Source organism: Myzus persicae, unplaced genomic scaffold (genome assembly GCF_001856785.1).
Source record: "Myzus persicae strain clone G006 unplaced genomic scaffold, MPER_G0061.0, whole genome shotgun sequence".
NCBI lineage: Eukaryota > Metazoa > Arthropoda > Insecta > Hemiptera > Aphididae > Myzus > Myzus persicae.
In genome coordinates, this window is record NW_019102823.1 from 802,760 (window position 1) to 940,297 (window position 137,538).

General features: G+C 30.4%; 4 protein-coding genes and 1 long non-coding RNA gene across 6 annotated transcripts; 4 read left to right on the forward strand and 1 right to left on the reverse strand.

The window, feature by feature from the left end:
• The first annotated feature begins 35,323 nt into the window (after positions 1-35,323).
• Positions 35,324-41,597, forward strand: LOC111033178 (protein hunchback). The gene is made up of 2 exons (XM_022313819.1): positions 35,324-35,867; positions 38,297-41,597. Exon 2 carries the CDS (start codon positions 38,301-38,303, stop codon positions 40,041-40,043), a length of 1,743 nt encoding a protein of 580 aa, XP_022169511.1. The 5' UTR covers positions 35,324-35,867; positions 38,297-38,300; the 3' UTR covers positions 40,044-41,597.
• Positions 41,598-47,053: 5,456 nt separating this feature from the next.
• On the forward strand, positions 47,054-48,040 carry LOC111033190. Its single transcript, XR_002604383.1, has 3 exons — positions 47,054-47,199; positions 47,368-47,844; positions 47,935-48,040. It is a non-coding gene; the product is annotated as an uncharacterized LOC111033190 (long non-coding RNA).
• A 19,649-nt stretch (positions 48,041-67,689) lies between these two features.
• Positions 67,690-72,419, forward strand: LOC111033181. Of its 2 annotated transcripts, none has more exons than XM_022313822.1 (9): positions 67,690-68,025; positions 69,852-70,029; positions 70,096-70,240; positions 70,326-70,547; positions 70,662-70,920; positions 70,994-71,209; positions 71,311-71,432; positions 71,850-72,048; positions 72,149-72,419. In XM_022313822.1, exons 1-9 carry the CDS (start codon positions 67,980-67,982, stop codon positions 72,358-72,360), a joined length of 1,599 nt encoding a protein of 532 aa, XP_022169514.1. In that variant the 5' UTR covers positions 67,690-67,979; the 3' UTR covers positions 72,361-72,419. The 2 variants fall into 2 exon arrangements, with proteins under 2 accessions (XP_022169514.1, XP_022169515.1); XM_022313823.1 differs by having other exon boundaries at positions 67,690-68,007.
• A 1,282-nt stretch (positions 72,420-73,701) lies between these two features.
• On the reverse strand, positions 73,702-91,659 carry LOC111033168 (nose resistant to fluoxetine protein 6-like). Its single transcript, XM_022313782.1, has 15 exons — positions 90,701-91,659; positions 79,531-79,703; positions 78,666-78,844; positions 78,412-78,587; positions 78,300-78,347; positions 78,068-78,235; positions 77,876-77,969; positions 77,490-77,618; positions 77,241-77,406; positions 77,081-77,160; positions 75,901-75,996; positions 75,687-75,816; positions 75,438-75,612; positions 75,162-75,304; positions 73,702-74,420 (listed from the first exon to the last, which is right to left on the reverse strand). Exons 1-15 carry the CDS (start codon positions 91,431-91,433, stop codon positions 74,295-74,297), a joined length of 2,616 nt encoding a protein of 871 aa, XP_022169474.1. The 5' UTR covers positions 91,434-91,659; the 3' UTR covers positions 73,702-74,294.
• A 34,897-nt stretch (positions 91,660-126,556) lies between these two features.
• On the forward strand, positions 126,557-132,473 carry LOC111033184. The gene is made up of 8 exons (XM_022313825.1): positions 126,557-126,749; positions 127,017-127,239; positions 127,331-127,395; positions 127,483-127,623; positions 128,443-128,619; positions 129,938-130,153; positions 130,231-130,284; positions 132,366-132,473. Exons 2-8 carry the CDS (start codon positions 127,047-127,049, stop codon positions 132,405-132,407), a joined length of 888 nt encoding a protein of 295 aa, XP_022169517.1. The 5' UTR covers positions 126,557-126,749; positions 127,017-127,046; the 3' UTR covers positions 132,408-132,473.
• Positions 132,474-137,538: the final 5,065 nt, after the last annotated feature.

The window sequence follows — 137,538 nt, forward strand, 5'->3', positions numbered from 1 at the left end:
AATGAGTGACGATTTTATGAATTTAAAATAAAAAAAATCAATTAATCTACCCGTCCTATTCATGAATAGAATTTCGTATCAAATACTTGTATACAAATATGTAATCACGAAAAATAGTTTATATTATGCAATGTTTTTTTAGATTCTAAATGTAGCAATTAATGCATTGTTTTTACTATGATATGTTCTTTTATGGCCATTAATAACCCATTTTAGAAAGGAAAATTCGCTTGTCGCTTCTTCTGCATTGAAAAAGTTTTTTCAGTTTCTGGTAAAAATTTGTACTTAGTTAGAGCTGCGTAGTCTCTAAAATATGAAACATATAGTACAAGCTATTTAAAATTAAGGTATTACAAACTTAATTACTTTTCTTAATAACTGTGAAAAACAATCAAAAAACGGTGGGGAAATGTGAATATTTACGTAACACCGCGTCATGAGACCAAATCGATTTTGTGATTATTGAAAAGGGAACTTTTGTAAACTAACAATCTTAACACTTTCCTATATTATTTATTATATTATCATAAATATGTACACAGTGAACTTTTCGAAATTAATAAATCAACCTATATAATTCACACTTTTCTAAATTTCTATACGGTAGTCGGTATTAACTTATAAGTTATAGATATGCAATGATTTTTGCAATAATTAGATCAACCTACAGAATTGAGGAAAAAAATAATTTAACTATAATGAAACTATTCTATGAAAAAGATGCTGATATATACTAGTTTCACTCTTTATTCGTATATAACCATTTATCATTGAACTATAATTTAACTGTGACTTATCTGAGTTATACGCCATGTACTCTGGTATAAGTAGATATTAGATATTCAAAATTATACGATTACCTACAAACGATAATTTTACAAAATAAATTGAAATTATTAAAAAATAATGATTTTTTTTATTAAATTGTGTAATTCGTAAGTACATCATATACTAATTCCCTGAAAATATAATAGAACGGAAAATGCAAACATCTACGATCAAAGTGAGAAAATTCGGTTTCTCGTTCGTCGAAACAAGTATATAAATTATAGAATGTATTAGTCGCTGTACAAATATTATTTTTAAACTCGAATCGATCCAATTTGAAACATTGCTCATTACTCTGATTATGATTTAACATAATTAAATAATATTTGCTTGTATCCTTATAACAAATGCTAGTATAACTATATAATATTAATAGTTGGAATATTATAATTTAATATTCATAACTAATCCTGTAGTTGATAATAATAATTCTTCAGTAGTATTATTTTGTAAAAGAAAATATAATATTTTACGCGTCTTATAAGTAAATCCAACGATCGAAAAAAATATTTCATCATCGATTATCTGAGGCACTTGATCTCCTTCTGAACCATTTAATCTCAAATATAGCGTATAAAATATTTCTAAGGTTTTTTTTGTATTCGTCAACAATACAAGATACAACCCGTTTATACGCAGCGGGGTTACATTGGTAGGTCTCAGGTAAAAAAAATCTACCCACGTCGACAAAAGATCCTACAGACAGGATTTTCAAAATGCCACTGTAGTAGTGATAAGTTTTGTTCGAAGAAATGTGTGAAACGGTTTTTCTATTTTTAATATAAAAATGCCGAAACGAAAGGGGTGGTGAACAACGACATAGCCCTGAGGCTAAAGCCACCGGCAACGGATTGACAGTCCATGGGTCTCCTAGCAACGCCCTCGCGGACGTTTCTGATATTTATCACTTCCTTACCCTCTTACTATACACTACCCTATATTTGTGCCCTCCTATATAGAAAATGGGAGTGACAAAAAACTAAAAAACGCGTAATGTATTTATACATCGTTCATAATACACTCACCTACCTAATTCTTAGAACATATTTTTTTATTTATAATACCTATTCTAATACATAATAATACATAAAACATAAAACAACGCTACTTGCCTACTTAACTTGTGCGTATTCAATAATTGTACACTCTTTAGTTATTTTATATTTATTTGAATGTGTACAACCAAAAATAATTTAATAACAAAAACATATTTGAATAAATTAATATTATGTGTTTATAATAACGTATTGGTAAGTAACACATAAATAATTAAATTTTATTCGAGGGCTATAAAAAATAATAACCACCTAAATTAAAACATTGTGAAGATATTATTCTTAACCTTCAATAACAGAAAAAAAATATCAGCATTACAGTAGTAGGTACTTTGTAATACTTTTTAAATCTTAAAATCACTAAAAATACTAACCATTAATTAAATTAAACCATACTATATATAAAATAAATAATTACAATATTTTATTTTTTTTAATAAGTTTTCAATTTGTATTATTATTTATCTATACTCCGTATAAAGTATAGGTATAATCAAAGTAGTTGATATACAGTACCTACTAGTGTACCTATGGACTATGGTCTATTATACTCTATTATGTACTCTATAGATTATAAACTATAATTTATAGGTATAGCGTGTGCATAACATATATTATCTAAGTATTTAAAAAATCAAATAGTTTACTTATTTAAATAACTAATAAGTAATAAGTATACAATGTAATGTATAACTATTAACTAATAAGTAATAAGTAATAATTTAAATCACTGTCAGATCAATGGCCGCATGAGCCCGAAGTATTATTTTAAAATTATGAAATTATATTATCATTGATTATAAAAAGTAATTAGTATTTATAATATAATATCTAGAAAGCCGCTTTCCATTTACCTCCAAATATTAAAATCATATATTATTTTGAAATACATATTAATATTATTCATTTTATTTGTATTATGTGTGAAATTAGGACACACATTATTTTATGATTTTTTTATATAATATAGTATGTCTAATGTTTAACGCTCATATTGGTAATATCAATAAGTATAGGTGCATACTGCATATAAATCGATACAACAATATTAACATTGTAGTATTGTACAACTCTTTTTTGGAGGAACATGGTGTGGCCGGTGGTTGTCTTATTGTTGGACGCTATGCCAGTATGCCATTTAAATTTGTATTTAATTACGTCGTACCCGCATATATGAACCCCGCCTTACCATAGCTTAAATATAATAATTGTATTTTAATCTATGGACTATGATCTTAACTAACACATGAAGTCGGCTCCCCACGGCTCGTGCTACAGGCTCGCGAATTGCAGCCGATCCGCGCACTGTGGGAACTGCGAACGCATATTGTGATAATGTGACGAGTCACGAGGTACATTTTATGCTTTCACTCGTATAATGTCAATAAACAAAGATGTAAATAATGAAGATCACCTCCGAGTCAATCCTATGCCACGCCGTGATGAACCTCGAGCTCTGGTAAAGAAAATTATCCAGAGCCTCACACAGAATTGTTTTGATAATTTAATATTTAAATTGTAAATTGCATATACGTTAATTTTAACATTTTTATTATTTACTTGCTTCAAATTAAAAATATCAGAATTAATAAGACGGAGACAACACGTGATGTCGCGCTGGTGTAATCGCACTCTATAGTTACAAAAGCATCTACAACATTTTACATTACGATTATTTATAATGTATTTTAATATATACCAATTTCCAAACTATTTTATTGTCACGATTACATGAAAGTAGATTTTTTTAGTTATTAAAATAATATAAAATTAGGTATACTCGACGATAATTGTTGATAATGTAGTGTTTACTTTTATAGTCATATAGGTACTGATATTAATATAATATAGGTTTAAGCATAATATATTTTATATGAGTGTAAATAATTGAAAATATAAATTGTACTAACAAAATACAAATTAAACATTTAACATCAATATACATATACTATATACTATATAGGTACAGACGGTACAGTATACACTAAACACAACAGCAACCAAATTTTGGGTCCGATTACTTTTTATAAGTGATCAGTGATCAACAATCAACTGTTATAAACAAATAAAGTACTTCCATAGGACTCGTGAATGTTATACACCTATTTATGTTACATTTATATTATATTCACTGGCATAGTCAAATACTCAAATGTATACCAGTTTAATAATTTTAGATAATTCTAAAACTTAGAATATACAAAAATCAGTATGATGTGGTCGGAGACCAGGTGTCTTAACAAGTAAGAACTATAATCTAAATAAACTGAACTCTGAAGTAAATAAAATATAGGATTCCAGAATTCTAAATAATTATTATTTTTAGGTATTGGCCAATAGGTAGGTCGTAGGTACCATTAAAAATGTATACTTACATTTGAAAGAATATCTGGTCAGCCGGATTCAATAAAATGTAAGAATTTTATTATAAAGGATATATAACATGATGATATATTGAGGTAAGCTGCTATAGTATTGAGTATTGACATTTTCTGTTAAAAGAAGACAAAAAGATAGCGGTTGTAGGAGGAAAAAAAAATTTTTTTTTGCTGCTTTGTGAAATTGTGAACCGTTAGCTACACTTGACATCCGCCAAAGGCAATTGCGCAAGAAATAAACCCAAGGCTTGTTTGAGGTCTAACCATTTTTTTTTGTTCTTTTTTTTTGCTCTCTCCTTAAGAAATTATGGTTACGTCATTTTTGTCCGGGTCATTTTATGAACAAAAGACGTACAATAACAGTAAAGAAATTACATTGTTGTAGTGTGGAAAAAAAGCAGGTCATAACATTTTTTTTATTCGAGCACTACGCAATAATACCTATTATATGATTAAGGATAAAACGGAAAATTTTTTGCTTCCATATAATATGTATTATAAATGTGTAAACGTGCTATATGTGTGAAAACATCAAAACATCACGGTTACCGTTACAATATTATATTGAAAATACCCATACGACTATACAAGTATAAGTAATATAACATTGTGTGGGGTTTTTATATTTTCGGTCGTTCAGCGTTCTATATACCTACACTTCTATGCTCGAAGTCATAAAGGTAGAAAAAAAATTTAAAAACGAAAAAAATTCAAAGTATTTTGTAAACATTTTGTAAGCATAGTAATATACTATGACATATAAACCATAACGGCAAACATATTTTAGTACACGAAACTCAAGTAGATGTACGATTTTTTACTCGTCTGTTTCAATTAGCTGACATTAGAATTTAACACACCAATGGTTAAATGCTTAATTAGTGGGTATAAAATTAGTTTTTTCTTTTGCACCCTATTTTGAATTATGGCTGTTGTAACGCAACACACAATTAACCCTCGTAATTCTACAAGGACGTTCTCGGTCACTAAGTGTCAGGCAAGATGTTTTGGATGTTTCATATTATATGTATAGTTTTAAACTTATTATTATTCCACACTCGATTGGGTACACACTATCATCATAATCATGATATATGTTTATCGGAACGGATTTTCAATGATTTACATACATTTACAACATTTTAGAAAATTAGGAAACGTAGAAAGTTAGTTAAACAATTTATTATTTTGTGATAGAAAACAACGAAACTTTGTACCTTAGGATATATTTTGTTTTACATTTGTGTCCTATTTCTACCTTTTGGGGGTTTTTTTAATGACATATTTGTATTTTTGTTTCATTAAAATGAGTTATCATTAAAATAATTCATGATTATCCGTGATTATCAATTAATAGTCATTCACGTTATTTTTTAAAACTTTTTAAATATTCGTGTTTTTCAGTTTCTTGTATCTGCGTTATTTTTATCGCATCTTTTCTTCACTTATATAAGTTATCTAATAACAAAATATTCCAAATTACCAATATTCAGTAGATACCTAGTTGTAATTAATACAATTATACATTTTATAAATTGTTTCTTGAAGTCACTTAAACTTCAGCGAATACTCATAAATCAGGTTTTCAGTTTTAACATTTGAATTATTAAGTACAAATATCACTAAAATAATACTATAAAATCCTATCCCTATTATTAGTTGATAGTATATACCCTAGAGAAGAACTATATTTTTGTCATTACCAGAGAATTTAATTGTGAAATGATTCGTCTGGTAGTTTAAATAATACTGGATAAATATTTCATTGAAGTAAAAAAAAAATATGTCGATAGAAAATTTTTGATTTTATGGAATACGTTATGTCAATAGTTTAAATTTACAAAATATAATTTTTCATTTAAAATATAATAGGTACCACATGCCTGGTTTTAACTGACCGAAAACGACATTTTTAAAATCACAAATTATGTTAATAGGTTTGTACATATTTTTCACTGCCGCAGATGAATATTTTTTTTTTTAAATAAACATATGCGGTTACAAACCGTGGTCATCAGATTCTTATGTTCAAAGAAGTCGATACACATTCTATATTTTTTTGTCCTTTTTCCCTCGTTTCTTATCCAATATATGTATGGGGTGAGAGAGTGAGAGAGAGTACATACTATACTCTCTCACATACATCGTGAGAGTGTGCATTTTTTCTTCCTTTTTCAACCCCGTCTCCTCTTTCAAATCCATAAAAATAAATAACCCAAAAACGTGTGCAGCTGACCGTTTCCGAGAATCGCGAAAAAAGGAGAAAGAAAAAACACGAACCGTCGCACCGCGCTACCGCAGTCCACAATCGTTCTGACCCTTTGTACCATTTCCTACAATTTCTGTCATAATTGCTAACAACAGACTTTTTTGTGCCTGAATTCTTATAAACGAACCCGCACATAATAAAATATATTATTTTATTACACGCCGAGATGCGTTTAAATGACGTGTACCTTTACCCTTAAATATTATCATATACTATTAAAGTCCTGCATTTTATTGGTTACCTATTTCATTAAATTATTCATTTTTAAAAATTTTCAAATTTCTTAAATTTATAGGATAGTCGATGGTACAAATAAAACTAACAAATATGATTAAATATTACAATAAATATTGACTAAATTATTAAACGTATATTCATGGATAGTGCAGGATACCAACATATTTTTTAATAATATTTTTATTTATACAACTTATTTCAGTATTTGTATTGAATTATTTTTTAATAATTACAAACAAAATTAATTGTTATGAAAAATTATTGTTTATTTACAAAGTAAATGATTAAATTGATCAATGTCAAACACAGACGTTCTATCGTCCAGCTATTTTATAGAGCTGTTTGACGTGTGATGTGTGAATAAAAAAATAATAACGTACATTATGTTTTATATAAAAAATAAACGTATTAAATAACATATTCCCTAATATTAATTCTTGAACTAAATAATAAAGAATCATTCAGTTCTATATGTGTGAATTTAATTTTGGTCATTTTACATTATTTTCAGATTATATGTTTATTATTAAACAAAATTTTTCAGATTGTACATTTAAAAACTTAAAAAGTAGTTTTAGTAGTGATACAAATTATATAAAAATAAAACTATCGAGTTTACAAATATTTTGTTGATACAAATTGTAATAGTCTTTACTCCTTAGTTGTTAGGAATACATACTCGTATAGTCGTATACCTAATTAATAACTAAAATAAGAGTTAGAAAAAAAAATCAAAACACGACTTATTTTAAACACCAAAACTATTATTCCTCGCTTAAAATAAATAATAGTGAACTTAAATGATAGGTAGACCGTATACTGATAAAAATTTGAAAAACAAAACAATAATATATTTTTTCTGGTATCCACACATTAAAAACAAGTCGACAATAATAAATTATATTGTACAATACATATTATTGGTAGGAGGAAAAAAGTCCACTGAAAAAAGCCCAGAAAAAAAATTAAATATAAATGTGAACACATTTACCTATACTCCTAATTAGTAGTTCATAATTCATAAATTTTTGTAGCCAATATAGGCGATTTTATATACTGATACTCAGTTAATAAAATTTTTACCTATTTGTTCAATAAAAAATTGCAAATATACCTAAATGATTTAATGGGTCTGAAAATGGTTTATGCTTAACTATAAACTATATATAAAAAACAACTTGCAATAGAAAAGAAAAATTAAATATATATATGAACTCATCCATACATAATATAACAATAAGTTATAAGTCAAAAAACATCAGGGGTATAAGTATAACATCTTAGCCCTTAGGTACGTACATACTACATTTATACAAAAATTACACGTGATAATAATTTATGAAATTATTTTCACTATAATATATTATATTTTGTTATAGGTACACTCCACGCGATAATTACTAATTACTAATTAGGACTAGAATATACATGTGTTCATATTTATAGTTATTTTTGGGCTTTTTTTCCTTGGTGTGTTCATTTTTTCTGGGCTTTTTTCTTTTCCCCTTTTCCATATTATTAACAATTAAGTATTATTTCTGTATGACTAAATAATATAATACAATTGTGAATAATAAAATAAATGTAATATTTCATAAGGTTATTAATCTTATTTTATTGGTCCGCTTTTTAATTTAATACGTAATTACAAATTACAGTATTTCTATACAATTATCTGTAAGTTAAATTATATTTTTGTATTTAGAAATTAATACTTAATTGGGATATTAAATAGTTTTATTTGTATAGATTTTTAGACTTAAGATTTCAGTTTTTCGTATCCAGTGTTTGGTAGTTTAAAGTTATACTAGATTAACACAAGTTAGTTGTTGTAGGCATGAAATAGTAATACTACTAATACTACGTAGTAAGTAACTATATTGTGATGAATGTTTGGTTTTTATGAATCTGTAGTAAAATAATCCTGATCAATAATTTATCTATGGTAAAATGTAATAAGGGTTGCCCAAAATAATAAATAACTTGAATATTTTATTTTTAATAGTTTAAAACTGTCTGGCATTGGCCATTAGATTCTTGAGGACTACCTGTGGTTTTTATCATACAGCACTCGTGTAACGAGACGAAGAAAAACATCATATCATATTATTTTACTGGTGTCGTGCCTGCAGTGCATAATAAATGTATAATACAAACAATTAACGTAAACAATTTTTTTTTTTTTTGTATTCCATGCCTTAAAATTGATTGTAAATAGTAATTATAATTATTTAAATTATTACTATTTATAATTAACTGAATTCATTTACTCCAATACTAAAGAGTCAAATGTTATATTACTGTAAAAATAGCTATATGAAAAATGAATAAATAAGTTTCACTTTTTATACGACAAGATGTTTAATGAGTTCTAAATATATAACTAAGTAAAATGATAATTATGTTTTGAATATTGGTAGTATTTATGTTTATTGTAAATTTGTAACTTCCTACCTACCACTTGCCTAAGACAATAATAATATACTTTTTTTGCTTGGTATCGACGACGCTGCCTAGATACGGTACCAGGACTGTTTGGGTATTACATTGGCAAATAATAATACAATAGGAGTCTAGAGACATTAAATTTAAATTTAATACAGTACAATTTTATCATTTTATACAATCAACCAATGTGAACACTTTTTGATATAATATGTCAAAGTGGTCAACACTTAAGGCCTGGTTGAATAGGTTATATTTAAATTATAAATGTATTATTTTTTACATATACTTTTTTTTATGGTCATGCTTGTGAATTCCGGAAAAAAGACCAATTTTCAAACTTTTAAATATATTAATTGATTATGAAAATTAAAAAAACACATACATTTGTAGTTAGTGAGCTAAGTGATCACTTATTACCCACACATTTACACGACCCGAATGCACATAGAAATTATCTAAACTAAACTAATTAAAAATGTATATTTAAATATATTCAATTCGGTATTTGGATGTTTACCCCCGAGCCTTTCCCGCGTAAATGTTAGCATTACTGGTCGTTTCCCCCTCAGATAGAAACATTTTACACATAAAAATAGGTTGGAAAATAGGTTCTTTAGTTTTACCCAAAATATACATCATATCGGCATTTATTGACTATCGTCATTCAAGTATTCATTGAAGCCCTACCGATGAGAGCAACTCAAGTGCATCGATAAACATTTTAAATTATAGAGTAGGAACTTTTTGTTATAATTGAGGTAAAGACACGGCAGGTTACAAAAGTTATGTAAAAGTTTTTCAAATAAAATTTACCAGAATTTTTGTCCCGGGGGGAGGGGGGTCCATTGTATCGGTGGCGAAAAGGCACGGGGAGGAAGTGTCCTAGATTCATTAAATACACTATAACCTGTGGTATAAAAGAAAGTAAAATACATTTTTATCGGGTACTGGAATTCCCTATGTGATCATAGTGACCTTTTCATATTGTCAAGTTATTTATAAAATATTTTGTATTGTATTTAACGAAGCATTTAATTATTTTTTTTTGTTTTAGTAATTTGTAAAAACTTTTTTTGACTATTATATTAAACATTTTTAAAAATTGTTCTTATTTCCTTGCAGGTCTTTTTTACCTATTGCCATACTTGTTGGTGTTGGGAATTAAAAAAGCATAACATTGCTGTACGCATGTCCCTGCTCTCTATAGATTGGAAATAAAACACAAAATGTATTTTTACTGTCGTTTTTCCACATCAGTAGCTGATTATGCTGATGACAAAGTGTTAATATCTATTAACAACAGTCCAATCTTAGCGTCAATAAATCTTCAAACTCATCTTAATGCTATGGAAAAATGGTTCACAAAATGGAGGTTCAAAGTTAACCAGAATAAATCCATTCACACAACCTTGACTCTCAGACATACTCCTTGTCCTGATGTTGTTCTATACGGAATTCCGATTCCCCACTCTCCGAAAGTCAAGTATCTCGGCCTTATTTTGGACCAAAGATTAACGTGGGCTCATCATATCCGAACCAAACGATTAGCATTGAATCACCGTCTTCGCTTACTTAAACCCTTATTATACAATAATAATCACACAGCTATTAAAACCAAATTACTTATATATAAAACTTTATTGAAGCCACTATGGACCTACGGCCTGCAGCTTTGGGACAGTGCAAAAAAGTCTAATATCTTAAAAATCCAAGCCTTTCAAAATATTGCGCTTAGGAAATTAATAAATGCTTCTCCCTACGTGTCAAATCATACACTTCACACCGACTTAAAACTTAACACAATAAACGACGAAGCTAAAATCTTTTATAAAAGATTTCATGACCGCCTAAATAATCACCCAAATCAACTGATAAAAAACTTGGCCAATCCCTCAATTCCAGGTAATCCTCCGAGACGTCTGAAGCGTAAGTGGTGTCGTGACCTCTTAAACTAAATCTAAATTTATAATTAAAAAAAAAAAAAAAATTTAATTAAAAATTCAAATAATTCAAGCTAGCAGAAAGTGTCATCAATGGGTGGCTCCTTTCAACAAAAACCTCATGTCTCGTTTACCTTTACCACATTTTCTTATTGTGTCTAATATTGATACAGATTGTTAATTCCTTAAAAAAAAAAAAAAACTGTCGTTTTTCAAATTTCTCTGTTCTTTTCAAGAAAATAAGGAAAAAAAATTAAGTTAATTATATGTATTAATTAATTATGTATTATGTAACTATGTGAGCAGTTAACATGTCATAATATATTAAAACAAGTTTTTCCCAAAATTACAGTTTTTCAATTGCAATTATTTTATTATTTTGCCTTTATTAGAAAGTTTCTTTAATCCCTCATTTCTTCAAACCATAAATTCATCCATCTTTTTACAAGTAAATACCTACTGATGGTACAGAGTACTCGTACTACAAAAATCTAAAAAAAAAATCGACTAATTTTACATGGAAAATACTATTTTAAATACAATTTCGAATTATCAATACGTGAACCTTCTATTAACATGCGTACTGCGTAATATATGTTACGTACCATTATTCTGACCCTTCTGTTTGCATTTACTAATAAAATGCAGAAGATTCTCCAAATATGGGAAACTCTGAAATCTATTCATTTGTTGGGGAAAAAATCTGTACAAAATGAAATCGTTCACGTTTTAAAAATGTACCCCAAATAATTCGATGACAAGTTTAAAAATTTATGGACTTTTCGCTGTTTTACATAAAAAGGCTCAATTGTTTGACCTCTGACGTGTCCGGTCGATTAATGGGTTTTGGACAATAGGACTTCCGAATTTTTATTTCTTTTGCTGGACGGGTCACACGGCTGCTGGACTATGTACATTTTAGGGGTCAATATCGTACCACTGTTTTATACAGCTGCCCTTTGACACCCTTTAACCCCCTTTTGACCATCTAAATTGACCCCCGTTGGTGTAGTAATAATAGCAATTTACAAATAAAAATACCAACTGTTTTTTTTCTTTTCAAAAAATAGAGGGAAAATCTGAACAAACTACAGCAGCATAAATTTAGAAAAAAAGAAAATTACCGTGACTACAGTAGCAACCAGGAGATTTATCTACTAAGAATAATAATCCATTTAAGTTATTATGGTTTTATATATTTTTTCAAATATATTGTTTAATTAATGAAAATAATAAAATAATTAACATATCGATTAGTTTTAAATAAAATAAGTCGCAACCTTTCCCTCTTTTAGAAAGACGTTATATCATGAACATATACGCAGGCATTATCGAGAAGTCATAGACAAAATACTTATTCAAGTTTAAAATAATAATAATAATAATAATAATGTTGTTTCAACAATTATTCCAGGGGAAACATTTTTTTACGATTATTACTTTTACCATCAAACGCACAGATTAACCATAGTATAATACTATAATATAATACCATATTACAACCGGTTAATGATCACTATAGCAATAAATCACAAACAAAAAATCTTTAATATCGTTTCCAAAGTTAAGATTATGAATATTATGAATTATGATACAACATTACTGCAAGTAAATATATCATAGTATATTAGTGTCTCTAGTACATTATTGGGACTTATAAATATAATTATAATATTTAATACTAATACATAGTTTGAAATCAAACATTAATAGTTAAATTGATATGAAGTAATGTAGTATACCAATAAATTGTATATTATTATACAATATACTTATGTGGTCTTATATGATACTCGTATTAAAGTAAAAACACTTTCAAACTAAACTTAGAAGTATGAATTTTGTGCACGTTCACGAATCACGTTCTGTTTGATAGAAGTGAGTGTCAACTTGTCGTTCAAAAAATTTGAACACGGACACGTTCATTTCAAATATTGCACTTTATGACCATAGCAACCAATAAAATTATCAAGACGTGTAATCAAATTATAATTCACAAATATATAAACATGTATATTATATGTATATATGTATCATATATGTTTATATATCTGTGTTATAATTATATATTATTTATGCATTTATAATGGCAACGAATGATGTCTTACTAAAGAGTCTTACAAATTTTAGTTAGATCTCCAGCGGTCCCAACAAAAAGACTAAAGACATTTTAATATTCATGAAAAAATACAAAATCTGACTAGCATAGACAAATTTAGGACGTTTCCCCTCATGCCTTATCCCCCTCCCAATCCATTGGATGTCTCCCATCGAACGGGTCAATTCCTCTCCCCCCAGGACAAGCAACAAATATTAAACAATAAAATGCAAATCAATAAATGTACAAATGATTAAATTAATATATAAATATAATTCAATAATAGTTTCACATAACTTTGGTTTATCAATCACTATCCATAAAATTGGGTAATAAATCCATAACGTGAATGATGATAGTCGATAAATGATCACATAATTCGGGTAAAACCAAAGAACCTATATTCTAAACAATTATTATGTGTATAAAAATTATGTATTGATTCAAGGGGGAAACGTCCAGTACCGCTAAAATCATCGGGGGAAAACGTTCAAATACCAGCATAAACTGTGATATTATATAATGATTAGTTGTTACACTCAATTTGAAAGTAATGATAATTAGTAGCCGTTAATAAATTTATTTTAAGCCTAATAACTAGTAAAATTTTGATTTTTAATTTCAACTGGTGTTGCATATAACTTTTTCAATACTTCTCATATCCAAATAACAATATTCACAGAAAAAAAGTATAACAATCCTTATGAAATTTGCTATAACAAATTCCATAAAACCACCTTTAACCACTATAACCCTCTCATATCCAAACTCTCTTCTTGCATAATACCTGACAACCCTCTCCGTCGTCTCAAATGCAAAAGCCAATTATTGAATAATATTTAGAACCTATCACTAAATACAACAATTTACCTCCCCTCTAAGTTCATAAATTGGAAGTAGTGTCATTAGACACCCCCTTCCGTCAAGTTGTCACGTCTAGTACTAATGTCTCACATTTACTTATTGTATTATTTAAAAAAAAAATATATTTGACTTTATTTGAAAAATTACGATCATGGTACAATAAGTAATAATAATAAATGTACTGACAAATAACAGGAATAAGCACATGAGGAGGGAATCACACATTTATTGTATTATTATGTATATAAATTGTAAATATCTTAAAAAAAAACAATCCTTATCAGTTATAAATACACTTTTATTCGAGGTAATTATATCACATTGGGTTAAAGTCAACGTAAATGAAGCAAACGAGTGCATTAAACATAGTAACTGAGCACAGCCACCGTGGGCTATACATAGTCCATACTTTTTTCTTTTATATTTTATAATTTATTAATAAGTTTATATCAGGTTATATATTTTGAACTTTCGATACTAAACTTTTAAAGTACTTCAGGTGAAGTATTCTATACGACCATTAAAGTAATAAAATTCGATATATAGAATAAATAAAAGGAAATAATACGTTCTCTGGTAGAAACGTAAGGCAAAAAAATAAAGTATTGAGGGGGAAAGAGGTAGAAATAAATTTAACAATGGTGTTGTGCGAAGGACAGGGGCTCTATACAGGATTCGATCGATCGGTAACGCGCGTTATGTGCACATAGAAGGAGATGTGGAGGTGGTGGAAAAAACCCTATTGTACGTGACAGTGTGTCTTTTATGAAAGGATCGATCGAAAATAACTATTTTTCAGAAGGGTTATGGTTTGTAACAAAATGGCCGGTCCAAATATAACGAACACCCTGGTGTATCCATCCGGTCCTTGTTTTCCTCGATTTTAAAAAGGGTTTGCATTTTTACATGAACAGCTGCAAATAAATATAAAGGACAAATATGCTGGAAATACCCTTTTTTCAGAATATTCATGTTTTTGACGAATTCGCCGATTTTTTCCACGCTGCTCGAATATTTATTTTTTACCTTTTATTCTCAATACCATATATGGTTACTCCCTGTGGTTTGCGGTTCTTTCTTATTGAAAAATATGTATAATGTATATAAACGATTCAGTTATTCTCCTCTTCGATGAATATAAAATGTTAAACGAAAAATGGTTCTAAAACCCTTGTCCCTTAGTAAGCCATCATAACAATTATTTCAAAAGAAACTATTTATATATATATATAATATATTATATTAGATAGGTAATAGGTACATGATTTGTATTTTTATACTGTATATCATATTTCATTGAAAATCCTTATACTTGAGCTTTCAAATCAATAAAAAATATAAAAACTGGATGGAAATTACTGAATTACGAAACTATGTGAATTTGACTTTTTATTGATTTTAGTCAACATTTTAAGAATTTTTATAAGGTAATATTAATATTGTATAAATAATACTATAAAAATGTTATGATGTGGGTATCAGATGTGAGAGGCGATTGATTAGTGATACATTCAATTGTCATACATAACATAACTATAGGTTTTGAAAAATATAATATAATACTTGGTAGAACTTATCTGAAATATAAATAAATATAATGTAATATTCAAATTTTTTTCATACGGTCAACCAATTAGTTATAGTTATGAGTTTATAACGTATTACTGCATTTAATTTATTTCGTGAACAAAAATAATAATTGTATATCTATGGTAGTATAGAAACAATAAGAAGGGTGATCTATTATATTTTTCTTTTTTACTTATAGATTATATTATATATTAAGAAGAAAGAAATGTAAATGGTATTAGGCAAAAATGTAAAAAAAATTAATTATTAGAAATGTAATAGGCATAAAATATTGTCCTCTTCATATTTATTTTTCACATAATTTATAAATTCATTCATTATTTACATAATTACATTCATATATATCAGAGATGGCAAACCTATGACATGCATGTCACAGAGTGACACGCGCACACTATTTTAATAACACACAAATGTGTAAAAGTTTGATAATGTTAAAGTTTTTGAAAAAAAAATTGAAGTGTTATCGAACTAGTTGACACGCAGGAGAAACAAAATCCAACCAAAATTTTTATTTGACACGCTGGTACAAAAAGGTTCGCCATCCCTGATATATATGGACATATTATGATGTATTACATCATAAACGGATGATGTTCTAATGTAAATTTTAAAATTTTCCTTCGTCCTAATTCCAAATGTAATCATTGTTAAATTAGAATATTGTAGAACTGTTTATTGCTTTTTAGTATTTAATAATATATCGATTATAATCACATTCTTTAATTTTTAAATGTATTAAATGTTATCATAAAAATATATATAACAATTTTTAATTACCTTGAGAAAAAAAGCAATTATCTGTAAATTACATATTATTTGAAAATCATGAATATAATCCATTTATAATTTATACACTTTTCCGAAATAAAAGAATAGATGGTTTTTAAAATATTTCATCAGTTCAATGAGTATCTTATACCTGTAATAAATATGTGAAGGATAAACTGCCAGATTGATAAATCAATAAAAACTTAATATAAGTAGATAGGCAAACATGTTATAGGAATAGGAATGTAGATTAATAAGATTATAAAAATAAAAAAATAATAATTACACTCACGGTGTATTTTTTTTATTTGAAAATTATTTTATACTTGTTTTATGAAATTTCGTATGCGCAACGTTACGTAAAAACGATGCTGAAATGTTTTTCCATAATTTATAATAGCTTAAACACAGCAATAAAAACAAAGTCAATTCTGATTAAACCCTAATACACAAAGTGAAAACTATAAATTATTGATGTACTTTTACCTAGACACAAAAGTTTTATCACATTGTTGATGTGTTAAATTCGAACGATTAGATTAATTATGTACGTAATTATTTTGGCCAACGATAATTTTCTCTGGAAAATGTGCCCGGACACTGCATGTCCAACAAAATTTCATCGGAAGCTGCGACGGCAGCACCGGCGTTTCCTTTTCTGTACCGATAATTGTTTCCAACGGATGACTCAGTTTCTCATAAACGTGACCCCAAACGGCCGGGTCGCTGCAACTACCCTTATTTTCATTCCAAGGCTGAGGGTGAATTTGGTAGCAATCGGAAGGGGGTACGTAAACGGGGTGTTTGCGTGGACATTCGGGAAAAAATAACGAATGACCATTGGGCATCGGGAAGGCACGCGGGCGGCGGGGGAGACGGTTTGAAATATTGCGGTCCCTTTGCACTGCCACCGGACCGCACCACCGCAGTCCCCCGGTTGGATATCGTTTTCTTCTCGTTTTTCACTCGGTGCCCCCGAAAAATCATAAATTCCACTCTTCTTTTTCCTCCGCTCTCACACTTTCCCTCTACATCTCTGTTTCTCTCTCCTGCTGTATTTTTTCCATCAATACTTAATGGCTCGGACAACAAATGTTATTCTGCCGTCGTTGCCCCACGCACAAACACATTAAATCCACCGATCGGCCGCCGCCGCTGTATATATCGCTCTCGCGAATCCTCGCCCTCCTCGTGTGCAGCGATATGCAATTATCATAATTCCGTCCGTCTCGTTTTTTCATTATACACACACACACACACACACGCGCGCGCGTGCGCAAACACACACACAGGCTATATAACTGCCATTATAGGATACCACTTTCCGGATTTTTCTCCAGCGTTGCATTTTGTGGGAAGTTAATAATAAGAGAGGACGTCTCACCCTTATGTGTTGTCTCCGTCTTACAATATTCTGTGCGAGGCATAGTAAATTTAAGTTCAGCGGTTATCGTTTGATTTCGTTTGTTTTAATATTAGAGCAAATTTACCTATTAATTATTTTTAAACTTAAAAGTAACATCATGCCGGGCGGTTTGTTGGAAATTGTATTAAAATTATTTGAAGCGAGTTATGAGCTTGTAAAATGTTACGATTTTAAAGTACCTACTCAAAACTCGCTGCAAAAAAATTAAAATATCAAAAATACAGTCCCGACAAATCATAAAATATACTGTCACCTTTAAATCTCCAATGAAGCTAATGTCATGGTCGTTCGCAAGGGGGTGCCGGAAGTGCATGTCTCCCACTTTTTTAGTTAATACGAATGTCTTACCATTTAAAAAATAAATAAATAGTATATATGCTGTAGCCTGTATAATGAGAGATTTTTGACTTTGCTTCACATTCCGGTTAACATCAACATTGTCCGTGACTAAATACAAACCTAGATTAAGATCAGGTTGGGACTCGTAGGAAAAAATACAGTCTTATTCTTTTCCCTGATTAAACATAATAATATTGGCTGCATTGGCGTACACGCATAATAGTTATTGAAATAATATCAGTAAATTCGTAGAACTCATATTATAGAAAATTAAACCATTAAAGTTAAAGTAAAATACTAAAATGTTATAAATATATATATTATTTGATTTAAAAGTTAAAATTTGTACAAATATAAATATAAGTATCATAATTACATTAAATAGGTACATTTATTAATTGTATTAATTAAAGAACCGAATCAATAAAAAATAAATTCTGTTTGTAAAATTACTAGAAGTAATGAATGTAAGTACTATAATATTTGTGTTATATTTTTTCCTCGTATTTAAAATATCAATATAAACAAATCTCATAATATTTTTAAAAAAATGTTCATGTTACCTTCTTTTTTTTTTATTTCTTTTCTTTACGTTCTTTATGATTCCTATATTGGTACTTATATTTTTTTAGCATATTTAGAAACGTGTGCACGCATTGATGCATGAATTTTGACAAAATGACCAAAATTAAATCAATGATAAAAATATTAACAACACTATTAACCCTTTAAATACTGACTAAATAACTTATAATGACCAGTGTCGAAAACTGTGTAGTGTATCATACGTTCAAAAACAAAATAATACAATATCTGTTATAAATAAATCATGTACTGAAATATTCAGTTAGGTATTTAAACATCATTCAAACTCTATTTAAACGCTTGCAGGTTTGGTCGGTGTTTAAATTTGGCTATGTTATCTAATAATCTAGCCAAGTCCAACATACGCTAATGACTAATGGATACTAAAACAACATTTTCCATTACTAAAATATTAATAATACTCTTTGACTTTTGTTACATGATATAAGATAATTTAATCTCTGGTCAGGTGACACTACTGAGGGTCTTCCTATTCGAATATTTCATAATGTCATATAAACTTTGTCATCATACTTACTGATTATTGTAAAATAGATTGTAAATATATGTTAAAAAAAAAAAAAAAAAAAAAAAAAAAAAAAAAAAAAGATAATATCCATTAAAAGGTTAGCATTCCTTGATCTATACAGTATTCCATAATACAGGTACATTTTAGTATTTTACATTGTAATACCGATACGTATATAGCACGTCAATACCTATATGGCTATAAACTTATATCAGTTTAATGAACTTTATAATTTATTATAAATTATTAATACATTCTTATTTAGTTTTAATCATCGATTTCATTATTTCAAGGAAAAAAAATCTGAACATTTTACTAGCCAGGCTGCAGTGCCGCATTTTAATTTTTTGCATTTTTACCGTGATTATAAATACACGGGAGTGTAAGTTTTTCTCAGAGATAATATGTATAGGGTTAATATAGTACATTATTTATTAGTTATTACATTTATTAATATATTAATTCATTAATTTTGTTAGTTAAAACAACCAAAAACCTATTTGGTATTTTTCTCTTCATTCAGACTTAGCCGGTGTAGTTTGTAACATGAACAATTAATATGGTTAAAAATTACATTACGTTTTGTTGCAAGTTGGAGAAATTACTCTTTATAAACGTGAATACACTCGGACGTTATTACTTATTTTACTAGTTGTTGCTGTCAATCGAAAAATCCATTTCTATTTTATTAATTATTTGTCTGACTACAGAATACAAAGTTATTTCTAATAAGGAAAAAAAGTTATACATAAAAAAAAAATGTATAACTAGGGACCATAAAATATAGTATTTAAGCTATATAATATTTTAAAAATTAATAAACCTATCACAACGAAAATGTACAATTTTACCAAGAGTTCCTTGTAAATAAAATGACTAGCTTATTTTGTGTAGAAACTTACTTAATTATTACATCTAATTTCCAAAATTTAAAAATAGAATTTTTAACGAGAAATCATTTAGTTACGAGTAGGGAGTGAATTTGATAGTAAATAATAGGTGAATACACAATTTTAGGGAATACAAAAAATATACATTAAAATTTGATTTTGATCAAAGTAAAACGTATTCGTACTGAATCACGGAAAAAAGTACTATAGTTGATTTTGAAATAAATTAATATTCTTTAATATTACTTATTATTAATTAGTTCTTTACATATACCTTACTAATTAGTGTAATATTCACCTGTACATAAATTTGATAATTTTAATTAAGGTTACCTATTTACCTATCAACAATAATAGGTTCTTCGAGCGCCGTATCAAATCCGCCGTAATCCCCGACGAAGCTTATTGCTGCAAGTTTTTTCAGTTAGTTGAAAGCTGGTAATAAATAAATCTTTCGTTAAATATTATATGTTTTTATAAGTTAACATACAAATTGACAATAATTAGTTGGTACCTTCGATCTACCTATAAGTTATAACTTATAACAAATAATATGTTCTGTGGAAAATATGTTCAATTTGTTGTAAATTGTAATGAAGACCATCGTAATAAATAAGGTAAGATAGGTAACGACTATGATATCGTTATATCAGTTTTATAAATAAAAACTTAAATATTTACAATATTTGTATCGACTTATAACTTTCAGGATAATTCTTTCTATTTTCCATATTTTATAATACACACGAGACACAAGTGTTTAACCGAAATTCGGAAAATCTACTTAGTACACAGTGCATATAGTTACAACTTAAATCTAACATTTATTTGTCTGGGCGCCTGTCGTCTGTGTGATCTCATCACTTAATGACTTTTCAAGCCATTGAGGTCTGGTAAAAACTCAACTTTTTTTAAATCCTAGACGAATTCCATCAGAATAATACCAAATTGGATTTTTCAAATTAAGATAAGCTACAATATAGAACTATAATCTATAGAAGTAATAAAAACCATCCAGTTTAAAGGGTTTAAATATTATTTTTATCTACATAATAATTTATCGTCCCTAATTATGACTTTAAAAAAATAATTGTATTCTATTTACACAATTAGAACTGTATATGTTCATTATTTGTTAATCTTATTATCTATATTATGATTCTTTTTTAATCAAACCTATTGAAGCCAATCTTAAATAGTGACAAATTATACATGTTCCGGAAGACTGGACATCCTACTTTTCGGATACAAAGATAACACTGAATATTACAATGTAATTAGTAATATTTATATCGATCACATTTATTAATGATTAACAAATTAAACACTGCTGTACATAATAATTAATAAATAATACCTAGTAAATATTAAATAATACTAATTTTATTTTGAACTCCGTAATAATATTATATCAATTTAATTCATATAAGAGTGAAACACTGTAAAGTTTTATAACTACAGATTGAAAAAAATAGTAGGTTTATACCGTATACACACGAAGAGATGATTTTTATAAATTTATTTTCGCGTGAATCATAAAGTTCTACAGAACGTACGTGCTAGCTAGGATATGGCCACTGTATGCTGAACGCTGAAGTTGTTTTGTACATTAAATTAGAATTTAAAATATAAAAAAAATAGTAAGTAGATCTTTACATCTCATAAACTATGTAATAATGCGATTAACATACTTACATTTTTTATTTTTTATTTAAAATGCTGTTGTATAAAACTATAATCTGAGGGATTACGTTTAGGCCACCCGTTGAAAACCATACTTATATTTGTGTTACATTGTGTTTAGATACCTGAATTGAAATGCTTTTTTAATGGTTTGCACCTGATTAAAACATAGAATGATGCACTGTGTCACTAAGCACAGCCACACAGGTATAGCGATATCTGTATTTTCTTGGTGGTAACGGTAGCCGCTGTATACAATTTTTTCCGGTACAAAAACTGTTATTAAAATGTTTTCGATTATAATAATATTATATATTTCATACACCGACATATCAATATCGTGCAGCGTAGGTACATAATATTTTCCTCCTCGTGGACCGTTCGCGTGTCCGCCACCACTGCACCGCGCCGCCGCGAAAATCGTAGGCGGACATCCAGCCCGATCCCCACAATGTTTTCGTACACATAAGTGTGTACCTACCTATATAACAATAATAGTGATAATATTAATATTAATAATAATAATAATATACGCGCGTGCAGCACGGGCCAACGCACCGCGCACTGCCGCCGAACAATGCGCGGCGAGGGACGAGGTGTGCGCAGAAGTGTGGTGGTGGTGGTGGTGGTGCGTCTGCAACCTCAGGGCGGCGAGCAGATGGTAAAACGCGACGGCGGCACAGGGTGTGTGTGTGTGTGTGTGTGTGTGTGTATGTGTGTGTGTGCGTGTGTGTGTGTGTGTGTGTGCGTGTGTGTGCGTGTGTGTGTGTGTGTGTGCGTGTGCGTGTATATAATATTAATAATATATACCTTGGTATATGTATATGATTTCGCTTACCGTCGGGCGTGTGGGGCGACGGCGCGGTCGCGGGTCGGCGGACGGGTGGGGTGTGGGGGCAAAACGTAACGTAATAATAATATTTCCTGTGGCACGCGTCTGCGTCTCATTATATTATAGCGCGCGCACGCTGGCGATGGCTCTAGCGCCCGGGCCGACGGGATCTGTTCACTAACACCTTCCGCGACGTTAATTACCCGCTACACCCGCGCAGCACCGTCGTTGGCCGCCGCCGCCCCGCGACGACCGTAATGGTATTTTAACCGTTCAACTGCAATATACATAATATTATTATTTATTACAACTATGTATAATATATTATTGTATTATATATTAATATTATACACCCACTGCAGCATTTGTCATTTTGTAACTTTTCTCTGTTTTCGTTCTCATCGTCGTTATAAAATATGTATAACGCAGCGGATCGGTTGTACTTTATTGTATATCTTGTATGTGATGGTTTCATATCTAGCGAGCGTTATCTCATACAACACTGAACACAGTATGAGAATTGAGAAGCATGTTAAGTATAACTTTCGTAATACAATATTGATTCTATATTTATTTATTACTTGCTTATAATAATAATTTGGATGTCTAGAAAATCACATTAATAAATACGCAATATAGTTGTCGGCAATGGTCCGATTCGCCACTTTTGATATCCTCTTATCGGCGAAGTTGGAGTACTAATAAAAATAAAATTAACACTTTTACAACTTTCAATTCTTTGATTAGTCTCTACTAACTGAAATGGTTCTAGGTTTGTTAAAAATTATTTTAATTATGCTGTTTTGATCTTTTAATAATATCTTATGATACACGGAATCACTTAACTATTTTTCGCATAAATGGTTTTTATGTCTAATTTTTAGTTTTTAAGCCTTATGTGCTATTTTATTTTAGTATAAGATATCCGTGTATTACATATGATTATACGGCAGTTTGTACAATGTAACTTTATGCTATAGTGGTGATTGAAAAAAAGGAAATACTTATTACAAGTTACAACAATTTTCTTACAAATTCATAATAAAATAAGATACTTTAAACCTAAATGTATACACACAATATTGATACAATTTTATCGTTTATCAAACGTTTATTAGGTTATTATTCGAAGTAAACGATAAGTTTTCATAATTTCTATTTAATTCAAGTATAGCGGTGGGGTAAACAGATATTTAATTAATAATTATCAATAGTAACACAATTAAAATTATCTTAGTGTTGTGTCGTTAGCCATCAACCATCATTCGTCAATGTAGATCACTGATATCCACAAATATGTAATAAGATTGGTGTTTGAAACTATACGTGATTCGTTATCAAGTTTACCAAAAACGTACACTATAAATTAAAAAAAATGTTTTTATTCCAGTTTAAGAGTACTGGCATTTTTTCGTACCTCAAATTACGATATGTCATTTAAGCACAGTTTTTTAGACTGTTTGAAAACGAGTACACCATTTTAACTATTGGTCATTTGAACTTGATTTGAAAAGTCTATTTGAACATGGATTTTTACCGAATCGTTTTTCTTGAGGATTGTTTTGTAAAAATAAAAGTCAGTAATTTTCTTCACACATTCCGGTATGTATATTATAAACAAAAATTGTTTTTTCGAAATTGTTTAAAATATTATCATTAATGAAAGTATTTATATTTATTTTATTTTATTTATTTAAGAATTATAATTAATCGACACTTGTATAGTTTTGAACATCATCAATTGGAATTAAAACACTTTTTCTCATTGTTATAAAAATAACTTTTTGCACTTCCACTAAGTACCTACTTAAGGACAAAAGAACGATGGTTTAATCATTTATTGAAATGTTTAAAATATATTATTAATTTATGCATATTGTATAATATATACATGCTATAGTACACATTGACATTGTATTCAATATAAATTATATGATAAACGATATATGTTCTGGAAATTAAAGGCTATGCAATATGAACTCATTGGAGCATTCTATAATTTTATAATATGGAATCTATGTCTATGTCTACTTATACTTATGTATATTAGAATAAAACAACTATTCGACATAGCACGCTCTAATTGGTCGTTGAAATTGTAACCACATCTTCTAGAATCAAACGTCATCAGGAACATCAAGAGTACGTCTAGGTCTACATTCTATGTTTACAATTGGAAACCAATCACCTTCGATTTTTGGAGAAGTTTTAAATCTACGGTACGCACGAAGACGACAGCGATATAAACGTAGACAATGGACAAGACGACTTTTGTCAATATTGATAAATGCTGATTAATATTGTTAAATGGTTTTTATCTACCGTATACAAATACGGCGCTCGTAACCGGATAACCGCTATATTTTATACGTTTTTCAGTGCTAGGTCGTTAACCACGCAGCGCAGACCATTTTTTTCGCGTTCATCGTGATTCGTGGCGTCTGATTCTTGATCAATAAAAGGGATATTTCCCTTTTCCATCCTGAGTAGCAAAGTGCACCTTGTGTAAGCTTTATTATACAAATCATAATTGATTAGTGTAATATTGTTTAAAAATCAATATTTTGATTCAATCATTGAATAATTGAATACATATTATTCATAATGTGGAAAGTGAATAAAAATTTTGTTTTTGTTAATATTATATTGAATGAAAACTGAACACTGCAGCACTTCACTAATTATTCCAATACATAAATGTAATAAACTACAGTCGAACTAAAAATAGGTGAGTACTGAAAGTTATAATTTATTTTTAAATATACATTATACTATATAATATTTATTTATGCATTTATTTTTACACATTTTAATGTTCTATTAAGTTTTAGTTTTTAAATTGTACCTGTATTTCCTAGTTTTTTTACCTAAGATAAATAGACATAACTTTATTTTTGTGCCTATAATATATGATGAGAACATATAAAGATAAGTTAATTGATTTGATTTGTATACGGACGTTTATTTATTTAATTTATTATCAGCATAATTTATACCTATCCTAATATACAGATAGCAGACATACAGTGACAATACAATCATTTTTCAAGCAACACAATTAAATTTCTTGGTCGGATAACATTACCTAAATCGTGACTTTTTTCATATGCTAGGGTGAACCTAAATAAGAATTATCCATTTACGTTTAAGGAACATTTAAAATAAATTTGTATGTCTCTTAGGAAGCGCATGTGCAGGAAAACTTGTATTTTATAAATAGCTACGTCTATTTTTGATACCATATTTGGGTAGGGCTATTTTTTATAAGTAATTTTGACTAAACAGAATAACTTCTAACAATATAGGCTCTAAAGTTTAAAATGACCGAATGAGAGCCATTTCAAACGTAATATAATTAAATAAAGTGGTACTATTTTAATCAAATAATATTATTATTGAGTAAAGGTATAAAAAAAACCTAAAATCATTAAAAAAACAAATTACGTAGGTAATTGAATAAATTCAATCATTTAATAAATATAAAAAAACATAATTCTGACGTATCATAAATTTGTCTTAACTAAGTTAGGTGTGGCTTTAGGTGTGGCTTATCAAAAAAGACCTGATCTAATTTAAAAACCGAGAAATTTAGTGTTACCTGAAAGAATGATCAAACTACATCAAAATATTTTTTGAAAAAATACAACTAAATTATACTTATTACTTATTAGTTATTATCGATAATAATGGATACTTTACAGCAGAACAAGCATTTTTGCTTTTTTGGTATAGCTGTGAAGCACAATTTTGGCATTTTACAGTAAATAATTTCACTTCTATAGCTCTACAAGAAAAATGAGTTACAACGATAATGCCACCATGCATCTATTTTATTGTTGTAAAAATTGTTATCTAAATTGTATTAAGGTTACCGCTGTGGGGCTGGTCTGTAAATAATTCATTTTACCTGTGACCTGTACTGCAGTAGTATTAGCTCACATAATACACCATTATAGCCGATTATTATGAGACCCTGGTTTCTTCATATTTTTTTGAACTCACATATTAGTAAATTAGTAATCACCCGTTGTTGAATTAGTGGATTTTTATTTCTTGTATTAGATTCTGGTAACATTAGCACTACGACGGTACAAACAATTTGCACCCGCATGTATAATTTATAATTATTTCATACATATTATATAAATTATAAATGAGTATAATGTATAATATGTGTAAGCGTTTGACGATTAAATGCAGCAAATGTGAATCTAATAGCCAAATAATTACATATATTATTATATCACATGATACGTATACATGCGTGCTTTAAAATTATCTGAATGAATACACACACCCTATTATAAGTCGTTTTCATAATGACGGCGTTCTACTTTTTGTATTCAAACCCTTTTTATAAAGTGGAAATATTTTATGATGGGAGTGAAAAAGGAACGTTGATGATCATTGGTAGATGGTTTTTTTTACGTCCCCGAGTTCATTATGCAGGTTGGGAAAGAAAAAAAAAACAACCCTTCTATAATAAAATGTGTGTTACAACCAATGGGGATGAAAGAATACAAGGTCGAGGGGGACTGATGCTTTATTTTTTTTACATGCCCGGGATATTTTTTTTACTCGGTCCTTCATTTTTTTTTCATAATCGTTTATGTACGGTACACCCATTTATATGATTTTATTGCATACAAGCAGGACCTGTCAAAAGCGTTTAGTTATAGGTACACGTGGTCAAAAATAAAGTAATAACGAATATTATATATAAATAAAATAAACATCCTTATTCACGGTTTCTTGTTGGATACGATAAAGATTTTGTTTTGTATTTGAGTATAAGAAAGGAAAGGAGGAATTTACAACTCGTGTATACTGCGGTATGTTATGCGAAAGGATTGCCACTTGGAGTTATATTTAGTGTTATTTTATTTCATACTGAATTTCTATCGAACCACGTTTACATATTCGACTGATAACTTAAAATATTTTTAAAACTGATCTATAAATCAAGATATTAATATTATTATCATATAATCATATTGACTATATTTATACATTAATTATAATTTCAAATGTCAAATTGACATAGACGACAGACGGTACCTACTTAATTAATAACCGTATTTTAATCGTCCTGTAATACCTGTAACTGATTAATTTTATTTTCAGTCTTTAATATAACTCGGATAATTTAAGTACGTCTCAATAAGAAATTTCAATTTAATTTATTTTATTTCTAAACAAAAATTAAAAGGTACCACAACTGACAATTGACAAAAACTTATTTTTAAACGATTTCTAATTTTAAAATATTCAGTACCTATTAGACAATAATAACTATTAGGACTTATTATTTTATACTTACCATTTTATTAAGTGTTGAGTGTCATAACAATAAGTCTTATTTTATTTTTTAAAAATATATTCACACTACAATAATTATTATCATTTTTTATATGTATATCTATTATTATATATATAGATACCATGATATGCACCTATATGGCTATATCTATTTTAAATTGTTAGATGTTTGTTACTTAAATATAAGAACACATTTTTTTAAACTATTCAACTGTGTTAATAATATTTAATATTTATTCTTCTATTAAATTAATTTTATTCTTATTTTTATTGCACTATAATAAATTAATACTTACTTATTAGTTACCTACTGAAATTACTTTATAGAAAACAGACATAATTTAATATTTTTATTATTATTATTAAAATTATAATTATTATTTATTTTAATTACACTTTTCATATGTAATAATAAGTACAATACGTCAAAACCTTATTATACATGAGATTTTACTAAATAGACACGACTCACCTATCATTAAAATCTATAACATTATTATTTAATGGTTTTTTTTAAGATTTTTTTTGGCACCAAGCGTCAAGTTTATCACTTAATAAATCACGGTACCATTTCCTTTCAGTCTTTTAGTCTTTTATATTTCTTGGCAATATTTAGAGAGGCAAGATTTTTTTTAAGGATGTATCGGAGGTTTGGGAATGACTACGATGGTTGTATACTCGTATATTACTGTAGAATTGTGTTTATTTGTATAGTGTTTTCATTATTAGAATACTGTACTTCTGTATGTATAAAAAGGTTAGTTTGTTCTTTACAAAATATGATTTAAATAGCTATAGAACCTAAATTTTATTCTGGATTGTATGGTGTGCAAGTTTTTTTTATGAAGCACCAGATTCGACTGACGCTTTGGTTTTATAAGGAAATATTAAACATAATATGTTAATGTGTACTATGTGTTAATGTGTATTGTACATTGTGGTTTTGAATTTTGAATTTTAATCTGGATAAGAATTTTTCCAATTCAGTGATTAATTCTTGTAAATTTAATGTACAGTTACTCAACTAATCAAAGTATCGTATTCATTTTTTGGTAATTAAACAAAATTACAAAACTATTGTAATTTTTGAAGTTGGGGAAAAATACACTATTGTCTATACCAGTGGTGCGCAATCTGGGGGTTGCGAAATTGTATTAGGGGGTCGCCAATAATTTTACACCAAATGACAAGTTATATAATAAATATATTATGTTATAGGTTTCTCATTAAAATAATTTATTAGTAATTTTATAATTTAAAAAATATTAAAATGTTAATTATCATTAGNCAAATGACAAGTTATATAATAAATATATTATGTTATAGGTTTCTCATTAAAATAATTTATTAGTAATTTTATAATTTAAAAAATATTAAAATGTTTTTTATCTTTAGATAATATAATTTTGTATTTTTTTTTCATGTTTTGGATTAATTAAATTAAAGAAATATTAAAATTAACGATTTAATTTATATGAATAATATGTTTGTATACGTTAAGACTGTGAAGTAAATATATATTATACACTTACATAATGTTGGTAGGGGGGGGGGAGTCGTATTACAAAAATAAATATACTTTTGGGGGTCGTGGATCAAAAAAGGTTACGCACCACGGGTCTATACAATAAATTTAAATTACACCTTACACTTTTAAAGATAACGGGGTGTCTTTTATTTTTTTGTAGTATCGAGAACCAGAGGGGGGACCGCGTTAGCATTACTTTCCCAAAACGGGGTGTCTTCAATTGTAGATTATTTAACTCTGTCGCATAAAAGCGTATATTGCAATTTCTTTTTCTCATAGAACTAAAAACAATAAATGTGATTATAAACGCATTGGCTTGGAAATAGTTTTTAATTTTAATATAGCCATCGATTAAAAATGTTTGAAGTAACTAATAGTCAGTTAAAGTGATTAGCAAGATAGGGTTTATATCATATATAGACCTAAATGCAGGTTATTTTTGCATTATCATTATTATTGATAGGTACAACTCAAATACCTAAGTATGTTATTGTTAGTTAATAATAAGTATATATTTATAGTATTATAGTTTAGCACCTATGTATTAATTCATTTGAATTTTAATGTATTGTTTTATGTTTAGTTACCTACTATTTTTTTTTGTTAATTACAAAAACAAAATACCTGCTAACACTTAGGAGTTTTTCAATAACAAACCTATTAACAAATTGTCTGCTATAGTATTTAGTGTTTACTTTAGAAAACTATTAATTATATAGGTATTGCATTAATTCTTAATTCTTAAAATTTGTTTTATGTATCATTAAAATTTCACTAGTGTTTATCACTGTTAATAATGTTGAATATTAATATAATAAGAGTAAGTTGGGTTTTTACGGTTTTTAATGGACAGGAATGGACAATTTCATTGAAAGTCTAAAGCATGCTCGTATAGTTTTCTCGTCTCTCTACCGACCTAATATTAATAAATATTCGTTTTACACTTCTCATATTTTAAAAAACATGTAATTTTATTTATTAGAAGAATATATGTTTTTCTTGATTTTTGAGATACAACATCCATCAAGAACTTCTTCGGGGTCAATTAGGAACATCCTTGGACTTAGGAGTGATTCATCCCTGCATAGAAAATCCTTCGTGAAAACCCATGTATCTTGATACGAGACAAGAGTAGTCAAAATCAATTGGTGTAATGGTAATAATATACTTTAAGAAATACCTATAGGTACCTTTTTTTTTTCTTTTTTTTTAGTTTTTAAATCGACGACGCCGTGGGAACCGCTTGCGCATTACTTTCACGACCCATAGGTACCTATACCTCCAACATATTATTTAATATTTATAAACTAATAATTAACCTACATTTTTTATTTTATATAATAAAATATAGTACAATTAATCGTTAGGATTAGTTTTTTCTGTCGTCTTAATATTTGTACCAACAATAATTCGTGTTGTCGTGTACCTATAAATATTTTATTTTTCAATTTTGCAAACTGGGTTTTTCTTTTTTTGTTAGTTTTCAATTTATAATTATATGGAACAAAATAATGGATATAATATAAGCAAAAGAAAAAAGTTTCTAACTGATTTTCATAAAATTGCATTTCAAGCAGAGTAATAATAATACTGTAATATTAATGCAATAAATTATAAAAAATTAGGTACTTAAACATATTGTACAAATGTTATCTTATTTTAATAATAAATATAATATTTGTATAGGTATATTGCTATAAATTAATGAAAAAAATTATCCAAATGTAAATATGTATTTAATATATTTTGCGAAATTTTTTAATGGATATTAAAATAATTTCACTGTCCATTTGATTATTTAGGTTTTGGGAAACTTCCCATATATTTTACAATCTTACATATTTTTTGTTACCTTTTTATTAAATACATTACGATAATAAGATCCTACAGCTTTGTTATTTTCAAAGATTAAAATTTAAAAATAAACATTTTCGTTTCTAAAATGTGTATTTAAAATTATAATTGCTATAGGTGCCTAAACCTTATAAAAGGTAAGTAAAAAAACATAATTCCGTGGGTTAAAAAACTATAGTATTAAATAATTTAAATCGTAACATTTACCTTTGCACTGAAAATTAAAAGATGTTTACCAAAACAAAATACTATTTATAATATCCATTTAATAAGTGAACGAAAAATCTCTGTGGGATGTAAATATCGCTATCGTTTTAAATAATTATTAAGCTGCAAGTACCTATTTAACGTTGTATGTAAACATTTTACCAATAGCTTGTAAATTTAATAGTTATAAAATATTTAATGTGCCCATTATTTATTAGATATAACGTATAATATTATTTTACTTTATGTTTGTTACTAATATACTATACGTTTGTGAATTTGTCTTACTATCTTATTATGTACGAATATCACATTTAAACCGTTTGTCACAAAATACAATTTTAATTATAATAATTATATATTTATAAAGGTAAAAATGTGTCTTATCTTGAGTGAATGATTTAAACTAATTAAAACGACTGTGGAAAAAATAAAAATTATTATAAAAACCTGATATCCATCCAATTTAATTGTTGTTATGGTTTATTTTTATATAAGATATAAATATATATACGACTATAACAAATAACAATAAGTCAATAACTTGTAATGTGTATTTATGATAGAATATAAAATATAAATAGGTGGCATATTTAATATTTTATTAAGAACAATAAAAACATATAAATACTTTTTTATTAAATTATATTGAAACATACTTTGTATGAAAAAGATTTTCAATGCTAACATCTTCAAACAAATACTTAAATAGTTATATTAAATATGAGGTTTGAATACTTTTTTGTAAAAATAAATAGAAGAACCTCGTTTTCTACATTTAGATAAATCATACCCTGTGGCTTTCTGCACTTTAAATATTTATATAGTAGTAGAAGTAGGTAAATAGTAACTAATAAGAAATGAAATAACTATAAAACAATTAAAATTTAAAACTCGGATTAATTCTATAAACTACAATCAAATTAATTAATCAGATTAAATAATGATTATACTTAACAGTTTTATATAATACTAGCTGTTTTGCCCGATGTTATCCAGGCCAAAGATTTGTTTAAAAAAAAAAATTTGTGAAAAAAAATGTTATGCCATGTTTTTACTTATTATAATATTATAGTAGGCAATGTAATATGTAATCTATGATAGCCACTTAAATAAAATGCTGAAATGCAAAAAAGCTGTAAAAAATGCATGTGTGGTCTATCCATTTTTAACTATAGTGGTTGAAATATGCTTAAAACCTTAATGTGATAAACTCTACGATTTAAAAAAAATCAAGATAACCGATTGCGCTGTTCCTGAAATTGTTACAAGTAGATTTCACGTACCTAGTTGGATTAGGTATTCGTATGCTACTTAATTATTATTTAACCTGACCACTATTCAAATGTGTACCATGGTACTAAGTGCACTTAGTTTGATTATTATTATCAGATTTAAATATCTATACTAATACTTATTTAAGGCAGGTACTTCTTAATTATAGGTAGAGTACACGGTTTTATTCATATACATTCAAGCTTTGTGGGTTTATAGCCATTGGTTTTGTCCATATATTATTTTCCAAAATTCACTATTTTATGCACTTATTACGTTAGTATAGGTGAATACTCTAACCCGGGGTCGGAAACCTTTTTGATGTCAAGGGCCAAAAAATAAATATAACATTATTCAAAGGCCTCAATTTGAATAAACTTATTTTATTCTAAAGAAAAATGTATAGTCACATATCAAATTTAGTTAATTTAAGTTCTGAACTGTAAGGTTTATTAATTTAACAAAATATCTACAATGACTATAAACAAACAATGTTTTAATCAGCAGTTTCCAATCTATACTATTTTAGTTCGTGATGTTTATACAAATTATAAATTTTACTAGCGACCCACATCAAATTACAATCAGAGCTCAATACTGTTATAATTTAAAAATAATTATTTTGTGAATATTACATATTTATCGTATATTCGTATGTTACGTATCATTACATCATTGCTATATAGTATTGTTCACATTATGAGTACATTAAGAATGTTTTAATATTTCTAAGTATTTTAAACTCATAGTATAGGCAGGTAGACTATTCGAATATTTAAACAACGAAAATAAATTACTTTCAAAAATTATAATTGCCTGCAGTTGTTACAACATGTTACATCTATAGAGTAGAGTAACATCTTATACATTCCTACTAATAAGTAACAACTAACATCCATTGTACTATTGTAGTAGGAGTATCCCTACTATTGACATTTTTTAACAGATTTTATAATGTTATTTAGACATTTTTAATAGCTTTAATGGCCCATAGGTACACCTAAATGGTATTATGAATATTTATAATTCGGAAATTCCGATTACTCAACTTGTTTTTAACCATAATAATCTCTGCGTTGTATAAAAAAGTTTTGTAATTAAAATTCATAATATTGTAATATACGGAATAAGATAACACAGTATCAATGTATTGTCTTACAATAGATATTTAAATTTCAAACCATTTTGATCAGGCTTTCACGAAACCGAAGTCTATTTGCTGATCTTCAGGTTGGTGCATAATATATAAAATAACTTAATTACAATAGGAAATTTTTATTTCCCAAATAAAAATAAATAATTATTAATAACAATAATTTATGTTGTTTAAATGATAAGCCCTTGAGGTTTTATTTTTTATGATCGCCTACTAATTCTGTTGTGATTTAGAATATTCCATAATCCAAAATATTTTAAATGTTTATCAATCATGTGTGAATAGTGTGTTGGTATTTTTTGTTGAATAAACAAAATGTCTAATCGATTTTTAAGATTTTACTTATAAACATTATTTCGGGCAACCTTAACGAAGCATGCGGGCATGTATCCTGCAAACGTTTGCGTAATGTGCGTTCTTCCAAAAGGAAAAAAAATCGTTTTGTAAATCTTTGTAATGTACCACACACTATAATTTATTGATGAGTACCTAATGCGCTGTATTCCGATTTTTAATTTTACCGTTTTGCACTTGGGAGTCTATAGTCTATGTACGCTTACGCATTTTGTTTCACCGTCGCGTCCAACGTCTCGCGATATCATATCAATTCTTATCTTTATCATTTATTCATATTGTAAATTAATGTGCACTTAATGCCTGGTACAGCGCCGTGTAAGTATTCATCCATGTGGCTGTGTCTATACGTAATTACAATACGATACGTTATGGCACGCGATGTTGTTCGTCTACGAATTATGTCTGTGGAAAATCGCTTATTTTTAAACGGATTCTATTCGTCTCGTTTCGTTTGGACGCGCTTCGACTAAAAATAAAAATAAATCGTACAACACCAATATTAACATACCTACATAATTTACTATTAATAATTGTTATTATTATACAGTTACTTATACACTGCATAGGTAAGGTACCTACGCGGTATGGTAATATTACCGCTCTACGGTGGCGTATTTCTATTGACAGAGAGGCGGCGGTAAAAACACACCCAATTACGGGGCCCGGTCCAATCCTTTCGTGCGGACGGGTAAGAGTAAAAAAAGAAAAAGTGGAAGAGGAGAAAAAAAACCGACACGCACACGCGAGCGCATTTCGGTGGGCGTGTATCGAGTCGCGAAACGTCGGGCACTGTCGGGCACCGTCGGCGACTGTAGTCGGCGGAGGGGCCAACATCGTCCATCCGTTGGGGTAGGTTAACCGAGCCCGCGGCAGCAGATGAACCTGCAATAATCGCCGCCACCGACGCGACGCACAGACCGGTCCGTGCAGTGCTCCTCAGTTGTACTTGTGCGCTTTTTGTGTATCGGTCACGTGCGGATTCCGCATAAACGTTTTATTTGTTTTCCACTTCGTATTTATGGTATTGTCTGTACACAATAATTGCAGTGTTGCATTCATACAATAGAAACAATATTGGCACCTATTTTATAGAGGCTCGTCGTTCGTATTTATAATAATTATAAATATAGTGTCCGAGGGACTTCGCGGTCGTCCGACTTTCGCGGATTTAATACCATTATCATATTAATTACATTTTTTTATCGTTGTCGAAATGCTGTTAATGTTGAATCGCGCTCCGTTGTTGCATCCGTCACCGGTCATGTTATCGACGATTTCAATCTAGAAGAAATTCGTCCACCACAGTATCCAAGACACATCACGCTCGCTATTCACTACTTACCAGCCGCTTCGACCTACAAATGACTTATTGTTGATCGATCATCAAAGAAAACTCACACGCTTAAACAGTAAGTTATCAACATTTATGATTTGTATTACAATTATTATTGGGACCGTAATTTTGTTTTGTTTTTGTGGGGGCGATCTCTGCTATACCCAAAGTGTATCAAGGATTGATACAAATGAATGCCTATTTATGAGACGATAGTATAACTATACTTATTATACTTTAGCGATGGACACCCTTATGATCAAAAAAAAAATAATATCTAAATTGATCATTGTATAGAGGGAGTTGATTAAACAGAAGGGGTTTACCCACTACAAGTAACCCTTTATAAATACGCGCATAGCGCACCCTTCAGTCAATTCACCATTATGATTTTTAGACTTGCTTTATTACAAAATATACTTTTATCAATTGAAAATATTGTCGGTGTCTTATTGAGGGAATATTGTGTCTACGTTAATTTTAAATTTTTTTAATAAAATGTCTCTATTATAGCGCTTTATTTAAAATGTGTACGTTCTCTTGTATTTGTTATGAATTTATTTCTATCCATGTCAATTAAAAATCAACAAATCAACTCGTACATTTTATTTTTAATAATTACGAAATTCCCGGTGGATAAAGAATAAACTAATTTAATTGAATAGTCTGTGCAGTGGTTACGTTTATATATAGATAAAAAAAGCCAACCAAACACCGGTTCAGCGTGTTTTTTCAATAATCATCAAAGATAAGTTAACACGACGTTTATTCTAGGTACCATAGGTAGACACCTCATTAACGACGACATATTGCGTTTGGTTTCAAACGGGAATAGTTGTTTAAAAAAAAACTAAAATACATTTAAAACGATAAGTAAGTTCTTATCGACGTATACATTTTTAGCCAATAGGGACTTGTATTACAACAATGGACAAGTATACCTACCCGTTTAATATTTAAATGAAGCATGTACATCTAGTATCATATTATGTTTTATATTAAAGCATGTTTTTAAATTGTTATGAAATCTGAGTAACCCTCTATTATACTAGACTACTCTATCTACTCCCTATTTTGGAGTGAGAAAGAGAAATTAAATATTTTGACACAAATTAACATAATAAGGTTTATAATTTAATTGTAAGTAATATGGTAATTGTTGAACAACTATCTCTTCCGTGATAATAATTGTTGTTTTTAATATAAAAATATTTTAAAAATGGATGTAACAATTTAAGTATTTCGTTTAAACATTAATTTTTATGTGTTAACTGTTAACTACCCTACTTTTTCAAACAGATGGTTAATTGAAACTATTGACTATTGAACAATTGAATGATAATTGCTGACTAATACTAAATAAATACTTTACCATTGTCTATTCGTAATTTACAGTTGATAGCTAAAATTATTATTATAAATTGAATGTACTTACCTAATTAATATAATTCAACAGAACCTAAATAATTAATTTATCTAAAATATTATCTATACCAATTCTTATTTACAGGAATTAGATTAAATATAACGTTCAAAAATATAAATGACCAATAATTTTATGATTATACATTTTTAAATCTAAAAAAAAATTATGATTTTTGTGTAGTTAGTGACAAATTATTATTTTAAAACAAGGTAAATTACCTATAGGTTATTAATACAAATATATATAAAAATACAAATATTAATACTAAAATAATGTTCAATTTTCGGCGAGAAACTTTCCCTTGCTTATTTTTTTCTTCCCCTCGCGTGCGTATTTATCCTCTGCTCACTCACTTTCTCGTCCATCTCTTTTTCTTTCACCCCAAATGAAAACCATTTTCTTCGAAACCACACACACACACACACGCACACGGAGACGATTCCGAGAAAGAAAAAGGAGTAGGACACGCGGAATACAACGTAGTGGGTGATGAAATGTGAGGGTGGTGGCGGTAGTAGAAAAAAAGAAGGAAAAAAGTATGCACGGCGGCGGTGGTTTCTATCCCGATCATCCCCTTCCCTTATTCATTAGAAAGAGGGGCCCCGTGCTTGAAGAGGCATTTATTTTATGGCTTTTTGTTTTGTCCAGGGAACGGTCGGCCATTTTTCCGCCCCGCGCGCGCCGCCGTCGCACACGCCGCGCACACCGCGGCGGTGAAAACAAAAATGAAAAACTCGACCCTTGCGGCGAAAACGATTTTTTACCCGCTCGCTTGGCCTTCTTTCACACTGCGCCCCCCGGTCCAATCAATACCGGCAATCATCGCTTCTCTCTCCTCTATATGCTCATATATATATATATATATATATATATAAACACGACGACGTCATGCGCCCTAAAACTCGCCGGGGCTTTTTTTCTTTCTTCTTACTTCTCTTTTATTTTATTTTTTTCCCCTTCGCGTCCCTTAAAAATCAATTCGACGAAATATTTTGCCTGCGTGAACGTTGTACACTACGTCATAAAGAAAAACGCTTATAGGATATATTAAAACGTTTTGTTTCTTTGTCGTTTTGCAGAAAAATGTTTTTGGAAAACGAACATCAGCCAATTATTAGCCATTCACCGTACGACCTCGCACGTCCGCTTGAACACCATCACCATCATCACCTCAACCATCACGCCGCGTCCAATCATCTCCAGTCGGGCCCCGATCACTTGCAAGAAGATTCGGAAGGTCGGAGTTCGGCTAGCTCACCGACGTCCAGTTACCGCGACTTGTCTGGGTGCGAAGACTTTGACCTGAAAATCCCGAAACCGTCTGGTCCAGGGTCTGGCGCTGGTGGAAACAACAACAACAATAACCACAATAACAACAACAACAAGGAACAGAAACCGAAAAAGCACAAGTGCAAACACTGTGGGCTGGAGTGCACGGAAAAGGTGCAGTACTGGAAGCACATTCGCACTCACATCAAACCTGAACAGTTGCTGGAGTGTCCGAACTGTGAGTTTGCCACCGACCTGAAACACCACTACGAGTACCACCTGCTGAACCACACGGGCGCCAAACCGTTCACGTGCCCGGACTGCGACTACAAGTGCGTGAGCAAGTCGATGCTCCAATCGCACCTCAAGTCGCATTCGAACGTGTTCCAGTTCCAGTGTTACGACTGTGGGTACGCATCCAAGTACATGCACAGCCTCAAGCAGCATCTGAAGAAGCGCGACCACCGGCCGGCCACGCCGCTCAACCCAGACGGCACGCCAAACCCAGACATCGTCATCGACGTGGTAGGCAACCGGCGGGGGCCGCGACAGAACAAGAAACAAAACCGTCACAACCCCTATCAGCAACAACACCAGCAACAGCTCCAGCAGTCTATGCCCGTGTGTTCGTCTCAGGACGACGGCGGCAGCAGCAGTGGCGGACACCCATCACCGTACTCGATGCAACAGCTGTTGCAGATGCCCGCTTCCGGATGCCCCCAGGTCACGTACCCGACCTCCGCCGAGTCGTTCATGTATTCAATGATCACCAAGCGCTCCATAGAGATGGTTGACTACCAGGCCGCCGAGTACTTGGCCATCAAGAACAACAACAACAATAATAACAACTCCTCGTCGGTCGACGATAAGATGGACGTACAACAGCACCTCAACCAACAACAAAACCACCACCAACACCACAACAATCACTACCATAAACGAGGTCATCAGTACCATCCAGATGACGTGCTCAAAGTGGAATTGGCTGGACGCAGCGGTAGCGCCGGTGACCGGACGCCCGAACCACAAGTACCCGTGTTGGCGGTCGCCGATCTTTCACCCCCGCCCGTCGTCCTGGCCATCGAGACGGGACCGTTGAACTTAAGCAGAGACTCGGTGGCTCCTCGCGCCGCGGGCAGCAGCCGGCGCAAGGGGATCGCGTGCAAACTCGAGCGACCGGTTACCGAACCGCAGTCCAAGTCGGTATCGGTGCCGGTTGTTCCGGTGTCACCGCCTGCGGTACCGATGGACTGCAGCAGTGAGTCAAGAGGAACCGTAGAGGAGACTTCGATTCCGGTAAAGGATGAATTCCAACCGTATCACCATTACAATCAGCAGCAGACGTCGTCGTCGTCTTCGACGCCCGAGAAAGAAGACAAGGAAGACGAGACGCACGTGTGCCACCACTGCGACATAATATTCAAGGAGAACATCATGTACTCGATGCACATGGGTTTCCACAGCTTCAGGGACCCGTTCGCGTGCAACCTGTGCGGCGAGATAACGGCAGATAAGTTTTCGTTTTTCGCTCATATAGCTCGAGTGCCACACAGTTAGGCTGCAATGAGGAGTTGCACCGCCGCCGCTGCAGTCAAGACACTAAATAACAATAGAGTACAAATTTTAAAACAATTTATTAACCCTTTTAGGTATGTAATATAGGATTTATCGTAAGAAAAAAATTAAAACAGATAAAGAATATTAAGTAATGTTACATAGGTACTATATTATACACCTCTTTCTTTTTAATAACTATAACTCCCCTCCCCATAAGTGTGCAGTTGCGCCGGATCTACGTTTCGTACAAATGAAAATCATTTTTGGCGCAGAGCTAAAAACGATTTTAATTTGTATTATTCGCGACCTGTGTTGTTGATCGGTTCCGGTTCTTAAACGTTGACTTTAACTTGTCAACGTTTAAGAGTCAGTTACCGTATCTTCAAATAGTGATTGCTCATATTTTATCGTTGAGTATTGTTTTAAATAATAATAGCTGCTTCATTGTTTATCGTTTTAAATATTTTTTTCTCGTTATATTTTTCTCGGAAATAAAATTTTAATTATGTTTTAATTTTCTTTTTGAGGAATGAAGCGGTCTTAGCGATTTAAAAATATTTAAGTCGTGTCCTCATAGTTGAGCACAAATTATTAGTTAATTTGTTTCATGTTTTTTTTTATCCTTAAAAAATACTTTTTTTAACTTTCCAACTACCCGAGATTGACTTAATAAGGACAAATATTGAATTTTTACGTTTAAATACCGTAATACCTCATATTCTCATTTATTTTTATTGTTTAATCTAGTCGTTCCCTATTTTTCCTCGTATAATTTAGTTTAGTATCGTGTATACTTAAACAGTATGCATTTATGATAGATACTATAAAAAAATTTAAAATTTAAAATTTAAAAAAACTATTGGTTTTTATTGTTTGTTGTGATAAGGTTGTTTTTCGACGGAATATCGTCAAATTATTTAAGTATAAATTAAATTTAACTGATCTGCCAAGTGGGCTTTTTTTTAGTTTTTTTAAATTGTACATGTTATAAAAGTAAAAAAGTATATGAATTTTATTGTTGGTGCTTGAATGTCTTGTATATAAAAAATCTCAATCACGGCATTAATGGAAGATCTAGTCAATCTTACCCTCACGTCTCTCCAAGATATGCCCGTCTGTATGGAGCTTGCGCAGGATTCTACTCGGTGCGAGATCGGCGAAACTGCTAAGGTCATCTGTACATTTTGTAGTCGCACTGTGTTAGAACCCTGCGCACTCGTCCTTTCATACGCATCAGGACTAATTCTTATAGAAATGTAAAAATATAATAGTCTGTAAATATTAATTTCATAATATGTATCGTTAATGCACTACATAATAATTATAATATTGTCTAAATTTTTGTCATTTTTGTGATTAGATTGTTCGTAATCATCCCTCTCCTCCCTCATACTGTGATTTTAATTAAGACTAAAAATATCTTGAAAATGCCGTCTTGGATTGTAATAACTATTTGTAACAAACTATCATAATATATTATGTAATAATTAATATTATACATCTTTTACGAGATTGCGCCATCGCGCTCGTGTAATAAAACAATATATATATATAATATACCACGTATGTGAAGAGACCTTAAGTTTGATCTCTGTATAGCAATCTAACGTTTTCGTCACTCGGTCGTCTTATTTTACATGACATATTATATATATATGTGTGTTAATTGTACAGTTTATTATATTATTATGTATAGGTATTCCTATAATAAACTGTTTTACTATGTAAATAAATATCTCTATGCAAACATAGGTGAACTTGAAAGGTTTTTTGTATTCTTTTATTTAGATTATCTAATTTTATTTATAGTTGAAAAATACTACATGTACTATGTATAATAAAAATATTATGTGCCAAAAAGTTTAATAATTATCATACTTATCAAATAATATTTGTTTGAAGAGAATAAACGTGTTTACGTTTACCAATGAAAAAAATATGTTTTTTTTTATTTTACTATACTCCCGATTTATTTTTTAACCCGCATATGATTTCATATTGCCATCTCGTTGCTCACGGGACTAAGATGACTACACAGCCATAGAGGTCCCACAATAATACTTATTTTCTTCAGTATTTGGAATTGTAATTAACAATTCCGTATAAACCCACAAGTTCAGTAATATAGTGTTCTTAAATCGGATCGTTTTAAGAGTTATTATTAAATAATAGTATTTATTACTATTATAATATAGATCGTTCGAAATCCGAAGGAAAAAATGGATAGCTGCCAGTCACGTGTCATCATAATCTATCATAAAATCATACCATTCTCTAGTTTATGTATTTATTAATTACCTATTATTCATCGTAAACCGGACGAAAATAATAGTAGTGAGGCCTCTGTGTACGAAAAACGACCATAATAAATATAATACCACTACGAGGGGGGTAGACGTGTGTGCTGTGCGGACGACTACCTGTGCGTATGATAAATTCATGTACCTGACGGTTGTCAATACCGAACCATGGCTGTCATTTTTACTGTGATAAAACGAATGTTGTTCGATGCTTGCACCGACCCGAGAACACGTAAACAAAACGATTTCCGAGTTAAAAGGGGTTTAAAAAGAGGACGACGACTGCCCCGGGTCTCGTGAACGCGTATTATTTTCATAATAATATAGGTACGGTGGTCGCAAGGAGGATGGAGTATTATAAGTATGTATTATTTTATATTGTTATGCGAGTGTATAACCCGCTGTATAAAGAAATACGCAGAAGTGTAAAATATAAGTTTCGCGTTTACATTTTGTGACGGGAAATAAATGAATGTACACTGAACAATAAACGACACCGCATCCTACCACCTTCCTTATTGTTGTGTGTACCCCGTTTTTGTGCTTCACATTTTATGATATTATAATATACGTGTATTGTATTTTGAACCGATCTCGAGAGTAGAACTACATAATCTAGCGTTTGCGAAATACTTACTATTTTATGTATAGTGACTAGTGCATCTGATAAGACGTGTCTAGAGAATTGAGGAATCTAAAATTTTAAACACGTCTTGGGAAGTATTGAAATTTATTTTTGAGTTTTGATTATGCTATACGTTTTTTCTGATGATTCAATAATAGCCACATCAAATATTCAAAAAAAAAAGATGTATTCCTATAATATGTTTTCTGTAAGTAATTAAAATCAAATATAACTATTATTTTTTCAATACATCATTTTCACGAAAAATTAAACATTAGTATATACTTACTATTACGACAGTCGACAGTATTTCATTAATTACGGTTCGGGTCGTACACGTCTGACTTGTTCAGAAATGTTTTAATTGTACAACAATAATTGTAATAATACTAATTATTATTCTTGGACGGAATGAAACTTATTTCTGGGAACTACAGTCTGTAATATGTTTTATTTAATGGTCTTTAATGTAGGCACAAATTATATGGTTCTTATTGAATAAACTTCAAAATTATTCGGGGAATATTACGAAAATAAAATAGGTATTGGTAGCTTAGGTAATTTAATTTGGATTTAATTTTTAAAACTATTATTAGAGTAGTATAACTATTGAGTTTTTAATACAAATCTATAAACCTACCTCATTAATGTGTTTATTACTATAAGATATAACATACTCATACACATATACTTCGCAGACGAGCGACTATAACGAGTAGCGATTCTAAAATAATTTTTCTAATTGATTTTCTGTGGGAAAGAATAAATTTAAATCGTTTTTAAAATGTTATCTCCCTCAGTGTTAATTCGATAATTTATGATTTCCAAATGGACTTAAGTCAATTAACATTAATTCTCAATGATTTTTTTTGTAAGCATTCGTAACAGAGTAATTTTAAGTTCATGGCACAGACGCACAGTAGTGTCTTAATTATAATTTAAAACCGAAAAGCTTAGATTGGATGAAATAGAAGGTAATTAAAAAATTAAGAAATGTTCATCATTGTTATTATATTAATATGAACCTTTTACCAATATAATCAGTAATTGTTACCTATTACACTGATTAAAGTAATCCTTTTAAAAAAAGGCTTTTGGCTTTGATAATTTAAAATTAAACACAGATTATTAAAAGCAATATTATAATATTTTATTTATAGAAATGATAAAACATTTTCATGTTATGATGATTTTTGTTTTTATGGAATCTCTGCGCGAATACCGTAAGTTATAATTTCATCATCGTGCCTTTATAGTATGTATATATTACATAATAATATTATTGTGGTGGAATCCTAAAAACAATAGCAGTTGGTTATAAGTTATAACCGTGTTTCAGCAACCTCAGTCGGTGGTAGGTAATAGGTACCTATAACTTATTATGTGTATAGAACTTCGCCCGATCGTCGTGACGATTTATGATGGCAATCGGCGTTTTTATGAATCGCATTTCGGTAGGTCCGAAATCATGGCTGCGACGGTGACGGTGGTTCTTGAATTCGTGATGCCGTTTTTTTCGTCACGATATCGTCGAATCGGTAGTACATTTTTTCCGGCCGGAAAACTTCTATTCACGTGGAAGTTTTTATGTTGTTTTCTACCGTCGACGCCTCCATTCAGCTCTCGAGATTGGCCGCTCTAGTCGCCTCCGATTTTAATATTAAAACACCGAGTAGCGGATATTATGGGGGAACCGTTTTTTTATGCATAGTCTCACATGGGCACATCGCGAGCGTAAAAAAAACAACATCCGGACGTAAAAAATCCCCTCGACAAAATGGCGGCCGTGGTGGAAAATGGGTTAAAGCGAGGGGAGCAGCAGCGTGTGGATGTGTTTTTTTAAGCGTTAAAAAAAAAACCGCGCTCGAAAATGGCCGTGCCCGGGGCCAATAACAAGACGACGAGCGTGTCTCGTGCCGCCGCATTACGCGTAAAAAAAAATCATGTGTAATAACATAATGGGTACCTACAGTAATAATGACGACAAACAAACCGTCCGTAACCGTACAATGAAAATATAACGCGAACGCGAACAAAACCGAATCTCGTTTTTTTTCCCCCTTCGGATGTTGCGCGTGCGACGGGGCCCGTATAGCAAAAAAGGAACGAAAAAAATCGACGGAAAAAAACCGCGTACGCACCGCCCGCCCGCCCGCCCGTTTAGGGGTCGGAAACGTCGGGCGCGTGCGCGCGTTTCAAAAGCGCGCGCGCGCGTGTGCTGCTCACGGTCGACCCCTCTCCGGCCGTCGCCGCCTCTCTGGGGTACGTATAAGTATATAATACCGCGCCGGCGGCAGAAAACGGTTTTTTTTTTTTACACACATTTTCTTTTACGGAATTCCATTTTGGGGTGCGCGCGTGTTATTATTTTTTCTGCGCTCGCCCTTTTTACTGCGTACACATCGCGCGCGCGCGCGCCTCGCATAATAATATATTTATTTATTTTTTTGGATTTTTTTTATTTTCACCCCCCGTGTCACGCGCGTTTTCCCCCTCGAGGTCATCGAGAGGTTCAACCAGCGCTCATGTCATATACGCTCACGCCGTGCATGTTACTGCAGCACACACGCACACACACGTCATATATATATGTATAATATATTTAGGCGGTAGGTAGAATGGTATACCTATTAATAATGACGCGCTGCGGGCAAAACGGTTTCGAACACAACGTTTTTCTTTTCCCCGCTCGGTGTGCGTGAAACGTGCAAGCAATATCCGAAAAACCGCCACACGTGTGCGCTTGGTCTTTTACTGCTGCGGCATATAGTCTTTTTAACCTTTGCTATGCTGCGGTACCACCGAGTAAGAGATTTATGGGCTTTTTAACCAGAAATCGGAGACGCCGCGCGCTCGTCCGGCCGTATAATTTTCGTCTAATTTCGGAGAATCGCTGCTGCCACACGAGTGATGTGTGTGTGAGTGTGCGCAAGCCTCCGTCTCGCGTACATAGCACAATATATTATTATTTTTATTATTTTCATAATACCCGGCACGGTGGCGGCGGCGGCGGGTTATTCGAGTTTCCCAGGTCTTTCCTCCTCCCGTGAAAAACGCACATTACACGGTCCGTCGAACGCCGGCGCGCGAGACGACCGCCCTCGGCATGATACATATATATATTGTATATATAAATGTGTGTTCTCAACACACCCGCGCCTGTGCGATGGGGTTTTTCTGAAATCGCAGCAACGATGACGGCACAGTAAAATACGACACGAAAGTGCCGTGGAATAATATAATACAATACCTATAATACGCGTACTTCTGCTGTTGAAATCTCGTCCCTCGCGCCGGGCACAATCGATTTTATTATTTATAAATATTTAAAACGTAAATCGTTTCGGTTCGATCGTAAAATAGCGCTGAGCTACAGGGGAAACGACAATAATTGTAATGATGCCCGAAATAATTAATAATAACACGTTATATTGTTGTACACTCTCGTGCGGACGTTTAATAATAATATCTAATAATAATAGTAGTGAGTGGAGCTAGTTAATCGTATCATAAATTTTAATTCCAGAGACCTGCCGTCCGCCATAACGAATGAGAGAACTTAGGTGCATTGTACGCCGTGTATAATAGTGTTTATTTATTAAACGTAGGTACACTAGACGAAATAATGTGCCGCTTGCTGATTGCGGCACGTACCCACCGAAATTGTCGTTTATATTATTATAATATCGAGTTGATGATGTCGCTATCAACGAGAAGCTAAACCGGTCAGGCACTTCTGGTTACATATTATAACTATGTAACACAACGCCCCGAAGTCGTTTGTTCGTTTTCGATCTGCTAACACTGAAAAATAAATACCGCACGCTTTACCATTTTACTACCCGTAATAAACCCTGGTTAAATGCTGCTGACCGACAATTATTGTTACAAACATTACCAAGCACTAAATTAGCTTATCCAATTATCGTTAGAGATTACGGTCCGAAGAGTTTATAATCATCGCACAATTATTAAGAGTAACCAACCTTTTGTATTATATATCTTATGAGTTATGACTTATACCAAGTATAAGTATTTAATTTTCAAATGTATAATATTCCTTATTTTTCATATTATAGGTTTATCTTGTTAATATTTTAATGATGTCAAGCCGACTTAGATAATAAACTCTTACTTTGGGTATGAGAAAAAACGTTGTTTTCGTTATAATTTGTATTGTAAGTTATACTACCGATTCGTAGTGACTGATGAAATTGGACAACATCAGTAGGTATGTTTTATGCAAAATGCATAAATTATAAATGTATTTATATAATAATAATTAACAATACATAGGAAGGTATAATATTTTCTTGCAATAATATTTTTTTCCGTTCTCAATGTTCAGTGTTCATGTAATTAATCAGTTGCTGTACCTTGTTTTTCATTAAACACGCAGGTGCAAGGTCCCTCGCGTAAAATGAGCTCGATCGGTCAAAAATGTGCGTTTACCATGGAGTCGAAATATTTCTGTAAACATCTGGTCGCAAAATAAAACAACAACTACTCGCAGCGGCTACCTTCAAGTATATACAGACATTGGAACGAAAAAAACGGAAACCACAATATTATTTGGTTTTAAAAAAAATGGTAAAACGACGTTAAACTGAATGTGATCAATATGGATTGGATAGAATTACATTTACAGGCATTTAAGATGTAGACGTATATGAATATGAATCGCAGATAATGTTATAAAAAAACATATAATGGACAAATTAAAATAACTAGAAGAATTTCCAAAATGTTGTGAATAGACTCGATAATTATTATAAACTGTAAAACTATACGATAAACTGACATTTTGTTTTTACACCACTGCGAAACGTTAAAATGTGGAAAAGCCCTTTTGGCTGCGTTGTGTAATAGAATTATAGTAAGTAATTTATTGCATAATGGCATAATATAATTTTACAATATCGAATTTAAATTAAACTATTGAAAATTCCGAACTGTTTTATTTCAGATTTAAGAGTTCGCGACACGAACGTACGGCGGCTGAACATATTATGATTTTCAACTCTGAGTGCGGTTCGATATGCAATAAGAGACGGCTACGACGGTTGGGAAGAGTGAGTATTTGAAATGCATTAAATAAATATAAATCTGTGAGGAGGTGATTAGACCGAAGGTTTATAGTGTACACTGTGTGCATATATGTATTTTTGTGTTTATTGTGTGCCGCAAAATGGGGAAACGGCGGTCTGTGTGCGTCGTGACAATGACCTTTTTGTGATACGTATTTCTGCGGAGGATACGATCAATCAATATTTCTTGGCTAAAGAAAGAAAAAAATACCGGTGGACATGGGGGCGGTGGTGGAAAAGTAAAACGTCGACGGCGACTTCATTAAAAGACGTTTGGGTCTCCTAAAAGGGTCTTAAAAAATACATTACCTATAGGGATTTTTAAAAATATTGTCACAAACAAATATCCGGATTTTTGCATGTCATTGTTGCTTCTAGCGCGTTCGGTCCTCCGACGGGGGTGGTGTGACGGCCGGTGATCGTTGAGTTGGCAATAATTTTTCAATATTTTTTGTTGTACAGTCACTCAAAAAGAAATATATTCCGCACACTTCATCCGTCCGAGTATAAATAATCGTTATTTCTAGTTGTATGTAGTCTATTGTAGTTATTGTCATATATTTTTTTTTTTAAATACGGAATGTCCGTTTGTGTACGTTTGTAGAGTTTTGGGTTTTACCTTTTACCTTAAAAAAAACCATTTATTACTCACAAGTTACAATATTATATGTTTTGATTTTGGATTAAATATTGTACGGTCGTAAACATACATTGACATGTATCTGACGACCCAATTCTCACAATCGTCACTAAATAATCCTTTTTTCTACTCGAATGGTCAAATGTCAAATCTTAAAAACCATTAAATCTTTTTTGAAAAAAAAAATACATCCATACAAATAAAATATCCCGTCGATAAAATGTCGTGTACAAGTCACTAGTGTACAACCCATTTTTAAAATAGGCTTCAAAAAAAAAAAAATACGTTTTGTAACAACACCAGTTTATAAATAAATAAACCCCTATAAATATTATATTCACGTTCTCTTTGTACTCATCGGTGCGACTATATATTTTATCATTGACATTTGAGAACATTTTATTCATATAATATACCAAATTATACTTATTAGTTATTACTATTTAAATCAGGAATAATTATTAATTAACAAGAATTTCAGTTTGTCTTTTAAAACAAATCCAAACAAATGAACTCAAATAGTACACATACACGTATTTTATCAGATAAATTGTATTTCCAATTTAATTTTAATCCTGCGTACGGCATACGCACTTCGAATTATCCACACCCATAGATCTTATATTGCTAGACAAGCAATGAGTGTACGGAAAGAGTAACATCATAGAGGGCGCTTTTTGATTACTCGATTACTCGTACGAAACTACGAACGGTACTGTGGGCAGCAGGTAAGATAATGAATTGATGTATAGATAATAAATTGTATATTTTGGTAAGGATAGTCTGTACAACACTGTGGGATGCTGTAACGCCGCTCTCGATGTCATTGTTATACATAGTGCTTATCTAGTAGTATAAGGTCCATGATGTCCATCCCTCACAAGTAACACAAAATATGAAATAACATTTTATTCGTCTTAAAATTGAACGGAAAATTTAAAGAAAACAATACAGTTATAGTGTTGTCGTTGTAGAGTCGTATAATGTAAAAATCTAAATTTGTATTACGATGTATTACAATAATATGAACTATACGGATATTAATTATTTGATGTGCTAAGTAAAAACTAGGAGGTATCTTCCTTACCTATAAAAAAAAGTAATAATTTTACGTCGTATGATAATACTGTTATAAAACACCAAAATATCTTGACACGAGTAAAAATACAATCGCGCAACACCCAGGTTGAAAAACGGTGTTATTTAAATCACTGATGGGAAAGTAAAATGTGAACCGTCGAGGGTTTTTGGCTGACTGCTGCGTATAAATCTTTGAAATACTTCGTACGGGTCGTTTAAATAATCGGATCGCTTAACACTACGACCGTCGCTGTACGCTTGTAGTAACTCGGCCGTTTCCAAAACCATTATAAACTAGAGACGAAAAAGAGTCAAACTTTTAATTTATAAAGTATCAAAATCTCGTTGTTCTGTTGTATTTAAAACTAAAGCTGTAGATTATATAGGCACCTATATTGAGCGCGCAGGCACCCTAAGAGTGTACAATGTATAATTATTGTCTATAAATGTGCAGTCAATATACAATTTATGATATAAATATTATATCTGATTAAATATAGTGTAGTACTTCTTGCGATTATTTTGTATTAAACCTGGTAGCTGGGCCCAAAATCGTGCACAACCAGCTAGTAGATTAGGAATATTTTTTGTGTTCAAACATTAAGTTGTCCTGAATCTCAGAAAAACTACATCTGCGGGTGATGGAGGTGAAGTGAAGTACTGCAATAAGTTTTGAGAGATAGAATAAGTTTTAGGACGGAAACATTAATGCAACCAAAACATTTTTTTTTACAATAGTGTCAAAACAACAATATAGCTTAAAGCTATTAGCTTTATTCTTATCTGTTTTAATTTGATCGTATTCGTTGTGAAAAATAAAAATGCACAACTGTATAACAATATTGAGAGTATGGAATAATCAATGAACTAGAGGAAAACGACTTCACAATCTGTCATGATTTCCAAAAAAAACAATTTGGTACTGTGATTCACCATATTTCAGTACAAAGTGAGTTTCAAACTTTCAACATTTTATAATCCTTAATAAATAATAATAATGAATTTTTCATAAAATACGAGATTTAACGACTTTTAAGAAAGCTGCTAAAATTCTCTTAAAGTGACGCATTGACAGAATTTGAGTGGCTTTTTTAGAGGTTGTTAAATTTTTTTTAATGCGCGACCTTAAGAGCTTGCGAGTATCTTGGTGCACAGAAAAACACAGTGGCTCACCCTGTATATCTTTGGGAGACAGCGATCGTGTAAGTTTCCCTCTCCCGAAGCCGTCTCGTCGATAATATAATATGTTGCCCTTTTGGACAATGGAAGGCGCGCACTTGCGTTATGAGATTTATAAAGATATAAAAATATTAAACTCAGAGTTTTGAATAATACAAGAAATCTTTCGTAAAATCGTATTTCACACTTTCCAATTTCGTACCGCACACGCTATTTTAGTACACGTATATATAATTTATTATATTATCACAAATGTCTATGGGTCTTCGTCCATATATCTTCAAGCTTGTAATATTTTTATATAATATAATACATATAATAGGTACACAAGGCGTATTGCGCAATATCGATTCTTCGGGTCTCCGAGAAGAGAGAGTATATTATTATAGTACATATACACCCGCACACACCCCCTTAGGTAGCTGGACTTATTTTTTTCCACCACGTCCCCCGCAACTCGCACTGTACGAAAATCGTCGTGGGACACTAATCCACCGGTTCCTAAGATCTTTTATATTATATATATATTCGCGCTCGCGCCGACACAAATCATGCCGAGTTTTTATTGTATTGCATTGCGCAATTGGTACGCACAGCACGAAAACCGTTAGGTCCGAACGAGATATGCGCACACGCCGCGCCGTTTTTGATTATTTTGTCCCAAAAAAAAAGGACACAATAACGGTATTACGACAACGACACTTATATATTATAATAGTGTAATGTTGGCTAGCGTATACATGTAGTATAGGTACACTACACTTTTATGTTTTGGGTTTGATTATTTATTTATTATTATTGTATATTTTTTTGTGTGTGTGTGTGCGTGTCGTTTGTTGTCCGAATTGTCCGAATTGTCTGTCGGCCGGTCGCCGCAATCCGAATTATTTTTAATACCGAAAATGTATATAAATCCCGTCCGATTGTGTGCGTATATACATAATACAATATATATTGTAAGTGTAATACGCTCTGCGCCGCTCCCCACGACCACTGTATAACACCCCCGCGATTTCAGTGATTTCACCACATTTGGCCGTACTATACCCATATAATAAAATATATATATAATAATAATATGTATAATACCACATGCGATTGGCCTTTCGTCGTTATTATGCGAAAACGTGTGCGTATGTGACGTGTGTACGGGAACTAGCTGCTGCAGGGGATAGGGTTGGCTCAGCGCTTCGATATAATAATAATAAGGGAAACGGTCGACGCCGCCGCCCGGCTAATAGTGAAATCTGAGAGCGAGTCCGATTTCGGAACACCCGGACCCGGTCATCTGCTACTATAATATTATATAGCCGTTACGATGCGTATATGTACATTATGATATTGTGTTATGTAGCGATATTATTGTAAGTGGTGTGACTCTTTTTCTACCGTTTTCCCATTATAATATGCGCGGTGGCATCAGTGGTGATGGACATTGATTTTATAATATAATATTATCATCGATGTGGGTGATTTGAAAAATGAAAATTTTTTTAATTGATTTCGAACACACACATAATATTTATAGTAGGTACACGCCGTGTTTATTACTCAAGACCATCGCATATCTGTCTAAATCATCATCTTCAATCTCTGATTTCAAATTTAAACTGTCGTCCAACGCATATTTTAAATCCGCGTTGAAGATTGTGACCGTTTGGGGCGGAAGGGGTTGGTATTTGGAGTGTTTGAAGTTTCACGTGTAAATGATATATATATTAAAACGACCGAGAGGAGGATTGTACATGTATTATTTATTCATAGGTGTTAAGTGTATACTGTCCGTCTGTTCTCGTGTGAGGAAAGCTCGTATTATAAACAATGCCACTGGTGACGCTTATCGTATTAACGAATGATAAATCGCAATATTATTAACAATAAAAAAATCATTAAGCCAAGATTAATACTGAGTTTATAGCACAAAATATGTTATCATTTTTGGACTGTTAGATAATAATTTAATTTCGAATGGCGCACAGGTCATGGGTGAATTACAAAATACATAGAATATTTTCACAATTTTTTTGTTTTCTATTATCTCTTAACAATTACAATCGTTTTAATTCAATATTATTCGATAAGTTGCTATGTCCGCACTCCATCACACTCCACCAAGTTGTAGAGTATAAAAATATATTATTATTTATTGATTATTCCAATACACAAACGATTTCGGTTTAACAGGTCATTGTTAACAACTTCAGTTAACAATTTAAACGTGGTGCGAACATTTTACATTTGATTCATTTATGAATTTTGTGAAACTCTGTAACACTTGTAACATTGTTTGTTATTTAATACATTAAATTTTACATAATATTATAATTTATATTAAAAACCATTTAAATGGTTGTTAGGTTTCCGAAAATAATAAATAGTTACCTTAAACGGCGTCGTACTTTTTAAGCGGATAAATAACTACAATTATATACAAATTATATGGATATGAATTATGATTTATGATTACATAATTTGGAATCAATATATTATTTCTGTTGTTCTTACGTTTACTTTAAGTCCACGTCCTACAATATGCAATGTATATAGTAGTTTGTTCGCTGTCTATAATCTATATTATAAGTACTACATTTATTTTCTAATGCAAAGTATTAGCTGATGAAAAATCCACACCATAATTAAAAGAACGATTTGTTTAATAGTACTATAGTAATTGTTGTATCTATTGTGTATTTGCTAGCAAAGAAACGTGTAAACTTAGTTTTTAGATTTTATCGGTTTGAAATCTTCGTGTGTTCGCATTATTATTTTAGGAACACTTGGTAAATGAAAACATTTTTAACATTATGTAAACGCGAATATTCACACGGGCAATTCACTTTTTTTGTAGTAAATTATCACACTTCTGTATGTACCTACCTAATGCAGTCGGCCTTATTTTTTTTTTTTTTACCAAACTCAAAGATATAATATTAATGATGACTGCAGTTGTGTAATATATTTACTACGTAAAATATCATTAGTCAATTTACTACTTCACATTATATATATATATTTATATTATATATTGTAATACGTGTACCAGAAGAACATTAAGCATACAAAACATTTCTGGTCCACATTTTAACACAGTACCCCCGCAGTCGTCGTACAAACGAGTTTTGAGAAACGTGGTGTTGAACCCATTTATATTTCTATAGGGAAACTATATCGAAAAAATCCATTATACGCGTGTATTATGGATTTGTGAAGGGTGAGAGAAAAAAATGATAATAATTTTAAAAATCCTTGCCGCGATGTTTTGAAATTGGCCGGAACGAAAAAAGGTGCGCGTGAAATATCGAAAACGTCCATAACTAGTCACTACATAGGTTTGTACAAACATAATAGATGGTCCAAACTCCAAATTTAACCGATTCTTTTTGTCGCCGTCATATTTTGCACTGTCGGAGATCGTTATGTTTGTGTGCGAGCATTTTTTTCACCCGTCGTCCTAACCTTCGATGACCATTTGTATTATACACCTACACGCGTACAATATCGATATGATGATATATATATTTTTTCGGCCTACGGCGTTGAAACCCGATTTAAAAACGGCGTCGACAATAAAAGGATATAATTCACACGCGCACACACACCCACACGCGTATTTATGGGAAAATGTTAAACGAGTATTATTGAACAGCCCGAAATCATCGTCGTGCACAGTACACACTCCGTGTGTTTATAATGCATATTTATATATACGTATAAAACCGTAACACTATGGCTATAATGTAGGTTTCGATGATGATCGTGCTACAGAACACATGATATAGATAGGTATACGCCCGGACACCGAAATGTCGGCAGAGAAATGTCTGCTGGAATCGATCGCCCGAACGATTCCTCCGGAGATATTACATAATAGTATAATAATAATATGGAATACAATAATGCCCATTTCGCCCGAGGACCTCATGTCGGTGCCAGAGCTCATCATCTAGATTTTTGCGCAATCTTTACAGCAGTACATTGTGTGAGCTCCTATTATAAGTGCACACACGGTCTGCGAGGTGTGTATGGCGATTCGTTACGGAATTTACGCGCAAGAGTTATGGGCCTAGAGAAAGTGCGTGGCGGGCATCTTGCTGTTGTTTTCGGGACAATAAGCCAATAAAATGTTTACAATAAACAGCGTGTGTTTACCCGTGAGAGATCAGACTGTTTGCGCGTGTGGACGAGAAGAAGAAAAAAATGGACACTGCAACAACAATAATATAGCTGTACGAGTATAGGTTTATATATAACTATATACGTATATGTATGTGTATTACGTGCGTGCGTACGTATAATATATAAGTAACGGTTGTATATCAGACGGGGTGTGTTGCGAGGGAGGAAAACTATTTTTACCCTCTGTGTATGTATGTATGTATGTATGTATGTATGTATGTTTGTATGTATGTATGTATGTATGTATGTATCATGTATCATGTATGTACAGTGTACACTCTCGGTGAACTAATGTTTACTGTCCATACGGTCTGTACCCATGTTTCGGTATCAGATATATAGGTATATTATATAAGGTATATATGTATAGGTGGTAGTTCTCTTCGCGAAAACATAAATATTTTATTATTGTTTTGTATAAGAGAAGTGTAGAAAGTATATGAAAACAAACACGGAATAAAAAAAAAACAATCGATTTCAATTAATCGAAAAAATATTTATTCTCCCGTCGAAAACTTTTTCGTGTTATTGGTTTTATCTCTTTCGCTCAGATCAGCTAGAATATTTTCGCGTGTTTGAATTTAATTTGAACCCTTTCAAACTACACTTGAATGCAAAAATAACTATTGTTCTGATCGTTCGTTTCAAAGTGGATATTATAATAATTATAATAATATTGGTCATAAATATTATCATAACACTAGAAATGTCAAAATACAATAAGACAATAATACTTATAAATTATAATTATAGTATAATTTCAAGATATATGTAGTTAAAACCATATACGTATTGTTTGATGAGATATCTTTTAATTTATATTTATTTATTGAAATAAATAAATAAAATAATTACGTAGGTACATTTAATATTATTGCCCGTTAGGCAATGTGGTATTTCACCTAGCCAATACTGAATTGTTACTTGTTACTCAATAATTAATAATTTCACCTACAGAATGCGATTAGTTGGTTTTGTTGCTCTAACACGGTGTGCCTTTGTGTAACCCCACTGAAAGCCATTGAGTTGAACAGTATAAGAAAAATTATTTTTTGTGAAATACGTTTATGCGTTTTAGAGCGGAATCATTGAAGTGCTGGGTCAGATGAAAAAAAAACTTGAATTTTGATCGTAATCGAATGGCCGATGGTCCAGCGGTTATCGATTATTATATTAACCCCTCGATCGGGTGGTCTTTTATGCCGCAGAGTGACGATGGAATCGTGCTCGCACATCAGGTGCAGTGACGATGTATATTATGTATTTATGTATAATAATATGTCTATTACTCGCGTAGCATTAACTATTATGTAGTAGTGTACTACACGAAAGAAAATGTATTATATTATATATGTATAGCAAAATATGAAGCTATATATTATTATAGGTGTATTGTATTTGCAGATAGCAGATGTGTGACCTATACATACATATTAATTAAGTAAGAATCATGTAAAACTGATAGAAATCGTTATTTGTCTAACTTGTTTTACGACATCAAGCATCGAAGAAAAATAATAATAATGCTAAAATATTATTTTTTAATTTAAAATAACATTTATATATTTCTTATTGATTGCATTTATTACAGTATGCATTAAATATGTATTATACATTCAGTGAAAAATAAAATACGTCAAATATTATATTTAAAAGAGTATTCATATTATAAACCAATTAAAAATAACCTTAATTTATTTCTAGAATGTATTAAATATTCGACGAAAAATGAAATCACCTAAAAATCAATTATGTGTACATATTTTAAAAACTCATTGTAGAGAAATTACAAAATTATACATAAATATTCAAAAGCCTCAAAATATATAAAAATATGCACCATAATATATTAAACGAATGTAATTTATCAGATGGATTATGTATTATGTATTATGTAATATGCAACACTTTTTTTACAACCAAATTTGTATAATAATTGTGTCGACTCTATGCCTTGTCAGTTATCTGGCAGTTTTTTCAAACCATTTAATTAATACATTAAAAAATAAAATTCATCAAAATCCAGCGCTGTCGGTGACAACATACGGATTGAACATTCAATATGAGCATTGTAGAAGTATAGGGTAGATTAATAATTAATTACAATAACTTTAAAAACATTTCCACCATGGCTTGGAGAACCGTATAAGCTCCTACTACGACCATCTAATCACAACCCCTTTGATCCTTCCTTCTTGCAAGTTGCAAGAGTGTATACTGTATATTATACACTACATATTATATAATTCTATATATTATTATTTTAACCGGAAACATTAGTTTTGAAATTTCGTATTTCGTTTCACCGAAACCGGTGCACAGATGGACCCCGGTGACGTGTGTTCGGCGTCGAACCGAACAAAAGTCGTCGTGTCTTTTGAACAGGGCAATATACGCCGAACGTCGAAAAATATAGGTATCAATATATGTATGTACATATTCTTATGCATTTCTTTATGTGCCAGGCGTATATATTATATACATTATTATTTATTGTGTGGTGCACACGCGGACGACGCATCGACGTTTTTTAACAGTTTTTTTTTATTCGTTTCGTCCCATTCACGGCGAGGAGAACACATATCGGCCGGTGCGACTTAAAAACATTCTCCGGTTATTTAGGGGTAGATTTAGCAGACACAAAAGGCCCGCAAAAAGTAATATGTCACCCACTACTGACCAGGTTTATAAGGCAACAAAAAAGTAAAAAAAATAAAAATAAAATAAAATAATATAGGGAGACGGTGTGGTCAAGATGCACCTGGATGGGTTATGGGACATTTGGCGGGCAGCTGTTTTTTTTTATATATATTTTTGGACCCTTCAAAAATCGACTGCCGCCACCGCCGCCGCCTATATCAATACAGTTATGTTTTTTTTTGCCTTGCCTTGCTTTTGTGTTTTTCCACTAATAGATGCAACGAGTATCTTACTAATATAAGTTTTTTTCCGTTTAAATATTTATATAGGTACGAAGCGGCACGTTCGCCATTGAGTTCTTCTTTTCCCTTTTTTTATATTTCACTTTTCTACCCTTATGTGTGATGTTGTACAGTTATCTCGTATAATTTACGTGTACGCGCGTATAATATAGTGAGGGGTACCTATATAATAAATAATAATATACCTATACTTTAATAAGTAAATTGTATAAACAGCCGTCCAACATCACCGACACCTTGTCGTTTTTTATAGAACGGTCATCGATATTTCCTGGTCAATAAAAGTACAATAGATATCCAATAATCCGATTATTTTATACCCATCGATATTATTACGATAATCGGGATTTAAAATTAAGTAACAACCAAAAACATTTATAAATTATGAACATCTAAAAATAACTCCAACAGCAGTAATATTCTTAAAAATGATCTATTTAAAATCAAAGAACATTTCTAATATACTAAATACATTAGTAAGCCAATTATTAATTTTAATTAATAATAACTAAATACTTAGAAAATATAAATATTTTTAATAGTATATGTTGTACCCGAAGAGTTGTTATTGTATAGCTTTTAGATTTTTTTTGTAATATAATATAATAGTATTGTATACTAAAAATTTCGAAGCAATAATATTAACTCCTTGATGTACGATGCTACAGTGCATTTTTAAACACTTCGGCGCCCCTGTACTATGAGTTATGATACTGCAATATTCTTGGGAGTTATATGTAGGTACAGGATATATCACATAGAATTTTTTGCGAAATTGTACCCAAATCAGTTGTTTTTAATATAATACGTTTGATGTTCACTTAAACATTATATTATATGGTAACTATAACATTTTACCTACATTCTACAGACTATACCTACAAAAGGTTGTCGATTGAAATATAACTTAGTTCTTTGATACTCTTATGATTTTGATCTCGAATTCGTGGTACCCGTACACAAAAATGAAAAACAAATAAACGGAAATAATATCAAAGGTATTTATTTACTATTTAGCGTTAGGTACTTGATAGAAAAACTGCACTGTTTTTAGGTTTCCCTTGCGCAATAGGAATTTAACAAAGAATTGGGAATTGGGGTTTGTGACCTTAATCTTTTAAAGAAGCTGTAGACAAGGATAACCGAGAGGATATCGTCATCTATTATAATTAATAACGTTTCAAAATAAAATATACCTATCATAATATTATATACATTTTTCTCAATACTAAATAGTAAATACTTATAGTTTGCTTACTATTATACATAATTATATATTGTATGCTGTTAATTATAATACTATTATTAAATATACGTATCACGGGATTTTCATTTCGAGATGTCGGCGACGTTCTTGGCGTTTAACATTCATCATAATTCATAATATTACAGACGTTCACAATGAATAATTATTTCAGTTGATAATTAAGTTAGTGTTATGAAGAGTATTGAAATCTATATTTAAGAATCTTTTTTAATATCCAACAGATTTGAATGAACATTTTATATAAATTTACATACAAATATTTGAATATAAATATATATGAATATAATTATTTATATATAATGGATTGATACGTGTACTTACAGGTAATTATTAATGTTCGTACATTTTTATATTATTATACTATAGTGCCTTATTTAATTTTAATATTATCATTACGTTATTACGCCTGTATATTATTATAGAGAATGATTTATTCTCGGAAATGATGCGATATGTTCTACACAATTTACGACTTGGTTATATTTGGTTTTACAAACATTTTACGATTAAAATACTATAATTGTGAACAAATATAGAAAAGTTTAAAGAAAATAAGAAAATAATTAAAAATTGAAATCGTTATAATCGTCTGTGCTGATATAGATGTTACCCGGTTCACGGAAAAAATCAGTTTATTATTATTACCTCTGTGGTTTATACGATATTTTCTCAGTAAAATATTTATTTTTAAACTTTTACTGGGGTTCTTTAACTTTTCTGTTATAAAAACCTATAGGGTATAATGACATATATTACTATATTGTATTTGTAGTTTCTTAAGAATGGATTTCCGCCGGATACGCCTGTGGAGCTACTCGGAGATAAAGACAAAAGACTCGACTATAATGACAGAAATACATAGTATATAATATTAATGAATATAATCGAAAATATCAGTCGTTTCGTTTTTATTTTATATTTATATATAATATTGTGAAACTGTACCTTATGATACAGAACTTTTATTAAAATCTATTATTCCGAACACACGCAACTTCATGTATTACTGAATCGTGTAAATCGTACTAAATTGTATTTTATCGCATTCAAATAACATTGATTAATTAATAATTGCCTAAAATATGTTTTATGCGCAGTTAATATTATTTGTTCAACAATTACATCTAATCTATGTGCTCAAAAATAAATATTGATTAAGTATTTTAAGAATTTTTTAGGCCTTAACCGGAACAAACAAAACAATATAGTCCGCCGACACGCGGCGTCGAGACCGAACGATTTATATTATGTTTTCACATGCGACAATGATATTATCGCAAACCAAACACGAATGATTCATATGAAAATACTTAATCAAATACAAGTCTACAACACGTCCGAGAGTAATAAGTAATAACTAATAACTAATAAGACATGCGTGCTGCGGTTTTTCGTTTTTTTCGTTTCGCCGGCCGATGAAGAGATCGGTGGCCAAGGGGAGAGGAGTATTATAACGAGACTCGGAGGCGAAAAGAAAAACACATTTCAGATCGCGTATCGCATGTAGGTTTTTTTATTATTATTATTATTCCTTTTTTATATACACGCACTACGCACAATAATAATAATAATCCGTACAATGTCTCGAAAACGGTAGGTAGGTATTGGTTTAAAAACCGCAACCGATAAGACGAGAGGAGGATTACAACACACACAGCGGTCCCGTGCGCCGCCGTCCAGGTGTAAAGATGTTAAATAAAGATGTGTGCGCGCGCGCGTGCGCGTCGGTAGGCAGAAGCATAGTAAATAATAAATATGTATATACATGTATAGATAATATTGTATTATATTATAATATATTATAGTCTCGGTCCCGCGACGATGGAGATTAGGATCTCAACGATGAGGGAAGCAGGGAACGCGTGCGTGCGCTGGGTATCTTTTTTTTATATTATTATTATTATTACTATTATTACATGCCTGTCCATTATATTCGATGTTTTTTTCGGTATTTTTATTATTATGATTTTTTTTTTCTCGTCGTTCCCCCCTCGAAGCGTACCTTGATATAATGTTATACGTGTATTCGTTCCGCACTTGACGTTTGTCCGTCAAACGGGCACGAGATCAAGACCTCGTCGAAAATCTGGACACGGGCCGTCCGTCTGTCGCGATTTACGCGGTTTCGACTCGCTCGTTATACAGGCCTAAGTCTTTTATGTAATTTATATATGTATATATTGTACATTATCATATTATATATAATATTATTTGTGGTGAATTGTAATATGTGACGCATACCTATGACAATATGTATATTTATTATTGTTAGAAACTTGAGCGGTCGTTGTCACCGATACGACATAGTCAATTGTCATGTTAAATAATGTACCAAAACTGGTTCCATCCCTGTTACCAGGGTAACCGAGCTGATAGTTAGCATTTTAATTACTATAGATACTTAGTACTAGGGGTCTAGGCCTACATGGGTTTAATATCGGGGATATCCAAAAAAAGTGTAGGCACTTATAACATACAAGATATACGCATGTCTGCATAATAAAAACAGACAGTGGCGTATCATCATTATTTATTTTTATACTATAGATGCTGATGTTGTACACATAGGCTAGACTAATGACTGCAAAGATCAATGAAACAAATTTAAAAAAAATATTTTTAGTTGGTACTAATGTATTTAATTTCCGATAACATTGTTTATTTTTTAATTTATAAGATAAACACTATTTAAAGTAACGTTCTGTTTCTGTATCTCATAATAATTAATTATTAAAAACTAAAAATTATGCATATGCTTAAATATTATATGTGTGTTCTTTGGGTATAATATATTATTTGGGTACCTTTCTATCATCTATGAAATAAAACTATTTTAAGTACCAGACTTGCACCAAAAAAATGTTTCTAATTTTTTTAATAAAAAATTGCAAATCTAGATTTACATATTATTATTATACTTAATTATAAAATAAAAGCGAGAGTAAAATTTTAAAATAACAACATTTTTACAGCATCATTTAAGATTTATATTCTTTCACGCATGCACCGTATTAAAGATGTTGGGTATTTTTATCTTTTTTTTTTTTAGTTTTTTTGAGTTGGTCAACAATAATGAAACAAACTGGCTTACATCTACTATTTTTCTTTTTACGACCGCATCACCCACTATACGACGCCTCAACATAAAACCACGAAGATTTGAAGAACAAACAGACAACGGTGTATCTTTTTTTCTCCGAAAATTATGTTCAAACAATTTTTTTCCGCAACCTCCGAGGTTCCGGACAACTTTTTTTTTTAATAAATCTCCCTGCGTGCATTTATAGTACACGTGATCTCCATTGTCCCGTTAACGATATCGGGTACCTGCGCATCGGCATGTACAGTATAAACAAACGAATTAAGCTGCAGTTAATCTGTATCGTAACGCCCATGGTTTGACGCTTGTAGTGTGTGCGGTTTTCTTTTTAGGTATGCTTGTGGGCTATTGTACTTAGACCACTTCGCCGTGTATATTTCAGCATTCAGGACCACACACTAGACCTGGACTACATTCGTTATTATAATATTATTACGATGTTCCTTACGCACGGTTCGAAAGTCGGTATATGGGCGCAAGATCAAAGGACGTATCGTTCTAGTCGCCGCGTGACTATAAAAGTGATCCGCACGGCACGGCTCCGTGGATCTATAATACCTATTATATTATATTGACATCGAGGAATGAGCGTGGACACAATGATGGCGTATTGCTGTGCACCTTCAAACTATAAATCATTGTACACGGTGCGTTAGCATTGAGCTCGTCGCTCCTTCCTGGTCGGACGGAATATCCCGGAACCCGCTAGGACATCCAAATAACACACACCGGTATGTAATAAATTCTATTATTGTGATCATAATATTAGTATGTGTTAAATGATTCGGACCGAGCACTGTGTATAGGTTATACGTGTTTTTTCGTATTATGTAATAAAAATTCTCCATATTGCCATCCCTGCAGCATTTACAGATTCGATATTATTTACGACAAACCGTTTGTCGCACGGGAACATAGACATTTTAAAAATAAAATGCTATAGTGTGTGGGTGGGCTACCTCGTTTTTTCGTTATGATGCTTCAAAGTACGGTGGTGTCAGCAAAACATGATGGACATGCTCTGTAGGGCACGTTTCTTTAGGCCTGCGGGGTTGGTTCTTCACTGACCACAGCGCATTGTTACGAGATGAGTTTGGAGGAAGGGAACATCGGCTCCAGTAAGAAACCTCATAATATAGCTTTGTTAAAGTATAGGTACGCCGAGCGGCCGAATGACTGACACGGCACTACTGTAAAATATAGGTTCTATGAAAATAAATTTACTTTTATTTCCCGGAGGTGTCACGTAGATCTGCGTAAACAACAAATGTGTCACAGAGAAAATACACCGTAAGAAAATATTATAATATGCCTTCTTAAAATAAATTGTATTATTAAGTATAATCAACGGGACAATATATAAAATAATAGATAATAAATGTTATTATTGAATAATAAATGATTTTATGCTCAGCGACTGTAGAATACTACTTCTGAGTATTAACAATTTTTCTAAAAATTCAGACATGAAATCTAAAAAAAAATATTTTATACCAAACGATAAACCATAATTAAATATTTTATTGTTAATAAGTTGATTATAATTTATAAGTAATGAGTCTAACAACATAATTGTAAGTCTACTCTACTACAAACTACAGAACTACCTCTACTCGTTTGGTTGTTCATTTTTGTGCGGTATTACCGTTCTATAATCTCATACTTGACAAAAAACAAATTAACTTCCTTCTTAATTCTTATTGTCGTAAAACGTCTACACAAATATTAATATAATATTACTAATGCATCTGTAAATTCCAATTTAAAGTATTAAAAATGTATTTTTAACTGTTAATGATTACTATTTCAAGAACGATAATTACGGTTATCAAAATATTATTAGGTAGGTTTCTTAAATTGTTTTTGCAACGTAATTCAAACTCAAATCTAGTATGAACTTAATCTCATACCTATTTTAATTTAATTATTGGAAGTCTAAATATTATCAAAGGTTTTTAAATGGTGAAAAAGTAAAAATATTTTATAGGTTTCATTGATGTATTATATATCTAATTAATTAATAAAGTTATATCTCGATTATAAAAAATTCTGTTTCTAACCTCCATAATATATTATCACTTATTAGTTATTGATAAAATGGTAACTCAAAATATTTAAATAGGTACCTACTCATTTTTTCTCTTGAACTTGAGTTACTGAGAGAATATACTCTATACTGTTAAAAAATATAATAGGTATTTGATTTGGTTTCTCATTAGTGCTTACTTGAATCTTCTAAAAAGTTCTAACCTATTTTTATTGGTTCCGCGGAACGCGCTGCGACGATGAAGATGAAAAGATTTTGAGAAAATCTTAGTGCATAATTCATAAATTTCAAAAAAACATTTTGACGTTTGTCTTGTCTATATGATTGACATTAATTGATTACCTGTGTTTCTGGTACCTACTTACATGAAATTAAATTAGACAAACGACATTTTCACTGAATGTTTAAATTAGCATTTTCTATGCATTTTGTCGTTTTGAGGTGTAACGGGCATTTTCAATTTTCAATTTTTTCTGGTTATTTTTGCTATAAATGGCAAAAAAAATTTATTTTTAAAAATATAATTCGTGGGTTATTGAAACTTTTAGAGTACAGATATTACTATATTTTATACACACAATGACATTTTTATATGTAATTTGTTGACAAAAATTAATTTACTTACCATAGTACTAATGCCTAATAGTAAAATAAATTACTTTAATTACAATAACATCATAGAGTACCTAGGTAGGTACTCAGTAATATCATAGGTTAATAGACCGTCTCCGCTCAAAATAATTTATTGTGTACCATGATTTTATATCATTGATTTCAAATTTAACGTATCTAGTACAAAGTCTCTAGACACCCAATGAACAGTAGAACGTTACCCACCTATTTTTATTGATATTTTTGGTTCATCTCACCCGGACCCTCTACGTTTGCATTTAACGTGCCTTTTTGAATTGTATCCTATCTTGCGTAGTTGCTTAGGTATTTGCTGTATGTTAAGGTAGCCTATAAATTAATAATTATACACTATTAGACATTTGATAGCAATATAACCTGTTTCTTCTATAGGTAATAACTGCAGAAATAGGATAAGAAGTCTATTTTTATAATTTTCATTTATATTACTTTTATGTATCCAGAATGCCAGTTTTACAAATACTTCGTGAGTTTTGTTTTTGCCTAAAAACATTTGCTATAGTTAAATTTTGTATTTTTGTCAGATCTAGCTGTATGTATACAATCATTTATATATTTATCTGTATACTATATGTATAGTAAATTAATGTGTTTTCTTAAATACAGGTAGGTACAGGTAATAAAGTACAATACATCTAGATGACTATATCTAAATGTACGATGTACGTATATTACATTTCATTGGATTACAGAGAATATGTTTTGAAATATGAAACTGACTTGCTGGTTTTGAAATTAGATTCTTTACAACAAACTACAGGTCTCTCCAAGCCCCAAGGGGTGGTCATTTTAACATTCTATTTATTTTTAAAATTTGACATTTTATTCATAAACTATACTATGTTATATTATGCAACATTTATAAGTATGCAACTAATATATATTTTAACATTGTTTACAGTCGTTGGTTAAGTAGGTGTACACTTAATAGATTTTTTGTTATTGAAATAAGTGTAGGTATTTTTTTTTAATTTCGAACCGAAGTACTATTGAAGAAGGACGTTTTTTAGATTGCCTGTGTGATGAGAAGATTTGTTGTTGTAGCAGGGTTCAAAATTATACAGACATAATAATTAGTATAATTAATGAAATAATATGCAAGAGCGGCTGTTTTCTTTTTCAATGTCAATTGATGCTCCATTAATCGATTGTATTTCTTTTAAAATGTTGATGGTATGATATTGACCAGCTATTGTGCTAAAATGTACATACAGAATATTTCATTGGTGATTGACTATATTTCGAAAAATCTAAGATCTTTTTAAATATCCAACAGAAATGATGAAAATATGTTTAAATAACACAGCCTATTACACTTTATGATTGAAGAAACAAAATAAATTACGTAAACTATATTTATCCACTTTATTGAATTGCGTTTTTCAACACTGACAAGTGAAGATTCCTAAAGTTAAAATCTTCAATTAAACGTACCTAACATGTAAGTTTTGAAATTTTAAACGAAAGTCAATTGGGTATATACTTCAATACTTGTAACCTACGTGCTACGTGGTGGCGTACCTGTGGGCTAGGATTTTAGTAGTGTGGGTCAGCCTACTGGCCAACTCACAAGAGGCGGCCACTTATGTAGGATCAACCCACTATAAATGTATTGGAAAGCCGCTCCTACTTATATAGTAATAGTTATACATAAAACAGTTATATGATTTAATTGTTTTTTACATTAATATTCATTTTAAGTAAATTTTAATGACATTTTTTTTACTTGGATGGATTATTCCATTAATAATTAGTAGGGTATTTGTGAATTGGGTATGAATGTAAATTAATGGACCTACGTAAATACAAGATGTCCTACCCGCATGTATTGTCATCTGTCTCCGCGTTACTATCGCATAACTAACATAGCTAACCTTGAGTTCAGAAAGATCCATTTTACTCTGCTATTTTCAATATTAATATTGTGATATGGGATTGTACTATTGTTTTGTAATATTTAAAATTATTTTTTTATAATAAAATACAATATTACAATGATTTGAGAGTATAATGTACAATTTTTAAATAATTATTGTTGTACAAACAAAAACAGTGTTATAACGTTATTTTGTCTTAACATGGGCTACATTATATTGACAGAAAAACAAAGGGTCTGCTAACCCCCCAAGGCCTCAGACCTATGATTGCATACAAATAATATTATTATAATATTCATGTACTAATATTATGTACCAGATATTAATTATTATATTAAATTGTATGGGCTTGGGGTATTTTGTGTCGCCATCTATGCGACGCGTGCGGTGAAAAAACACTTCAACGTGTTATTATCTGATTTTAAAGAACTTTATAATCGTGCTTCAAAGTAATAAACAATCATCAAGTAGGTATAACTGATTTTTTTTTAAACATGATGTTATTGATTTTTTTATAACATTATGATATTATAAAAAGAGTTTAGATTTGTCAGTCGTCGTCGTAATACTAATTCCCATCGTCGGTAACCACTGACGACTGACAAACCGCTGTGTCGTCACGTTGGTCGTGCTGTACTGAATGATTCCGCAGAAAGAATACAAACAATAACAAAATAATAACAAACCCTGAGCACCCGACGGTCGACACCATGACGTGACTGACTTGCTGCCCGAGACTGTGACTTTAATATACAATTGTAAAACTTACACTGACTGACCAGAGAGAATTAATCAGTATCCATAAATTTACCTGTTGTATATTTTCGTTACTATTCGCAAAAATCAATCGTCTCCAAGTAATAATTTACCGATTTTTTGTCCGCTCGTAGAGCTATTCATTCATACCGGCTTCGATTTGCCGACATCGCGAATTCCGCCAAAAGCTCACTACAGAACCGGTAGTCATGTCTGTGGATCTAACACCGGTTGACGGTAACAATGCACATACTCGTTAGTTATTATTGACTTAAACTTATACATACGATAATACGATTTATACTTAATAAATATTCATACTTAATAATCAAAATATATTGTCTATTAGTACATGATGTGTGATGCGCGTTTACTCTAGTGTTGTGGATCTGGCTCCCAGGAAGCCATGTTTTTGTAAATCATCTACCTAGTTTGTAAATAAAAAAGTACAGGGCTCCGTCATCACTGGCTGAATTTAATCTGGTGACAACCAGATCGACACTGGTTAACTTGTCCAACCCAAGTTATATATTATATCTCACTTTACCATTTTGTGTAGACTGGAGTTGAGTAATATATCCAACTTGTAGACAACACAATTTGAAATAATGTAGTTAGAACCTGTTTCAAGCCATCACGGGTTGTATTGTTTTTATTTTGGTTATTAATACTGATCCATACTTTTTGTGACTTCATGCATTGCCATTTGCCTGTTTACCAGGGCCTGGTTCATAGAAATGGTGCAAAACTTATTCGGGGGCCCCTTGTCTCCATACATTTTTACGAAGAAGTGATTACAGACCTATCCTCTGAACTCATTCATATTCTATTCTTATAAATATACATAATGTATTAATATGTGTCATATCAATGTATGTGGGTATAATATCCTTAATAACACAGTAATGCACTATTTGTATTCAAAAAACTGAATAAAAATGCAGCTTTTTTTTCAAAAAAGTATAGATTGAAACCTCTTCAACTGGTACGTTATCAAGATGACATATTACTGAATGTAATAATTAATAGGAAAATAAAAATTCCATATTACAGCAAAAACATACTTTATAACATTCACTTTCTTTGTGTTTACAGTCGTACTCGGTAACGAGGTTGCAGTTAATGTGGCTAAATTTTCACCTAACCTTATCTTTCTTTCTCTTACTCAACTCCTTGTTTAGACTTTACCCCTCTGATAAAACAATACACCTCCAGTATGTGGCTCTCTCTTTGGAAAAACCTACCTGCGAGCTTTGCCTTGAGATATAGAAATATTACACCTAATATCTCTAAAAAACCCTGATTTATTAATAACACTTATATAGACCTTATATTGTACAATTCAATCGGCTAGACATAGGACACCATCTTCTACCCAGCCACTCATTCAAACTGGGCCTAAATGATTCTCCATTCTGTACACTTCATTTAAATGAATGTATCTGTGATCTATCCCATATTTTATTTGACTGCCCTGTTCTACAGGACAACCCCCTAGTTTTAATGAATGTACTAGAAGCTCTTAATATTCCTTTTAATATCTACTCCATACTCAACACAAAATCCACAACTGCCATTAAAATTATAATTTCTTTTATATTAGATGTTGGCTTTATTATATAATATTATAATATAATGAATAATGTATTAGCTAATGAAAAAAAAAAAAATTAACCACTCAATGCTCACTGACAATTGTGAATTGTTATTAAATAGTGCATTTTTCTGGTGACTTTATGTGCTGTCTTTTATTTGATGAATTTCTGCCGCGATATCTTAATTTATAAAGTTTCTTGTTAGGTATTTATTTGTATACTCAGGCTACTGAGAGAGTGCTACTCTTTTGCACGTACAAATAATTCAAGCTCTGCTGTTCTGTCTCCCACTCTACCACCTAGCCGGCAGGTCTATTGATGGAAATGCGCGAGATCGGACGAGTTTTGGTCGCAGCCCAAAAGCGCTCTTTTAGTGGCTCAACTATAGGGATTTGATTTTATCTTGTACTTAAACATTTTGTTTTATCACAATACATATACATATAAACATTGCATTTAATATAATTTTCATTTATTATGTTCTAGTTGATACAAATTTGATTGCATTAGCAATGCATAAACTATCAATCGACAACACAAATGTTACAGATGTTCTGACTGACTGCAATATTTATCTCACTAAATTGAACCGTTCTGATTTATTAAAATCGGCTATCCTCATGGATTTAAATCTTATTTTTGATTGCTTGAATACTACAGATGAGTAAGTGAAATGATTAGTTGGCATTTTGAATATTAATTTATAACGCAGTTATTCAATTTTTTATAGAAAACAAATTGAAATGAGCTGTGCATTGCTCCAGAAACTTTTATCTGTTTTACAGCCAAATCATGCATTTAATAAGTATTCAGCCAGCATTGAACGTTCTATACATCATCCAAATGATACAGTTAAATCTACAATTTTGTCACAGGTAAATATTGTCAATGGGATATTCTTAATTATATTTTAGTCTTTATTCTATGCATTAATAATTACATTTTTTTTTTCATAATTAGTTGGAAAAAATGTTGGCCAATGACAATAATGTGGACATCCAAGTGGATTTGGCATGTACTATAGTTGACTGTTTAACAAGTAGTGATATGTCTGTTTCATACAATGCAGTAAAATGTCTTAAACAATTTCAAAGTGTTGAAACCCTTTCATCAATTCCTATATTATCAAAATTACAGACCATAATGGAAACGGATGCAAAAATACGTACACGTGTTTATGATGTGAGTTATTTACTTATATTGTAGTTATTAACTCATTAATTATACTGGTTATTTTGTAATTCCTAAATTATTTTAACTATCAGTTTTTTTTCTAAACCTTTTATTTTTTTACAGATTTTAATTCATTGGGCTAAGTCTGTGGATGCTTTAGCAATAATAAGTTCCAAAGGTCTCTTTACCAATTTGGTTAAAGACATTACCTATCCAGATGTAATGATGCAGATGGTTACTATACAAATGTTAATTCCTTTGAGCATCACTGAATATGGGTTCGATTATTTGAATTCTATTGGAATCATAAGTGGGTTGTATCGTTTACTGAGCTCAAATCCAAAAGAATTGGAAGACCCTGCTGTTGTTATACTTAACCCTAGTATGTACCAGTTTAATAATCTGTGTGTAGTTAAAATTATGGTAAACTAATATTCAAAAATGTATGTATGTAGTTGTGTTGGAGTTTTTCATAAAAGTTACTCAAGTCAGACCACTCTTCATATTCACAACATATCCTAAAGTTTTTGTTGTAATTTACGAAGTGTTAAAAGAAGGGGATGATTCACTAGTAGGCGTGGCTATAAATGCAATCACTACTTTGGCATCTTCTTGGGAGTGCAAAATATTGTTAGATAATCCTTCAGCCAGTATGATCTTAAACTATGAAGGTAAAGTGTGTTTAAGCTTAAATATTAAAAAATAAAAAATATATTATTCAACTATGATTTATTTTTGTCCAACATTGTAATCAATTATTTATTATAAATAGGTGATGAGGAATTAGATATTTGGAGTATATTTATCATTGAGTTGAGTCGTATTGCTACTAGTACCAAAACTGAATTAAAAGCAGGAGCTATTCAAGCAATCACAAAGATTATTCAAGTAGAGGTAATTAAAATATTTACATTCCTACAGTGGAACCTCGATAACTCAAACGTCTTAATGTCAAATTTTCGATAACATTTCATTAAGTACATACAGTTTTTTCCATAACTCAAATTTTTTATGCCTAGAATTTTTTTTGTCCTCCACTAATTTGAGTTATTGAAGTTCACTTCATTGGAACTTCTACATATTTTGGGAAAATTTCAAATTTCCAACACAGTAATTTAGACGCATTGTAATCTGTTAAAAATAATATTATAAAATAGAATTGTTCTCCTAGTGCACATTCTATTAATATTATTTTTTCCTCCAAAATATGCATAAAATGTTCCCAACCTTACAAATATTTGATGCAAATTAAATATTGTTTCTCATTAATATTTTGTGTTACCTTTTATATTAACCTAAACACTATTTTAGAATGGTGAACTTTCTTCGAAAAATGATATGATCGAACGTACAAAAAAATGGTTCAAACAGTTGAAAAATAATCCATTAAAAAATATTGTCCATGCATCATGCATTGTACCATTTTTAAGTATACAGCAAGCTGGATTTGAAATGTTCCAGTCACTGGCTGAACAACCATGGGGTCAAGAAGAAATTAATCAATGTTCATGTAAATACCATTAGTATTTAAAATTTTTTATTATTTTTAACTTTTTAAGAATGCTTCTAACTTGTATATATTTTCTTATGCTTATATGTTTTGATTTCAGTATTACTGGATCTTGTATTTAAGGACTGTCCAAAAGATCCTATTCCAATCAAAGATTTGAAAAAAATGATTATTAAAACACTATTAGAGTCTGATACTTCTAAAAATACTCTAAGTGAAGAACTTTTATTACGAATTCAACATAGTGATGTTATAAAATCAAATGAACATGCACCTCAACCTGATGTGTTGGTGGAAAATATGTCCATTTAGTAATACAATTAATTTAGTGCTATATAAATACTATTTATTTTGACTAATACAATATGGTGTATTTTTTTAAAACTCAATGATTTTAATAATTGTTTTGAACTCTAAACATTTTACTATTTTATTACTAATTGTAAGTTAGAAGGAAAAGATTATTTAATTTTTTTTAAATATTTTATAAATTACTAACCCTTTAAGTTTAAAGAAAAACTATAAAAGTAATTTTTTTTATTAACAAATCAGGAATTATTTATAAAATTATTAATTGAATATTATATCATAATTATATTTATTTTATAAAATAGAATAAAGACTGAATACGCAATTCGTTGAGGGCCAAAGAATTGTAAAAGTATAATTTTGAATATATTTGACTTTGAATTTTTAAATCATTGAATTTTTTTTTCTTTGGTGTTTTCATAATGGGTGATGGACATTATATTTTTACTAAAAATTATGATCGATTAGTTTTCCTAACTATTGAATTAGTCAAATATTCAAATGCCTCAAACTAATTATTTGAATGCTATTATAAAACTCAACTTCATTTGGTAAATATTAGTTTTTGAACCATGCAATCATTTAAATTTGATATGAATTGATGAAACCAGTGTAAGTCGCTCTGTTGTACCTTTTCATTCAGTTGGTTACTGTGGATGTATAAAATTTGAATTTATTGATAAATTATTGTACACAATTTTGAGCTTATAATATTTCTAAGGGTATTTTAATATTTAGTATTATATTTATTATTTATATATTTATTACTTTTAGTAATGCGGTATATATCTTTTATACAGGGTACGATCAATTTATAAGGAACCCCGTACTACATTTAAACATTTTTAATTGGCATATGAAATGTTATTAACATTTGTAAAAAACAAACTAACTAAACAAAATAGTTTCAAATGTATATAGATAGGTAGTTTAAAATAAGTCTTAAGAGGACATTATATCTACGTGTGTTAAGTGTTTTTCTACTAAAGCAGGGACAACATGCCATCATTGCTGATATGCTCATTTTAAAATCCTCATAACTCGATTTAAAATTAAAATAAAAAAAATTCTATTTGATTCACAAGATAGTAATATTATTACATACTTTTAAATTTGATAATAGGACAATTCATTCTAATATTTAAACATATTACAGAGTTTATTACGTTATTCAGAACGTACAATTTAGAAGGCTATGCGTTTGTAAGTCAGAAAATTCATGCGTATAATTTCATGCCGAGAACAAATTAATTCTTAAATTATAATCAATAGTTCTTAATATTTGAAAAAATAATAGCTCATTGTGTTTAGATTGTGTTAGGACTAATTAAATAAATCAAAAAATTATTACATTTTACGTATATTTTTTCAAATGTTACAAATAGATACACAATGAAATTATAACAATATTTAATGATTTAGGAAGCAGTGCATCATTATCATATACTTAAAAATATCTATTGTCAAATTAAAATTAATTTGTTACATTAAATTAATACAACGTATATAAAAAAGATGTTGCATATTATATTAATAACCTAATTCGTAAATAATAGTTATAACATACTTTAAGAATCAATAACATTTTTAGGTAGGTACGTAAACATATAATCATTTAAAACGAAAATCGTTTATATAATAACAAAATTATTAACATATAATATAATAATATGTTCCGTTATTAAAGAAATAATCAACACATAAATATACTATAAATTAATTTATAAATACTCTGTACTCTCGCCACTATAAGTAGTAAGTACAATTATTTTAATTTGCAAATCTGTAGTCTGTCCACAGGATGAGATAAACTCGTTTTTGAGTCTGCGTCATGTCAGCGGACGAGTCACGAGTAGGTATAATACAATACAATAATAAAATAAAATAAAATTATAGGCATAGATGTCAATGTAATGAAATACAGAAAATATAAATGATCAGTGGTTGTTCCGTTTGGTAGGTGACACGAGTTTCAGCAGCGACACAATCGGTGCTTCGAATGCGATAGACAAGATGAACGCAAAAATGTAAGACACGACGATTTGTCCCAAAAACAAAATTGCCTGAAAAGGAAACGAATTCAAATCAGTATTTACGTATACCCATTACCCAATAGTGGGTGGTCGAATGGAGGTGGCAAATTCCAGTAGAAGTTACCTTCCTACATGATAGCTGGTTTTACACAACTACACACAACTCTTAAATATTAATTTATGGCCTAGAAACAAATTATAGATAACCCATATCATTGAATAATAGGAAGTCAGTTGTAGGTATCTACACTAAAATTCATTAAATGATATTGGGTTATTTTTGTAACCCAGATAATTCAATAATGTTATATTCATATACCATATATAGTATATAGATTATATTTTTATACAACAAGAGAAACGTGAAATAAATATAGGTACCGTGTGGTTTATCATTTAATGATATGAGGAAAAAAATGGATTTATCTTGTAATTGTATGTTAAATGCATTGCATTCTTCTTTATTTTAGAAGATTTTAAGGTTCCTACTGTAGGCAGATTTAGATGGGTAAAATGATACTCCTTCCCTCCCCTTGCAAAAATGCTGTGACACTATAGCCACCCCACTACAATTATGCCACAGGATGGAGTAGATCCACAACTCTCCTCGTTGTTTCTTGCGTTTCGTCAATATATGTTTGAAAAAACGTTACTCACAAGTTTAAAATACATTTTAACTTTGGAGCTACATATAGTTAGTACTTTAGTAGGTATTTGAACCACTTACCTCTGTATAGTTTCCTATAGTTACATAATGTATAATATACGTACCACAGTCTCCACGGTCAGATGAAGCGGAGTGTCTCTTCTCATTACCACGTACCTGATGACGATCGGATGAACAAGGTAAGCACAATAGGTTGTCCGACTGAACGGTATTAAGATTTTGCAGGACAGCAATTTGTTTATGTAACCTGTAGGTAAACCAGATAATATCATCGTTATTATACATGATATTATATTAGTAAAGTTTTAATGGTGTTAAATTTAAGCTATTTGAACAATAATATTATGAACTTTGTGTGTTGGAAATTGAATGTGACTTACCTCCGTGTCCGGTGGCGCAAGCGATCACTGTCCACGATAAGCAAAGGGCCCACAAAGTGTGACTCAACGACGAATACGCGGCGGCAGCGACCGGATGTAGATCCATTTGGTGGACACCGAATATCAAACTGCAGAGCACAGCCGACGAAATGGTCCACCCCGCAATCACGGTCAGCTGGAAATATTAAAACGCGAATGTGATATTGTTGTCGACTCGAAAATCGAAACAGACTCTGCCAGCGCACTTACCGCGTTCATCTTGATTTTGCACTCGGTCTTGAACAGCAGCCATCCAATGGACATGCCCACGAAATATGGTCCAAGTCTCGTCCACGGTTTGTCGTAGATCTTGTCGAATAGCGCCAACGGGTCGTCAATGCTGTTGGAAAGCGTATTGTTTCGTCATTTTTTATCTTTTTTATTGGAATAATATTACGAAAAAAAATGTGTGTCAATCACTCACTTTGGCATGTGCTTGTTAGTGTATGCTATGTATCCGGTAGTGAACCACGAGGCGACCGTACAAAGCACTAAAATGACTGCCGATACTTTGAAATACCTAAACAGCCAATAGGCGTCGTGAGTTTTGAAGACGGTAGAAAATTATAATACGTACCAGTGACGCAACTAGAAAATAATTTCGGGGGAAGGGGGGGTTACATTGTAACAATATATTATATATGTATATACCTACTGTATAGACAAGATAACATGCTGGCATTTCGATATTACATACCAAATATATATTATTTATTACACAATCTGTATTACCCTTACAATAAGTGTAACTACCAGTGTAAGTGAACTTTGAAGTACAAAGGACGGTCATGAGTGGTGACTTGTTGAAAAGGACATTTGCATGGAATTATGGCAGTGATCAATTGAACGTTTTTTTTTAATGTGATTATATTAGGTAGTTTTGCTTACCGGGGGTGCTGCAATATTGTATTTATAATTGTAAATTTTGATGTAATAACTTATGATGTTGCAATAAACTTATTATTATCATTATTATTATGAAATGAAGAATCTAAACTATCATTTTGTTGAGAAAATATTTGTATATATATATGATAATAACTTGTACCTAACTTGACTATTAATTAGGATGGGTGCCCCACAAGTTCTATTCCGAGTTTTCGAAAGAAACTTAATTTTATTTGTTTATATTTCTAGTAGAGAGTACCTAAGTCCCTTTACGACTTAATCCATTTTAATGTTTATTAAATAACCGGTCGTTTCAAATGTGCAGAACGGCCGTTTAGTATTATGACCTGCAGTGGTCAATAATTGTAGTATTCAAAACTCGAAGTATCTCAACTCGTTAGGCATACCTATAGGTACAAGATCATCTATCGATGATGTTATTAAATTATTGTAAGTACTTTATATTAAGTCGGGTGATTAGCAATGCAAAACTACCTATTTAAAATTTAAATGGACATTAAGTCTTTTGAAAATCTACTAATTTATAAGTACCCATGTACTTCAATTTACTCAATGTTCATGATTGCAACTACATAACGTCAATATATATGTATAAAATATATATTGAACAGTGTATACCTGTATAAATAGTCTATCGCAATTCGTATTACATTATTTTTGGTTGCTTATGTTTAATTAATCGTTTTATCTCTCACCGAACAGATAGTATGAGAAGAATGACACCTAGTATGTAGAATTGTGTGTCGTCCGCCAAGTACCAACTCCAAAGCATGCACTGTAACAAATACGGTAACATTATCGTTGCGTCGGGCGATCGTATTAAAGCATTTTACTAGAAAGTAGTCTTTTACTCACCATGTCTTGAACGGGGAACAAAGTATTGATGTACAGCAGATTTCTCCACCAATATTTCGGGCAATTTAAGTGGTCGTCTGTCGGGGGGTCGAACACGGAATTATAATGGAACCATTTCATTGTAAGCTGTACGACGCCCAAAGCGAAGAAATACGGTGCAGTAAGTCTGGGTAAACATTTGAGCATTTAATTATTAATTTGAATAACAAATCATTGCAGCCTGAAAGTAATTTTGAGAGTGCTATTAACCTGCAGAATCGGTAAATCAGAAGTCCTATAAACTCGATGAAGTTTGACAAAAAACCTGTGGTTTTGGTAAGTTTGTTAACGTCCACTTTTGCCGTGGTCCTGAAGTAGAGAAATGAAACCAAAAGTCCGCTGTGAAAACAAAACAAAAAGGTTTATTATTTTGCTATTGCCAAAATACTGTAGTTTCTATAAGTACTTATTTGAAATACTTTTATTATTATGTTTTATTTTTCAAGTTATCATTATATCGTTTTTTTTTTAGTAACATTAAAGATTCATCCGCAATAACTTCCAAAAAAATTAAATTAAATTAACCACTCGAGTATAAAAAGTATTTCTAAGTACGAACATAAGTGAATTTCAATATTTAACAACACTGCATTTACCTGATGAAGAAGAAAGTGTCTACCGAATACGTCGCTTTGTTGATCAATTGAAACAACAAATGCCTTTCGGCCGTGGTACGGAATTCCATATTGTCTAAAACAAATATTTTATTGTAAGATAAATATCGAACTTGTGTTGACGTATGTTGACCGTGATGAGATCACAAATGATGATCAATTGAAGATAGTTACCCGAGTATTTAAATGAAACGATGCAAACATGGCCCAAAACAATCCATACCATGCTCAATGATCGGAGACCGTGTACCGTGGATATCGTGTCTTCGCCAATCGACTTATCGCATATTTGTCTTAAGTTTCTTCGCACCGAAAACGCCAGTAACATGTTCACTGCTGTACCTGAAAACGCGATTAAATCATTACAATCCATTACTTTGTGGCGAGGACTTCGGCATATACTTACAAGTCATCGGTTCGGTTTTAGACAACGTTTCAGAGCTCTTCGAAGATTCTGCATGATAAAGAAACACGATAAAATAACACAATTTATTTAAATATTAAAAATCCAAGCTTACCAGACTCCAGATCTATTTTGGAATGTTCGGAGAGCGGTTGCAACTTGGCACTACTGACAGCGTACCTGTAATTGTCAAACATGAACCCGTTCATTTTGTTACGGTCGTTTTTTTCTAAGTACATGTCCAAGCTTGTGCCCAATATCAGGAATACCATGGTTGTGGCGGATATTATTCTATAAACGGGAAAACATTACGGTTTAAACACAATGCAATAGATGATTGAGTTACGGGGAGGAGGGAGGGACACTTACACGAGGAGCCAGAAAACTCTATCACCAAACAAGTCGTAGTGATCGTGAGGCGATTTCACCTTGGCGACTTTTACATCTCTTTCCGGAATGTCTTGATGCAGGGTCTGATTGACCATCTCGTCCACGTCGTCTTTGGAACAAGAGTAAGGCAAACACAAACCCAAGTGCTGATACCTCTCCTGTTAACGAAAATACGTATAATATAATTATGAAAGTAATTCGTAAAGTATATGAACAATAACGTGAATTTGCTATATAAAAAAAAAAACTTTCTTTGAATAATGTATAAAAATTATTGTTTCATCCTCTACAAGTTTTCCCCAGATATAAGTATAAGTACAACTAGATAATAATTACATTATACAATACAGCAGGGGTCTCTAACTTTTTTTTACGGTTGGTCAAATCTGTAATACGATTCAGCATTACGACCAAATACACAGGCAATATACATATAGAGGTAATGAAATTGTTATAGTTATTATAAATTTATTTATCAAGATAAGAATAGTTTTTAAAATGATTCAAGTTATATAAGAAGTATTTTTAGGTATTATTCATATATTGAAAACAATAAAAACAAGTATATTTTCAAAACATCAATTAGCTTGGCGGGCCCTAGGTTGGAGACCCTTGCAATATAGTATAGTATAATTATGTAAATTAATATAACCTGTGTAGTTCATGTTTAATCAATAAAGAAAAAAAAATATATAATCTTATATTGTATAATTGGATTACTATTGATTGTAAAATAATAATCAAATGCATACATAAATTAAAGGTACTATTAAGGTGTACCAAATCAAATTGAAATACAGTATAACATATTTATATTTTATAAATTAAGTAAAATCATATTTACCGTATAATTAATAGGTGCTTTTAGTGCAATGTAAGTTTTTATTATATTGAATCCTAGTTTGAAAGGTAGTTCTTCATCATATTCTGATATTTCTGTACACAAACTTTTTGATCCTAACCAGAATGTATTTCCCCAGAAATAACCACTGCTGTAATGTCCACTAGCATCTGACACTAAATAAAAAAAAAAAATAATAAAAAATTTAATCTTTTTAATTTTCACGTGGTTTTAAAACAATATTGGAGTTGGAGATGATGGCAACTTACGTATAGCTATATAATAATTTTTCGTCTTTGGGAAACTTTAGATTTGGGACTACATTAAAACGTTTTTTTTGTAATTTTAAGATATATTTAGCTACAAATTTCGATTAAACTGATCTATATGAAGTCCCTCCATTACTTAGCACAAGTTAAGTCATAGTAATGTCTGTATGTGTCCATTCAATAATGTTTAACATCGTTGAAGAAATATTTAAATTTATGAAATAATAATGATAAAAAATGATTGGTATTTATTTATCATCATTCATAATTTATAAACGTCTTCAGATGACGTAATTTATAAAATATGATAAATGTTAATACAATACATAACTGACATGAAATAATATTAAAATAAATATCTATCATCTGTTCAATTGTACCTAAACTCCTCAGGCATGGTATATGTAGTAAATTAATAGTGAACATCTAAGTGGAAAAATCAACCTAGTGTTGGTACTAGTATACTACATTTTGTTTTTATTCAATTATTATTTTGAATTGATAAGCAGATCACGGTACCAATTTCTTTCTAGCTATCTCGGGTGGAGGACCCCAAACATCGTGGGTGTGTGTTGGACATGTGAGGGGGTCAGGGTGTGAAAGAAGTCTGAAGCGGAATATTTTGTAAAAAGTTACTCATATGAGTTTTAAATTTTTAGATCTGTATATATAGATTGATAGATTAGAGATACATGGTGGGGCATATTGTTTTTTGGAAGAATAATAGGTACTTACTTAAGAAAGTCTTAATTTCATTATCATTTGACTATTTAACTTTAGTTACTCCAGAGTTGAAGGTTACATTACCCAACTAAAGATTTGCACATAAGGAGATTTGAATGTAATTTTGGCACGGTTGTCGGTTGTTATTTGAAATTAATGTCCTAAGCACAGACGGAGACTTACGTTTATTGCAAACATTTTGGTTTTTTTTAAATAATGTGACCAGGTAAGATGACGTCAATGATGAACCAAGAATTTTACCAATTGGAGGGAGAAATTGGTATGGGAGATTGTAAATTGCACTGATTATAATAATTAATCTTTTTTGTAAGTAAATTCTACAATTAAAACTGTTTACCTGTATTAAAAACGTGAATTCCATTGATAGTAACTTTTGACCTGTGTACTTAAATGTTTGATTTTCGTATCACATTAATGTAAAGTATGTAATGTTGGCATTATATTCTGCCAAAACGTATAAAGCATGATACTAAAATATTCCAACTATACGAATATACGTCATGTTATGTAAAGTTGGCAAATGTATTTTCAGTTTATTTTTTTTAAATGTATATTTAAATATAGTATAAATTGTACATAAAATTTGATTTTTTTATGGAATTCACATTTATTTAGTACCGATGGAGGAGTTAACATTTATTTTTTCAGTTAAAAAAAATCCATCGGTGGAATTTATATACACCCATTGAAATATTATCTAAGAAAATATCTAAAACAAAATAATGAGTACCTTTAAGGTAGGTAGGTAATGAATCACTAATAATTATTCGAATTCCATTTCATAAAACGGAGGTGCTCTTAAATGTTTTTGTGGAAATTTCATGTAATATATTAAGCAATTATTAAATCATATAGTATAAACCATAATTTAAGATATACTATCTATGGTATGAATAGATAAAAAAATACCTTTATTGCTTAAACTATACATTAATAGCCAGTTTAGATATTTTACAAACTTTTATTCAATAATCAATAATACTATATAGTACCTGTATAATGTTTTACTATGCCAATAACTTTGCGGTAATAGTATTCCTTGGTCACCTAACATCAAATGCCTAGGTGTAATTTTGAACAGAAAACTAACATGGTCATCTACATATCATCTCAAATCTACAACAAGGCTTCCAAAGGCTAAAGTACTATAATCATTGATCAACCGACAAACATCATTAAGTTCGGAGATGTTCTCCTATGCTATATAAGCAATCCTACGAACATTTCTCTCGTGTGCAGTCCCTGTGTGGGGAAATCGTGTTAAGACCCACATACACAAAATTCAAGTATTTCAATCCAAAGTTCTTAGGACAATATCTAATGCTCCACGGTTTGTACGTAATGACGCACTAACAAAGACGCCCAGCTACCGAACAATAACTGATTACATACAAAATTAGCAATCAACTTCTTCAACCACATCAAATCTGTTCGCCGTGCAAAATTTTACAGACTAAGTGATCCACCTTCTATACGTCGACTAAAGCGTGGACGTACACACAACCTTTTATTATAATATTATTATATTACCTTCTTAATTGTGAATACTATTTAACGTAGTAGTTTAATTGTATTCCAATGTTACAGTTAAGTACATGTACTGTACAAAGTCAAACACTGTAATATTTTAAAATTACTGACTATAATACTATTTAAGTTATTGTTATCTATTATCCAAATGTACAAATAGGCATGTAATTTCATTAACAGTCAGTTTAGATGTCAGGAAAACTTTAATAATAATAAAAAAAACTATACCTATGTTTACTGGTATTTATCTACCAGCAGTTTTATATTTCAACTTAAAAACTAAATGAATAGGTACTGAATATCCTAATGGATATTTTTTCTTCAATATTAACCTTACTGAAATAAGCTATATATATATATATATATGCTTTATGATATTGTTATGGTGGCTGTTATATATTTTGACGTAATATAAATAAATTATTTTTGCTTGCCTGGTATACCTATAATTATTTATTAATTGTATGTATGCATCGAAAACGATGATTTTTTTTTAAACTTCAGACATTGGAGAATGCATTAAAACAGTGTGCCTATAGGCTATAACCACGCCTGGAACGAAATGTATATAATATTGTTTTATAATATATTTTTATAAAAACATTTTGTTATTGATTGATTGTTATTATTAAAAATAATAATCTTGGACATTTGTAAGTTTACCGAAGTATTTGTTTTTTTGGAAAGACTATGGAGCGTCCCAACCCCCAAAAGTCGTATATAGTTAGGTACTCCTTCACACTATAAAATAGTCTCAAATATAAATATTTAATATGTTACAGTTACAACTAATCAGAAAGGTAGTTCATAATATGGACTTTCCCAATCAGAATCGTAAGTTCTTACTCGAGATTAGCAGGTAAACAATTACACATTTAGGTTAATTCATGCATATGAAATGTGTATGTACTATGTAGTATGTTCCTACACGAATATAAAAATGAGATGTGTAAGTTTCTACATAGGAAGTAAAAGAAAGGTGAGTATGTGACTATGTAAGTTCCTACACGGCAAACAAAAATATTATTACATCTATATAAATATATTTAATCTTCATACATTTTATAATTTAATGTACTTATATAATATTATTATAAGTTTAAAATATCATAATAGGTAAATCAATTTATCACCATAAATTTTGTTGTAATATTTCATAATTGTGAAAAAATTGTATACTTCAGATGGATAGGAGGGATTATTATGATATATACACTTTAATATTTGTTATACAAAAGTGTAGTATATATATTTCATATAATATTAATTTATGAAGTATAATTATACACAATAATAATAAACTTTTCTGCCGTGTTGGTCTCGTATAGGAACTTACATTCACCCCACTCGTTCCCAGAGCCTACAATATTGCTATAAACATTGATATTTACGACAGTTGTTTAAAAATAAATTTATTATGGTTATTTTGTAGTAACTCTGGTACCTTTTAATAATGAGACATTGAGACTTAATGGACAGTATTGCAGTTGATCTTAAGAACCGAGTAATTTATGATTTAAGTAATTAGTACTCTTACGTTTTATGGATGAAAAAGAAAAACACTTATAATAAAAGACGAATAGTGTATATAAATCAAAACTCAAAAGGAAATTGTATAAATATATTTGTTTAATGTTTCAGATCAAACGATACATAGTTAATTTTTAAAATAATATTAATGTAATCAGTAATATTAATCATTAAAAATTGCTCTGTGGGTAGTTACAATATATAATAGCCACGAGCCACTCATCAGTTTGTAACACTCTGAAGGGGCTCCAAAAAATGGATATACGTGAGTATTTTATTTTTAAATAAAACATTAATTTGTAAAACATTGACACCTATAGGTTTTTCTACCAGAATTTTAAACACTTAGAATAACATCTAGGGTGCTATCGTGGTGACGGCTTTTTGTGTACTCTTAAACAGAGGTCTGCGCACGTCTATACGATATTATACATATTATGTAATATGTACAGCAGTGTGCAGTGCTTGAATTTGGAAAAATTATAAGTGGGTTGCAAAGAGCGGTAAAAAAATGCACGTACCCGAATGTGTATTTGTCTTATTGATTAAGATGTATAATTAAAAGGGGTACTGTTTTTTAAAAATAATAAAGCCTGCGCCCCTCATTCAGTCACCGCAGATCATGGCAGTATTAGCAATAAAAAATAAAAAAAACGGCGATTGATTATTTTTTGTAAAATATGAGTACTGTACTATACTAATATTGAGTATTGCGTGGTTCAATAATGAACGTTGTTGATAATCGTTTTACCACTGTTGTCACCGCACATTCGTATCGACGTTCAATCAAAACACATCGTTTATCGACAGCCACGGGTAGTATATTATTATCCAGTAGCCATAATATTATTGATTGATCAATGCTAATACTTATTAATGTAATAGCTAGAGACCGCGTGGGGGCGTCGCGATGGTAGATCTTATCGGTTCATCTATAATAATATCGTCGCAAATCGTCGGTTAGATACTTAGATGTACATCGTGTTGTTCTATTATTTGATATCGGTGAAAGATCGTCGTGCGTCTCAAAAGTCAAAGCATAGTATTATTATGCAATCCGAAAACCGTCGAGTTAAAAAAAAAAAAAAATACGTTTTATGAATCGTAAATTATAAATTTACTTATAGGTAGTTATAAATGTATTTTAAATCGTATTAAGCATTTCTGTTTACGTCTCGGGAAAAATAACGTTTTTTTCAGGACAACGGCAATGTCGTTGTATAAATAAACGAAGGAACCGATACGAGAACTCGCTGAATTATTAAACGGGTTTCCGTTTTTTTATCATGATGTTGTGAAACATCGTAGAGTCAAGTTCAAGGTTGTCTACTCGCGTGAGTTTGTACTGTAACATTCATAAATAAATTATAGGTAATCGTGAATCGTCTGTAATGCACGGCTGCTCGCGGCGACACACGATAATGATAATATTAAAACACGCATAATTTAATTATTGTTAACAATTGTTATCATTCGTATAATATTATTTAATAATTAATAATGAATCCGTCTCGTTGTCTTATTTTAATATAATATACACCTACACCTACGTCTACAGTTCTACGCCCGGACAAAATCGATGTGTCTAGTATTATTTTCGCGACGAGTCGGGACTTATATATTTTCACTTTCTCCCTTTGCCGAATGATACGATTTTTATTGTAAATCATATAACACATCTCGCGGTAGATCCTCAGACGTATAGACGTATTCGATCGTGATCAATGTATCGACTTGATGGTGGATCGGATTTTTAAGGGCCTATTATGACCACCGCGATAGTAGTATCTATAACCGTTAATCGAATATGCATATAATATAAAACGCTACACAAACAAACACAATATATGGGTAGATATACGTTACACGGCGTGATTTATATAATAAAAGGTTTTATAGCACATTATTACATAGCGCGTCAACACGTGGGAGTAAGTGTACGGTATGATGATGCATTTAAAATATTATATAGATACCAATTTATATAGATGACGGTTTCATCATCGGCTCGGATATCAGCTAATTTATATTCACAGAATTTATTCACTCATATCCGTGAGCGGTGTTCGAAAGAAAGTTTTTCGAACGATTTTTTATATTTGGATGCGTATTGTTTATACAAAGTACGTAATATTATTCCTCTGACACGATGAGTGCAGGTCGTTATGTATATACTGTGGTCTGTGAACGTTGTAAGTCTTGCAGTGTTATAATTTCAAGTATATTCAACATTTTTATGGTGCAATAAGTATCTACATAATATCTATAGAAGGAATATCGAATTTTGGCAGTTGGTTTTTATATTATGAAATTGACCGTCTTTCTTTAGTAGGCAAATGGGAAATATGTAACACAACCCCATAATTCATATATAGTATGTACCTAGGTATAATATAGGTACAATATATAGACTATAAGTACGTTTACAAATATTCGGAAAAATTGTTTTTCGCTTTTTAATTTGTATACATAATATAGGTATACAGGATAGGTATGACAGTTTGAATTACGACAAAATAATATTTTATACAGTTTTTCCTGTAAAATAATTAATATGCATGTTATACATTTAATTCAAGAACAAAAATAGTCAGTATTTAAAATGCACAAGTCAAAATACCTAAGATCAAAATATCTAATTTATAGGACGAATCCAATAAAAATCCAATGATATGCATGTTATATAGTTTTAAGAAAAATTACTGCTTAATTACTTCAAGTATATTATTGTTCACCATATGTATACTTTATTATAATTTATAATTTATAATTCATCACTGCAGGCACTTGGCAATCATAAACAAATCAATTTTTTTTTTAAAGTGTTGTAGATTTTAATTTCTTAACTCAATAATTTATCCGTTGGATACCCCAGAAAGAACTATATATTTGTCATAATATTTTTACTAGCATCTGAATACATTATCATAATTATTATTATTTAGTAGATAGTATGCAGATCTCATCAATCGGCCGATATTTTATATTGCAGTCACGGGTCAATCAATTATGGCAGTTCGAGTGTTAATGTATATTGGTAGTGGTTATAATATATAGGTAGGTAGGTTAATAATTGTTCGGTTCGAGTTCGTTCTGCAACCAGCAAATGCGACTAAACGGAAAATCTGTTTACTCATTGTGCTGTATATCATTATATGACTATGTTATTTCGTAGGTATAAACACTAATGATTGCAGTTATATATTATGCGTGACAAATAAAATATATATATATGTATATCCACGCATGCTATCGGTGAATTTCGTGAATGGAATTTTTTTCTTGTGCACGTTTACCCTTACAAAAACAAAAAAAAAATTCGGACAATAGTTACCCAATTATTCAAAGTATCTAATACCATATACGCACACCGCAGATAAACAACGCGCAAAATATTATTCGAAGTGTTTCGAACTATAAAAACCAAATGTCCGACAAATATAGTTTATAAGGTATATTATGTATTTGAAGTTTAGATGAGAGACAGGGTTGTGGACCAACTTTTTTTGGAATTTTGTGGGGTAGGTGCGCTAGGTACTCAAGTAGCATTCCACACTCAGCTCATCAAAACTTTAAATACCCTATAACTCATATCAGATATTTGACAATAATTTGATTTTCATACATCTAAATACTCAAAAAAATATTCTGCTTTAGAGTGACGAATTAAAAATGCATTTTGTCATTAAAAAAAAGTAAAAATAGTAAATAATATAATTTAGTAAGAAACTTGTTTTTCAACGACTTACTAAGATTATGTGAAAAAAATATTTTCATAAACGTTAATAGTTTTTGAATTAATGAATGTCTTACGTTGAATTGATAACTCGGTATATTATGTGATACACAATACATATAATACTATCCATAAATACATTGCCTATTTTACTATATTATATTGTCTTACAATATAGTATAATATAATAATATGTACCTAAACCTATTATCGTATGTCGAATCGCGTTCGATTCGCGTCGAATATACGTACCTGCCTACACACAACGGCGCCGCTGCACAGCACACGACAATAATATATTATATTATACGCACTGACCGTGATGACGACTGTGACACGCGCCATTTGAAATGGGGTCCTTGTTAATTGGCTACACTTTCGATTTCCCAACCCGTCCGACCCACGAAAATCGAATTACCCACGGCGAAGGGGTCGCGGGCGGTCACACTCAATGATATAAGTGTTAAAGTGTGCGATCGGTTTCGCATAAGTCGTTACCACGTACCCACTAGTATTATACATTATATTATAATATCCGCGATTAGACGGCGTCTGTTTGTTTTTGTTTTTTTTTTTTTTGAAATTCGTTTTAGATTCAAAGAAAACGACGCGCGTACACTTTTTCTGTTCCGTGACGTCACAACCTACACGAGACGATATCACTGCTCAGTGACACGTGATTTTCGACGACCAGATGATGCGGATGTTATAATGTATACATTTGTGCGTGGGGGGGGGGGGGGGAAATAAAAATACTTCTAATAGGCTATACAAATAAATGTATTTTAGCTGACAGACGTTGGACTCTGAGTACCTATTATACATTATAATTAAGTATTTTTAATAAATAGTACAAGTACATTTTAACGTGATTGGTGTAAATCTTTAAAACAGAAACTTTTAACCTTTGGGGAGTTTTTATCAAAACAATATTTCAAGACTTTCATATCATATTATGCATTCATATGGCTATGACTCAATAGGTTGACGATTATAATATTATCCAATCTATTATTTTATCACGAGAGATCCTACTGAATTATACCTATTATATGATTGTATTGTGTGCTTTGTGCTTACTACATTATATTATATAAGATCCCAATGGCCGACGACCTAAATATAATTATATAGGTACAGTGTTTGAATTTGAAAATATTATAGAAATGGGACTGTCGATTAAAATAAATCAGTGGCTCTTGAAGTGATTGAATTCAATATGACTGTTTTTTGGGGAAGGGGTGAAGTACATTATACCCCGAGTTATCGATTCTCAAACTTATAACTATACCTTAATATATGAGTTGGCCAATAATGATTACTTATAATTATAAACAATTAAAATAAATATATATTGTGCCACTGCTGTTTAACTATTTAATAGTATTTATAACATTGTTTCCTCAATTTGTACCGCTATATAATTTAAAGATTAATTTAATATTACGTTGTGTTATTGCAGGTCACTCGTTTTGTTTAGTGAACGTAACAAAATCTAGTGCGTTAATACAGCATTACAGCCATGTTAACACAATGAATAAACAAATAAAATATACAAAATTGATAACATTTTGAAAATTCTTTTTCGATTATTTACTGTGGTTTTGGTTTCTATGGTTTATACAAGCATGTACACCTGCAAGTTCCACGTTCTTATCGTGGTTCAAGTCTCGCGTTAAATGTTCAATTTTTTTTCAACTTTTCAGCAAGTTGAGATTTTATCGAAAAGCCAACAATTTTATACATTCATTAGGTTTTTACACTTTTTATTACAATTGTCCTTATATTATTATTTCTTATTACTGTTAAATTATTTCAGTTATAATAGTAACTATTAAACAGCCTAAACTGCTATATTATAGTAGTTTCGATGATCAATATACATTTAATTCGATTATTGTTTTTTATCACATGTATAGGCGGGATATACTTTAGCCATAATATTTATTAACTACCGATTTATGCTTTTTTATATTTATCTATACTTATGTAAACGACAATAAAGGCTCATTAAACGTTTAGTGTTATATAAAGTCTTAAAACTTTTTACCTGACACGTGATTGGCTCATTAAGTTATTATTTAATTTTTATACAATTAAAAACTTTCTACCATATAGTTAAATTAAGGATAAAAATAAAAATAAGAATTATAAATAAGCTTTGAATAGGATGGTTATATATTTTTATTTTTGTTTACGTCTATTTTAGTCGAAACTTGTAATTCAAATGTATTCACTTGTTGAGCTATAATTATAAATAGAAGCTAATTAAAAAAAAAAAACAAATTTATTTACTATGCTACAATTTTTCAACTTTTTTCAGAATTCAATATAGATACTTTATAATTGAGATCATTTAAAAATTGCAAAAAATGAGTTAAAAAATAAAATGTATAAAAAGTGTAAAATAATTTTATATTTATCGTTCAATGAAATCGTGTGTTTAGAATACGATGCAATAGTGTGCATTTGGAAATAAAAACTAAATTTTACGACCTCACATAGGTTCATAAATCTAATACATTTATTACAGTATACATAAGCAATAAATTATACTCTATAGTAATTCGTTGATTAGTTAATTCAAGTGAATGAATGTTGTTTGGTTATTGTTGTTAAAAATATCTTATAAAACGTAAGCCAGCGATTATTTTACAGAATGTAATGCTTATGTTAAAATATTATAAGAGGACGCCTCACCCATATTTATATCAAACTAAAAAAAAAAAACACCAACTTCCAACAAAACACGGATGTTGTTACTTGTTACCTCAGTTAAGTTTAAAAATAGATCAATTTGTCCTAACATTAAAACTGAAGGGACTAAATATTAGCCGCCGAACGTAAATTTGATATGTACCTAGTTGCAGAACAGCGAAATAGCAAGCGTGAGTGTCCTCTTAAATACGCCATAACTCATAAGTAATACTTATGAGAAATCAAAATACTACAACTATGGCGGTCGGCCTATTCGATTTCCTTTAAAGTTGCAAAGTTCGTGTGAAAAGCCGAAAGAAATTTTACCACGCACATAAGAACCCTCGGATAGTAAGTAATTTTTACTATTATTATGGAAGAATGCACAGCACCTCTCCCCCATTGCTCACTAAACAAAAATCGGCCTATAAAATTTAAAAAAAATTGTCCTTTTACATTTTAACTGTTGTAATTGGTCTTTGAAACTATGAAAATAAATAACAAATTGTAACGTCTTTAAATCCCAGTATAGGAACGGGGATAATTGAAAATTCTAGTCCGATCTATTACGTACTATACTATAAGTATTTAGTCAAGACTAACAAATTATATTATATAGGTGTTGGTATTGAGTTATAATAAGTTAATAAATTGGCAACAAACTCACTTTTGAAAGCCCACATTTTGCCGTTGCGCAGGGCCGCCTGGTAGAGTTGCACATGCTCGGCGCACAGGGACGACACGGCAGGCGTGGCCGTCAACTCGTACGGGTCCCAGAATCGGAACAACTCTTCGGGCCGTGTGACGTTGCCGCCTGGCCACCCTCGGCGGTAGCTGGACGACCGCACGTACTCGGGATATTTGACCGACCGGGCGACAGGGCTGGTGCCGGCGGGCGATGCGTCCTCTAAGGCAGCGTCGTATTCTTCGGCGGACGCGGACGCTTCGCCGCTGTAGGCTGCAGCCGGCACCGATCCGCAGTTGGTCAGCGGCTGGTGATCCGCTGCAGCGTCGTTGACTGACGCACCGCCGTCGTGACCGTGGCCGTCCGAGTCTTCGAACACCACCGAATCCTCGAGGTCCTGGTAGAGTTCGGCCACCCGGCCGCCAGAGTTGGTTCCGTCGGCGCTGGCCGCACCGCCACCGCCGTCGTCTTCTCCGCGGTCACCGCCGGTCAACTCTCCCGAGTCGGAAGCCCGACTGCCGCTGTCGTCATCGTCGCCGTCCACCGGAGACGAAGCCGTAGTGGCCGTAGAGTTTTGAGACGTCCCGACGTCGTGCAATCGACGTCCATGCTGTTCCGTTTCCGAGCTGTTCACCGTCGTCGGCGTGGACATTGACGGCCGCAACGCCGAGGCGAACATCAGCGCCCAACAGCAGCACCATAGTAACGTTTTCATCGCTCGCGATTTCGTGTGTATTCACCGACTCGCGTGCTCGACACGTATAATATGTCTATATAATATTGAGTGCAGACCGTCAAACGGCACTTCGTATAAGTACGTTGCGCGATATAAAATATGCGAATCGATACTGTCGATATAATTTATCGCTGCGCGCTATGACGACCGTGCCGCGTCAGACGTTTCGTGGATACTGATACGCGTCGGGTGGCCGGAGCCGGATCACGTATGCTCGAGGATCTGTTCAAACGGGCGGCGGCGGCGGCGGTGGTCTCCGCGGGCTCGGAATTTCTGTTTTGCGCGCGCAAACCGACGCGAGCAGAGGGAGGCGAGGCCGTGGCCGGTGCAGTTGTCTGTCCGGCTCGAGTTCTGGCGCGGACGGGCGCGTTGGATCTCGGGGCCGGGGACCGTGTCTCGCCACCGATAGGTATATGCCTACCACCACTCCGGTCGCGGTACATTGCATATATTATTATTATATACGCGGTTCCGGTTGTCATTCCATTGCGGGTTTTTCCAAGAACATATATAGTGTTAAACAGTTTGTTATTGTAATTCGAACTCGCGGAATATTTTATAGGTAGCTGCACACATTATAACATGTACGAGATACGTATCTTGAACGTAACCGTGTTTTATATTAGGTACTACAACTACTAACAATAATAATAATAATAATAATAATAATAATTAATGTTATTTACGAGACGGTCTGGCAACTCGTTCAATAACTGAAATTTATCGCGTGAGGGCATGCGTATAACACGACGCACAGAGGTATATACGACGTTTGTATACAGTACCTATTTATGAGCAGTTGGTAACCATCGTGGTCTCATCGACGGTTATGGTTAGTAACCATCATGCTATCATAGCTGAAACTTGTAATGCGACCGTATGAGTTTACGACGTGCGTGTGAATATATTTTTGAGCTTCCTCGTATTTATAATGTATTATGTACAAATTGTACAATTCAAGGGCATTTGTTTTTATATAACTTATCATAACAATCGGGACGATGCACAATATTCGAAAAGCACACTCGTTTACCTTTGGTTGACATATTTTCACGACTTTATCTCAAAAAAACCATCGCATCATATCGTGCCTGCATAATATTACGCAGGTAGGTACCTATATCATACGACATACACTCGAGTATACTGTATAACATTATGATTTATAACGACTGTACATGGACAATACACCGTTCCGCAACCGTGAACATCTCTGTGTCACCGAACATTGTACTTATTACTCAATCGAGCACTATATTTTGGTCATTTGTGTCTGGAGAGTTTTTTCTCTCATTTAATTATTATTTTTTTTTTGTATTATTAAAATGTCCGGAAAACTATAATCTTGAGGGTTTTAATCGTAATAGCAGGGACACGATGAAAATAATATCCGAAATCACGTCCGCGCCAGTATGGATTTTAAACGAATTTGGGTTATAGACAATTTTTTCGAAAATTACAGCGTTTTACAGCGGCGGCCAGCGTCGGCGAGTTGTCTCCGTCATCTGGCGGCTGCGTAATGTTTGTGATCGGCGATCGGCACCCGCGGCGACCATGACTGCACAAATGATATTATTATTATTTTGTCGTACGCAACCGTCACTTTTACCCAACCAATACTGACGTCGTGTAAACATATTTCGGAACAGATTACACTTGAACACTGTCCGTATTGTGTGCATAACTATGTAATATAGGTACATTACATAGTTATTCAATATTTGTGTGTACAGGGTGTATTCAGTATATTCACCAAGCAAGCTCACCCCACCCTCCTTTTCTGCTTTAATTATTTACTCAGACAAGTTTTATACATTTTAAATGTTTATAGATTAATTATAATAATTAGTAATTGATAACCTATTATATTGTCTACGAACCTAATATCCTTAGTACGCGAAGTCAAAATAACTCAAAACTACTAAAAATATATTTGTTTTACAATTAATAGTAAAAGCTTGGTTCCCATTTGAAAAAAATAAGTTATTATCATCACACTACACTTTTTAAATTATATAAGAAAATCAAAGTACCTACCAATTTAAAAATCTGGACCGTAAGTAGGTATATTTAAAACAAATCAGAATTTAAAAAAAAATAATTATTAAAGAAAAAAGAGAGTGAGCGTTTTGATGTTTCGTCCTGTATAATGCATATTTTTATTAGCTAATATTATAATAGAATCAATATTATGAGCGGTGTGTAGTTTCATAATTCATACATGACACGGCTGTAAACTGTTATAAGGTTCTGCCTGTATTTCCAGGCACTTTTCGAATTTTTACCTCATTACCGACATTGTTTCAGTTGAGCCAAACACCGGTCTGACGGAAAAATGTCATAACTTATCAACGGTCGTGGTCAATTTTAGAAGTAAAAAACATATATGTTAGGTAAGGTTATTCATCTTACCGTTATAATATAACAACATTACGTATAATATCAATAAACGAAGTCCAACATTACGAGAGCATATTTAGATTTTAGATATTATAGGGTGACATGTAGCCGAGGAAATGATTCCAAGTAAGTGTGTAATGTAATAGGTAGGTAGGTAGATAATTCATTGAAATATCCGATTGTGTATAGGAGTACGTGTTTTCGACTTTTCGTTAGTTGTCACTTGTCTGCATACTTGTCAGTTGTCACGAACACTTTCAGTACCTACTTGGCTACTTATATCTTATACAAGGTATTAACCGGTATTCGTTGAAGACGAATTTGGTGGTATTTAATAATCACTAATAGGTATAAATAACTATAGGTACTAGTCAGAAATTGGAAGAAACAGAATTATATTTCTTTTTTTTTATTTCGCATTATTATACTATAGCCTATATAGGTATAGAACTGATTTTATATTATTGGAAAATCTTTCTGACTCGGCTATGCAGACATATCATCAAGCATAAATGATCATATAACAGCGATTTAAGTACATCGTAAATCGTAATCGATTAATATGGCGGTCGGTTTCCAGTAGAAACAATTCACAAAAAAGTAAATGGTCAATAACATCTTGGGCGTGGTATAAAATGTACACCCGTGTGTGATGAGCACGTTTATTGTGTTATATAATACTTATTAATAACATTATATACATTTATACCACTTTATGATATATGTGTAATATAAATTCTATATTCAAGAATATTTGGCCAACATTATGACGACGTGTAAATATTAATATCATTATGTTTTTCTGAACATATCGAGAAGAAATTATTGTATTACCTAAATAATATTATTTATTTATATATGTTAATTAAATAAGCACATTTCCCAATAGTACAGTTCGAATGCAAAAACCCATACTAGGTACCGAAGGTGTACCGTCATTTGCGCATGGTAATTTCAGCGCACGTCAATTGAGCGTGGTAATTATAGCGCACGACAATTAAGCGCATACGACATATTGGCGATCGTCAAATTAGCGCACACTACATTTTAGCTCGCGACAATTCAGCGCAATTTAAAAATATCTAATTGAAAGGATTTCCGTGTTATCGACAGCAGAAGTTATTATCTATTGGAGTCTAGATAATCGAAATAATCTGATATAGGTAGGTAACTAGTATAAAATAATTGTGCGGTCAGTATACGTCTTTCAACATTCAACAACAAAATGTCTGTACTACAATATATAGCAAGTCAAAGAGGAAAACAATTATTAGTATACAAAAATTATATTCATAGACAGGACAGACGAGATGAAAATAAAATAATTAGGAAGTGCAATGAAAATCAAAAGTGCCCAGGACGGGTACATGAATCAGAAAGTAAGTACCTACACACCAGTTATGGCATTCAATAAGTGTAATTTAAGAATACTTTTTAAACGAAAAAATACTTGTAATATGTAGGTATTGTCGTAAATACGTATACATGTCTTGTCACAAAATTATTTAAAACAATTATAAAAAGTTTCAATGAATAACAAAATACTAAGTCTTAAAAATAAAAAGTATTCAGAACTCGTGCAAATTAATTATTAAGTTATTTATATTTAACTTTAAACTATATATATATATATATATATAATTTTAGATGATATTATATTAAAATATGTAGACCATAGTCATTTATCAGACGTTGCTAAAATTCAAGCAAAGAAAACAGTCGAAGAAATGAAAACTCTTGCTAGAGAAAACAGTTTAACAACTCGTGCCATTCTTGGAGAAGGCTCTTCACAGGTACAATAAAAAAAATATTATAAAAAGGGCTCGGATGTTTGTGCACTTAAAACTATGCATGCATTTATACACTAAAAAATTATGAAATATGCAATCAAAATATATGCTAAAAACATGTATCCAGGTGAACATTAAATTGGATAAATATAAAAAACATAAACATCCGAGACCTAATTATAAATTAGTATTGTACATTATTGTATAATATTGATAATACATTTTATTTAGTTATCTGAATTGTCGTGAGCTAAAATGACTGCGCTAAATTTTCATGGAACCGGTACCGAAAGTCCGAAACATAATCGTACTTTAATAATGTAATCCGATACTCGTATTAATATAATATTATGTATATTATCATATTATGGCTAACCATTTCGACATTACTGGTTTGATTTGTACATTTGTACATCACAAATGATTGCAATGCCAATATGAACGGACAATATTTTTTGAATTAAATTTTTAGGTTCAAGTAGTGGTTTCGACGATAGGCCCTTATTAGGGTATTTTATGCCTCTAAAAATGTGTTAAACAATCAATAATCATTACAATATTATAAAGTGAACTAAAAAGTATTGAAATGCTACACCATAGGTACAAGAGGTATAATTTAATATTTCCTGACTATACGTAGTCGCACACTCGTACGCATGTGATATTATCATGAGATAACATTGGCAATATACAAATTGTGGATTACAGGATTAATGATAATAAAATCCCAACAGTCTTAAAGGTATTATAAATTACAATCTAACCTATATATTTTTAAATCGAATGCTGCTCGCATCATCGCATAACGTGATATTATAACTGTCATACAGATACAGGGTGCTTTTATTAATTTTTTATTTTACACGTTGACTATAGGTCTCCATAAACGATTATCCATACATTTAAAAAAAAATACGATCTTGTATTTGTGACCACCCCACGTTTCTGAAAGTAGTTGGCATGTGTGACCGCAAAAACACCTTTAAACCCACCCCGCAAACTTGTATTATATTTTGCTAGGGCTTAATATTTTATGTGTTCACATTTGCGGTCCTAAAGATCCGTTGACCTTGAATTACCAAAATGTTTCAGACTCCGAGAGAGATATCGACCGCGGTTCACTTGAAAATAATGACACTTATATAGCACCTACCCGAAATGGTGCGGGTTAGTACGACGAGAAAACACTGAAGGGTGAAGTATAAAATCATCCTTAACACCATTAAGTCGGTCGTGTTTATACATTGCCTCGTTTGTAAGATATTCTTCTCTCTCACGGAGTTCACGTGGTTTTACAATGCGGCGGGAAAGTCGCTTCTGAATTTGTCCACCTACCTACTGTACTACTAGGTATACCTGTATTATATATTATGTATGTACACACGAATCGAGCGCAAGTCTTATTTTTCGATAGACATTCATTAAAATGTGCGCACACGCATACATGAGGTTCTGATGTAATCTATTGAAATGATAATAACAATAACAATGATAATAATAATAATAATAATAATAATAATAATAATAACAATAATAATAATAATAATAGTTTCATTGAATGATTTAGTTTTGTTCCATATTATAGACACGCATTGTTCGCCGGCTCTAAACTCGATTTTTTTTTGTCGACGTTTTGCGTTTCGCAAGGTGCGTCCAAAATCGTACGAATTTCTTTCAGCCGTTCAAAAACACATATAGGTACCTACGATCCCGTATTACACTGGAAGGCGTGACTCCAGGCCGGTTATGTATAAAAGCAGTTCAGTAATTCAGCGCAGCATTGAGTTCCTACCTACTTACCTATACGTCCCAGTTCGTTTCGCGAAGCAAGATACATTTATAAACTATCCACATTACAGTATATTTTCAAGCTCTTCAACCTCTCTGATCATATTTCCTCTTTTAGAAATGATACCGATAAAAGTGCAATGTTAAATGCATTTAAAATCTAGCTCACTGAACATGTATAATGTATATAGACGTAAAACTAATGAATAAAGTGCATTTTAGTGCATCGTCAAATCGATATTAACCGCTGTTTAAATCAATACGATTTCAGACGTAAATGTTGTGATCAAGCGTTAAAGTTGTGGCTATGCATAGCAATTAGCAGGTATAATAATAACAAGCTGCTATAAATAGCTCAAAACTGCGATTCTCACTGGACGAGTTTTTGCAAACAGGTTGCCATAGATTTATCGACTTTGGAATTCACGTTGTGATAATGTTAAGCAAGACACCTACGTATAGTAACAACATTTTAAAGTAAACTGAATGTCGACGACTTTTCCGGTGTGATCTACACGTATTGTTAATTTTTATATCATGTCAAATAATTATAAGAATCCCCTTTTTTGTTACAGGTTTAGTTTTTGGTAGAGACCCGGATACCACAGTCCTCTCGGTGCAATAATTCTGAAATGCGATTGCATAACTTGCGACATATTTATTTATTATTTAGGTATTTCGTAGGTACCATTTGAACCTCGGAGCTAGTCGTTTCAAAAATAACCATGGGAGACACTACGTACAGTCATCTTGTGTTCACCGCAGCTTCATCTTGCCGGTCATATCTACACAGATCGTTTGTTTGTTATTGTATATTAATCATGCGTGTCAGAAGACTGGTGAATACGTCATTGAGAATTACCAAACCATCGGCTTGACATCTGCTAAATAATCACAAACGCGTTTTTCCTTAATATTTAAAAATGCATTATTACGCTCTTGCCCTCTACCGTAGATGGTTATTTTTTTCGACTAGAAAAATGCAGTTTATTATTTTTACGCGCTTACGATTAATTCGAAGAAAACAAAATACCTGTTTTATTATTTGTTTCATTTTAAACTCTTCAATAACGGTATAATATTTCTAAACATGTTAAAACTAATCTTTGCGTCCCGCTTTAATTAATACAATCAACGCAAAAAAAAACTATGAGTATTAAAATATATCTAACTTAACTGTAAATCGCGGTTTCAAAAGATTATATATTTATATATATATCACGTATTATTATATCGTTATATACCTAAACTAGCTGATTGTTGAAAATTTTTGATTTTGAAAAAATATTGTGTTTCACATTATCCCGGTACTGCGTTGTTATGGTAACGACAAATCGAGTTAACTCGTATTATGTTATGATAATTATAATAATATGACGTGTAGAATTTTATGTAAAAAAAAACAAGGTAAAAAAGCACGCATTTGATGTCTGTTTTCCGCTCGACAATATTAAACGCGTTAAAACGGTTTAATCGAACGAACATAGTTGGATAACAGGTTTTAGACCTTGCGGATTTGTTCGGATGATCGGCTGGCTAACCCATTTTCTATATACCGAATCACCGCATTTGTTAGGACTACAAAAACCTACATAACAATATCAACAAAATACGTATACAATATTGCATATATCTAATCGTTATGCACGCCTGTCCTATATATTTTAAATCCACCGGTACTTTTTAAATACTAACAATAGTTCGTACCATGTTCAATATACACTTCCACAATTGTATTCGACGTTAAATAACAATAATTCCTTGAATGATTTTTGAATACGGCTCAAATACTTCTACGCCACTTGTAACTTGTTTGATTCAATGCCACACACACACACACACACTACAAATTAAATGTCGTTGACCACCGTAAGCTATATAATTGAATTGTCTACAACATAAAATTACAATTTCAAGCGAAACGTTAGCTATGATTGTACAAACATTAATACATATATAACTATAGTATAACATACGACTCAGATGATATAATATAGGTATGTATTCTAATTTAGGGCTTATCGTTTTGCGAAGACGACGGCTAATTGTACCTTATTAGTCTATTTTTAACGATATAATTAAGTTCACTATGCTGTTTATAAAATTCTTAAACCAGTGTAAATGGTGGGTAGACTTAATTTACTAATTTCCAAAACAATGAATAATATACACTTTTTATTAGAAATATAAGGCATACAATCTATTATTTATTTTTCAATATAAAATATTATACAGTATAATTATATCTTACGTGCTTATATAATACATTAATCAGTGATGATTTTTTGAGAAGGAGAAGTAACTTCTTTGCTTTTTTAATACCCAGGAGTTATGTGGTAAAAGTACTTACGAGTTTCTTTATAATACATCTACTATCTAGGTTAAGTATACCAACTGTTTTTGGACAATATCTGAGTTTCATCCTTTTACCAATTGACCTCTGTAAATGAGATGTAAAAGGTATTCATACCCCGAAAGATTATTAATGATTGTAAAATATAAGTATGTTAACACAACTAATTAAATAAATAAAAAAAGATTATATAATTCGGACTTTTACAAATAACTAATGGTGAATTTTAGGACACAATAATAACACAATGGGTAAAGTTTGAGTAAATGTAAACAATTAATAAATGTTTTTATAAAAATAAAACTTTTTTAAAAATTGGAAGATATTTTAGTATGGTGACTAACTAAAACAAAAACCACAAATTTAAATTTAAATTAAATTCGTGACATTCTGTAATAATTTCGTTTTTTAATAAAAATAATAAAACAGATATGATAAATGTAGTTCCTAGGCTATAAGCACAATATTACTACGAATAAGTAAGATAGATAATAAGTAGATAGTCTGTACGTTATAATAAAAAAAAAAAACAATTTTTAAACAGTTTGATTAATGAGTTGTTTATTGATTTAAAGATATTCACAATAATTAAGGCCGTACTCTTCATACACAATAACAACAGCAACAAATAACTGTAGGTTTATTAACTGATTAATTAATTTAAAAATCATATACGTGCAGGTTGATGAAAACGCGTTGAGGAATTCAGCTGTATATAGAAACAATTATTATGTTTTTCGATAACATCTTTTATTCACTACTTGGATATATGCTTTAATCTTAATTATATATGTCTGTAATAGTTGTAATTTTGAAGGTGGTAAATTTTAGTTGGGCATTTATACATGTATAAACGTTTTATGTTTACCGGATGCCAATTCAACAAATTCACCAAATTAATTTACTGATGATGTTTATTACCGACGTTCTTATACAGTTACTTCAACTTGCGTAACATAATTAAAATTATAGATTCTGAATAAATACATAAACCTGAGATTCCGTAATTAAAAAAAATGTACAAGGCATTAGGTACGATTTAAAAACTATTTCGTTAGCGACCGTATATGAGCATAATATTATGTAGGATTCGTACGGTAGGAAGTGTCATACGCGAAATATTAATAGATGATTCATTATTTAAAGACATAGGTAGATATTGATAAATAATCGACACGTGAATGTCTTTACGTCTAGGTAATGCCTATGAGTCGAGTATTTGATTGTGATTAATTACTTTTTAGGTGAATTATTCAGTGTCAAGTATTCGACCTTAAATCGTATGGTGGACTCGACGAAAAAAAGTACCAACAAAACGCCTGCTGTCTTTGCTGTCTTCAAAGTTAATTGAACAGCAAATGCGTGTATACATATAATTTTTGTCGATTGATTTATGTTAGGATTTGCCAAAACAACCGAACTATGGGAAAATTAGTCATTGAAAAATAGACAGCTTATTATGTATTATAATGTAGTGTAACCAGCCGAGGTATCAGCGACAGCAGATTGTCGTAAACCACAGTATAATGACGTTTTGTTTGTTGCAAATACGTTGCTTAATCAATAGGAATCATCCTATGCTTTGTTCTGTCACGGTGAGTTTCATGTTTAGGTACTCAATACTACTCATCATTAGCTAACCAGAAGAGATTTTCATACTCTTTTCATTTAGAACAAAGCAATACGTGTCGATATATTCTCGAAAACTGTGTGAGCAAATGAAAGGTTTTTATTTATAAATCAATATACATCCGAGATAATATTGTATGAGACCTAGTATACCTACGTACTACATCGTACATAGTAAACATAAATAAATAAATGTATTATGTATATATATATGTATAGCATATTATGCTTTGAGAGAGTGATCTGTTGCATTGACGAGGGCACCATTGTTACTATCCGTATAACCATTTCATTAAATTTATTGCGATATCTAACGACGGGTGTCAATATTGTGTCACATGATGGGCGAGTGTGTAGAAAAATAATAATAACATTAATACGAACATGATATTAAATATTGCAATATATTATTCATAGCAGGTGTATTACTACGATTTGTGACTATGTAAAATGAGCATAGGTACCGGAAATTGTGTATTACAAAAATGAATTTTCGTGTTAGTTATTAAATATTTCATACCATAACAGTCATTATAAGTCTATCTCTATAATACTGCAAAGCGCAAATAACTTCAGTAGGCACCACCGTAAAACGTAACCGGAAAAAAAACATGACGTATCCAAGTGGATAGCTTTTATAGAAAATGATATAGGTATAGAGCATATGCGTGTTCAGACTTCGGTGGCCGAGGGGGCAGAGCAAATTTTTAATTGTGGGACCTATTTTTTTTTTAATCATGAAGAAATATTCATTTTTTATGTTACAACATTCACAATGGTAGGAATATTTTTTAATTATGATCAAAAAGTATAACCACTGTCAAAAAAATACAAATACATTTAAAACTAAATTAAAAACAGGTGCATAGTAAAGAAAAATTTATCCTGGCATGATGTTGAGTCTGCTTGGGACGCCAGTGCCCACTCGGCCCCTCCCGTTAACATGCCTATGGTATAGAGTAAAACATCTTGCTTTTAAGCACCTAGTACTTAATAAAAAATAAGATACTTTTATTGGATTTTAATTTTAATTTGCTAATTCTTATATTGTACTCAGAGATCGGTGGATCTACTGTAGTCTTACCATACACCATTTTATGATGTTTTTGAGGAAAATACTCTTTGGTTTCGTTAGAGTGTTCTCAATAAATGCCATACACCTCGAACATAGAAGATTGTAAATTTAACAGCAATATGCGTGCATTTTCAGTACTATGTTTATTATTTTCAGATCAAATAATTTCAATTTAGAATCGGTATTTGAATAGTGAAAAATTGAAATCTAGTACCTAATTTGTTGTCAACTAGTTTTTTACGCTGTATTCACCAATCAATAATCATTGAAGTACTAAACATTATACTACGACTGTAATAATACTGTGGATAGGTGCATGTTGAGAAAAAAAAATTATGACTTTTAACATAAATTATACTTAGGAAAGCCGTAAGATATTTATTTAAGTGAATGTTATTAATTTGTCATTATTATTACAAATTTTGAATTTTTTGGTTAATTGTAATCCATCGCTCCTTTATGAGTTTTCAATATTTACTCTGCGAATTGGAAATTAAAAAAAAAAAGATAAAACAAGTTGGCTTGTCACTAACTTAGGTTGTTGGTGAACCGAAGGGGGGAATGGGTCTGGGAGTTCGCAGAGAACACTGTGTGTGTGCCGACCGAACATATTATGTCCACTGCGTCACTGATCTATTGATAATTATCTACAAATATTAAGATGAATAATTACATAGGATCAAGAGATCTCATCGTCACGCTACTTGTTAACATGTAGTTATTTTGTTGTTAGGTATATGATTTGTCGTAAACTAGCATAATTTATAATTTATTATGTGCATATCTACACTTATATATACCAATTACAAATTATCACGATAACAAAATATATAATATAGTGACATGACCTTATGGAGTATGCAAACAAAGTATACACCTATAATCAATAGTCGTATTAGTCCAACAGGACCTAAAATTGATCAACGCTCGAAAATTGTTCTTATATTATGTTACCTGCTATACAGGCATTAAAAAAAAACCAGGGCATGTAGGTAATTGTACAACCTTGCATCCACCAAATTCAATAATTTATAGGAAAACGTGTTAAAAATAATTAAGATATATTGTATCACTGGTTGGTTCTTCCCTCAAGCCACCACGTTGTAAAAACCGCACTTATGCTTCTATAGTTCTATTACACTATTATTTATGTATAGATTAGATTGTATAATTTCTAAATTAAAAATAAATAAATAAATACCAATTTACATAATTACTCGTTACTACAAATAATAATTTATTAATTATTATTATTTCATGTTATAGACGTGCGGAAATAATAAACATTGATGGAAAATTAACATATACCAGAAAGTCAAATTATATTTTTATGAGCGTTTGAAGTTGAAATTTTTAAAACATTGGATATTCATTCCATTTCTCATACAGGGGTTTTCTTATTTTGTTGCAATTTAAAAACAAATAACTGCAGATACTTGAAATTTACATTATATTATGTTTATATTATCAATTCATATATTTGATATAATTTTCAAAATATTTAGTTGTTATGCCAAAAATCTTGAAAAAAATTAGTAAGTACAAGTCTCCTGATATATATTTACAATTTCAATTGAAAAATATAAGAAATACACAGACACGATTTTTTTAAAAGCATTTAAAGTTAAAATTTTTACAAAATTCATATCATTGAAAATTTACAAAATATTTTAGAGTTAAGGGTTGAAAATTCAGAACAAAGTCACTCGGAAGTAAGTTATTCTGTAACTAAAAAATCTAAAAATATGTAGTCACAGTTTTTTTTTGTTTAGTTTTTTTATGTTCAAAAGTGAATGAAATTAAATATAAAATATCAAGATTTATGTTATTTTGTGGTAAGTTAAAAATACTATTCGATTGTACTTAAAACTTTTAAATTACCCATATTATTATATTTTATACACTCAATGACTTTTCAAATGTATTTTTTTGGGGGCAAAAATTAATTTAATCTACCGCGTAGTACTAATGCTTATTAGTAAAATAAATTACTTTAATCACAATAATATTATCAAATATACTAAATTACTAAATAATATTTTAGACTGACAGACATTTTTCGATTAGAATCGTTTTTCGTATACAATCATTGTATCATTGAATTAAAATTGAACACCATCCATTAAAGTTACCCACTTGTAATCTACTGTATGGCAGAGCAACATTTACTTACCCGCTTTATAATTATTTATTTTATTCAATATTTTTTTCCCCCATAACTTGCAACTTCAAAAATGTGCAGAATGAGGTAGATAAAAAGGTATATTGTGCGGAATCTAGGGTTACCCAAAATAACATACTATATTATTTTAGGTTATTTTATTTTTAATAAACAGACGTCATAAAATTTTGGAACAGTGAATTTTTTCAAGTATTTCTCATACAATTAACTTGAACACTCCATATCAGTCTACATGGCTATATCATTATTGCTCACGGACAAATTCTGATTTACAAACGCGTGACTGTATCTAAGATATATTGTGAATATTATATTATATAATACGGATCATATTATAGCATTAGGCGAAACATGACAGATAGCCAAAGTACCTAACTCATATATTTATGTATTAATGACTGACAGAATATTATTCGTTTTGAACCTATACAATCCCTCGACTTTCTGAGAAGAAAATTAATATAATAATAAAAGGATTGACGACATTAATATCGGTTTGAACGATTTGTCCATAATGCATTAGGACATAATAAGACAGGCACGCAAATCGCAAAACGTAGTACACATGTGTATGATAGATCATCATTGGCGATAATATTACGTATCTTTTTAGCTAATAAATTTAAGTCGATTGAATAACACCACCGCCAATCGTCATAAATCAACGTTCACAAACATAATAAAAATAATTATCTCATAATCTTAGTGCATAGTTTCACTGCAGGGATAATATGTTACTCGAAATTGCCACCATTCGTCAATAATATATAATGGTAAAATAAAAAAATATATACTCCCATCGTGGTGCAGCAGTTAAAGGATGTTTACTGTTTAGTAGTAGTTAAAAAATAAAGTTACTCCAAATAAAATACTAATCATAATTATTATTATACAAATTGATTATCATTCGTTGTCAGATGAAAATAAATTATGCACACGAAATGCCCTCAAGATTCAAGATTTGCTTGCAGTAACAGGTGTTGCTCAAGATCTCTTCCCGACATGACATTATTGTGATTGATGTTTTTACTATAAGCGTAATAGGTAGCTCATAATAGGTAGGTACCGACGCGTAAAAGAAACATGGTGCTATAAAATATGTGTTGCTGGTGCGTGTTCAAAGTCGTTTGCGCCATACAGGCATACAGCCATCACTGAACAGTTTTTAATAATGTTTACGTTATCGTTATCTGACATTTAATTTTTAATCGTGTGAATTAAAGACTTGCGAGTGTGATCAAATTTTAATTTTTATAGGTGTTTATAATTTTAATGTTAGGTAGGTATTTAAAAAACAAGAAAAAATAATCATCAAACCAATCAGATATTTCCTTATTTTTAAATAAAACTCTCATCGTATTTTTCAGTCAACCTCTTATTATTTGTTTAATTTAATTGTTATCACAAAATTAAAATTAAATAAATTTTGATTATTTAATTAATTACGTATCAAATTTGTGGCTCTTGTGGACATCTTCAGTGGTATTTCAGGTCTGATTTATATACTTGCCACATGTAGTTTTAAATACCTACGTTCTACAACAAAGTTACAACATAGTTTAAAGTTAGGAGAATTAGGTACTGCATATTAAATAGTTGTAATACAAATTCACTCTATATGCGTAATTATTTGATTATTATTCTTGATTAAGTAAGTATCAATTATTTATTATGTTTATGCATGCACCTACTGACTACAAGTTACAACAACACTATTGCAGCATGAATATGATAGAACATTGGTATTAAAATCTTACTCATTCTGTAATATAAAAACTATGTGTTATTTATGAGATACTCCGGAAATGTGTGTATTTTACAACAATCAAACAATACAGTGGCAGATATCAGGGGGGTTAATTGATGGATCCCCCCCCCCCCCTTGTGATTTTCGTCACCACTGAACATTATTACAATATTACCTGCAACTATTAATGTGTTAATACTTAAGCATGTATGTAAGTATTATCTGATGACTGATGCACTGATTGGCGGTTGCATTGAAGGCCAAAATAAGAGGAGCACAACGGCCAGCAGCAGCTTGACGCAGTGTTGCTTACAATATGTAGGTCGGTGTAATTTTTTTTATACCAAAGTGTATTCAATTTATGTAATACTTTAGGTACCTACAAATGTAATGACTTTTTTTTAAATGTTGACCACATATTTTTATTGAAAAAATATGTTGTTATATACTTATATATACTAATATAAATATTTTTGTGTTACTTACAGCAGTAATATATTTCCAAATAAAATAAAGAGAGGGGTGGATTTGAAATTGACCCATTCAAAACTAGGATTTATCCGCCACCGAAACAATTTGATATATGGTTAATGTATAGGTACTAGTTGTGTTACAAATACTATTTAATATAAAAAAATCAAAAATTATGCATTAATATGCATTAATATGATGTAAAACTTATACCCTGCAGTTATAAAAAAGTCTAACGTGCTTAAATTTGCAAATAATAAACAAAAATACTTTTTGATTATAATGTTGTAATGATTTAAAAAAATCATATATTATATAATAAAACAAATTGTATATAATCAAATATTTATTAATCTGTAATCAATTCCGAAAAAATGCATTATTTAAAGCTGTCGGACAAATTGGTTCTGTCAACAAATTAATGCATTAAATAATTACAGTTTGGAAAAAAAAAATATTTTACACCACTCGCTCTTTTAAATTATTGTAATTATAGTTAGCTAATGGCTTAGTTAAATCATCGTAATTTATCATGAGACACTTAGCACCAATCAATCACTATGCGTAAAGTACTAAAGTAGGTTGAGCATCTTTAATAATATGTAATATGCACCAACTTGAGCAATGCATTCAAATTCCAATATTGCCTAGTAGAATATTGGAAATAATTAATGTCATGTAGAAATGTATATAGGTACCTTAATTTTTATTCGACAATGACTCGTATGGGAGTATTTTTTACGAGTTACATAACACAGTGTTTACGTTTTTGATCAAATTATTTCAATAGGTGATTTTAGAAGTCGTGTATAATACACACAATTAAAGCATAAGCAATTATTATTTTGTTATATCGCGGTTGCATAATGAATACAAACTAAAAAATATTCTCAAATTATTGTACATGATAACTATTATTAATAATTAAAAACAATTTTTCGCACCAACTACGCCGTTAAACAAAGTATACCATAATATTTTGGAAGTTAAAATGATTTCCTAGTCATTAAATAAAATATATTATAATTTTTAACATGCATCTATGGTTTATTTTTGTTATTATTGAGCAGTCATTTGACCTCCGAAAAATACCTCATCCGTGTTATATTATACACCAGACATATAGGCGTGCGAAGATTTTAATTACAACTGCTACACGTCCGACAGAATAATTCGGGCCATTTTTTTCAATCTGTCAAATATACATTTTTAACATAAAAATGAATAATTGTATGATGCATAGGTAGGCTGGCGTTATTGTTACTACATGCAGTGTTTGGTTTTCCGCCAAAATTCACCTTTGCATTTACCGCCAGTATAATAATATATAATTCCATTTTCCTAAACCACAAATTTCAATTTTTCAATTTTTTTTAATCCCTTATTGTAAGAATTGAAATACATTTAGGCAATGATTAAAAATACTTAAAGTCGTTTAAATTAATAGGTATGTTTATTGTTTAATTAGTCAGTAAGTCATTTGTAAGTTGGTATAATATGTCCATAAAATATTGATAAAACATATTTTGAGTATAGGAATCTATTTTTTTTTGTAAACTAGGTATAATAATTGTACTAATCATCAAATATCTATTGTCTAATGAAAAAATTGGTTTAGGTCAATTTTATCTACTTATTAACTATTGAATTTTCCCGGCCGACCGTCTACCGTCGCTAAGCAGCTATAATTTGCTCTACCTCGGCCCACAGGCCGATTTAATGGGCAAGAAATATTGCAATACAGCACATGAACCTTCTGCAGCACCTGTGCCTATGACACCAGACACCTAATAGGTTGATACCAACCTATATTTAGTAATAACTAGTAGTTAATCATTTGACATTTGGTATATAAATCAATGATGGGGCTGCAAGAATGTAATTCTGCTTTCCCTCCGGAACTCTTATCGATAATTGTAAGTTCATGACATTTTGTTTAATTTTCAATACTCAAAATGTAATACTTATATTCCTAAAGCTGAACGTAGAATTTAATATAGTTTAACAAAATCTTACTATTATATATTTATATGTTTAGAATGTATAATAAATGTTTAATGTTTAATGTTTAGAATGTGTTGTTCACTGATATAAACCATCACAGATGTGTTATTTCTATTTTTTCAAAAGAATTATTAAACTTACTTAAATATTAAAATAGTATCTTGTATTACAAAATAAATATAAATCAAAAAAAGTATTTCTAGCTATTTTTTGAGCATAGCTTAATAGTTTTTAGGTTATCAGACAATCATAAATAAAATAAATATACACACATAAACAGATCGTCTTATCTGTATCTTGGTTCATACTTCATATTGCCTGGAATAGTTATTGTTTTCTAGCCGGCGTATGGTAAATGATGTATAATACTTTTTTTTTCACTTTTGAAAAAGAAAATTAATTCATTATACAGGTTCCTACTTATTTATTTTATTTTCATATCTTAATAATAAAATATTTTATAGCGTGGATTATTGATTAGACCAGCTCTGATTTTGCAATCTTGACTACTTGGCCAGTTGGTAGTTTTACTGTTGTGTATAAAACTGTATAATATACTAATAAACTTTATTATAAATGTATGTTTTTAATTAACTCTAACAAATTGTAATTCAATAACATAAAAATTGTCCGATAATTATTGTGGTATGTCTTACGTAGTGTTTACATGGAAGGATTACAAAGAGCTGCGTCGGCAGAAAGCTGCAATTTAAACCGGTTCTCCCACGTTCCCAAAATTTACTTTTTTTATCCTAAAACACAGGCCCTGATGATAGGATTTATTATCTACTACAGACTCTTAAACACTAAACACAGGCTTTTTTTTTAATCCGGATAATTATAAAATCGATACTAGATCCTACAATGCGAGTAATGTTCAGAATTTCATTGGTGCGATTCAAAGTATTTTTAAAACAAATATATACCTACTTACTACTGAAATCTACATACCTACACAGTAGATAATTTAGTATTTTCCAGAATAGAGTAACGTGCGTCACGGTGTTCAAGGTCCGATATATGATTATGAATTTACAAATAAGACATTGAAAGTCTTTTTAACCGTTCATAAAATCGAGTTGGTACTTGTATTATATCGATTTTCTATAATCCAAATCAAAAAGGTCAAGTTACAAATGAAAAAAACAAATTCAAAAGTTCAAAACATCTTTTGACACGGTATATTCTGCAGGCTATACGTGCTACTTTTAGGTCGAGTAGAATTTATGGAGTGGATTATTTGAATTATTTGAGTCATTAAATGACAATTATATGTACGTTGTGTTTAAAATTTTATTTTATTGACATTGTTTAATATATTATTTCAATTTTGGTTACAAATAGTGAAGTATCACTGATGATTAGAAAACAAATGTATTCCCAAATAACCCCTTGATATAGCCATATATAATATACTATTAGGTTTGGATAGGACAAAATATCTTTCAATAAAAACCTTTCGTAACTGAATTTGAATAAAAAGAATTCACTTCTTGTCTGGAATTAAAATTATTTCATAGTTCAATGAAGAGTGTCCGTAGATCATCTTGACCCTCAGTTTATAATGGGGTTTTGAAAATTTTCAATCCTGATAGTAATTAACAGTGTTAATATTTGTTTTCTTAACATCGCTGAGAATGTAAATAAACATAATACAAACAGCTTTAAGAAATAATAGAGATATTTGTTTATTACTTGTTACTACGTTGCATATACCTGGCGCGGAATAATTTAAAATTCATGAAGGATGCGGAGTTGAAGACGGACGATGGTTTAGTTTTTATTTAACACAGTGTGAACCAAACATAACTCATACAATTGGTTTATAAACTTCTGGGCATATAGTTGAGTATAAGTGCTTTTAAAGGCTGCTCTGTAGTATTAGATTAATGGCATAGACGATTGTGTCCTTCCTTATACGTATTCATTAAATCTGTTCATAAATTGCATGTCTGGCCTTGTGCTCAGCGACATCAAACAATAAAAATTACAAAATCAGACGTTTAAATATGAGCTATTAAGAACATAAAACCATTATTTACTTCATAGAACTCCATACAAATGCACAGGGCGATCGTATCATCTGAAATGTCCAATGAAAAACAAGAAAACGTCCACTACTATATCGTATAAATATAACATAGGTAATATAAATTATTACAAAGTTTTTGTCTAATACAATTTGATGTGGCTGGAACCAGAGATTCAAATGAGTATGTTTAGTTAGTAAAATTAGATAAAGAGCAAAAATGGCCTTTCCGCCTTTCCGGCATGGGTGTTGGGTTAAAATTTGAAAGAATCTCTATGAATCGAGACTATACGGATTGGACGTATACAAGTAGAAACAGTTTTTGAGAAAATAGTGAAAAGCATTACAAGACAAATAGAGCGATATTGTGAAAAGTACATCTAGGTCTGAAATCGGTTTTAGCTGAAACTGGCTCAACTGCTCAGAACAGTGTTTTCCGAACGAAGTTGTCAATCGAAACTTTATATACATACAAAATATATTATTGTATGTGATAATGATAAACAAGTATAATTTATATTAAGCAACAAGTATTTATTAGGCACTCGTATGTATATCAACAATAATTTACGAAATATTTTTGAAAATGTTTTAGCATAAGACTTACTATAATTTATTGTTATTTTATATTTTTAGTAGGTAGGTACGTCTTATTGTAAGACATTTCAATATATCCTTAAATGATTTTATTTCCTTTATACCTTACTATTTATTATTAAGATTTATGTTAACTACCTAACGTACAAAATAGTAAACATAAACGCACGCGTAGTGTTTCAAAGGTCAACAATCAAGGAATCAATATTTACTCATCGATTTGGCTGATATGTTTATATATACATATCTATAATCATCGACTACATTGTCTATATACCTAACTATTTTGTATTTCAATACCTATACGAGTAATTCACAAATGAGTTTAGTATTATTATAAGTTACTACATCACACTACACGTTATTATGATTGTACGACATCGTCAGTTTATTTCAATGCCGATTACGTTAGCAATAATGACTTAATGTATTCCGTTTTTATGTGTGATAAATAGGTAGTTATTTTATAGAACGACAGGTATTTTCAATTTAAGTATTGAATAAATTAAAAAATATATAATATTTCAAGTAGTAAAAATATTAATTATTTATTTATTAATAAATAATAATAATAATAGTTATTATAATGCAATATAATATAATAATATAATAGATTTGTTTTTTTAATTTTCAATCACAGTATGTATATATATACATTTTTTTGATCGATTTTTCTTAGAGTTATAGTTTCTGTGGCATTTAAACAATGATAAAGATCGAATAAATGTTATATAACATTGTAAATCAGTTGTTATATCACAATGGGTTTCTAGGTTGTCCCCTTTCCCCTATATCAACCGATGAATAATATAATTAAGTTACCATAGTTACCAAAAAAAAGGAACCTCAATACCTGGATATTATTTTTATAATTGGATTATTTATAAGAAACCTCTAACATACAATGATTAATATAATTATTAATTACATTACCATAGAAACTCTGTTAATACGTTTTTTTAAGTAATTATTTTAAAAACATATGTTTATGATTCAATGTTTTTCAGCGTTGTGCCGAAAATATCAAGTAGCACGTTACGTTTTATAAAGATTTATAGGTATGTTGTATTATAAAAAAATGGGTTAAAAAGATAAAGCCTAGCCTCACGTAAGTACTTAATAGAGGACGCTACCACCAAATGCGTTTTCTCCGTCTTAAAAACGCATAATATAGACAATTGTACGTTCTGAATAATTCATTCTGTTAACTCTGCTGTGTTTAATATCAGAGCGAATTGATCTATTATCAAATTTCAGCATATCATCTAGAAATCTTTTTAAAGCGAGTTATGATAATTTAAAAATTATAAATTGTTTGTACATTTTAAAATGCTCATAACTCACTTTAAAATTAAAATAAAAAATTCTCTAGGTATTAATCTTACTTATAAATTTGATAATGGCCAATTATAGGTCAGTTATTTTAATTATTAAATCAATTATTAGTTATTACAATATTATTTAATATTATTAATATCTTTAAATATATATACTGAGTTTGCAATGTTATGCGCCTGTAAGACGGAGACAACGTTTGCGGTTGTATTAGCGTCCTTTCAATAATAATAAAATATCTGAGCTGATTTTTATTGTAATTTTCACTGTAGAGACGGACATTTTCACCAAATGTTTATATTATCATTTTCTAGACGAAATATAATTTTCAAGATAAGCAATTTTGACTTATTTTTAGACATTTCAAACTTTCTATTTTTTTGGTTTTTTTAGATAAGTCGTGATAAGGATTTGCTCTTGAATGTTTTTAGTGTTTTTACTACATATAGATTAGGTATCCAGACTTCAGAAATCTCTTAAAAAAATAAACGAAAAAGATTAAATTAAAAAAATATATATTTATTATTATTATATTATAATTTCAAAAACATTATTTTTGCAATAAATTCTAAATTATTATCTATTTTCTTTCAAATACAAATACTTTAAATTACTCAAGTGTCTTACAGTAATGAAACCAATGAAACGTGATCCACAAGGGTCAATTTCGGGATCTGCCACTTGTATTATATATGAGATATTTTTGGTGAAATTAGTTAAACTGTTATATTTTTTCCGAAGATGAATTCTTTCATTCGTGAAATCGTTGGATGAAATAAACTTTTCTGCACCTCCTATAGGTACTGTATACCCATATATCACTTTATGACATTTTTTATAATAAAATTCAATACATTAATTAAGGTTCAGCCGTAATGCTGATATACATGTTATATATCAAATATCACTTGTGCCCACGGTAAACTTGTGTAATCCATGTACATTAATGCTCATATTTAGAAATTTGATAGAATACTGAATAATGTATATTATCTACACACACCAACATTTGCATAATATATTATATAATAATTCAATTTCGGAAGTTCCTGTTTTTTGTTATTGACTAAAATAACATTTCAGGGTTATGTTAGGTTCGAAGAAAAACAATCGACCGGCCACGTGAATAATATTATACCGAATTTAAACGATTCGATTACGGTTGTGCAGCATCTACTAGTTACTACACCGTCATCGTTCATACCTATGCCAATATAATTATTATAATATAATAAAAATATGTTTGTACATTAATTATTTAAATTTATTTTTTTCGTATTTAATCGTTTAATTTATTACTCCCGTGTTTATAGGTACGGTATAACACGTATAATAGCTTACCATTGTTAAGAGCATCAGTTTCATAGTGTATTATCGTTATTATTATTACATATATTAATATATTATTGAACGGATAGGTGAAAAGAACTGCGTGATTAAACAGCAAGCGTTTTCCGCATTAATATTCAAGGTGTTCAACATTTGATCGTCGAGGGTTTATACAACTAGCTCGGAGGGAGGAAATCCGTGTTTACAAATTTATATGAACCGTCGTATGTGTAGGTATTTTGGAGTAGGTATATTATATTATGTAAGCGAAAAATATTCCTATAAATATTTGTTGATGACAATAATAATAATAACAACATAATTTAAATACTGCGCAATTATTATGATATGGTAATAATATTATTCCAAATCGTTTAACTTGACGTCGATTGGTATACATATATTACACATTTTGCGTAGATATCATTATAAAATTATACTGAAAAAAAAACTATTGAATACTGAAGTTGTGTGAGTTAATATAATCTTATAACTATTTAAGCCAATAATTGAAATCGATACATCTGGGTAAGATTTTTGGGTTCATTTGGGTTCATTTGGGTTTATTTTTTTTAGAAATGGTTGACACTTTGTTAGTAGGTAACTGATGCTTTCCTTGGTTGTATATTTCCACTGACTTGTTTAACTTCTGACAATAATTGTCACTTGTCAGTGACAGTGTCAAGGGTATTATTATACACAGATATTTCGATAACTTCAGTGAATTTTTCACATCATTGTAAGTACTACATAGTCATGTGATCGTAGTCTTGTTCTACATATATTTTTATGTCAAGTATTCAAGTACCTATAATGGCCACTAAATATCGACGATATAGAATTTAAAAACTTAAAGAATTTTTATTGGTATATTTGTTTTCAGAAACATATAATTTTTAAAAAAATATTCTTGAAATATATTTTAAAAAGTTAATTATATATACACAAGTATATTTTTTTAACAAGATTTTTTAAATACTATAGGTGACAAAAAGTTATCCAGATCAAAAATATTCAATAAAAACATTTTTTTTAAAACCACGACGTACTACGGTACAAGAAGGTCAACATTTTTGTAAATTAGTTACTATTAGTTAGGTTGTATGTAATTGGTCAAATTATTTTAAATAACGTGCTCTTAACAGAAGATCGTCTGAGAGTGAAAATACATCATATTATTATAATCACACCAATACATTTAACATTATAATTATCTATGTTCCAGTTCTAAAAATAATTGCAACTTTTCGTTTCCTTATTATTTTACCCTACGATTCCGGTATCAGCCGTCGGGAAAGTAGATAGAGATGTATTCATTTTTGAAGGGCACACCCAAATTCTGTCTCTATTATCTGCCACATAAACATACTTACTATGACGTCATCATTAATTTTATGAAATCTTGGTATTCCCCTTCACGCCCATATAATAAGGGACATTTTTGCCGTTATTTTTAAAAAATATTCTTAAGCACACTACATAGTATGTACAAAGGTGTTAGGTACATCTTTTGGTGCGGTTTTAAAGATGCCGTATGAGCTAAATTATATATGGTGTACCTAATACTTGATGCGTGTGACGCACTCGATACACATTCGGGCTTATGATATATCATAAATAACCCCAATAGTGTACAATTATTTGACTTTCATGAGTTCATTTATAAACATTTGTTAATTTTAAAGAATGTTGTTTAATTATTTACAACTGTTGAGTTCAGTTAATGAAGAAGAAAAACGTTACCTACATCACAAGTTCTGCTCTGTACATTGACTAATAGTAAACATTGTTTTCTGTATTTAAAATAAATTACATTAAATAGTGTATCTTTGGCACAAAATAGATTTCTGTATACTGTATAATGACAAACATATTATACTAATAGTGTAGGTAACGGATAACTGAAAGTAGAGATTACTCGAAATTTACTTTACAAGTTTATTTAAGCATATAAGTAATAAGTATTTTTGAGTTCATAAATATTGTTAATAATAATATGGACTCTTAAAAAACATTTATTCTTCATTGACGAAAAGACGTCATGGTCGTATTCTATCGTTTTGTTGACATAATATAATCATTAAAATCAACTATATTCCGTATACGTTTTTAATTTTTATTGCAGGAAGCCAACGATGATAGTACAACACTTGAAGTTCAATCGGTTCAGACTTCAGATATGTATTTACCGTCCAGTCATACTAGATTCTATTGGTAGTATAATGATGCTGTCCCGTTGATTAAGTTTAAATTGTGTATATATTATATAGTAATAGTAGGTACCTACGGATAGAAACCATTTAAAACGGAAAATTGGGTTTCTCTTAACTTGTTCATCGCGATAATAATTATACAACGGTATCAATATCATGCATCAATAACTATATCGTATATCGTATTCAAATGAGCCAGAGGGTACTCTTTTATACATCCGAATTGCCTTTAATAAAAATATATTAAAATAAAAAAAACTTTAATCGGATGCGTCACAACTCACGAGTGTGAAATGTTAATGGGTATAGTACTGTTGTCTGGTTCGTGGAGGGGGTGGCGTGCAGTAGAAATAGTGATGTTGATGACCTTCCACAGTGGTCAGAAGTTAGGTTAGTGGCCGTAAATTAGAGTGTTTCAGAGAATATGTATAAGATGTACCGATATTTATGTAATAGCTGTACCGGCGCGGGTTTGATACAGTGATGTATGAATTATCTACAAACTGACTTACCAAGTCCTATAAAGGATACGTCTTGAAAATCCTAAAAATCATAACTTGAATAAATGTATTCTTCAAAAGATAAAGGGGGGGAGTGTAAACATGCATGGTGAATTACCCTGTACCTATTTATTACGTTTCGCTTCATTTACTCACCGAAAGAACAACTCTGTGATTGGAGTTTTATTAAAATTTATTTTGTCTAAACAATATTAACAATATATATTATTACTGTATAGGTAAGGTATACCTAAAATCATTCGTCCTGCCGACTAAAAGCCGATTTTGAAATAACAAAGACTAAAATTGACAATATTTATTTTAAAACTAATTTACTATATAATAGTCTCTGCTTATAAATTTTCGTCTCTTAATCTCATAGATTAAAAGAATATTACACGCACTAGAACTTATGAAAATATTAGTTAGGTACGTACTTCCACTTACAGCCATCAATATTGGAAATATCGAGGTACATCGTAAAGTGATTTTTAAACATTTTTTTGCCAACCACAATAAAATTCCAATTTTTAAAGACCGATTTAACTGTTTAAGAAAACGAGTTATTTGGAAACGAGAAAAATAATAACTATACCTAGTTACCTAGATGTGTTGAAGTCCATACTATGTGCATAATATTAGAAGATTGTCTTCTTTAACATACTCAGCTAGATGGGGCCAAAATTAATCAAACGAATCGTTGATTATAAAAACATAAATTCATGAATTCTCATTTTTTACGGTTTTGGTTTTATTCGGATTAAATTCGTACACGCATTGGGAAAAAAGCATATTTTACCAATTTATATCGATTGTCATACTGTCGAAAGCGGCGTGTCGAAATAATGACATACCTACCTATATGTATAGTATATTATGTATAATTATGTACAGTCTTAGTTTTTCCCGTGAAGCCGTCGCACTTCAGACCCTTCGGGGCCGTCGGTCGTCCCAAATGTGTTACAAGGGCGATTCGAGTTGTATAATATAACGTATAAGTATGTTTTTTATTACAATACGCACACTGCTGGTATCATATCATAATAATATGTATGGGCGTTTGGAAACCACACAGATTTTCCCACATTGCGAGCACCGTTGGCCCATGCCGAGAAGAAAGCGAACATAATAAGAGGGAACTAATGGACTTGGCGGCGGCGGAAAACGCGCACGGGCGTTATAAAGAGTCGGTGGCGGAGTGGCGGTTCGTATCGGTGGCGACCTTCGAAGGACGCGATATCTGAATTATTATTATTATAATAATAATAATGTTGTACCGCCGGTCAATTCGTCACACGGTCCACAATCATATCATATACAATTTACAATATTGAATAAACTATTTACCTGCAGCAGGTATACATGCCATAATTTGTTATTATATATGGTCATATATAATGTATAGATTATATTCACGTTCATATAACCAATGTATACCCAATACCCAATTGCCAATGCCGTCTGTACCGCACAGGTTAGACATATAATATAAATAGATATTATACAGATAATACATGACATGGCGCGTGTTAAACTCACAATTATCTGTGCAGAAATTGTGCAATAATTTCGAATTGTTTTATGCAACAGTGACGATGGCGCGGAGTCTCGGTGTCGGATCCATAAACTGAGTATAAAGGATAAAGAGCTTTATGCTTGATCTGTGCGTATTTTTATTTTATTGGTTATAATTAGTAAATTAAGTGTTCAATAAGCGTACTAAGTGTTTCCTTTATGCGGGACAAACCTTTAATAATAACTCACCAATCACCATTCACCATTCACCAACATTCGGAACCTTAATATGTAACCGTAATAAAAACTTCCCATTCCTCCACAGAAATACTAAATGTAAGCCCACGCCGTTTTATTCTACCGTATTTAGGTAGAATTACCATAAAATATTAACAAAAAAAAAATAATATATATATATGTATACTTAATACTTGTAAATAATTAACAGAAATAGAAGTTTGAAACTCTTTGACAAAAAGTTTAATAAAAAAATGTTACTAGATACATAGTACATACTCTAGTATAAATTAGATACTGCTGTACAAGGAAAATTGAGGAATCATAGATATGTTTTTGGGTATAGTGTATAGTTAAAAAATATCTAGTAGCTAGTAAAAGTAAAAAATTACCAATAGTTTTCAAAACGGCAGGAAAAACGGAAAAAAATTTTTAGAAAAAAAGGCAATTTTACGGAAACCCAGTTTTTGACAAAATCGATTTTGGTTTTCAATGTAACTCTAAAAAAAATATATTGTAGAATGTAAATACATGAAATCTCCACTGAATGATTAGTTTGTATCCGCGTTTTCTATACATCATAACATTTTCAAAATATTTTGACACTTATTAAACTATTTATAGGCATGTGAAATTTTCGATTATTATATTTTGTTTTTAAACTAATGTTCATAAAAAATTTTTTTCACTCTGTCGAAAAACTAGAAAATATAATATAAGGTTCCTCGTAAGTTTTTAATGAAAATTAAAAAAAAGTTGAGCGTAAATCCACAATATTTTATTATGAGGGTTTGAATTTATAATTTTCACAAAATTTGTAAAAATTACAAAAAATGTGCAAATTATTTTGAGTCAGAAATTCATAAAAAATTTTCATTCACATCGAAGATTTTAAAATTGAATACAAGATTCCTTATAAGTTTATCTAAATATATCAAAAGAAAATTCTACTGGAAAATCAAATAAAATTTTTATGAGCATTTGAAGTTGAAATTTTTTCATTGGATATTATATTATATTACATTTTTTTACTCCATTACTCATATGCGATTTTCTTATTTTATTGTAATTCAAAAACAAATAATTGCAGGTACTTGAAATTTACACCATATGTTTGCATTTCAATTTATATACTTGATAAAATTTTCAAAATATTTTGAATTGTTTTGAGCTGTTTACGAACATTTTTATTTTTTTTCGTTTTTTTTTTTCTATAAATGTTTATAAAATTGTATTGGTTTTGTCAAAAAGCATGAAAATGTAATACAATTCTTCTGATATATTGTTATAACAAAATTTATTTATTTTCGTTTAAATAAAAGCAGTAAAATTTTGAAAATATAGTCAAGTTTTTGTTTTATAATCATTTTAAGTTCAAATTTTGACAAAATGTCTTAAATTGAAAAATGATTTTGTAGTTAAAAATGTATTGAATTTTCAACTTTTATAACTAAGTATTGAAAATTAAAAACAAGGTTCTACGTAACTAGTTAATTCTGTAACCAAACAATTTAAAAATAGACATAAACACAGCTTTTTTTATAGTTATTTAAAGTTCAGATTTAGATGAAATTACATATTAACACAAAGAATAACAATTGAATTAATTTTGTTGTAATTTGGTTCCAAAACTTCCCAATTTTACGTAAGTATATAAAATATTTTTTCAGCATCACTGATAATTTAAGAATAATATTTTTTATTTAATTTAATTAGCTATTAGCAAAAGCTATGATAGCTCAACAAGTACTTATTATACATTACTTTATATAAAAATACATTTCAAAACTACATTTAATTTACAATATAATAAAGCCATTAAGAATAATATTATGAATAATATTAATTCAACTTATCGGTTACCTTATTAATAATAAGTAATAACTAATAACAATATAAAATATCCTAGACTGATATACCACAATCTTCTCTCAGAATCGTTTTTCTTATACAACGATATTATATCATTGAATTCAAATTTAATACCATCCACCACAGCGACCTTATAGACACCTAATGTACAGCAATGGGACATCCACTTAGGCACTTTATCGCTTTTTTTATAAATTAATAAATTACATTTATTCATTAACAAGTAATAAGTATAAATTACATAATTTTACAAACGCTTTAAAATACACTTGAGATTTTTCGTCAAATGTTTCATAAATGTAATTATTTAAAAAAAATATGAATTATTCGTCAATATAGGATACTTTTAAATTGTTTTTCCTATGTACTTATTGTCAGTTAATTTTATTGGCACTACAATTTTTATGTGCTCATTTTCATTTCTTTAATTACTCTTTGCCTTAGGTGGAGTATAATATTTAAAATTATTTAATAATATTAGTTCTTTTCCGCGTTCGGGAGTAATAACTAATAATTATAAAGTTTTCAATTATAAACACTAACACATAACTCTATTACGCTTTTACCATTTCAGCTATCCAACAAACCACTGAATTTGAATTAGGCTTATCCAAAAATTAATACCATATAGGCCTGCTTTTCCCAACATTTTTCATTCTACGTCTCCCTTGTAAATTTACTAAAATCTCATTCCCCTCCATCTTTAAATTAGAGTTCGGGTGAATTTTTTTTTTGTGAGTTAAAACATACAAAATAACTATATATTCTACAGTATACAACTAATTACTTTTATTATTTTCATCATTTTAAAAATGTATTATAAATCAACTTACGAAGTAATAATATTAATTATTAGGTTATACCTAATATATAATTGTTATCGGTGGCCGATAATCTGATAACTAATATAGGAATTTCAATTTTACACATTGTAAAATAACATAATTATTTTCGTAATTCTATCACCACTATATCCCCCCCGGCCCCCCCTGGAGCAGATTCTAAATTCCCTCTAACCCACCGATGGGCACCGCTGATATAGGTATTACAGTAATAATAATTGACAGTGCAATATCAGCTCGATAATATAGATACCGCAATATCGTATTTGATATCTTTATCGCTATAATAGTATAGAATGATATGAACATTTAAGATGAAAGTCAACGTTACTCTTAAAATCGTTCGCAATCATCTAAGTATAAAGTATAATATATTATTTCTTTAAACTATCCGTTAATCGTTCACAATCGAGTAACACCGTATGTTAAAAGTATATTTTTCACATTACCTATTTTCCCCATTAATCATACCTATCTACTTCATACTAATTAACTATCATTGAAGTAAACAACTTATTGTAAAATTGATTTGCTAAGTAAAATGCTTAACATTGGTATTAACCATATTATGTAGCCAATATAGAATAAAGTTATTGAACTGATTAATTTTTGTATTTTTGGCGTAAATCCAAACAAATAACTGTATAGATACCTAGATGAAATACACACTGAATGTTTTAAATTTTTTAGCCAGTCCGGGTATTTCCTATGTACATTTCAAAATACCACCAAATGATTGCAAATAAATGCAAATAAAGTTATGCATAACTGGTTGGTTATAATAATAGAAGTTGCAAATCCTTTTTTGTATGTTTTTAGGATATCAAAAAAAAATCAACTCGGTATTTAAATAATGTAGGTATGTTGTTCGGAGACCTATTCATTCTATATTTTAATATATTGGCTAACAATACCAATGTTAAAAATTTTCCTTAGTCTATGCAAATTAGTTTTGCTATAAGTATAGTTCACTTAAAATTACAATATCTTAGATCACGATAAATATAGACGAAATATTATCTTATTTTCAACTTCCGTAACTCTAATGATGAGAAAGTGATTCTGTTGGTGCATTTGAGAGGTTAAAATTGAAAATGACCATCAATTTTCAAAATCTCAGCGGAAAAAAAGGAAAAACGGGATTTCTTACGCAAAACCAGTTTTTGCCAAATTCAATTTTGTTTTTTTTTTTGGCGCAAATCCAAAAAAATAACTGTAGATACCTAGATGAAATATACATTGAATGTTTATATTAGCACATTTTCTATAGGTAATTATGACTTAATGTTTATACAATTACACTCTTTTTGAGCTATTTATGGGCATATGACATTTTTGATATCTATTAGTTATTTTTAAATTATTGTCAGTAAAAATTTTTTGTGCAGTCGAAAACTAGAAAATGTAATTGTGTAACCAAACTATAGGACATTATTTAATAATAGCCAAAATTGTAGATATGACCACCAAACACATCAATAACCTGACTTTAAAATTAGAATTATCTAATAGATACATGCTTTAGCATTGATAAATAATCTAGATAATTGTACCTCGAGAAATTGTAGAGGCTTTGAAGCATATTGTTTATTTTAAATATTTTTACCACCATCCCTTCATTGAACCAAAATAAGCAGCAAGGGACATTAATAGTTATTAATTATAATATTTGCCATGGTATTTATGTCGAGTTCTTACGATTATACACTCACGAGAACCCACTCCTCCACCCCCATTTCAGACATGAAGCAATTGCTTCAAATAATCCTATATCCCACCGCCACTGCAGTTTTACCTTTGATATATCTATATTAATGAGATATTTTGCAGGAAATAATCATAAGGTTTTCAAGTATTTTTCTACAATTGCGGTTCTAAATCTCATTCAAATTTTAATTATTTTAAATTTAGAAAACACCCAAAGGGCAATTGGATGTCAGTAAAGTTTAACTTAATTTAATAGTACTATAGTATAATTTTTCAAAATCAAAATGTACGATGTGATTACGTTCTATTTTGGTATATTGTAATATTATTATAGTTAAGGGGATCGGTGGTTGACAGTTTTTAAGGAGTCCGAAATAGGCAATTTTCAAACTGCATACACGCAGGTCTTGTGAATATGCGCTTAGTAAGTGATGATTAGAAGTAAACAATTTATGCTCATTTGTATGCACTTTTTTTCCATCCTACCGATTGACCTAAGAATGCTATAATATTTTAGCAAATTGATCTGAATTAGTTATAAAATCTTCTTCAGATCGGCTAGTCTACATTTTAAGATTTCTAATAATCAACTTTTGAAAATTCCAACTGTGCTCAGTTTTTGTTTTGGGTGTTTAAACGAATCAGATTTCAAATAAATTACATATTATATAAATTGCATTTTCTATAATATTTACTTGTATATAAAATAAAAAATAAGAAGGATCGCTATATAAACTCGCACAAAAATCTCACTTATGTCAAATGTCAACATTTTTAATATTTTACTGAACTCACAGTCAAGTATATTACACCAATACAACTAAAAAAACGTTCGCGATTTCTGTGTTTGTGCCGCGTTTCCACACCGAAAGGAACGAATTTGAAGTATACCGAAAATTGATCCGATTTATAGTTGTTTTTTTTGTGTTTTTCGCGTAACGATTATTAACGATATTAGTCCACGCAATACACAGCGTGTAACCGTAAATACACATTATCAATTATTGTCTATAATTGACGTGTACCCGACTACCCGAGTGTCCGGCGCTGGCTACACGAAACACTTGACCTAGAAACCTTGGTCTACATCAGTCGTGGGTTTTCCGCTACACTTGTAATATTATGTACCTAATTGTATAATATTATAGTTTAAAATGTATATATGTATTACTATACGTAGGTAGGTACTCTATTTCGTGTACGCTCGAGTGCGTAGTCCCATGTTATATTATTACTATGTGTGCCACTGTATCTTATACATAATACAATATTATAAAGTACCTACCCATTATTATTTTATAGAGTACAGACACACACTTACAGCAAGTCGTGTTCGGCCAGCTCCGTTTGGTCACAGAATCGTATCGTTCGATATGGCCCAATATATATTATAAGTCATATTATACATTTCTGAAACCTATGTACAATATAATAATAATATATTTGTGTTTGTGGTCAGTCAAGTGTACTGCAGAACGTTATGGTTGTAACCATATCTTTGGCCGAATTTGTTTCGTAATCCTGGTATACTTAAGAATTGCATAAACAAGTGGCGGATTCAAAGGTGGGTTATTGATCATTATATTATTGGTTCTTATTTAAAACTCATCTATATTGAATTGGTAATTATTAGTAACTTACAAGTTTAGCAGTAGATTACTAGATTACTAGTATAGTACTTACAATAGGCATACCGAGTAATAAATTCGTTGCTAATTTATTATAGGTATGTGTCATAGTGATTCACTTTCCCATCAAGAAAGATACTTAGGTTGGATATTGAAACATTATTTCGATTACTTATTGTGTATACCTACATACGAAAAAACATCATATTGAAAATTAATACATTCATCGTTTTCATCGCTTAAAATCTGAAATATTAATTGTTAAACAAGAAATCTCAAATAAAAGTTTTAAAAAATAAATAATATTAAAAAAAAACTGTACAAATCTATATTGGAATAAATTACATTCATATTAATACATTTATCGCTTCGCTCAGAATCTAAAAATGTGAAGGGATATTTTAACATAGCAAATCTAGTTTTGGCAATATTAGTAGGTTGTATTGACTGTTGATCACAACTCATAAGTCATAAGCAAGAATTTTCTAAAGCCATTGACCGATTTTCGGTCAATTCACATGTGTTTTATTGTAAAAAGAGCTAATTATAAAGATACTATGACTAGAAAGGAAAAAACAAAAGTAGGAAAGTATCCAAATTATACATGCTTGTTTTATTTATTATGTGGGTATTTGAAGTTATGCTAGTTTTTGATTTTACAACTTCAATATAAAGTAGGTAAATGTTATATTGAATATTACTTACCCTCGAAGATGGACAGAAAGAAATATTTTCTGTTTTAAATAAATTGTGGCATTTTATCCTATTAATATTGAATTCTTAAGTTTTTTTTGATTGAAATGTTACGTAGTAAAATCAATTTGGTGTTGATTGCTATATATTATAGCTTAGATATTTGCTAAAAGAAACTTATAGTAATAATCAGTCACATCTTACAAATACTTCAAAAACTTGAATTATAAATAAATTTAAAATTAAAAGAAATGTTTATACTCTTATAAAAATGAATAAAAAATCATAAACTTTTCTTTAAAAATTAAAATAGAAACATTTACAATCTGTAACATAGGAACAATAAGCAAATTGGATATTAGAATAATATTAACATCACATGAATAGTATGAGGAGGGAGGTTGTCCAGTGACAGTACCCTCAGGAGGAGTTTAGGTTAGGGATTTAATAAATCCCTATACCAGCGTCTTTTTAACCGACGAGGAGGATTTTCAGGCAAGTTTACTCTACCTTAAATGGCAATAAGTGGGCATGAAAGGCTAGTTTTGAGTGGAATTTATTATAGTGATTGGATGCAAAAAATCATAAACTTAAAACTTAAAAGAATATAATCATTGTAGGAAACAATACCTATTAATCTAAATTAAAGTTAACAATAACAATTAACAATTCAAATTTAGGTTTTATTTACCTACATCATTGCTTGGTGACGAATGAAAGATTCTTTCTAAATTCTAAGTGATAAATTGTATAATATATTATGTATTAAATAGTAAAATCACATTTCAATTCTATTATTGTTGTAATATTATGTAAACGTAATAGTTTCCCTACCTATTTTTACTATTTATATGAACATTTATTACCTAAATATGAAACACTATTATTATTTAAGTAGTTTGTTCTTAAAGATAAATTTTTGCTGAATACTATGGTGTAATTATAATTTGAATACAATTTTTAGTTTTCTAATTATAATTTTTTAAAGGTAATAAAGTCGAGTATGTCCCTATCTAATACGGGTTAATTACACTCCGAGCCAGCCTCCGACTTGACCGCCACGCAGACTAGTGGAGAAATTAGTGTGCGATGTTTTACGGGACGTTTTTTTCGGTGGAGTTTGACATCCTTATCAGCTGCCTGCTGTAGCCTTCATGTTTTTCACGTTGATAGTAGTTGATAACTTGATGAGTGATGACCGTTTTTTTTCGGAAATCTACAAAATTATTAATCTAACAGATATTAATTTTATTGTTTAAACTTTTAAGTTTTTTTAACGAATTCAGTCGTAAACATAATTTTGGATTTCAAATTTAAATTAACCTTTTGCTCTGTACTTTGTAATGGTCTACTGAACTAGTAAGTAATAGTCACTAAGGTCTAAATTCAATAATATTTTTATTGAATATTTTAATAAAAAAAAATTACTTAAATGAAAGCAAGTATTTAAATTAAATCTTTGTCTGTTCTTCAACATTGATGTGGGCTATTTTAAGCCGACAGGATACAAAGGCGAATGTTGTTTATGATGTTTGTGTTGGTTTCATCATTTATCACTGCATAGGATTGTGGTGAATAAATAAATTAAATGTATATATTTTGAATGCAAATTTTACTCTTTTTCAGTTTACCACTTGTACATCATAATTTTACATTATGAAGGTTTTTTTGGAATGGGTACGTAACCGTTTCACCAAGGTTGACTTAATGCATTTAGTTGATATTGATGATGAAAATCTCCAAGTATTGATATTCCAGAATGGACCCAGCAGAGATGAATTTATAAAAGTTTTGGTATATAAATTGTTGTTGGATATTGATCCTGAGTCTGAATACTCAAACACCTATAGTAATTAACATTTAACAATTATTTATTAATTAAATATAGTATTTGTAGTTAGTTATGTATTGTTACTAATATAATATATGATTTGTTTTAGGTTTAGAATATATACTTGTGTCATTTGGTTTGTTGGATAAAATAGCTGCACAAAATTTTTTAAAAGTAAGCAAAGTTACTTTGTTACTAAATCATTGTTTTAGGGTATTGTCAATTTTAATAAAAAAAATTATTTTTAATCTATATTTATAGGGTAATATGTCAACAAAGTTACATACAGCTACATGGAAAAAAATTATTGAATCTTTGATACCAACTACAACAATCACTACTCAATATCCGAGTTATGATGAACTAATGAATGGCATTTACGAAAAGAGTAATTATTTTCGAGTAAGAGTTTATATAAATTTATTTATCATTGATATTATTATTTGTTCAGAGTATAGAGTAGATTATCATGTAAAATGTATTGAGTGGTAAAACATAATTAATTTTATTATTCCATTTATTTAATATTGTGTATTTTAATAATCAGTGTTGAGAACGTTCACTAAAAAAATGAATTTGGTCTCGTTCATGTTCAGTCCTTAATAAACGAACTCGTTTACGTTTGTGTTTTTTTCAAATGTCCACGTTCACATCCATTGAAAAAATAAATTTCTTCACCGGGGCGCTCATTTAATTTTTTTGTAATTTTCTTTTTATAGGAATTATAAAAAGAAAATTCTAAATGTTATTATATAATACAATTTTTTTTAATATATTTTGAACATATATTTATTGAATGGTAAATAAATTGAGCATTTTTAAAATTGTTAAAAAATTCATCAAAATATAAACATTGTTCACGTTCACATTGAATTTGAAAAAAAGTGATGTTTGTGTATCGATTCACTAAGTTTGAATGTGAACTTGTGAATATGCGTTCATGAACAATATTCTTTCCTATGCTTGACCAGCCAAAAGACTGAGAGGAAATAATAGATATGATTTAAAATGAAATGAAATGTTATGGTACATTATTTTTGTACATAATAGATAAATTCTAAACTCTAATGCTTTACTTAGATGCACATTTTATTATATTTCTCTATAAACTATGTTTTTTCGGAGCTTGTTATAATTGTATAACTTATTAATATTAGATTATAACATTTGAATGTTCAATAAACTATAATTGTTCTTTTTACTAATTATATTTTTTTTTAGTCTGTTGAAAAAAAAAATTATCTTCCTCCAGAGCTTATATCAAAGTTAAAAGATGGAACGGAACTAAATGAAAACAGTGAGAGTATTGATGACATTTCAGACCAGTTGATCAAGATCATAAATAAACCCATATTACCTAATGAAAATAATGATTTTAAAACGCCTTCAAATTGTGAGGTAGGTTGTACGAATAAAATATATGTAAATAATCAAAATATATATTATATGTTGTGTATTACTAATAATTAGTAAGGAAAGACCGGATATATATGTTTCTATCGCTAATGAGTCCATGCAATCTTATGAAAGTAAAAATGTGGACGATTCGTTCAATTCTGTGTTTGTGGGAAAAAGTTTTTTTTCATATTTTAGAATATTTTATAAGTTAAGGAATATTTATCTTATTTAGCATATTTTGGAATATATTGTAAATTGTGTAAACAACATATTAATTCATTATTCATTTTAATACTATGGTACCCTGGAAATTTTTTATGTATAATTTTGATAAATAGAATACATACAATGTTATAGCCCCTATCATAAGTTGTCATGCCCTTCACTTATAGACCTTATACTACTAGACAAAAATTGTATAACGACAGCATTATGAGCGGCGTAACAACATTTTGCAGTGCTGTGACTGTCTTGACGAAAAACTACAATAATCTATACCAGCGGTTCCCAACCTTTTTAGTTGTGCGGACCACCAATTTTGTAAAAAAAATCTCTAAGGCCCACTTATATAAGCACATATATATATACATACAGCAGTTATAATAATATAATAATATTATATGGTTCACGGCCCAGTACCAAGCTGCTAGCGGCCCATGGGTTGGGAACCGCTGATCTATACATATATTTATCTTACTCTTCTATCCTATACTACCCTGTGTATGAGTAATTGAGTAATCAAAAAGTGCCTTCTATGTTGTTACGCTTCCCATGTATTGATTGCTTGTCTAGTAGTATAAGAGTTATGTGTTCACTAAACATAAGGGATAACTTTCAAACCTGGCAGTTTTCATATTGATAAGATCAATGTATATGTTTATTGTTTATCAAATATTTGAAAGTCCAAATATTTTGTTGATTGTTTTGGCCTTTGTAAATTATGTTTGTTTTTTGTTTTTAATTGCAATTGCATGATTTTTAAGTTTTTAAAATGCATAAAATAAAAAACCACTTAATTGCAAATATGCATGTTTTTATACATCATTGATGATATAGGGATTGTTATGAAAAAAAAAATGCATATTATTTTGATGTTTTTTGATATGCATATTTTTTAAACTTGAAGAGAATATAATGAGAATATTTGAAGGTTTTTTGGAGAATGTTTTAGGTGTTTTAAGAGAATATAAATCCTGTCCTTACTAATAAGTAATAAGTAATAACTAATAGTCATTATTGATCATATTTAAGCTCAAATAAAAAAATAATAAATAATATACATTATTCAATATATATTTATATATTCTACTATTCATAGGAACAGCTACCAGATTCAAGCTCTGAATTTATGGACTTGGTGTCAATAAAAAAAGAATTTGATGAATGTATTAAGATTTCAAACAACAAAAACATAACTCCATTGATAAATGAAGGCTCAATCAAAATTTCCCTGCAAGATTTTCTTGAACTAATAGAAAAACAAAATTTGATTCATACTGATAATTTAGAATCAAAAATAGAATACATCCATAAGGTTAGTATAAATTAATTTAGACTATATTATAATAAAAGTATTGTTGGTTGAATTTATTTATTTTTTATGTTTTTTAGCTTATTAAAGCTGAGCAAGATTTACAGATTTTAGCTGATTCACTAATAGTACAGGTATAATCCTAGAAAATTCTTTGGTGTATAGTATAAATGTTATAAGTCAAAAACGCCTAGTTTTTATGATGAGAAAACAAAAATTAATCAAAATCGTTGATAAGAATGTTTTGGCTGATAATTAGTTTAATTTAATATTTAATATACCTACTTTTTTGTTAACTATTGTGTAGAAATTTATAATCAATTTTTCATGGTTTTTAAGTGACTTAATACTAGGATTTTTATTTTATATAACTTGCGGTATTAAGGCATACATTTAAAATGTTTATTAAACTTAGATAGTAGATCATTTTAAAATTATCTTATCTGTCAGATACCCATTTCATAATTAAACATTCGTGTTTTGTACCTAATATGATATGACTTAAAGTGTTAAAACTTTAAACCAAAACAAATTTCATTGATAGTGAGTTATACTTATGCCTTACGTGTTCTGCACCAAAAAATTATACAGATATAAAAATGTTTGATCCTAATCATACTGTAAGCCAAAAATGTCAATTTTTGACTTAAGATATACTTAATACCACATACCAAAGAATTATTAATTACACAAGTATTACTTTGAAATAATACAATTATAACAAGATAAAATCAGACATTTTGAAAAGTACTAAAAATATTTTTACATCTTTATGAAATTAATATTTTTACGTATGATCTGACATTATAAGTTTATTTTACTTTTAATTTACATTACTATTCTATATTACTATATGATGTAGTTTGTCCATAATTTAATAATTAAAAGGTAATGAATTTATTATTTTACTTGGTTATCATGTTATATTAACTAAAATAATTGAAATCAATTATAATTTATAGATATTTTAGTTAAAAATTAATTTTTATTTTATGAAATGTTTAGTAATAAACATAAAAATATTTTACTGTCTTCATTGTAATTAAAACAAGTACGACGGCATATTTTTGTTTACAGCAATTAATTAATGTATTGTACCCTCTAACTCAACATTTGATTTGATAAAATTATTACTAATTTAACAACTCATGTGTTGATTGACCAATAAAATTGATAAGTGTTTCTTAATTTTAACAGTTTGTCTAGGTATTCAATATTTCTATATTTTGTTTAGGACAAATCACCATTGCCATTTTGGCATAAAAGCATTTTTGAGTTGAAATATTTGATAAATTTGCTGTTGATCAAACAATTTTAAATATTATAAATAATTGTACAAACTGTAATTACATAATATATTTCATTAAAACGAATATTTAAGGCTGGTTATAAGTATAATATATACAGCAGAAATAAGTTATAATGACTCAAGGGACCCGAATAATTTGTTGTTATAGTTGGTAGAACTAATAAAAGTAATTACATTTGAGAACATATGAACTTACATTTTAATTACATCAAAATTTATTTCAATTGATAGTTATACGTTTAAGTATCATAAAGAAAATTAGGTGATAATTGTATATTATATATTATTTTATTTGAAATCATTTATTGTATAGTATGGTTAACAAATCTTATTATTTAATGGTTTTACATTTGCATGACATTTTTGTCTGAACCATGACTAATAAATACTTGTTAAAGACTAAAGAGTCTTCAGAAATAAAGTTTTGAATTACATCAGTTGAAGAAGTGATGTGGGTTAGTGATTCAGAATCACCCGTAAAAGTTTATATCTAACTGTACCTACTTTTTATGTTGGTAAGAAACTTTTGTACAATTTTTAGACAATAATGCGGAGAAATTTTCATGGTACTTAATATTTGATTTCATCAATATGATTACATACATTTTTTGAATGAAAGATTGACATTAAAAATAATTTTAAAATGAATAGTTTAGTCATACCAATTAACTTTTGAAATTTAAAATTTAACATACAAATCTCACTTAAAGTATCAAATGTTATATACTATGTGTAATGTGTATGTTTTTAAGTTAAAATCATGTATCGGACATTTTAATTTATTTTCTCCTTTTAAAAATCATTAGTAAGCTGTAAATTTAGGAAAAATGATTAGTCTGATAATTTTATCAATATCTTTTAATTTTTCACTACATGTTCAAATTTTAATCCATAATTTTTTTTCAGTCTATGTTGGATGGAAAAGAATTTCAAAAGAACACTAATTGATTATATGTAAGTTAAATTTGTATAATGGTATGTTGAAAATTTACACTTTTTTCGAGCCTGAAGTTTAATATTTTTTACATTTTTTTTGTTATCTAATGTTTAGTAAGACATTTTCATATGGTAAATTATTCGATACTTATATATGAATGTTGTACTTCTTTATATTATACTCATAGTAGCATAAAAATGTGTAAATATTTAAACACAATTTATGGGATTTTCAAGACAATTTTATTAAAAAAAACTTGTTTATAATTTTACTTTTTTGAAAATTCCATTCCAAATGTTTGCACTGGTAATAGTTATAAATAGTAATAACGCATTAAAAACAGCTCTTTTTATAATGTAAGTGAAATCAGTATAAATAATATGATTACAATAAGATTTTCTTTACAACATTTAAAATACATCAAAATGTATAGTTAATATTTAATGTCATTAAGTCAATTAAGTCATTACTTTAAACTTAAGATGTTAAAAGGGTATGTAATTGTCTAGTTTTCAGGGTTATTTAATGTTAAAATAGTAATGTATTAAATCTTAAATTTACATTCTATACAATACACATTTTTTGCTTAAAGAAAAAAATTGAATAAATAAAATGTAGTCGTCAGTTATTTAATTATTTTATACTTTTTCATTTTGAGTCCAGTATTAGTCGAGTATGCTGGTTTTAAATTATTTTGTCCAGGTAGACAAAAATAAATGTCATTCAATAACAAAAATAATGATACCTAATAAAAAAACTAAAAAATTATCGATCTGTACTAACGTAGGGCTGGCAATATTTCACATTTTAATACCGGTATTCAGTATTTGTTTACTTATCGGTATCTACGGTAGGTATTACTCGTTTTATCATAACTTGGTAAATACCTTCCGAAAACACTATACTTCGGTAATCAGTATTTTCGATAAATTTAGAAGTGTTTCAACCCAGCCAAATTTTACATATATTTAAAAAAATTATATTTGTAGTTATTATGATTATATAAATTGTGAGTTATAAATTTAAAAGGCAGTTTTGGGAACAACAGTAATCACAGAATCACGGTACACCGGTATGGCGTCATTGAAATAAACTGCCAGGCGCCAGCCCTATGCTATAACCCAGCGATTCTCAACCTTTTTGAGTTCGCGACCCCCTATAATGTCACATTGTCACCAAGATGTCCAACGACCCTTTTATAATGTAAGCATTAAAAAATTGAACTAACTGTTATTATTGTATTTATTTGTGTATATATATTTCACAAAAAAAGGTATATTATGTACACTTCAATGAACGTTTTTATCGACTACCGGACTATCCAAAAAAATATATATATATATATTATAGCACTTACTATTAATTATAAGATTCTAAGTGAAACATTTTTTTTCCCACATGGATTGACGACCCTAAAATAATTGTTGGCGACCCCCAAAGGGTCTTGTTTTTCAGTCAAATTCTCTGCAGCGCGTTTACCTACCACTTTTACTTTACTTATAATCAGTGTTTTTTTAAATTAATATGCCGTATGAATAAGATATTAATTATTTTCATTCATCATGACATCCATCTCGGTGAATTGTATTGTATATGATGCATTGCGACGATTCGGTCCTTAAATTACCATACCTAATGCGAGTTTTTATGGCTTTATTTGGTTTTGTACATATGTACGTGTATTTCACTCATCTATGATTTATACTGAAAAGATAAAACTATAAAATGTATAGTTTTTATGTTACTGATTTATCACGTAGATACCGGCAATATACATTATGTTACTTATGTGATGCGAAACTCCACACGCTGTATGAATAACAAATAACAATCGTATATTCATTGTGTTGTGTCGTTGCAGGTGTCAAACATTTGAAATCAGAATTGCCATACACGATTCATATTAGTAGTTGATACATATAAGTGATGAACTTCCCAAAAAAGTAAATAAAATATATATATTTGTATTTTATTATTTACAGTTTACGTCCGCACATTATATCTGAATTTTGTTCACAGTCACATGCGTGTATAGCGGTTTATATTTAGGCTCATCTTGGATTCATTGTGTGTCTATGCATAAAAGTTTTGGTAATAACAAAAAAAAAAAAAATTAGGGGCTCCGATCCAAAAATGTTTGAAATTGTACATACAGACGGCCGTGTGTAATCCACCCCAAAAAATAAAAATATACAAAAGAAGTACCTACCTATATTATTCATTTTAGGTGTATGATTTGCAAGTCTAAAAATCAATAACCAAACCTCGCCTTGACGAATAACGAACGAAATTATTCAAGTTTAGCCCCTAGGTACACGTACATTAGGTTTATCTAACTAACTTTACATGTAGCTTGTAAACTATAGTAATTTTTAACTAATTTATAGATTAAAATGAACGTTTTTGTCATTGAGACAAGAATTTTTCAGTTGCACCACCTACATATCTTACTCGCTCAGTACTGGTTAGGTAGCCCTACACGATATACCATGTTTTCATTGAAAACGTATTCTACTGCAAATTATTTTTGGACTGTAATATAAATAGTCGTTCATAATTATAATGTATAAGTACTGCTATTATCAAATTATTGTTATTGTAATTAGATTATTCAGTCGAAAATGTATAGGTTTAGGTACTTCATACACGTATTAAATGTTTAAATATACACATTTTATTTTTTGATTGTAGTGAAGCTTGTTAAATTGTTGTGAAGATTAAATATGAGATTTTATAGCAAGCATTTGAAATTATAACTACTGGCGAGTCATTAAGTCATTAAGTTAAAAATGTTCAAGTTTGATTGTTGTAAGTACCTACCTACTGATGTTAAAAATTCAAAACTCGTGTTATTCTAGTGGGCTGTGGAGTATGGTGGACACTTCAAAAGCCATTTGGTATTAGTGTTATGCTGTTATTATTTGTTCTTGGGTGGGTGACATCCCAAGAATTGAAGTGATTCGGCTGGGAATTGCCCATTTGCGTCAAAATCAGTTAACTCGTTTTGGTTACAGGCTATTTATTTTGCACCAAATAAAAAGGGTAAATATTAGACAATAATAGTTATCTATTAATTGGGTTTAGGTATTAGAGTAGATTATAATATTATAATCTCACATTACGAGACATAATTGTATAATGAATGTTTTCTTCACGTGATTGCTGATGGACATTTTTATCAAGAGTTTTATACAATTTTAGGAGACGTGTGTGACTATATATACTAACTGTGACTTATACTTATACATTTATATACTTTCAAAGATTTGAGACAGTGAGAGAGAAAGAGAGAGGGTGAGTCCCGAGTGAGAAAGAAATCCGTAAAGTTATAAATCGACTCCGTCAGGCGACACCTCCAAGCTCTATGTATATGTTATACTGCGACGTAATGTCTATTTAAAATGCGAGCGGTGTTAAAAAAAAAATAATAAAAATAATGGTTATAATAGTAATAGTAAAAATAATAATAATCCGTTCCAGCGTGAGGGGATCGCGTATTGCGGCAATAGTATATATTATATATTACGACCATATACCTACTACAACGGTTGCGGACGAAAAAGTGTATTCCAGTGATAATCTCGTAGTTAAAATAACTCTATGACGTCACATGCCGTTCTATCCTATTCTGGCTTTTAGATTCTAGGCCCGAAATTAAACCACGAACCGTTTATGATATATGTGTAAAAACGAGCTGGCCAGCACCGCCCGTTCGATTTTCATGAAATATTTTTACTATTTGTGCCTATTTTGAACGCACCGCACCTCGTCCGGCATGGATTTTCGGTTTTCCATTTTTCAATCGAGGTTATATTTTCTGTCGTTTTTGAGTGGTATTTTCTATCGACTGTATAGGTGTTGTACTTGCTTTTTATCAACTATCGCAGATAGTTAGTTTAGTTGCAAATTAGTTACCAACGTTCAACACGACGCGCGTTACCTTTTCGTATTTACAGCGTGAAATAATGAAATGATAATTATAAATAGGTATGGGTTAGGGAAAACGAATGGTGTACCTACATAGTTACCTATTTAGTAGGTAAAAATTAGTAACGTAATGGAGTTCGTTTTGAAAGTTTCTACACAACACTGGATGCATATTTTAGTGATTGTTTATGAACATTTGTATTGATATAGGTATCCAAATCCGTAAATTTGTTATGCTTTCTTATTATAGTTATTATTATAGGAAGATACCTACATAGTACTAGTACATACACAATTCTACCTAACTAAGTAATACGTAATCAAATCAGTTCATATATTGTTCTCACATACCCACATATTACACGTATCACAAGGAATACACATACATTCCTGGAGTAGATACCTACCGACTACCTTACCTATAATATACTGCTTATCGCTTATGTCATACATACATATATATATCATAATATATTTTATACTGGTGCAGATATTATATTTAACCTATTCGGAAGATATTACAGTAAGTAAATCGGGCGATTGTAAATCCCATCGATTTATTGGTAGGAAGTCGATTTTAGAGTTGGATTTATAACATGCAAATTCCACTGATGGTAAAATCCATAGATTGCAACTACTTAAATACTCATATTAACGCAGATACATAAATAATACTAACGATTCTTTCATGATGGCAGAATAATATAGAATTACTACTGAGGTATAGCGTATATACAAATTTACGATGAATTCAACACATAGGTAGGTAGGTACCTACCTATATTTCTTTATAGTTTTGCTTTAGAAGGCCCTGAATATATATTATTCAAAAAGTTTTAATGCTATTATGGTGAACATTACTATGGAAATGTTAAGCTATAAATTATAATTACAAACAGTAGGTTCGTGGGATTTTCTACCGGATCGGCGTTTTTTTCTTTATAAAAGAGCTGTGCAAGTATAAGATAATAAGTAATAACCTTAATCGTTATGAAATTCAATTCAAAAAAGAATTAGAAGTTTTACATTTTATGGGGAGTATATAAATGTACCTCCCATCAGTCCGTATTTCTTCCTTTAATGCAGAAAAAGAACACAGGACTACTGATTCTGTGACTTTACTCCTCGCGATCGACTTTAATATTAAAAATACGATAGAAATGACAATATAACATTCTTGCAAATATAAAACGAACACAGTTTGATGTAATTCAC

Bases quoted from the DNA above. Each gene is read 5' to 3' on its own strand.
- LOC111033178 (XM_022313819.1), top strand. From the start codon at position 38,301: ATGTTTTTGGAAAACGAACATCAGCCAATTATTAGCCATTCACCGTAC.
- LOC111033184 (XM_022313825.1), top strand. From the start codon at position 127,047: ATGAAGGTTTTTTTGGAATGGGTACGTAACCGTTTCACCAAGGTTGAC. The intron at 127,240-127,330 runs GTAATTAACATT...GATTTGTTTTAG, and splicing joins TGAATACTCAAACACCTATA to GTTTAGAATATATACTTGTG. The intron at 127,396-127,482 runs GTAAGCAAAGTT...CTATATTTATAG, and splicing joins CTGCACAAAATTTTTTAAAA to GGTAATATGTCAACAAAGTT.
- LOC111033181 (XM_022313822.1), top strand. From the start codon at position 67,980: ATGTCTGTGGATCTAACACCGGTTGACGGTAACAATGCACATACTC. The intron at 70,030-70,095 runs GTAAGTGAAATG...AATTTTTTATAG, and splicing joins TGCTTGAATACTACAGATGA to AAAACAAATTGAAATGAGCT. The intron at 71,210-71,310 runs GTAAAGTGTGTT...TATTATAAATAG, and splicing joins TATGATCTTAAACTATGAAG to GTGATGAGGAATTAGATATT.
- LOC111033168 (XM_022313782.1), bottom strand. From the start codon at position 91,433: ATGAAAACGTTACTATGGTGCTGCTGTTGGGCGCTGATGTTCGCCTCG. The intron at 78,845-79,530 runs GTAAATATGATT...TTTCGTTAACAG, and splicing joins AAGCACCTATTAATTATACG to GAGAGGTATCAGCACTTGGG. The intron at 74,421-75,161 runs GTACGTATATTA...TTTCCTTTTCAG, and splicing joins ATCTGACCGTGGAGACTGTG to GCAATTTTGTTTTTGGGACA.